Here is a 141,602-nt window from a genome sequence, read left to right as displayed (position 1 = left end):
TGTCCTTGTTCTTCCATCTTCACTTATATTATTTGCATTATTGATTGCGAGATTCCACATGTATCAGCAATTTCACATTCTGCAAAATTCCCAGCAATACAGTACACGGAGGAAAACACCAGCATGGATTCACCGTCAGGGAAAAGGTCCACAGGTAAAGTTTAAGGCTTTCCCAGCAAGATTCTCCCACCCCCCACCTGCCCTAAATACATGGAGATACCACAGCAAAATCCACTGCCCAAGCTGCAGCAGAATCCCTCTGTGTTCATCAACAATAAAAAGAAGTGAAGCAGCAGCAGGGACACGCAGGCTCTTAAAGTGAGCTTTATCAGCCTAACGTGCACTGTTAAACAGTGATATTTAACTTGTACTCCCTTATAAAAGTGTAACTACCATAACCCCTGTATACAGAGAACTAATTTTAAAGACAGCAGCACCAAGGAAGAGCTACAATATGGAGGCTACTGGTTTTATGTTTTTCCTTCACAGCAGTCAACTCCTGAATAACAAGTGCTCGGCTAACCTTTTGCCAAAGGCTCGTGTAATATCTGCTAAGTCCAGAGCACCAACAGATCAGCAGGCTGTCGCTCGCTACAGGTGATGCTTTGACAGGGGATTCCTGGAAGAGTAAGGTCAGAATAAAAGGAAGGGCAGTCGCAGAGTGGCTGGGACAGCGGAACAGCGGCACAGGCCATTCGCCAAAGCCTCCCAGCAGCGTACCAAGAGTGCCGCGGCCAAGGCTGCTAGGTCCGAATGCCGCAAAGCCTGACCTAGCCTGAAACCACCACAGAAGCAAAGGGCACTCTTTCCATTTCTGTTACAGATTTGGGTGTCCCCGGCTCTCAGCATGTAGGTCTGGAGTGCTCAATTCATACCACACACACACACACACACACAAACTCGATCCTAAACCTTCACTGGAAGGCTTCTGCTTCATTTTGGGGCTGAATACGTAGTAGGCATCTACGGCAACTGGGCAGCGAGCAACCGGCAACCCTGTGCGGTTGTAGGCGTTTGGGATTGGCAACACTGACGGCCATCCTGTGTTTGAGGGCACTGGATCTCTTCGGATGGAACATCTGTGCTCTAGATGGCCCAGGCTGTCCAGTAACTGGGCAAAAGCTGTACAGTAACGGCTGATCAGCTACACGTCAATGAAGGAGGTCCCATGTCCACCAACCCATCTCACACATCTCTCCGCAGTGGTGCAGTGTCAGAAGGACAGTATTGAATTCATGTTGCTCTGACCCAGATCAACTCTCCTTTTGTTCAGAAAAATCCTGTTTTTCACAGAAAAGCGCACTCAGAAAAGGTATTTTTCCTTCCAAATGCACTCACTTTTTTTGCAGTTAAAATTTGATGCATTTCACACCACGTATATTGATTTGCTTACATCCCTGTTCTCTGCTGAATCAAAACCCAGTTCTAGCAACCCTTCAGTAACTTATACTCACTCTGTTTAACTGACCTTTAGTCCTGGTGGGGCAGATATTCATATCACAGGAGAACAAAGCCTCATAAACTAAAAACCATATTCACCTGGGGTATGGTTACTCCGTTATCAACCACACTTCCAGGGCTCTGCCAAAATCTAGAAGCCCTCAAGCCAACAGTGCTATTGAGAATTAAAATTTGTTTTAAAAAAAAAAAATCAACACTGGAGATAATGAAGGTTCCATCAGAGATTAGTTCAGACATTTGTCTCCCTTTTGGAATTAGATGAAGCACTCTCCCTGCTGAATCTGAAGTGGGAATGTGGATAATTCATGAAATTACACGCTTGGTTCATCTTAATCACTGTTCAGCGCTGAATCTCCTGAAAGAATATTTACCTGTAGAACCAGATTAGCCCTTGCTGTGTTATCTGAGGGCAACATATGCTTTGAATTAGATTTTCAAATATTATCTCACCACTTGTTCTCTTTATTATATTTTCCAATTGAGAATTTCTCCTGAAGTAGAAGATTTTTGACAGGCTGCAAACTAAAATTAAATGCAACATTAGGGCTTTTTCTTTCCTCATTCAACATAAAGCCCTTCTCCCATCATCACGACAGATAATAAGATTCTATTTACCTCTTTCTTTATCAGAAATAAATTTTCTTACTGAAATTGTTTTGTAGAATGAGGAAATAATCTGTAATGAAAAATAAAGCAACCACCATCATTTTATATCTGTGGTGTACGTATTTAAAATCACTCACAACCAAGGCAAGTAAAATATCAAATACTTCTTTCTGCTGAACTGATCCTTGATCTGCTATAAAAACGTAACCTGGAGACAGCTACTCAGAAAGACTGGATTCTTTTTGATGTTTAATACTGGTGTCTTGCCATTTTGCTGCTCTGAGGTGCTACAACATGCAAAGCACCAGCACTGGAGCGGCACCCACCACGTTCCAAAGCCAAAAGACGAGATTCGCTTTTTTTTAACAATTTCTGCACCAGCAAAACTCCAGCAGCTGCTTCTACTTTGGCCTTAGGGAAGCAAACAGGCGGCGAAGCTTTGGTGACAAATACATCAGGCTAGCGTGTGCACACTTCCTCGCAGAGCAGAGCATTCACTCTGCAGATGTGCAAGATGAAGTGTAATTTCTGAGATCAGGCCACGCACCACAAGGTGTCACTCATCTACCGCTTACTGTCCCAGGAAGCCGCTGCAGAATGAGTCATCTCTTCAGAGCAGTCAAAATTTCGACAGTTTTTTAAGGAAGGGTGGTCCAGAATATGACGCATAGGCTCTTTGTTTTACTCAACAGTGATGACAGATACCCCGATGCTTTCTGAACTAACTCGGGCACAAAACCTTTTACCGCCATCAGAAGTACGCTAAACTTTGTCAAATCCCCACCAAAACCCCCTCAAAACAATACTGGAAATTCTCAGCGTAGCTGCTCGGTGTTACTATCGGTTGGAAAAGAAGAAAAACAACTTAGCGGAAAAAATGGAAACCCGAGCTTTTAGAGAAAGCTTCTACATATGTTTCGTACATCCAACAAGTGTTACGATGCAAATAAACAAGAATAAGCACACACGGAAAGCGCTGCGCTGCATTGCTTCCCTTCAAGCAGCTTTTGCTAAGAAAATGTGATTTGCTCCTCCAAAGTATGCTATAGCAGGGTACATTAAGACTGTACAGTTTGCACTAATGGATGAGAAGTAGCAAAGCTCCCTAGCTGTTCTTTGAGAGGAAAAACCTCTGAGGGCTGATATGTGCCAATGACAAGACAGTTGTACATGCCCAGAAGTTTACCAAGGAGATATTTTAAATCAAGATAGTTTGGGCAATTGCACAGGCAGCAGCTCAGGGAAATGGAGACAATCTCTTACACCTTCAGCATGAGCAGGCTTGAAGGCCTGCTGCCTGTTTTTGTCCGGACCCTCCAACAGCTGGGAGCAGGGGCGGCATTCCTTATCCCCTCTGTTGCTTCTGCACAATCGCCTCCTATCACATCCTCCTCTCTGCCTTAGTGGTCTTGAAGCACTCTTTAGAAACACTAGACACCAACTCCATCAGGTAGTAGAGCACATTAAAGTCTGATTAAAGACTGCCTTCTCCTTCCCCTGGAGACAAAGAATCCTCACGTAAGTGGCCCTCACTCTGTTCAGCTGCCTGGGGTTTTTGAGCGAGCGCTGCCCAGGGGATGTTTAGAGCACGAAGCCTTTGACAAGCCTCTATCAGAGCACACAGCACAATGCCAGCTTTGTCCAACTGAACAGGCTTGCCTTTCTTCCTGCATATAAATAGGACTGCGGGACTCTGCACCTCCCAGGAAAAGCAGAGGCCTCAAACAGGGCTTGAGCGGAGAACCAGAAAGCAGCCCTGTTATGTGCTGGCAGAACAATGGGGAAAGGGTGGAGCAACAGCCATGTGAACATCAAATAAAGAGCAAGCTCTCCTCTACAATACACCCCACCTCCTGCTGCACAGATGCACCAGCTCTGGGGGGAAACTCTGCCTAGCTAGGGGAAGTAACACTCTTGAGCCCTCCTAACTCCCCCTGAACTCTAAAGGAGCGCAGGACTGAGCCTGGAGGCCTGAGAGCTCAGCGGAGTGCTTTAGCACATAATCCATCTTCTGCTGAACAGACACTGGAAATCACACTGGCTGGGGCCTAAGCCAGAGGGCTTGCATGGACAAAGAGTCTCCTGCTCTGTAAAAATGGGAATTAGCTCTCTTCGACGGCCTGATGAAGGGCACCAGGAGCCTAAAGAAAAAAACATGCTGCAAGAAGTCCTCAACACCTGACACGCTACTTGCGGCGGCCATCACCTTCCGCAGAATGCAGGTTTCTAGTACAATACGTATGAGAGACAGAATTGGCTATTAGTATCATCCTACAGCTTCTACTTTAAAGAAAGAGACACCAAAGATCTACACGGAAATAAAAACACTACGTGGTGCAAACTGCTATCGCTAGAATTGGTTTCTTGCACACATGGCAGCTTTTACGCGCTCAGCATCTCAGCCCTCCTATAGTTTTCATGTAATGTGAACATAACGAAGGGTCCTTTCCTTTTAGTTACGGTAAACACCATTAGCACTAGAAGCTTATCAGAACCCTTGCTCCTTAGATGGGCATGAACAAACCATACGTACTCCACCCACCCGCCCTTTGAGGCAAATTGTTCTTAGAGCCCAAGAACTGCAGATCTGGCCGGAATGTGATTTTGCTGCAACAGGACAGGTCCTGTTTCCATACTGGTCATAACCAGCTTTTTGTTTACTTGTATAAGTCGGGGGTTATAAAGAAAGCACTTATCTCTTCAAGCCATCATCGTTAAAGAAAATTCATTCAATAACTGACGCAGTTACAAACTGTTTAAAATGTAAACAAGAACAAGTATCTCCCGGCCATCTCTTCCCTGGGATTTAGCTGTAAAACTTGTTTTCAGACTGATACAGGTCTTTTAACAAGAGGAGCATTCTTAGAAACAAGTCATGAGTGAGAGCCCTTGTGAGCAGGACTAGCATTTGCTTCGAGCGATATCTAGTTAGATATTGTGACAGCAGAGCCGAGTCTTACCTCCAGGAGGGGCAGAAACTGCCCTTTCAGCAAGCATTCGGGTAAGTTTTTTCAATTTGCTCCTGCATAAGGACTCCTGAAACTAAGTTTTGTTTTGGAGAGGCAAAATTCTCATCCACCTCCTTATCTTTAGAAGGTGCATTTTTAGCGAAGCATACATGGAAAGTATGTAAGGCATAAAGGGAATCTTGCAGCTGGCGTTAATTATGATTTTCATAAATCAAACTTAAAACAGTTTGACAACTGCTCCAAGCCAGTTTTGAAGGAAGTGGAAGCCTCCAGGATCAAGATTTTAAATAGAATCTAACTTTTGAGACACACAGATCTAGTGACAGCCACCACCAGATCCCTGATGCTTCACTGTATAGAAAGCTACAGGGGGAAAAAAAGAAAAAATTTAGACAGGGAACTGGTTCCCCACTGCTTAACTGCAATAATCAGCATGAAAAGTCAGTGATTTACTCATGAAATTCCTTAGGGGAGAGTGAGAGCTTTCCAAAGGTCCTGGACTTCATGTCACCCAGCAATAAAGAGCTGTGTGGTGCCCTGTAAAATGGCACATCAGTAGTGTACACCTTGTCTTGAAACAATATTTACCGCAATGCTGGTAAAAGCAAGAATAATCAGACAGGCCTCACAGATAGTGCCTGAGGCAGTGGGAACCGCCTTGGACAAGAAAGGGGTAGGGTGGCAATGCACAGCGGATTAGAGAGATCCCTGTTAGTACCTCTGGTGTGAACGCACCAGCTGGTCATAAACCTAGCACGCAGCGGCAGACTAGAGGTTCTCTGTAATACAGAAAGCTGGGAAGCAGCACAATTTGCCCACATGCAATTCGGTAAGACAAAGCCAACTGACAGGGCTCTGGTGTAGAAGAACAGGGCTTAAGGCTCCCACGTAAAAGGTCCACCCAAGACTGCACATTTTCGGAAGGATCCTGGTATCAGTATTATTGGGGCTGCAAGGCCACCGAAATGATCTTTCCTCACATGCATTTATTTCAGGAAGGGCATGCAAGAGTCCCAGGTTGTAGCTCGGCAATAAACATAATCCAATTTCACCACTTTCCGTGGTGAGACTGGCTATTCCAGATTCATTATGTCCACACGTAGTACCAGCCTCACAGAGCTGCTCAGTCTCTTCAATTTTCTTGCCAAATACTTGGAAGATTAGCAGAGATATCAGGTTATCAACCAGATACCGATAGCTAGAATCTTTGCCCACAAAGACAGATATAAAGGACAAGTCCTCTTCTCTCCTTGAGCTTGTCTGGCCTCAATACAATCAGTACGCTCACAAGGGCATTTCTGCTGTTAAGGACAAATCGGAGTTCAGTTATGTAAATCCAATGGACAGCTCGAGAAATCCTCTCTATACATACTGTATTTTAAACACACCAAACCACACCTGTCCTAAGACTGAGGCTGCACCTGATCCCCCAACCCTTCTGGCTGAAGCTGGGTCCCATCTGAGGAGCTGGAGATGCTGTTCAGCAGTCTGGCTGCTCTATAGTAAGCCTTAAAAACTAATTAGCACTTGTTTGCTGTGATATAAGAGAGAAGATTCTAAGTGGTGCTGATATAATTGTACTTAATTTATAGCGATGGACGTTTTAAACCCCAAGAGCAACAAAACAGCTTTGTTCTAACTTTGAACAGTAAGCCAGGGAAATGCAGGCAAAGCTTCAATTGCAAAGGAATCTACAAAGAGCAATATTATAAAGAAGCTTCAACAATCCTCCTCATTTTGGAAGTCCATAGGGAGTTGAATGCATACAGTAATAAAACTAGCACTTCAAATCCCTTCTGCTAAGTCACCCAGTCCCCTCATCATAGACCTACTCATGTGAGATCTACTGAAAATTTGGGCTGAAGCGTCTCTTAAGTGAGGGGTATGGCTTTTTGTGCTTTAGACAGAAAGCAAAAGCAATCACCCTGAGTATATGGGAGAGTAAAAATCTGCTTTGGATCTCAAAATAGTTACATGTTAGGTCCTGGTTTAAATCTGCAACCCGTGGGTCTTAGGAATCTGATGTGCGATATGCATGTTACCTATCATTCTCCAGATCTCCTGCCGATTTTTCAGATCAGCACGAGAGTCCATTCTCCCAACAGGAATCTCTGTCAGAGGGTAAAGCAGTCCTCCATAGAGTGATAAACAACAACTCCCCAAGAAAAAGCCACTTCCCTCAAATGTTTGCTGTGTGACCTGGCTCCCTCTGGAGCAGTATTTTAACTACCGATTTTCTCTCCCACTCCCCTGACTTCTATTGTTGGCCTAGCACTGGATTTAGCAAGCTCCAGGATGAGTTGCGCTTGTTAACAGATCTTCCTCTTCACACTTTCTTCACCAGTACTTCAGCATTCCTTTGCAGTTAAAGCAGGACTCGGATATGGCCAGGAGGGCAGGGACACGGGCTCACAGACAGAGCTATTGTGAAATGACACTCAGGCATACATGTCTGATGCTGTTCCCATTTACTCCTCACTCCCTGAGTTTTCACGTGGTGCTTAAACTCCATATTTGCATTGCACTTCCTAACACCATATAGCTAGAAATTCTAAATACCATGTCTCATACTTAAGTAGAGCCTGAGCATTTCTCAGCCCTTAATGTGCTCTCCGCTAAGTCTGAAAATAATGCTGTGTTTTTGTTCTCAAATAACTTGTCAAGGTCAATGAGGGAAGCCTAAAGGAAATGCTCTTTCATTGCAGTCACAGTACTATCCCTCTGCTCACCTTCAATCTGCACAGAAAAGCAATATTCATTCTGGAGATTGTTCTGAGCATAACACAGTAACTCCAACGCTGAAGCACAATGGAAGGGATAAGAGAGAAAGGGGGTGAGGCTTGCAGCCTGTATTTCCCAACCCTGACCTGAAGGCACAAATTGCAACACAAACAATAGTTTCAAGACAATATTCGTATCAGCAGGCATGTAAACACTCAGAATTCATCAGCTCATGAAAGCTGCTGCAAACTTGCATCAGTGCTATCTATTATAGGTACAGAAAGCCTGATGTAGTTCTCTATTTCCATGTTTCTTGCCCAGCTGAAACCTTTGCCCCATGCTCTGATGGGCTGTTAAAATTATTAAACTTCACCAATACAAACACACACAAAAGAAGTATTGTTGGGAGCAGATTTAAGGCGGTGTCTCTCAAGAGATAACAATTAAAATGTCTCCCACATTATGAAAGCAGAACTACAATAGTACACTTAGTAGTGGGACATCAGCTTTCATTTGGAATTTCTTGGTTTCTCTGGGGAGGGTTTTGGTTTGGTGTTTTTAAACATTGCTTCTTTTTCATGGTATTGAGGTTGAATTTATTTCTTTTTAAAAATTAATTATTTTTAAATAAAAATGAGGAAAAAAAAAGGTAATGCTCCACTGGTTTTCAGGAGTGAAATACTGCATGGTTCAGACGGCCCCCTAACCTATCATGCAATTAACTTAGGATCTTTGCCATCATCCGTAAAAAATCTGATGAAAAAGTAATTAACAATGGATGCTCACTTACAGCTGCTAAAAGCTGACAGAATGATTGCCAGCCTGTGAAGAATGGAAGTGCTTCTGTGTACGGAGCAGCAACAGTACGAACAGAGCCTACTGCTTTGCTACCACAAACATCGGTGCCCTACAGGTGATAAAATCCATCCCACTTGGTAGCCTACCTCATCTTTGACCGTGGCTGAGACCACCAAGACAGGAGCCAGCAAGTTATTCATAGTTCTCATTTTCAGGGTTTGCGAGTGTGGACCCTGAGATCCTCAGACTCGATACCTACAGAGGTATCAAACGTTAAAGCCACACTGGCTCAGCCAGGCTCGGGCTGGTAATCCGAGGCACCCAGCACCGCCAGTAATTTGCAGCAATGAAAAGACACTCACTGCTCCTTCCTATAATACCATATTCACACCTTGTTGCAGGGCAGGCAGAACCAGTAACATCACCTTCATCACGAACTCCAGGGGAGAAAGGCAAGGTGAAGATTTCGACACTGGCAACTAAGCGCCCAGGTCAAACGAGCATGTAACAGAGCCTTCCAGCTGCGTTAGGACAGCACTGCCTGGCTACAGGCGAGATCCAGGACGCCCAAATCAGGTGTCACTGATTTTTGTTCCCCCCTCTTTTGTAATTAGGATTAAATTAACCACCTTCCCTTCACCCCATTTGAAGAGCTAGAATATTGATATCTAAAGGATTGACTGATACAACCCCTGGCACTAGGGAGTTCAGCTATTTTCTGCCTTACCAAAATGAGATGAGGCAGTAAAAATGAAAAGTAAGCTCTCCTGCAGTCGTATATTTGCAATAGGATGTACTTCTCCATTAAGTTGTCTTATTCTTTTTTCACCACTTTTTCACTGTCTTCAAGATTGAGAACGTTAAAGCTAGACAGAGGATTACGCTATTACTTTCTGAGAGTCAAACTTAGATTTCTAGCAGGAGCATAAAACCATCATCAGCATTGGGGTGACTGAACTTCCTGCGGAGTTTCTTAAGAAAACGTCACCTTCTTTCATTTTGATAAAACCTGCCTTCATAATTATGTAAAACAAAAAGGAAGCCTAACTGCAAAATAGCAACCCTTTCAGATTTGGGATTGCCAAAGTAAATAAATTTGAAAAGAGTTTATAGTCAGCAAGACGTGCTTTCTTGGGATTGGAAAAAAGCCCCAAGCCGTTTTGCCCAGGAGAAGCTGTGCTTCATAAAGCCAGGCCCACACAGAGACACCACCCAGCTGGAGACAGATTCAAAACCAAAAGAAAGTCCAAACGAAGCAGTGCGTTTGGAAGACGAGTGACATCACCCCGCAGTCATTTTCTTGATGCCACCCACCAGCAACACATTAGAGAAGAGTATTCACCAATTATGTTTTCCCTGCTCTCTCGCCACATGCCCTCACTCTACAAAACGCAAATGCAGACTCAGGAGATTGCACGGAAAGCACAGCTAAATGCAAGAAAAATGGGGGTTTCAATTCTGCTGCTGCTTCTTTTAGCTGGGGGGTTGGGGGCAGGGGGAAGAACAGTGCAAGTACTCCAATCCAAAAACCTTTTTGTCTGGATGGATTTAGGACCGGCTTTACAGCTCACTGAAACCAGCGGGCAACCCTGCTTTACTTCGGTGGGACAAGCCATTGAAAACACTCAGACACAGAGCAAACCTACAGAGAAACGAAAGCATGCCACGAACCAGAGCTGCCTACCGCGCCTAGGGCTGTCTAGACTTCACAGCCACGTGGCAACCGCAATCGGTAGCTGCTTGCAGTTCACACAAGAGCCAAGGGAAGGCTCCAGGCAAGCTCAGGCCAAGGGAATGCAGGCGGGCAGGCTGGATCCACAGGGCTAAACCAACCTCACAGATAAAGGGACGGGCACAAAGGTGCTTTCACAGCTCCTGGGCAAGTTACCACAATCTCTGCTCATGTTCTTTGCAGCCTCCCAAGAGATCTCCCACCACTCCTGAGCCTCGCAGGTGACTCAGCCAGCCTCAGAGCAGGGCTGAGGCCAGCCTACAGAACAGCCCAGCGTCACCCTCAGACCCACAACCCGCCCCAGCACCGAGAACAACGTGAAGGCACAAACCAAGTACCCCAAGCAGTTTTACCTGACCCACTCCATGCTCTGCAAACCCACCGGTGCTGCCCGAGGAGCCCTCGCCTGCCTGAGCCCGCACCCAAGGGATCTGCCCCCACCAAAAGCCACTAATGGGCCCAGCTGGGGTCACACCTGCAGCCCCCACAGCACCACCCTCACGAAATCAGGCTGCAGACACCAAAGCGAGCAGCAAGCCCCTTCAGCCCGAGTCCCTCGTGTTCTCAGGGCTGTGGCTTTTGTACGGTTTTCGGAAGACCAGTTCCAGAACAACGATTCCAGTAAATCTCAAGGCCTGCTTTGCTCGGTGACATAGTACAGAGCAGGCACAGCCCTGAGCTGAGCAAGCAGTACAGGGTTTGTAGTCAGGCGATCTTTATTGCCTCGGAGACAAGGAGAAACCTTCACACGCAGCCCCGAACAGCGCTTGGAGCCTGCTAAAGCGCCACTGTGCTGCCTGAAAAAGCCATGCATGTCAAACAGGCAGCGCAACACGGAGTGCTGGGACTGCCGGCGCTAAGGGGAGCGCGGGATGTGCAGCATCGCAGATCCTTCTCTGCTTGGCCTTCTACTGGTGATTGTCCCACAGTTTGGGAAGCTCTGCTTCTGCACCCGTGTTGTGGAAATCTCCACATAGGACACTCCAAACTCTTCAAGACTCAGATTAGTCTGTGCAAACTCAATAGAAAAGCCAGATCCCCAAAGCACCTTGCTTGGGGAACTAAAAAATGATGACCCAGAATGTAAAAAAAAAAACAAAACCCACCCCAAAAATACAAAACACGATGCCCTGTGCTACCCCCCCCCCCCCCCCAAAAAAAAAACCCCTCAGCTACAAAATTCAGTAGAGTGTGATAATGCTAGCATCATGTAAATAGTACTCCAAAACACCTACAGAAAGATCGGCACTTGGCTTGTGACGCCAGCCACTGGACCTGAGGAACACAAACTATACCAAGAAATCAGGGCACGATCAATGTCAAAATACGAGGCTTCATCTCACACCAAGTTGCGCTGTGTAACATCATATTCCTTCTAGATAATTGTCTTTATCACTCCAGCAATAGGAATGTAACTGCCTGGCCTGAGTAAAATCTCATCCTCCCCTGCTTTAACTGGCTCTTTAGTTAAGATACAGCCCAAAACTCTCATCAATTGAGCATCCAATTCGAGTAATACTTGACCTTCCCTGGTGTTCCTTGCATTTTGTCAGGTATTTGACCACTAGAATTGCAGGTTCAACCTATTCCTTTGAGAATGAAGATATGTTTTACCTCATCCAGTTGATGACACATATATACAAATCAATTATCACAATTTGCATCGACTCTTCCATAACCGAAAGCTGTTACCGAGCTTTCGTCTATTTAGTTTGTCAGCACAAGCAATAGGGAAAGCTAAGTCAGCGTGGATGCTAAAAGCTGAGTGAGAGCAGAGTGAGAGCACTCTTTTTCTTGGGTTCAAAGCACAGCATTGAACTCATCATACCTCATGCCTTTTTGACTTCTACTGAAAGTGGAAGAGGTTCCCAACGGTTTAATTTCATGGGTATGTGAAATATTATGATACGGAGACTCAGAACTGCACACACGTAGCTCTCGTTAGGCAGATACGTAACACTGTGCACTAGCTCCCGCCAGCACTCGGAGCCAGCAGGACAGAAGCCAACACTGATTCAGGAGCTGTTTACCCACAGCGCTAATAAAAACCCGTGCCTCTCGGATGGATGTGTTAGCATGGGCACACTTCCACGCTGTCAAGGCCGCAAGGGTTTTGGAGTTGTTCAAATCCTGCTAACGGCAGCAAAGCTACTGAAGGACTGTTTGCGTCCAACCATGTAAACTCGCCCTTATCAGATAAGATCGTGCTAAAAATAATTCTGTGGCGATAGGGGTCCCAAGACCTGAAGAATCTTCTGTCTCATAATTTCTGCACTGCCAAGACTGATTTGTGGTTTGCCTCTAATTCTAAAGGTCATGGTCCAGCCAGCACCACTGAAACATGACTGACTGCCATTTTTACCTTTTCTAGAATTTTTGTTTTCCTTTTTTTGCCAGCTACGTGTGCTCAGTTTTCACACAGAAAGGGGTGGCAGTGATGGGGAAAGCAAATCCCACCCTTATCCTTGAATGCATGATGAAATTCTGCTGGGAAGACAGCAGCAATATCAATCAAATTACCAAGCGTCCCAGTTGTGGAGGCCTGGGGCATGGTCAGTTAGGTGCTGGGAAGCGGGCTGCCAGACTCATTTCACGGCAGTCAGAGTGCAGAACCCTGCAGTCAGTAATGATTTGGGCTTGATGTTGAATTGGCAGCAGATGCTGATGAAAAGCATTCCTCCCTCATTGTAACACATCGAGTCACAAGTGCCCGCAGTCAAGCAGGGTCCTGAACCTTACTACTCACAGCCCATTTCTCAACACAGTATAAACTAGCAGTTCATTCTGTAATATATTAAGTTGCATGCAAACAAGCTGCTTGCCCATAGTTAGCTTATTCCTGAATCATTATCTTTGGCACAATTACTGCTAAAAACACTTCAGTAGCTGTTTTAAGCTCTGCCAAAAATAGTTTGAGCAGCATTTAAAATTAGCTTCGTTTTGTGTGTGTGCGTATGTATTTATATTTACAATGAACTCTTTTTGCAGGTCTCCCTTTTCCTTACCCCCACGGCAAGTTTCAGATTTCATAAGTCAGTCTAGGAATTCTTCATATCACAAGGAGCACATACAAATGTCGGTGCCACCTCCTGTCCTTTGTGGGTCGTATCCTGGGGACCTGTGGTGTGAACACAACAGAGACGACAGAAAGTAGCAGAATGAGGCTTAAGTTTGTAAGAAAAAATCATGCTCTAGGAAAGAAGAGTTACATATTGGTGTTTAAAGGGGAGTAATTGCCATGAGAAAAATCACTGGGGTTTTACAGGCGCTGACATCAGGTTGATGAGCTGATGGAGTACGCTGCAGCACTGTGGAACAGCCGGAGCGTTGCAGGAAGCTGAGCGCCCCGCTCCAAATGACTGCATTCCTGTGGGGACCGGGATTGCGAAGCAGAAGAGAACATTACAGTTTGATGGATGTAAAACTGCAACAAAACAATGACTTATTTATAAACAACGCTAATTACAAGATCAGTATGACATGTCTGAAACCTAACCCCTTCTATATTAGTCCTGTTAGAGAATACAGCAACCTTAATGGTAAAGACCTAATCATTTGGAGCAAATGCCTCAGAGCTGCACCACATCTTATTAGAACTATCATTTTAAAACACTTTTAACGCTTTACTAAGGGACATAAATCACCAGGCTCCGAAACAGGAAGTGCAATTATCTGAACACTGTTGCTTCCAATCAGTTAGCAATAAAAATATGTCAAGGCCATTAAAATGATAAACTCTGTCATTTTTTTCTCACCAGGGAGCATTAAAAATAGATGACAAGAATGCAAAGCAGCCTTTAGACATTTCAACAAACCTCACAGTGTTGGTAGCAAAGGCAAGGCAAGCATACTTCAGAGATCGGCTCCATCATAAGTGCATTCTTTCAAATAACTTAAAATGACGACCAAATTAATTGCGAGTGCAAGCCGGTACAACTTTTGTTTTGTTTTTTTAAATGAAAGTTACTATCACACCACCGTAGGCACTGTCTTGGCACAGCAACGTTTCCCTGCGAAGCTCAGCCATTTGTAGCAGCCAGCATTTCCGTGCAGTCACACAGCTGAAATCTCTCCACCCAGTTATCTGCAAATCTCAAGTAGACGAGAGAGCCTCAAGCTTTTGTATCAGCTTAAGAATCCTTTCCTGCTCTTCCATTCTCTTTGCCCATGCAACTTAGATCACGTCCTGCCTCACTGCAGAGGAACAAGAGCAAAAACCATATTGTTCCTTTTTCCTGATTAGCACCTAAACTGTTCCCCCAGCTTCTTTTCCCACTGCCCTTCACTTTCTTCTACAGTTTAACAGCTTTCAGCCTTCACATCTTACTGTCAGGAAGTTACAGACTTGAGCCCGTAATCCCAGGTGTATTTCCAAGAAGCTTTTGAGGGAGTGGGGAGAAAGAGAAGGAGAAAAAAAAAAAACCACAGAGAAAGGCACAAGAGACAACTTTAGGGCACAGTTTCCGTGCGCTTTGATTTAAACCTAGGGGAAGGTAGGTTGATCTCAAGTCATTATGTTTGCACAAAGCTTTATCACTTAATCTAGCAAACTTCATGCAGTTTCATACAGCAAGATACTTCAGTGTCTGCGTGCAGTATCATTTCTGTTTCATGCTTTCTGTATATGACACCAGCCTTCTGGAGGGCCTATAACCGGGTAACAGATTGTAGCCAAACACGAGGTTTTAGAATTAATTTTAAGAAATAATTGTCACAGTCTTCCGTCTACGACACACTCGCCTTCAGATGGTGCCGTAGGGATAAGGGAGATGGCTCCTCTCAGGTGCGCAAAATACAGTCTCAAACTGTTCCCTGTTGCTGTACATCCACACACCGCTTTCTCCAGTTCACCTAAGCTCCGTCGGGAGACTAACGGCAGGGCCACTTAGTACTTCCTCCTCCCAAAGGCTGTTATAGTTTGGCGTGCACAGTGTCCAGAGTCCATTTAACTGAAAAAACCCACTTTTAAGTCTTCCTCTCCCAGGGGGATAATTTTCCAGGCCAACTTCTCTTTGTCTGCAACACTGTCACCTTGGCTTTGACAGCAAAGTTTATGAGACTTTCCACGGTGCATGCACATTAAGGATTAAAGCATTTGGCGTATCCTTCCTCATCAGCATACTTCACTAAAAGCAGCATTTTTCTCACCCATCAGGCTACTTCAGCTAGTTTTGTGAGGAAAAGAGTATTGCGGAATTTAACTACTAGTATTTCAGACCATATGGCTCGGCACCCAAGTTTCCTTTGGTTCAGCTCTCATTGTTACAGGTTGTTTTGGCAACTGGAGTTAAGAACATGAGACACATTTGTAAGAAAGAAATACAACAAGAGTACCAAGTCCCCAGGAGCAAAGGGAAAGGAAAAAAAAGAGCACACTTTTAAAAACTGATCAGAGATCAGATGGGGGAAGATATACAAACCCCCCTACCCAAGACTCCCCTTCACTCATAAGACATTTTCCCAATTATCTCAACTTCTGGTGTATTTGGCACCGTTTGTCTCCTCAGAGTTTTCTTGCTGCTCTTGCTACCTTCTTTGAATGAGATTCAACTAAACATACACTAATGTAAAAATTCTGTCATTTACTAAAGCTACATTCTCTGCTGCAGAATTACTTTCACGCCACTACAGGTAAGGCCATTATGGGTGGCTTTTGCCATGGTTGTAAGGTGTGAAGATATACTCTGCAGAAGAACAGCCTGGCTACCCTACTGTAGGACTGGGCAGGATCATGCAGCAGACTTAACGTCAGTTCTGGTGGAGGTAACATGCCATATGAGCTGAAACAATGATCTACTTTAGGTGCTAATTTTGCTGTTTTCATTCTGTGCTTGAAACGGAAACACATGAATGACCTCCACAGTCATTAAAAAAGCTCAGATGTTTATTTTGGCACAATTTAAAAATATACAAATACATTCAATATCAGTGATCACTAAAGCCAATTTTTTAAAATAGATATAAGTATGTATTATTATTTTGGAGGGAGATGGAACCCAAAACATCACATTATGTATCTAATTTGACAGTGCAAACAAATGAGAAACTGTTTAGACCAGGAGTCCACTGTGTCAGACAGCAATAAAAAAGCTGATCAGTTCCTGAAACACAAGAAATAGTAAATATATTTCCTGCATTTCAAGGAGTTTGCTGGGGGGGGGGGGGGGGAAGAGTATGGGAAGGGGAAGAGATATGTTATCATTGAGAAAAACTTGACTGCACAGAAGTTAGAACATTAGATGCTTGACATTAAACTAAGTTACAATATGCACTTGAGGATAAGATAGGGTTCAGACAGTACAATGACATGAATGATTCTTCAATAATTTATGAGTAGAAAGAATATATTAGCAACTAAGCAATACAAGAATGCACTATCATTGACAGATTCGCAAGCAGCAACTCCCTGCTTTCAAAGGTGCAATTTCTTGGCATTATTTGCATAGTTACTCCTTTTCCTTAGTGGTTAGGAAAGTATTCAGCAACTAAGTTCAGGAAAAGCCTATGACCTCCAGACATAATTTCTACCTGTGGAAAATCACAGCAGCACAAAGATAAAGAGACATCAAAATGACAGAAACAAAACTGCTGCCTCCTGAACTTGGAACATACGAACTATAAAGCACATTCCATATTGAAAGCTAAAGTGTCTCAAACTGGCATTGTCTGCTGCCTTTAGTTTTGTCCAGAAGAACTAAAATTTTATTTACCATTGTGATAGAAAGACAACCTTAAGTTTCCCCACACAGCAGTTCAGGGTTGGTTTTGTTTTGGCACAGGGGCCTCTTCATGGTTTGTGGTTTAACCCCAATCTTTGCCCCAGCCTGTTTGAATGCTACAAGAGATCTCATTACCTTGTAAGGAGAGAGATAAAAAGTAAACTAAACTGCACTGCAACTTACATGAAGACAGGTCTATTCCATAAGATAAATATATCCCCTCCCATCCCAGTTCTTATCTTTAAGCTTTTAACCACAGAGAAAAGGGAACCTGGATGACAAGGTTTGGGCTCTCCATATGGGTGTCATGTCAGCTCAAGACAGTTACATTCACATTTTCCTGAAAAAGAGAACCAACTGTTCCAGTTTATGTTCGTGCCAGTGGGTGCTGATGAAGAGCTTCCAAGTAATTTATTCTAGGAGCACAGTCCCATAATGGTGTGCCAGCTAAGCCAAGACAGGCAACAGCAACACAGGTAGGAGGGAATGCACAAGCTGCATAGTTATAACTTCACATATGGTGACAGCGACACTTCAACCAATTTAGCAACCTCAGGTTCTTCACTTATTTCCCAGTCACCCACTCTTTCTGCCTGTACTACTGTGCCCATTATGCTGATATACACGTTCATATGGCAACAGAGTCAACCATGCCAGGAAAAGAATTGGTGAAGGATAACTTAAGCAAAAAAAGTTATTTTACAGCTACTTTAAATTTCCTGATCAAGTGACTACCTGGCCACACAGCTGGCATAAGATGGGCACGAACAAGCATCTGAGAGTGGCGGCTATTTAGGCCGGCACTTCCAACATGGAAATACTCGCGGAGCTCCGACAAAGGTACTGGCCTGCAGATGCCAGGCATGTCAGCGAAGGGCTTGGCCAAAGAAACCCCTTATTGCGTTGGCAGAAATTCACCTGACCTCTCCAGTTCATCTCGATACTGACGTGTCTAATGGATACGCAGCTACCCTGCAGGAGTTTTGGTTTTCCCTGAACTGCTGTGTTAGGGGAAGGAAGCTAGCGGAGAGGGTCTTTGCAGGACAGACATAGCAGCCTTTCAGTTACCAAGCCACAGCAAATGGCTCTTTATCCGAGGACTGAGCTGAAGCCAACTGAAAAAGCTTCCCAACAAATTCCCACACTTGGGATTGGACCCATACTGGCCACAGCCTTCAAAGCACCAAGAACAACAGTATCTGGAGAGTGGGTCTATATTCACAGTTAAAAACCAGGGTCAGCTATGTGATAGGCTGGAGAGGATGCTCCAGGAGGCATCATTTTTTGCTTCGAAAGGATACTGCATGTTAAGTATTGTTATATTGTCCTACGACGTTAAAGCAGTGGCACTTAGTGTTAGCATTTACATCTGGGTCCTTCAAACAAGTCCACATCCTTGAGTAATTCCAGTATTTTGTGTTGGCCTGCAGCACCGAGGCATTGAGCTCTGGGGACACAGAACACATCACAACACAGGAAGAAGAACTTGCCAGGACTAAAAGTGTATCAAAGAAAGGCAGATTTCTTTAAATATTTTAAACACAGCCTCTGCAGGAGACAAATGAAACCACAGAGCTGGAATAGTGCATTTCAAGATCACCAAAGCAGTTCACCAAACTGGGTGTAGCCTGTCATCAGTATCTTTGCTTTAGTTCATTTCTCTGTTAACATTTGGCACGAACCCTTTGACACAGTAATTTGGCTTCCATTTAGGTCAGCTGCTTGCGATGTTTTCCTGGCACTTCAGTGGATTCAGAAAGTTTCTTCGACACTGTGTACACTTATAAAGTCCTCAGTCAAGAAGGAAGGCTAAACATTGCTGACCCTGGTTTCGGAAGAAGAGATCATAGCAGCAGATGCAGACGTCACTAGAGACCGTTCTCGTCTGACATATCGTGGCTTCCGAACTGAAATGGTGGGCACAGAAACATCATTAGCACCTGCTGTATAAGCACGCCTTTATCATTAATTCATAACACCACATGCCATCCAACAATTCCTGAGTGACCAAAGTCATTCTGGACCTTTAAAAAAATTAAAAACCACAATCCCCCCTCCCCCCAAATCACAAAAAACCCCTACATACAGCTGATAAAGCAAAAGTCCATACACAAACTTTTTAAACAGCTTCTAACGGCCTCCTAAATAAGGTGCTCATTACAAAGTGCCATTTCCATTATTTGGAAGTGTTTACAGTACATGTAGCTTTCCATTTTCAGCCCTAATAAAACCTCCACAACTGTACTTTCTTTTTAAACGGATATATAAATTAAGGAAACTAAGACTTTTCACTTTTAACTGCCAGACCCAAACCAAGCTTGGAACACATCTTAAAAAAGTATAAAAGTTAAAGACTGTGTTAATAAAAATTAATTATACCATCTTGATTAAAGAAGCCTATGGATACATGAGGAGTGAGACCAGAAATTTCATTGACCTCAGAGAGCCATTATTTCTTAAGTTTTTAGAAGATTTGGTCTGTCTCATTTTTAAGTCACCGCAAGTTCTGTCAATGTCTTGAAAGTACATGGATCCAGCATAGAGACAAGATATATTACTGTATTACCCTGTCCAAATAAATCCACTTTCCTAGCCACTCAAAATTAATTTCATGTATAGATATAAAATTTTCTATCATTTGCAAAATATATCCTTTACTACCTACTTCTTTTCAAACTGCACTACATGGTCAGAGACACTTAATGCCTTGACTTCATTAGGTATAATCCATTGCCCTTTTAAATATCTAAATATGAGTCTCCCAAAAATATATTTCATGCCTTATTAGGCTCTCACTGGCCCATTAATAATATAAGAACAGCATTTAATATTTCCTCAAAGTAGCACATATTTAGATGCCCACGAAAAAGCAAGGTTTTGCTCTTGGATTACCCAGACCTGGTCTAAAACAATGGATTAGAGTACAAACTTCTCAGAAATATTTATAGGTTGAAATTATGAAAAACTGGGGAGGAAAAAGGAGACAAGCTGAGGGATGAAGTGTTCCCCAAGAAAAAAAATTCTGCCCGGGTTTCACATGTATTAAAACCCCCCCTTGCCAAAAAGAGCCAACCTACAAACAGCCCCTCACACACAAAACTGTATATTCCAAACAGTCTGTGTTGTTTCAAAAAGCTGAGAAGCTTCAGATCAGCAAGCCTGCAAATGAGCCAACCTAGCATTGTCAAGAAGATTCCAATCCTGAAAATAGGTCCCAGATTGAATAATTGATTTTTGACCACTTATGAAAAAATACTGCATCTGCTGGTAAGACTTGCCTGTTAGGATAGAGAAGAGAGAAGTCGAAGGTCTATTTTAGGAGCTATCAAAGATCTACTTTAACATGTTAAAATACTCCATCAGTACTGTATGCCTGCATTAATTAAAGCAATAAATCCTATCAAAAAGGTCTGCTAGACATATTTCATTGGATTTCTGTCCCCTCAACAGATTCCACAGTTCTACATCAGGATTTACAGGTAATTGTTTTGACTTGCTGTGTGTTCTTAGCAAAACCACTTTGAGGTTGTTTGCCTACTTTTCAATAGCAAGTTGCTTAAGAGGGAAGCCAACAGGTAAAGTGTTTGTAGCAGCGTGCCCCAGAGAACAGTTCCTCACCTGAAGAAGCTGGGGGAGGTATCATGGATGCCTGCATAACAGAAGAATGATCATGTCAAACAAAGCACCTTTTGTCTTCACAGTCTTTCATTAAAAAAATACAGGAACATTTTAGTGTTCCAATGATATTTAACATTCACATAGTCTTTCCTGGAGGAAGTAACTCAATAGAATTCATACAGTCAGTATTCATCTTTCACCTTTTTTTTTTTCCCAGTTTGGACAGAGAACCCCAAAACATCTGTTATTTTTATTTCGGTCTCTCATACATCAGATTAAGTAGCTCCCTAATGAGCTGTTAGAATTTTAAGTTACTGTTTACTTGATTTCTTAATGCTTGCTCATTCCTATTGGAAGGACAGAATTTACTTACTGTTTCACTAGGCTGGAGAACAGACGCTAAAAGAGAGAAAGAGAGAGACTAACCATCATTAATCTAGAAGGTTAGAACTGCTAGTTTCCTAAAAATACATGTGTGCAACAGAATAGTTCTACTGTTAAAAAATAGTTTTGTCAAAGACTACCAAAACAGATCAAAACATTCAGAAATCCCATTAGCAGAATACATTGTCTGCAAGACTCTTTTCAAGATTAGAGAAAAAGGGTTGCAAAGGTCTCCAAGAATGACTTATTTTGCTTTCAGAGAAGGTAGCCACAACAGTATCTCTTTAATATGAAGAAGCTTCAATAGGAAGAATGGTGCTTTCAGCCAACTACCAGAAAAAGGCAGTACAAACAGAAAACAACTGAGCAGTGAAAGATGCAACCCTTTTATACAAGAGGTTGCCGCCTTTATTGGCCACATGATAATCATCATCCAGGCAGAATGAAAGCTAACAGGATAATAAGCCAGAGAAATGTTTCTAATGCTTCTCCTTCAAAGGAGGACATCAATGCTTCAGCCTGCCGGGCCAGAGGAAACCACCAGTACAAACTGTGGAAGTCAGACCAGTATCACCGAAGCCTCAGAGGTTTGGTGTCCTGCCAACTTCAAAAGGTCACAGCACAATAGCTCTTGAACTGCTTAAAAACTGAAGGAGAACCTTGCACTAACTAGATTTGCTTGACACATGCAAAACCAACCTAGAGGTTTCAATATGGCAGCTGTGATTAGGATACCAGCAGTTCCTGCGGTGCCAATTAATTTCAACCTTAGGTAGCTACTGTCATATACTTTTACATGAAATAACACCAGAGTGTGGAATTGTGATGTTCCATGAAGTTCCTATGACTAGATACAACATTCTTAGCCAAACAATGGAAACATACCGCTCCACCCACCCACCCCCCTTCTTTTTCTCTTTTTAAGCTTATTTCTATTGTGACAGTCTAGCTGGAGTTTGGTCCTGTAAGGCATGAATGAAAATAACAGGTCTATTTGTTTAGCAGACCTAACCAGTAAACAGCTTGCTTTCAACAGAAGGAGCTCTAACACAACAAATGCTGTGCTAGAGGTTGTCACAGATCAAAGTGACTGCATAGAAGGGGTGAGACAGTCATAGATCAGCCTCAATTTTATGCAGAACACTGGGCAAAATGGAGACAGCATCTTCCACACATTTTGCTTATCACCTCCCAGAAGCTGAAGACCAGTAAGACGTGGACATGGAACAACTTCACAGAAACTGAAGCATCTGAAAGAGCCAGATGTCTGCATAAAGTCTTGGTGCCCTGTGGCTAAGCACATCCCAGGTGATCTTTCCCTAGCTTTTCTGGAATTTCTTTGGCATGAAGTTAGGTCCCTAACATTTTAGTTACACGGCTTCACTTCTCAGTAACAGGAATGGCAGAAATAAAGAATAAATTACATTATAAAAGGAAAAGCTAAGGGGTGTTTGCATTAAAAAAAATAATCAGGCTGTTATCTCTTCCAAGCCCCAGTAAATCCTGCTTTTAGAAGGCAAACACAGTTGAACGAGTAGCGCAATAATGAGGAAACTCAAACTCCACTCCTCCTGCTGCTGACACATCCATAGTAAGTACACTGCCCTTTAGTATTACAGTTCCTTCTCTCTAAACCAAGAGTAAACAGCAACTGCTCTTTGTAAGGCTTTATAAACATCTGGCATTTTGTATACTGAAATAAACAAGTATTATTAAGTTCTATAAAAATGCCCTCTGTACCAAAAGCACCGACTGATTTATGGTTTTTCTTCTTTTTCCTTTTTGAAATCAGATGTCTAATATTCAGTGACAAGTAACATCAAGTATTGCACTCTGGCAAGTGTTTGAAAGCTACAAAAAACAATAGCTGGGTTAGCGAGAGATACTGTGTAATATGCACCTAAACACAAGACTGAGAACAGACATCCTCTGCACTGACATGAAAACATGACACTAAACAGATAGCAGGAGAAAATTTTTCATTAGTTTGCGTTGCTTTGGATTGTCAAGAGATAGTGTTCTAACTTAATGTAGCTACTGCTGACATGAAATTTAAAACCTTCTAAATTAAGAAACTGAGCAAAGGCCAAAACTTTCGAGATTAAATAGACAATGAGGTATTTTTACCTTTGTTTCTTCTGTAGAAAACATTAGGAAGTTTATTGGCACGTTTGAGGTAGAAGAAAGAAGCAACAGACAGAATCAGGAATAAACTGATGAAAAATGTCCCTAAGATGAGAGAGGCTGCCACTTCTGGGCCCCCTGTAAAAGAAAAAAAGGGGGGAAAAAAGAAGGGGATGGGGGGGGGGGGAAGCTATTATTCACTGTTCTAAAAGAAGGGTTAAACAAAAGCTAAAGACCAACTTCCTGATATTTGTAGGAGAAAAAAAAGTGGTGTTTTAATACACAGGCAGACCTCACTGAGAGATTTGCAAAGATCTTTCAATACTCATTTCATTATATGAACAGCTTCCCCAACCCCACCTACGAAGTGCCAGGAAAGCCTTAGCCTCTACTTTCCTGAAGACAGCCACAAATTTGTAATCCATCATTCTGTTCCTTTTATGTAGCTTTCAAAACCAGTGCTGTGAGGCACTAAACATTAATATTGTTCTTTTATTCTTTAAATGAAGTCTCCTAAAGACAGAACTTGTCAACATACGATATACCCCAGTACAGTACACCCAGTATTATGTTTTCCACAAGTGAACGACATAGAAGCCATCCCAAGGAGGCAGACATTAGCAAAAGGTGCCCTCCCTCTCCTCTATCCTGCTTTCCCTACCTCAAAAAACGCCCTGCATATTTAATCTTAAATAAACAGAACAGCAGAATATGATCCCAAAGAGCAAGTATTTTAACAAACAGAAGTTATTTATGAACTTTTTGGAGACAAACTAGGACAACAGATTTATCTGACAAGCTCTGCTTCGGAAGACCACATTCTGAACAGCACTAGATACTTCCAGTCAGGTATACACATGTGACAAGACAAATGCTAGCAACGAATCAACAGTACCCAAGTTTGACATGGCTGTTTAGCTTTCCTTTTTAAGAGCACTGATGATGAGCACTCACCCTGTAACACTAAATCACTTCATTTGACTTTCTATCTCTTGCTGAGGTGAACAATGCTGCTATCTAAATATTCTCACCAGTATTGAACAAGTATTTTTAGGAGATTAAACAGAAATGACTGGTCAGCAGTAATAATATCAACCTACCTAAAGGCTAACCAAGATGCAATGGATGTGTAACATGTTGCCTCACCCCTAAAAACCAGAACTCTTGTGGCATAAAGTTCAAAACTCAAGTTACAGGGTTTCATAAGTAACCAGCTCAACCTGTACCAGAAAAATCAGTTCAAGATCACTAGGACAAGATCAAAGAACCATTCCATAAAATACAGTTACCGCAAAATTCAGCTGTAAGATTTATAAAAGATTCTTGTTAAGAGCAAGCCAGAAAAAGTAAAAATGGCTACTACATTTAGAATAAAACCCATGCTGCAGCAAAACACGTTTTACAACTTGTTTCAAATGCCATGTCATGAAGGGGCTGGGACACAGTGAACAGCACAAAACCTGCACTCAGTAGCTATTTCCATTTACTCACCTATGTTCTGGATGAAAGGGGTTACAGTGCTTATATTCATTTGGAAATTCATTCCTCTGATACCAGCTGTAATAAAAAAAGAATATTTTTAAAGTAAAATCTGACAAAAACACTACAGATTTGCTGAAAATCTTAGTAGAAGGCTATTATACTTCTCAATAATTATTTGAAATTGTATAAGAATCCTGATTTCTCCCATTAAAAATTCATTCTTGATATCACTTTTGAGAATTTAAAAGAAAAAAAGGAAGCAAACATGCATCTTCATAGTTTGTCCAAAAAGAAAATTATTCACTAGTGCATTTCCCGGAAACTGAGATCAAGTTTCTTATGTCTTTCATTAAAAATATTTACAGGGAATTGAGTGGTTCTCATCTCTCAAGGAAAGCACATGTACAAGATGAATCTAGCCTTCTTAATATAGATTTTTCAAAGAACTCAAGTACAGTCTGAGCTATTTTGTGCTCTGGAGAAGTCCCTAGCAAACACCCACAGCAAATGCCTTTTTCTTACAGCAAAGATTAAAGCAGTCACAAAATCCAGTATTCAATGTATGTTTGGATACAGGTTCCACTCTGTAAATTTAGTTATTTTGGTGCTTAGAACTTCTCTTTTTATTTTAAGAGCTCACACTGGGCAGAATGTTTTGGGGGTTTTTTTATGCCGCATTCGGCTTTGCAGATTAGGCACTCCATTACACAGCACGATTTGATTTTTTTGCCCCCTCTCCCAGACTCTGGAATGGTTCCACAGCACTCTGCACAGCTTCTGCAAACTAGATTTCAGAGCTTCCATAGGTTTTGTTGCATGTTCAAACACTCAAAGTTAAATGAAGACTTTGGAAAAGGCTGAAGTTTTACAAAGGAAGGGGGGGAAAAAATCTGCAACATTTGATGCCTTCTTGAACAGTCTTTGCTGGGCCACGCATGCAAGAAGCGATCTCAGTACCAAAACACACCCATTAAAGCAAAGGGACGGTAAATGACTCACTATTTCTGCACTCAGTCAGATTGTAAACAGATGAAACAGGAAGGGTTTCATTTTTGCATTTAATGCAGCTGCTGCTACCATCCTCATTCCACCGTCTGTAACAACCTGCATAAGAATAAGATGTACAGAGGTTCGAGAACAATAAAAGCGACACTGGAGATATTTCCTAGTCTTCAGAAAAATGTAGAGGCAACAGAAATTCCCTCTGTTTGGTCTACTGGTTACAAACATCTCCTGCTTCCTATTACATTACACAAGCTAAGAGGTTTCATTTCAAAGTGTTTATTCCAGAAAAGATATAACCTTTCAAGGGCCAAAAAGGAGAAAGAATTATAAGCAAACAACTCCCAGAGGACAACTTCAACATAACTGCATTCACTGCTTCACGTTTTCATTTTGAGAAAAATGGGAAGTGTCTAACAACCTGTAACTACCCTCAGCAATACTGAAAAAGCAGAATTTTACCATTTATTTTCAGATGTCATAAACTGCCAAAACAAAATTTAATGCCATCTTAATATATAGTCCTGAAAATAGGAGGAGGCAGGGGGAGATGCTAAGAACCAGAAAGAATGTACTTGGATGAAAAAAAGATGCTGGCATCCCTATAGTTAGTCATTTGAAAGATGGCAGGCAAAATATATGAATACTGCCATAATACAGTCTTTTTCCCATGCCTCAGTTCTCTCAAGTATTGCACTATTTGTTTCACTTTAAGAAGAATCCAAGCCTGTTTATTCTGTGACAGATGGCGAGTGTTTTGTATCAGTCACCCCACCATGCAGGCTGGAAACTTTCATCCTGGCCTATGTCTTTGACATTCAAACCTCTCCGTTTATGTTTAAATGCACACACTGCTATGTCTTTGCTAAGGTAAAAAATAATTTAGGGCACACCTTCAATAACAACTTCATTTAATACAATAAAGCTGTCGTGGTTTCACTTGAGGCTTAGACTTGAGACATGAAGATTAGAAGGATATTCCTACTACATCATATTACAGTCCACATTTAAAGGAAGAAAACTTACTGTGCTGGCTAAAATCCAGTTCTATAGAGCCTTGAGCCAAACTGGTATCAATTATCCCATAAAGCAAGCCATTAGTAAGGTGCTGATTTGAAAACAGCTGTGCTGCTACATTTTCCTTAGAGAGAAGCAGCACATTTGATGCCCACAGTAATAAATTATATCTGACATTTAATCTAAACACAAACAGACCCAATGTAAGGGCAAAGACTTTCTACAGTAATAGGGAGAAAGCATCAAAGCTCTTATCTGTCACCAAAGATATTGGTAAATTATTGGTTTACAATAAGATTTAAGAGAACACAGTCCCATAACGTGGGGACAATTATTTATACCATATCCAAGATCATTTAGAAGCAGAAATGAATGCATTAAACAAAGCAACAGTTACAGAAGCTAATGAAGCAGTGAAAATAGATAGGCCTAAAACGCTTTAGCAACCATCACAAGGAAATGGGCGAACCCAGAAGGGAACCCCAATTTTTAGTCACTAATTCTCTTGTTATTGTGGGCTCTGAGCCCATTTTCCTCACTTCTACTCTGATTTTAAATAAAATGGCATAAAAAAAGACCACCATTTTGCTACTGCTGAAGAGTGACAAAAGAAGTTTTTACCTCCATTTAGAAGGCGACAACTCTACATATACGGCACAAGGAAGAACAAGATAGTCTGCACTAACAAGACAATACTGAAATTATTCTTAATGCTCCCTTAAATATGCATTACAGCATTTTTGCTTTTTATGCTTATTATAGGGGCTTTTCGGGCTTTTAAGTATTTACAATAGCTCGTACATAATCGCTAAATAAAAAAGAGAAAGAATAACCTGCTTAATAGTTGTCTATTCTTACCATGCAAGAACAACTTCTGAGAGTCATACAAAGCGTTACCTTGTGTATACAGAGGAAGAAAGGCTTTAATGTGCATGCACTAATTATTTTGTTTTCACTCCCCAGTTAATCAGGCACTGCATTTTGGTGTTAACTGTCAAAAACAATCTGTAATTTTATTAAACAATGTCACACTATACCTGGACTGCACTGTTTGGTTACTGGACAGGAACTGTTTGAATCCAACCTATCCACACAGCATTCTGTTTCTGAAACCTAGGAAAATAAATTACATTTCACACAGTTCTTAAGTTTACTAAAATGCTTCAAGAAAAAAAATCTACAGAGAACATAAAGAAATAAGCAGTAACCTCAGTTAAAACTTGCTGTAACTTTTTCTTTTTGCATTAAGCAACCTTAGAGGGAGAGAACAAGCTAGATGCATCATCATGCTGATTTTGACCTGGCAGCTGCTACTCAAACTAACACTTCGAGAACAAACGCACACTCTGGTGTTAACATTGGACAAAGCCTCAGAAAACTGCTTTAGAAATATACTTGCTAAATTCTTCAGCGAAGCACAGTTGAGGGGGAGTTATCCTTCCCACAGCACCATGCAAATGCCCAACAGGTCTGCTCAGAAATACTACTGGCCACATGACTGGCAGAAACCAGTTTTCACTGGGTGCCCATGTTGCAAGTGACGATAACATCTACATTCAACAAATGTAGATTCAACAAAGCAATCCAGCTGAACTACAAAAGCTTCTCCCTTCAACTTTTTATATAAAAGAATAACTTCACGTATCCTGAAGGCACATAATTTGTTTTTATTTTTTATTTATATAACAGTCAGTTTCAAAATCATTTACAAATTACAATACGTGGCAACATAAGCTTAGAGATAAATGATTGATAGAAGCTCTGTGGTTCTTTCGAAAGACAGCAGTAACATCCCATGTAGATTTGGCATAGCCACTCTCTGAATCTGAACAAAAATAAGCCACAAAACTGCCACGCCTTTTAAAGTTTTGCAGGTACATTCCCCTAAAGAATATAGCAAGTCAGGTCAGTCTTAAAAAATGAAGTATTCTTGGTCAAAAGTAACAATACTTGACCTATATTCAGCCATAGGAGTAACTTAAATATACCTAACATGTAACAGGCATTATTATTCTGCTAATCAGCAAACCCACCAAATCTAGGGGTGACAAAGATCAAAGTTTTCAGAAGTGTTTGGGACTGTCAAAACTGAAATTAGTAGGCTGACTTCACACTGTTAGCGCATCAAGGGAAAGCAGACTACAGTAAAGAACCAGAAGATCTATAGGTAACATGCTTAAGACCAGTTTCTTAAAGTTTTATTGGTGGAACTCTCCCGCAAGCAGAATTTTATATTCTGACCTTTTTCTCAGACTTGAAGCAGTGTTTGCTTCAGAACTTCTCACTCATTTGGAAAAGCTCACTTTCGGGTATCCATGTTTTGGATCATTTGTAGTTAAACTGCCAAGCAGCTTGAATACTGGTTTTTTGATCATCAGGGTGCTTTTCCCACATAGTGTGAGGCATTAGCAGTTGCATCCCTGCTAGCCTACAAGCACATGACTAGGAAGAATTCAATGCTTTAATGGGCAATCAGCCATCATAGCAAATTGACCCACTGTAAAAGTTTCAGTTAATGACTGCTAGCAGCATAGGTCATTTCTGTTTAATTAGAAAGCCTTCTATAAACTGCAGCGTGAGGGGAAAATAATCTGATCCTTCTGTTTTCATAGCACATTGCATGACAAAAAAAACATGAAGTACCTACCGAACTTTCAGTAGATTTGCCAGCAACTTCTGCTACAAGTCTAGTTAAGAGAAGGACATATGGCACCTCCATGCCCAGGAAAGACACAGGTCTAAATAAGAACAGGAAAATAAATTAAAATGTCTTATTAATGACAGAGAAGTTATGCTTTCCCTTTGTTAAGGAACTTTTGCCAACACATTACTTTTATTTGAATTCAAAGGCCTTTAAATTAAACATACTGGGGGGAATGACTTACCTTTGTTCAAGATACAAATTTGAGACATTCAGAGTTTTCCCTCCAGCTGCAGAAGGGCGGGTTTCTGGCTATGGCAGACTGTGGTTGCTAAGAAACAAGGAGCCTTATCAGTCTGCTCCAAACTGGGCCATGCAGACACTACTCCACACCCAGGATCTAAAAATCAATGCGATTGCAACAGAACGGTTACCGCCTGGCACCACCACTGATAAGCCTCCCCAGTTACAGACTCCTCTGGCTGCAGCATTGAACTGTGATGGATTTGTATCAGAACAGAGAGCACATGCCACTTTGAAAAGGCAATGCTGCAATTAATTTTTGCCATGACAGCACAGTCATGAAACATTAATGAAGTCTGACTGTTAATACGTAGTATTTCACAATTGCCTGAGAACAAACCTTCCCTGTGTGGAACAGAATATTGTACACACTCTGCTACAAGCCTTGTTTTCCCACCCCCTCCACTTTTGCCACATAACACTATACATAACCTAAAGTCCACATTTCTTACATCAAATTGGATAAACTCAAAGGTGCTATGTCATACTTGATCTGCATTGTTCGGACACCCCCTATGTCAATATTATAACATCTGGCTATTCTCTAGTCAATATAATGTTGGATGCCACACCCAGCTCTCAGAGCTACTGTACCTGCAGCCTGGTCGCTTTACAAAAACATAGCCTTTCATATTATAAATACAGCATGAGGACAGACAGGGCCCTCTAACCAGAGCTTAACATGAGGAAAGTGTCTGAAAGAAAGCCTTCAACTGTAGGGGAAAACTCCTTCAGTGACTCATTTAACAAACTGAAATTTGTTACTATTTTTGTTCACTAAAAATCCAGTGGGTGAGTTTTAAATTACTGCAAAATATGTATCACGACCTTTGGCGAGTTGTTTTTCTGAAGAACAAAATCATCGAGCAGTTTCTATGATTCATTTCCATTCAGATTTTCAAATCACTTACACATAGCCTGTTGCCTCAGTTAGTTCAGCTTGGTGGGAACACTTACTAACCCCTGCTATCACCTGAAAGCTTCAAGATCAAGGACTGAAAATCCTGAAAACCAAACTCCAGCCTTACTGCCACAACTAAGTTCTACAGGTAGTGAGGATTGGGGCAGAGCAGGAAAGCTTGCGCTGTTGTGAGACCTTCCAATTTAAGCATAACAATGGATGTCAAGTCTGTCAGCATCAGTCTGCAGCATCCATGATTTCATCAGTTCACATGTACATACACGTAAATAAAATGACACCTATACTAGAACGAAAAGCAGTCACTCACACTGTGCATGAGATACTAGCTGACAAAAGTTCCAGACAGTGCCTGACTGGCCTTGCTCTTGGCAATGTAGATTATAGGAAGCAAGGAACGTAAGAAGCAAGGAGCCTTTCACATGCAGAGATTCTCCAGAATGACATGTTAAGAGCTAGCAGCTTTGGAAAGGTACCACCACCACATCCTGGAGTGAAAATTAAGATGGATTAAGGCAGTTTACAGCACTGCTGGAAAGTGTTAGTACTGCCACAAACAGGAAGGAAAATTTAGCTTTGGGAATTTTACACAAGGATGGAAAGAGACACTTCTAATCTACAGCTAAGCTCATAAATTGCTGACTAAAAAGCTTTAATGTTATATTTTTGACACAATACCTGAGGTGACAAGATACTTCAAATGCAAACACCTGCTTTAACAAAAAGGTGAAGTCACCTCAGAAGATGGAGAGAGACAACCTTTCTAGAGTGCAATACGTACGCACCAAATCCAAGAACACCTAACTTACAGCTCTGATGGTAACAGTTTCTTCTTGCGCGCATTTGAGCAGAACAGAAGCTACTTACAGCTCTGTAAATGATTGCTGATGTAGGCATTGCGCTTATCTAGTCTGACAGAGAGCTTTCCACTTGTGTATGACAGTATACGAGTACTTCTATAAATGCCATGAATAATTCCATTTCAGGTAACGGTGAGTGTAGCTTCAGTTTGCACATTGAACCTTTCAAAACCAGAGTTTTTTTACTGCAACAGAAAGGCATAAAAAGTCAAGTCGGGTAACACAACTTTAGGGTTTTTCAAGGCAGTCCAGTAGAGTCTAATGTTTAAACAATCCTCAGGATGTGTATAGAGATGGATGTATTTTAAACAAATAAATTAAGATACTAATCAACACTAGTGTTGCATTTATGGGCAGATACTTGCTCACAGCCACGAGTGATTCTAACAAACTAGAATATCTGCCCTGTAGCCATTCCACTAGAAATAGGACACAAGATCTATTCGCTCTCAAATCATCAGCCAATATTTTTTATTTCTGTGACAGAGAGACATTATCTAAGCTTTAAAAATATATATAAAAATATATATATTTGTTATTATTTGGTTTTTTTTGTTTCAACCAGTTTTAAGTGCAGGAAAAGGAAAGCAGATACAAACAAGCTGCTTTAAAGCTTCCAAATATATTAGATGTCTGTTATATTACTCAATTTACATTTTACTCCAGGTCCCAGAACCACTTCTTCACATTCTGCTGGATTCTCTATTGGCCAGTACAATGAGGCAGAAATTCAAGCTATGAAGGTAACACTAGATACCTACTTTATTTTAGGGTAATGCCCATGAAAGGTATCAGACTTAAGCATTCATATACTCTGTATGTAATAATACAAAAAACATATTAGTGTTCCTAAAGTCTGGTTGTGCCACACCTCAGCAAGGTTGGAAAGAGCTCGTGACTTGTAAGTCAAAGAATAAATCAAGCACAGAACTTCCGAACAAGACAGCAGCTTCAGGTAGTCATTTGCATTGTCAGCTGGTCTCCCTCCACAAAACCACAGAAGTAACACAACTCATTTTACTGCTTTCCAGCCACAAGTCAATCATAACTGTTCTATTGCCAACCCGAACAATATTTTACACCATAATTTGAGAAAGGAAAAAGCCCTAGCACCTCCAAGACATCATCCCGTATACATGAATACTAACCATGCCTCTGAATGAAGTAGCTGAAGCTTTAGTTTTTAAATTAAGTACATGAATTTGATTAGGATCAGACACCCACAGCAAAACAATTTACAAGCCTGTGGAATATGTTTCATGTTTGGCAGAGTTTTCTCCTTGGATTACGGGGGGAAAAAAAGAGATAATGCTATGCAAAAACTGGAGCCCAAATTAGAAAGTATTTATGCTTGAGATGCCAACACAGTTTTGAGAACACAGACATTTTAATTAAAACAAGTATTTCACACCAGAGTTCCACATTTGAAACAAATCTCAAATCACTGTCAACTTGGATCTCAAGTACCACAATACACATAAGCTAAGCACATCAAGATTCACTAAGTGAATTCTTCCTCTTGTTGCTTTGAAAAAAAAGAATGCAAACAATTCATGAACACTAAGCATTAGAAGACTTTCTCCTCCCACTCTTGGAAGCAAGTGTTCTTTAATTCATCTTTGTGTCTACATTTCCCATCCACATAGCTGTGTATCTATGATTTCTGTTGTACTATCAGTATCTTTCTTGCTTAAAGTGTTGCTGGAGCACTGTTTGAGTAAGGTAATTTTCTTCAGGTACATGCAAAAAGATGGCAGTAAAAAGAAACATTGCTTAAATTTCAGGTGGTTTTATAATTCACTCAGCAGACAGAGTTTGAAACTACATCACACTCGTTCTGCTGCTAAAGCCTTCTTAATTCCGATGTGTCCTTGAATTAGTCGTGATAAAACAGAAAAGTCAAAATGTGGTCTCACAAACAACAGGCTTGTGAAGGCCTAAACTCTCACTTACCAGCTCCTTCAGAGGTAAGCACTGGAACACTGCATCTTCCTTAGATAACGCTGAAGGCTTGTGGTATGTGGTTTACTGCTAATTTCCCATTGACGCTGCAACTGTTTCACAAAACCTGCACAGCAGAAAAGCAGATATGGGTTGTGCTTAGAACAATCTTTTATAAATAAAAGCTGAAGGAGGACTTGTTTTTCCAGCTTTCTTCACACGCACCGTGAAAAAAAACTACTATCCCTACCCTTACATCAAAATTATTATGTAATAGGCCAGCAACCAACAATTAAAAATACACACCTTCCGCTCAAGACAATGATATCTACTTTAAGCTAGGCTTTGCTTCAAAAGCCTGGAGCGAACACTAGTTAACATTTACTATTGTTCAGTCAACAAGAATTTGGCACTAACACATACTGCTGTTACAACAGTCGTTGCAGCCTTAAAAACCGAGAGCAGAAATGAACACTGGCGCAATTCGGTTGCCAATAGCACAGCTATACGCTACAGGGGAGGATGCTTTGGAGACTGACCATAGGCATGGCCTGGTTAGGTTTTTCTTCCTGCCCTAAACAGTGCAAGAAAACGCTGTGTTACAGAGGTACGGATTTGCTTGAAGTTTGTAAAAAACATAAACAAAAAACGCCACCAAACACCAAGAACTGTAGTAAACTGAGTAGGTGTACTAGGAAAAAAGTATCTAAAGTTTTACTGAGCCACGAGAAAGACATGATTCGTTTCCAAATGCGTCTCGAAAACATTGCACTTCAATATAAAACGCACCAGGAACGAAATAGCCTTGAAAAAAGCTGGGCAAGGAGGAGGAGGAACGAGGGGCGACGCTTCCCCTGCTTTACCCTACATGTCAAACCACGGCCCCCTCACCGCCCCCAGAGAGGGCCGGGGGCTCCTTGCGCGGGAAAGCGGCGCCTCAGTAAGGGCACCTGCCGCCGCTGCCCACCGCCGGGCCGCCCCATTGCTCGGGGGCCGGCCCCAGCCACCCTCCCCACCCGGCGGGGTGGTGCCGGGCCGCGGCCGGTCCCCGCCCGGCGGCGCTGACAGGGCCCGCTGCCGCCTGAGGCCGCCCCGAAGGGCTGCGCCGCCGCCCTCAGCGCCCCGCCTCACCTGCCCGCCGGCGGCGCCTCACATACGCCCCGAACAATGGGGCGGCGCCCGGGGGCTCGGCGCCCGCGGGCCCGCCGCCCTCCTGCGGGCCCGCCGCCCTCCTTCCCGCCCGCCGCTCCACGCCCCGCCGCCGCCGCCTGAGCCAACCGGCCGCCCTCCCCCACCGCCTCCTCACCTGAGAGAACAACCTCCGGCAGCACCGGCGGCAGGTTCCCTTTCGTACCCCCCGCCCTCAGGCAGCGCCCTGCCCGCTGCTTCCCACCGCGCCCTGGGAGTTGTAGTTCCCCCTCTGCCCGCCGCCGCTCAGCTTCCCCGAGCGGGCCCCTCGCTCCGAACTACAAGTCCCAGCAGCCTCGGCGCCGCGCCCTACCTGTGCCCTCCTCCCCGCAGGTAAATCCCCTCCCTCAGCGCGTTCCCGGGGCGATCCCGCCCGCGCTGCCTCCCGGGAAGGGGAGTCCGGCCTCCGGAGCCATCCCGGGCAACGGGCGGGCCCCGGGACTGCGGCTCCCGGTGTGCCTCGCGCCGGAGCCGCCATTTTAGGCGTTGCTTGGCGACGCGGACGCCCCGGGAGGGAGGACGGAGCCGCAGGTAGGAGGGCGGGAGGGCTGTTCCCCTCAGGTCTGCTGCCAGGTGGGGTTCGTCGTGATGAAAGGATTAAATAGTGCGTTAAAGAAGCGTCAGGAGGGGGGAACACAAGAAGGCTACGGCGCATCTGAACCCCTCCCAGGCCTTGACATGTTACACAAGTCCTTAAATATCACCTGACAGCAGCCTCCTGACAAACATCGGGGTTTCTTGCAAAAAAGGTCTTCCTTTCTTCTTCCTTGAAGAAAGGAAACCTTGAGGGATGCGGTGCGATGCTGGTGTCCACCAGGGCGACACCCGCTGCAGAGCTGCTCGCCTAAGCATGCCGCTGCCATCGCGTCTCGGCCCGCGAACGGCCGCTGCTGCAACGTGGCAGGAGCGTTTCAGCCTTGGCAAAACGAAGGCGTGAAACGGGAGGCGAGATCAAAGCTGCACTTCTGGTCCGAAATCTACGCCTTCCTGCAACCGAAGTTACCTAGCTCTTGAAGAGGAGAATTAAAATTTGTTCCAAGTTTGAGGTGGCAGTACATTTTGTTACAAGTTATACAAAGATTACAGGCAATACCAAACATTATTTGGGTAAAGGTATAGACTCTATAGAATACTTTTTTTTTAATAAAAGATTTTGACGTGTTTAAATTTGTTGCAAGTTGCTCTCTCCTGGACCACGTATGGAAGTATTGTTTCCAGTAAGAAAGAAACTACCTAGTTGAGTGTAATAAAGAATATTCACGTTCAGTGTTACTAAATATTTATGTAAGTGTGCAGATGAAAACTGACTGTACAACTCTTTACAACTTCCCTAATCTGAATACCTCAGAAGAACTAAAATTTACTGTGGGTTTTTTTTTCCCCCAAAAGTAGGTGCAAAATTTCAGAGTAGAACCTGGAATCTCAGAGAAAGGCTTACGTGCACTATTCTCAAGACTGAAGAAGTCGGCAGGAAAAAGCTTTCACTGAACATTTAGTACAGCATTCCTGCGTTTCTTCCCACAAAGTGTGGATATATGGTATAACTCGGTGCACTTTGCTAAAGGGAGATGAAGACAGGGAAAGTGGGTGGACAGACCTGATTGCTTTCTGCTCTTTGTGCGAGCATCCAACGATACGCAGGATACAGCTTCCGATAAACACACAGTAGCTAAAGTGCTGAAACCGCAAGTGAATTGTTATCATTGGTTTCATTTGCAGTTACACAGGACTTTCAGAGATGCCTAATTCACACATCAGCAGATCAGTTAAAACAATTCTCAAATACCTTTGGATACCTTTGAGTGACTGGATGCAAACACACAGGTAAAATTATACCATGACAAAGTATTTTGACTTAAAAGCACTACATCTCAATATCAGATTCATCCTTATCTCTTCAAAGATTAAGCCTTCTGCCTTTTATTCTGTTCACTGGCTTTAAAACTTACAATGACTTCATAGCCAGGAGAAATATTTCTCGCCTTCTTTTCTTAGCTGTGCATTGTGGTTTGCATTTCTTTATAAATGTGTCACTTGAAATTTGTTCTGCAGCTCCGTAAGCTTTTTGTGATCCCTTCCCACCCCGGTCTTCTACCGGCGTTTCACAAAATAGGACTCTTGGCTGAATACATTGTGTGACAGTGTGATTGGAATTTTTCTTGCCCAACAGATTCAACGCATGTAAGAGGCTGTGATTGAAATCCTATGAATAGTTTAGTAGTTGACACCCAAACTTATTGCATTTCTCCCTAACCTGTTACACTATAAAACTCAGTACCTTTCTCTACGGCATGCCTGTGCAGGACAAGATAGGCTGCTTGCATGGAGGAAGGAACAGTAGAAATTTTAAGTTTTGAATTTAGGGTCAACAAACATTTTAATTTACGAGGCAGAAAAAAGTTCTGCACATGGGCAGGCGTAGGTAGTTTTTTGGTGTTTGGGTTTTTTCGCCCCGTAGTTCAGAGGGCAGCGCTACCGTGAAATAAAATTGCTGGAAGAGAATTGTAGAGCTGGCAAAAAAAAAAGGATACACTGAATATTTGTCTTTCTGACTGGTCCCGTAATTATTGCCGCTGCAGCACTAAAACTAAAGTGCAGGCCTTCAAAACTAGGTTGCTGCTCACGAGCACGTATTTTACCAGAACAAAAGGGTGAGTAAATGAACAGGACATACAGTTCAAACTGCTTTTTGGAGTGACCTTTCCAGTCTGGGGGTGGGGGGAAAGTGGGAGATTATCGAAAGTTTCACTGTGTGAAAGTGCAAGCCACTATGACAATTAACTGCAACCAGACACATGATTAATAAAAATCCTTTCAAAATACGTCTACTATCCCTCAGTAGTGCTTTTAAAATTATTCTTACCATATTGAATTATTCCATTCAGCTCTGTTTTTTAAGGTTTTCTCACACAACACACCCAGACATCTCTTCAACGCGATGTTGGCAGACAAAAGTTTGCAGCGGTTTTAATTGTTACGTGTTGTTTTGAGTGCTTGGCAGAAAAGGTGTTGAAATCAACATTCCTTTAGTAGCCAGAGAATTACAAATTGCTTCAAAATAAACAAAACAGCTCTTATTGCATGTTAGTTAATGGAAAGATCTAATCTATCAACTCTATTGTCAGGCTGTGAGAAAGGAAGACAAAAATCCTCTTTGAGATCATGTTATCCATTTTCTCTGTAGGGTATTTCCAGTATATCTGTGTAATATATAGGCATCTCCAAAAGTCTGTATAGCTGGGAGGAAACCACACTCTTTCTGCTATGTTTAGGAGGTACTTCAGCATCCTGCAAGTTAAAGCCTAGCCTTGCTTTTGCAGTGGTTACGTTAATAAGATTTCTGTACTCGGCTTCCCCGCTTGTCTCTGCACGCAACTGCCACTGAAGTGTGCTGTCATTTAGACTTCCTGATCTGTGGCTTTTAACAATTGGTTGAGGCAGTTGCCAAGATTTCCCCCAAGAGACAAAGTGAAAACACTCTCACTTTGCATATTACGTGGCAGCTCTGAAACAAAGCAGAAAACAGAGCGCGCAGTTGTTCAGGTGATGATTTTCTTCAGAGACTTCTGTTCCGTGGAACGCCTGCTGTTACAGAAAGATGTTTGGTTGCTGAAGGCGCACTAGCAGCTACCCTGATTCCTTTCATCCCCAGCGGAGACGATGACCAGCTGCTTTCTGATATTGCTGTCTGGAAGGACACACGGATAGATCTGGGGAATGGGGATGAGACTACAGGTTACTGTAGAAAGCTGGGTGCCTCTGAGCATACTTTAGTCCTTATTCCTTGGAGCAGTGACATTTTTCAGCGAATACCATATCCTTAAGGAAAAAGCTTGGAATATTGACTCACGTGGAGCATAACACCATCTGTACCAACGCTGACAAGTTTTCCCAGATCAGACCTACTATACTCTGGTAAATTAAAGCATCAGTCTTTATATATACTCGCTCCTATTCAAACTGCCCCAAATTAGTCACGGTCTTTAATCTTCTACTCTGGAATTCTATCTATTAGGCTGTTTGCCCTGACAGTGTCTCTAAATGTCATCATCTCAGATATCCAGGGTTTCTCTTCGCTCAGCGAGCACTGCTGATTTCCTATTGACAATTTCAAAGGTCTGCTTTTGATCAAAGCAGGAATAGGAAGGCGTACGCCTTTTCTCCTTCAAATCAGCTTTAAATGATAAAAGTCTATCGGTAGGTTTGCATTAATATTAAGGAAAAGCTCCAAAGCTTTCTGTTTTTGAGAAGAATATACGAGTTATTTGTAAAATATGTAATAGGACCCAAACAAAGCATACCAGATGGTAAATGATGCTCCCCTTCACGAGTGCATTTGCTCATCCTGTACTTCTCCGGCAATATTACCTGGGTGGCACACAGCTAGGCAGCCAAGCAGAAAGTTATTGCTCTCGAGCAGATATGACCTACATAACAGACGTAAAAACATTAGTTGCCTTGTCACAAGAATCGCTGCTAGGACTGACGTCATTTTATGGTCTGCTAATCCACTGGCAATATTTCTGTTAACTGGGGAAACATCTTCATATATTCCCGACACGTACGGTGACCTTTTAGAACTATATTCCCAGTGTAATCGGATAGATTGGGGCAGTTTAACCGTTGGCACGCTGAGATTACTTAACTGTTAATTGAGAGATATGAAGAGGATTCCCTGACTTCTCATTGTTTGGTTTATGGGAATTAAAGACCTCCTTGAGAAACACCTTTTGGTCAAGCCAAAGGATATTTCAAATGGTAGCGTTTGAACTAAAGCATACGGGTCTATCTACTGCCGTGTATGATGCTCCTATCAGGCAGAAGCCCTTTGTTTAAGATTTTCTACTCCCAATACACCCTTCACTTCTTTCCTTTGCTAACTATTTTTGGGGAGGGGTAAGCAGGGAAAGGGCAATTCCAGACCAATTTTCATGGACAGTTTGACTCTAATATCGTACCATCAGTTTGCGCTACTATGGTTGTTAAACTGGGATTTTTAATACTACCAGGATGAACATGCACATCACTTGATTTACCAGCTATATTTTATTTACAAGTTTCTTTTAAATATTTTTTTCCCTTAAGGCTCTAGAAAGGAAAATGAAATCACAACTCCTTTTTATGGTTAATCCTGAAAGTTTAAAAGTAGAAGACAAATGAAAAGCAGTCACAGTCTTGATGCACGCAGGAGATGTTCCCAGACTCCAAAAGAAAACAACAGATGGGCATAATAGCTGTCTGGGTTACAGCAGGGTATGAGATAAGCTGTTGACAGGCTATAGGCTAGTCTGATAAGGAGCAAAAGGCATTCAAAAACAGCAAGAAATTATTCTTACGTCCAAGGTTGCTATAATTCATGGCAGAAGAATTCAAGTCCTTTTTTTCCCCAAGCTAGACCCACCTTCCTGCCTGTTAATTTCACAGCACCTTTTCATTTAAAATATTTTACGAGTCTGTGTTTAAGCTCTACCAACTGAAATTCAAGTTTTATCTGAGAAATACAGCCAGAAAGAACTGAAGGTAAAAGCACACGAGAAGAAAAAGCAGTTCAAGAAAGTTTGACCAAGGGTTAATAAGAATATTGCATTGAAACTGAAATTGTTCCTGTTTAAAAAAGAAACAACCTAACAACCCCCGCCCAAAACAGTACGGTCAGAAGCGTACAACACTGTCCTTGAACAGAAAGAAGATCTACCACCAGCAAAATATGGAAACCGATGCTCTGTAACTATGTTTACTGTAAAAAGCGTTGCCACACTCTCACTGGCAACCTACTGCCGTGCTCGGGGTTTTATTGACACCAGTGGAAAGCTAGGAGTTACTGTAAGCTGCTTATCAGATAGCTCAATGGCTTTGCCTGTGTAATTACCCCACTCCTATTGTAATAATCAAGTAAAGAATAGAAGCTTGAAAACGTCTGGTTTGTACAGTGCTTTTCAGCCCTTGCTGGTTTTCTGTTTCTTTTCTCTAATGAAGAATTCCTGCACAGGAGAAAAATACCTTTGTTTTTCTTACCTAAATACTGATATGTAAATCCCTTAGAAGGAATCTACACGTTCTCAGCTATCTGCAAACCACAGATTAGCTACCACAGGCACAGCAAGTTTATTCTGCATTATTATGGCTTGCTCCTTTGTGTGGTTTGGCTTTTTCCCCCTTTAATCTGTTGCTATTTTGCACGTATATGAGGCCTAGCAAGCTCCCCGATTCTAGTGCTATCTTACCACTTTGGGGCACATGTATATTTAAATGTGGCATTTCTAAGACAACTACTTATTTGCATCAGATGTTTTGCCATTAGGCAACAGTTGCAGGTTGACATGCTGTGGTATGCAAATTCAAAACATTTTAGGCTTCATCTGAAATTTAGACGTGCTGGGAATTGCTCATCGCCTTTATCTTGCCTTGCCCCACGCCTGCAGCAGGCCAGCGAGACCCAAGAGCCGCTGCCTCACCCAGGTGCATTTGTGACTGCTGTTCCGTACCTCGGCCCCTGCCCCGAGCACCGCCATCGTGCTGCGAAGTGCCGCCCAGCGCCTGACCTCGCCACCAGGAACCGGGCTGGGAGGCACCTGCGTGGCATCGCGTCGCCACTTGGACCGTTCGCCCCTGAAACAGTATCTTACTTGTTAGCTTTGTCTGGATTTAACATAGAACCTGAGATGGTAGCAGGTATTTCTAGTAATTTTACAAAAAGCTCTCTCCGATATTGTGATACAATGATCCCGTGTATCGCGTATCCATGTACGCTACGTACAATGGTCAGATAAACGCTGATATACAATTTGGAAACTTCGACGCTGTATAAATGACAGCTTTTAAATGCATAAAAAAACCTCTAAAAGTTGAAGGTCAATACATGACAGGTAAGCACTTTTGTATTTTATTTGGTGAGGAACTATAATTTCAGCTCCAAAATTTAAGATCATAAATATTACCTAGTTTAATCAGTCTAAACATCTATGTGTAACCAAAGGACCACAACCTCCAAAGCAGATCGGCCCATCCTAAATATTAAAGATGACATTTGCCTGGAAAAAAAGCATTGAAAAGAATTATTCAGGACAGAAATAGTCTCTGGAACTCCGCAGTTTGTGTAGATGAATGTAATACTGATTGAAAAGTCTGTAGGTTCCACTGTATTCCCCCCCCCCCACAACTATCTGCTGATTTGTAACGCGAGGGGAATCTGACTTTCCTCTCAAACTATTTCTGTGTGGACATGGAAGAGATTCATGGTGACTTATGTCGTCTCTGGTAGCTAAATTTTTCTAATACTAGAAGTTGTGCTCTGCAAATCGTACAAGCAATGCTCAGATTTGGGGTTTTTCTCTCCTTATGTGTTCGTTCTTTGTTATAAAACAAACCAACATCTTCACATGCAAATATTTGTAAAGCACACAAAGGTAGGAGGTGGAAAACCATAAATATTCATCATTCATAATGACACATTTATTTCTGCATGTTTAGCTGTAGGTAAATTTATCAAATATGATCATTATTTGAATTACAGCTAATAAGGTTTAAATCTTGTGCAATTTCCATGGCTTTGCAAACATTACCTATACATTTCACACAGGGAGAAGGGGAGGGAGGGAAAAAAGGGGGATGAGGAATCATGCCTGAGGCTTTTGCTGCGAGGGCAAAGATTAGGTATAATCTATATAAATATACATGAAAGTGTATTAAAGTTTTAATGCTTCTAGTAATACATCACTTTAATTACTATCACACTGAAAAGAGATTTTCAGTGATATATTGACTTCTATTTAAGTTTTATTAAAAAGCAAATTGCATTCTGCTTTGGTAGGATTTTTCGTTTGAGTTGATAACCACAAAAATCGATGTCAGTGAAAGTATATCTCAGCAGCCTGAAGAGATCAGCGTGCTGCGGCGTAACAGGCGCTGGCGTGCATCGCGTGCTCTGAAATTACCTAGAACGTGTCTGTGAGTGAATGAGCAGTGTCTGGGCAAGACGAGCAGCAGCAGCCGTGCTAAGTTGAGGGCAGGAGCAAGAGCATAATACTCTTGAGCAATCAGAAGTAGTGCTATTGCATTTTAAAAATATAAGTGTCTTGATTTCTGCAGCCCCTGGGCTTTTTTTGTGGGTGGGTGGTTTGTTTTTGGGTTTGGGGTTGGTTTTTCTTTTTTTTTTTTCCTTCTGGGTGACTTATTTACTGGAGAACTGCTTTATGGAGTAGTACTTTTTAAAAAGATAAACTGTGATCTTGAGATGGAAGACCTAGGTTTACAATTTCAGTAGCCATTATCAATGAAAGATTGTGGATGAGCCTTTGGAGCAGAGGCTGTAGAAAGCTAGGGAGATTACCCTTGTTTCGTGGTGGTTCCTAAAGGCCTGATGGGATTTAGAAGCCTAGATATGCAAGAAAGTTTCTGCAAGAAAAGTAGCTCTGCAGCTCTAAGGGCCCCTTTTTAACTACTCTGAGTCTATTAGAGGAACACTGCATTTATTTCTCTCTCTCTCCCCCGCCATGCGGTCCAGCCACCTTCCACTCCACATGTAACAGGACAAACTGGGCACCTGCTTTTATTTTACAAACACGACAGTCCGCAACACATTCGCAACACGGCAACACTTGCATCTGAATCTAAAGCACCCAGAAGTACTGTTAAATAGGGCCAGCGCACACAGCGTCCCACCAGAGTCGCTGCTCTGCAGGGAGTTTGGGCTATGAGGCCGTTGGTGCTCCTGGAGAACACAACTCTTAAACAAGGCGGACGTACATTCACCACATGTGTATTTTGATCGCCCCAGCAGCTACTTAGAGCACTGATTCAGTAGATACCAGGTTATTTTTTGCATCTATAAAATATACATCTAGTTTTTTGTATATATCTTTACATATGTGTATGTGTGTATATGCAAAAACAGATCACAGTCCTTTTGATATGTGAACTATATGGTCACATATACAGAAGCAACTCCCCTTCCGTCCTGCGCCAAAGAAGGGCGTCTCAGGCACCCCAGGCACGTCGGAGCAGTTATCAGAGCAGCACGACTTCAAAAGCCGCGAGGGAAATCTGCACTGCTGCCCTGACTAACTTCTGTATCTGGACCGATGCAAACTCCTGCATTTTCTCCCTGCCTTTTGCATTGTCACGAATCAGTGCATTCCTCTCTTATCAGCACCCCTTTCACATCTGTGCTGTGTTCGCAGAAGTCTCAATTGCTGAGTCACAGAAAAATCAGCTCACCCTTCAATACTTCCAGATTTTCCAGAGCAAGCAGAAGGAGCACTACAGCCTCTTGGAGAGAGCAAACTTGGCTTTAGGTTATTCTCAAAAGGGCCTAAGAGAAAAGTCAAGCAAAGAATAAATCGAGAAACAGCAAAAACTCTGTTCCCTCAGTCCTTCGCAGCATTCAGGAGATGGATTGTTTCTGAAAAAAAAATTACAGCACAGGAAGTAACAAGGAAACAGATTTGCGCAACAGGATTTCCTGCCAGGAGCCTTCTGTCGCAGCCACCGAAACCGGGTAATTTGATGGCTCTCCTGCTTACAGGAGTATGAGGTTTCTGCCATTTATTAAGCTGTCCCTGGGGGCTTACATTTGCCATTCCTGAGCGAGCAGTCGATGCTTCGTAAATATCTTTCTCATATCCAGGAAATTCACAACATACTTCAAAAGGGACACACGTAGCTGCAGAAGAAGGAAGGAGTCTGGCATCCTTTTTTATTGCCTTTATGAAAGTAAGTAATTCCCATAGTTTTTGAGAACAGCAGCACATGACACCCAGCCTCAGATCCATGTCTCTGGATCTCTCCACTAAAGCTCAGAGCATTTTTCTTTTGGCTGTTCTCACAGCTGAAAACCTCACAGAACTTGCCTAGGAAAAGCTATTACCTCTTCCTACAAAACCTCACTTTTGTGTTCCCAGACGCTCCCACAAATTCACCTTTGAGCTGTTGCCTTGAAAAACAAGAGAAACCTCTTGCTAGCTGTAAAACTTGCATTTTGATTTAAATTCATTCAGCTTATGGCAAGAAAGGGTTATAAAAAATAACCTGTTCACTAGGTTTCACTACCCAATGCACACACTAGAAAGGGAATTCTCTTTGAAGAATTGGCCAGACAACATCGCGCTCCCTTCCATAAGGCTTTGCTGAGTGAAAAATAGAATTCACCACCAGCTTCCATCCTGCAGTTCACAGCCTGCCAGGTGAGACATCAATGAGCATTAAAATGATAATTACAACTCACTTTCTTCGAGTTAATCTTCCAGTGCTTGATTAACACTATCCTGTCTTCAGTTCATGAAAGAAAAAGAAACCCCAAGAAGAAAAAACCCTTCTCAGCATTGGGCTTCCCTACTTCAGTCCTCCCAAATTAACACCTACTCAGTGGGCACACCTGCAAGAGCTTGCTCATCAGATCTCTGATCTGGAATTTTTCTAACCCTAGGCTTGCCTTATATTAAGCAAAAGATGCGCTGATTTCTCTCTTTCCCTCTCTTCTCTTTTATTTAACAGTCACCCAGTCTCTTGCCCCATACCTCCATTTTCCTGGGTCCAGAAGCAGCGTGTCATCTCCACATGCAGCAATACTTAAATGCCACTTCGTTCACAGTAAATACAAATAAATAAGTGAAATAAACAAAGAAGATGTTCTACGAGATCTGAATGTTTATAAAGAGTCTACAAGGAAAAGTAAATAACTTGACCCAGGGAAAAGCACAAACAAGGGTTTGGCAAATCGGTATAACACAATGAAAATCAAGGAATTCATCTGCCAGTTTATGAAAGCGTGTGTTTAACCCTTCGAGACTGAAACCGAATGCTCACCCTGGTGTAATTTTTAGCATTTTTGTCTCTAGAGCCAAGGACGGGATGAGCGATGGGGAAGACATGTTCCAATCACGGCTCGGACAAGCTCGTCTGTGCCCAGGCCATCGCCGCACAGGGGCTCCGCGGGGGTCTGGCGGGCACCGGCACCGCGTGGACTTTCTGCCAGCTGCTGCTTCCCATCCTCCACGGCGCACCCCGTCATGAGCCCTGGGGATGCACATCCCTGAACCAGTCTGCTCCTCGTTCCCTACCGTGGTATTCCTTCCCCATCACCTGGGGGCACAGGAGAGATGAGGCAGCGCATGTTTATCCGGGGCTGGAAAGCCAGCGTGTAATGTGCATCCTTGCAGACACAGGATGTGAGCAGAGGAACCAGCAATTTTCCAGACGCCCACTCACGGCGGTAAAACCCGCGCTGTACAATACCAGAACGTGGCACTTGTAATCTCCTGCTTGCTGGAGGCTGCCACACTCAGAATGACATCTTCAGGGCAGTATTGTTTGAATGGCCTCAGCACAGAGTCAACAGCGAAGGTTTAAAGGGCTCTTTTACGACCGGCCACATCATATTATAAACAAAAAAGCAAAATAAGCGAGTTGTATTTGTGTTTCCTGGGGGTGGGTGCTTTGGGGAGGCGAGCGCGGGATCCAAATCTCTGACTCGAAGTGCTCCATACAAAGAGGAGTTTCCTAAACAAAAGATGGTTGTGTCGCAGCTCCCAGCTTATGCATTGAACAGCTTTTCTTTTCCTTTCTCTTTCACTGTAAATACTACAGGGAGAAGCCGAGGCTTTCTGTGGGTCTCGTAGCTCGCCTCCTGCGAGCACCGCAGTTACAAAAATAAAAACTACTGCACTCTCCCTCTGTTACTAATAATAAGACTAGTGTGTTCCATAGTTCAAAGAAAAACCATGGAGATGACCTCTGTCGTCTCTAAGTGCTTCATCTATCTTTTCTAAAGCGGTTCGGTTTGTGCGCGGTGCGGCACCATCTATCCCACTCATCAGGCAACAAGGTTTTATTTTTATGACGTCGCGGTCTGTTTCCAGGACTATCATTCTCCCATCAACTCAGCGCTGTGATTGCGCTACATTTGAAACATGAAAGGAGTAGGTGGTGTTGGGTGAGGAAGGCAGCTGTATGTCATTTCAGCTGCTTCAAGAAGATTTAAAATAAACATGAATGAGGCACAAAACAAGTGTACAGCAAAGAAATGCTACAATATATTTTGTTGTAGAATTCTTGATTATAGAAAATACCAAAAAAGCAAGAAATGGAAAGACAAATCTTCCTTACGTTAAGAAATGAAGCCCCAAGATTCCCACCTCCCTTCAGAGATGCCGGACCTGTCAATATTTAACTTTCCTTCTGTAAAGAGAGTGCAATGAAGTGAATAGGAAGTCATTGATGTACCTGTTTGCATTTGGGTATTAATGTGAAATATTAGGTTTAATGGACATTGCAACTCAAAAAGCTGCCATTGACTATTATCCCAGTCATTTTCAGGTCATGGAAGAAAAAGAACAGCAACCGGTTCTAGAGCTTTTTAAAATTTTGTGGCTCCTTACCTATGTGAAGAGGTACACGTGGACTGAACAGTGCTACCACAGCAGGCGTTTAGCCTGCCCAGTATGGCCAGTACCGGACCAGTACTGGAGCCACGCTTTCAAGAACTGTTTTACACAGGGCGTGGAGGACTGAGACACATTTATTACGCCATAGATCTGAAGAAATACACAGCCGATGAATTTGTAGTGCATCTCACAAACCTGCAAAGCAGCAGACGTGCCTTATTTGGCTTCTCCATTTTTTGCCACCATTGTCACAGTTCACTGAGACGTTCCGAGATTTTTTTCCTCATCTCTATCTCCCTGATGTCAGTTTTGATCAAAGGCCCCTTTATAACACAGAGACCTGTCCCCTGCTGACACCTGCATCATAGTCAATAGTTATTTCCCCAGCAGAAACAGTGTTAAGCCTGACTTAGGCTGTTCACAGGTCAGGAAGCACAAGAAGTGGAAAATAAAGGCGCTCAGGAGAACCCAGGGCAGCTTGGTGCCCCTCAAAAAAATCATTTTATATCATAAATGTTGGTCGTTAGCAAGGATGGCAAGAAGGATTAGAGAAATTTAATTATTTATTCTACGTTGATTGTACAAACATTTAAGATTGCACTTAGGAAGAGCAAACCAGCACACAATTAGTTTAGCTGTTAATATCATATCCATTACTAAAATACTCACTGTCTGCATTAGGTACATTAAAAATAGATCAAAGTCCCTCCAGAGGAGCTCTTCCCTCCCTTCATGTTCTGATCAGTGAGAACTATTTACTCGTGGCCTAACTAAATCCAGGTGTTGACCTGCCAAAGGGATGTTGCCTGGGTGATTCTATACTGGGAGAAGCTCCGGACACAGGGGTGGGAAGCCTGCAGCACAAACTAATTGTGGGAGGGCTGGAGGCCAGTCCTCCCCTGCCGTAAGTTCAATCGGCAAATCCGTTCTGATATTTCCCTTTCACAAACAGTCCACAGCTAAGCAAGAGGGCTTAAATGTCTTCACTGATGTATTTCACAGAGGTGGAGCAGTGGTAGGAGGAACCTCTGAGGCATGCGGTTCATGGAGTATCTCGAGTACATCCGTATGACATCCTCGAGAGTTGGATTCAGAGTCAGGTCTCCGGGGGTTTGCTACCTCAGCTCCACAATCTAGAACTTAATCTTTCATCCTGCTGACTAGATGGAGGGTTTCTACGGAGAATATGCAGCAATTATGTTTAATCTTTAAAAGATTTCATCCTTCTGCTGGAGTGTAGCTTTTTACTCAGAATGAGTGGCAGGGCACGATGCTGAATCTGTCCGAGAGCCAAAGGTCTGTTCCTGGAAGCTGCTGAGCATCCTTATTTTCCACTGAACTCATTGTAAGTCGTTGTTGTTTAGGCTCGAAGGATTAGGCCTGAAGGAAGTGAGCGTGAAAAAAAAACCAACACAAACATTTGTATTTTATATGTAAAGTAGCGTTAGTATCTGTATTAACAGATGGAAAACGGTTTGCGCTGTGAATACAAATACTGTGATGTTCCTCTGTGTTTTACCACATGCATAAGGGATTCTGCCTTTTCATTATTTGTAGGGAGCCAAATCCCACAACCCTTTTCCAACTTCCTACTTCCGCTATGCTGGAAGAGGCAGCCCTGCCCGGACAGGGCTCCTGCCCAGCAATTCCACTGGAATATTGTTGTTTTGCTAGCACTGAAAGGCGCCGGCGCTCTGCACTGTGCGAAGCGCTGAGCAAAGGACACAGGGCATATAATTTAGAGCAGGTGGTGTACAAAGATCACAGTAGGATGATGTAACCAGAACGAGAGCCGCATTTATCTGTGCGGCTGTATGCATGCGTGTGGACGCGCACCGAAAGCAAGAGAGCTGCCCCAGGAGGCACCGAGGCTGCTCAATGCCCGTCTCATTAATCCTCTAAACCCTGGATCCTCAGCGGTTGTGAGGCACTGGGGAACTCCGGAGCGGCCCAGTGTAAAACCCACTGTATCTGCTGAGGATCTGGTGAGTTATCTCCTGGTTTTGCTCTCTCTAGTCATACACTTACGAAACACCAGCTTTTCTGACTCTACCGGTCCCTGAAGCGACTTGGAGCCTGAGGCGAGAGCTGCAAAGGGCTCTAGTGTCCTACTTCGCTAAAAATAGCATAATAAATATGTATATGGAGAATAGAAGAAATATATTAAAAGGACATCACTCACTATTGCTCTTTCCCTTTGAATCATTAACTGAAATGGTATCTCTTGCTGGAACGCCGAGCATGAGAGTGTCTCTCCAGCTCAGATCCATATGTCAGAAAGTGTTTGGGGACAGAACCAGACCGAGGGATGAAGTTATAAATTAAACTTTTAGGAAGGCACAGAGAACATCCTTATGTTCTTTTTATATCTCCATATAAGGGTAACGGTGATAAATTATCTGATGAGCTAGGAGGACATTTTACCCTTGTGCCAATACTGACTGCTTTTCACTTTGCCTTATCTTACTGGGACTCAGTTTACATCTCTGCATCTACTAATGTATTTACAAATTCATATGAGGATGTGTTTTGCATACTTGTCCCACCACATTCTTTAGGATTGAAGTATAAATTGCTCTCTTCAGCATGGACAACTCACTAAGACATTTTTCCTGCTGTACTTGTAGCCAGTCTCACATCTGGGATATTGGCCTAGACTCCCTTAAGCAGTTGAATGATTAACTGTATGTGTTAGTAACACAAATGAATACCCAGCTGCAGATATAGTTGCAAGAACTAAACCTATTATGCATCAGCCATAACTGAAGTGTCACACTTGAGAAAGCATTCAACCACCGTCTGAAGATCAACTCTATCAATACTCCAGAAGCTCAAGGAATACAAAGCAAATATAGGCACTGTCTAGAAAATAGGGATATAAAATGATCAGAGTTTAAAAAGGACAGCTACGAGGGTACGTCGTAAGTTTATGCATCACACCCATCAATTCTATGTTGGTGGGTACAGGGCAAAAGAGGAACAATTTCTCTCTGGGGCTTTAGGGGAAGTAAAAAAAAAAATCAAAATAAAAAGAGAAAAAGCACTTCCCTAGTGCAAAGTTTTAGGACTGTGATATGGCTCAGGGATAATTAAGCTTCTGGGAGAGGACAGGGAAGGGGACAGTAGGTGGAGTCCTGTGCTTGCTCAGTGCGGGAGAAATACAGTGCCACTGAGACCAAGGTGTGATGGTGTCCTTCCCCCAGCTGGAAGCTACCGAGGTTTCCATGGCCGGCATTCTGCTTGCTTTGCTCATCTTTATGGAGAGGGTTTCGACTGGTTTCTCAGGTCATGCTTGGGGACTGTGGGATTACATCTGTGGGGATAAGAGGAGGAAGACTGCTGGCTCATCCTTGGGGGTGGGGAGAACATGACAGAGAAATGGAGAGCTTAGGGTCATGTGTGGCTTTGGAAATAGCTGAGAAGGTGTGTCATCTGATCCTTCTCAAGTTGGTGGAGTCCTGCAGGGTGAAGAAAGCAAAAGGGATCAACTCAGAATGTGCTATTGGTAACCTGAAAGGATCAGTATAGACCTCTCGGGTTGTGAGCACTTACCACAGACACCAAAGAGAAGCCTGTCCCTCATCACCACCACCATCAGGTCCTTTTTGTAGTGACCTGATGGGGAGCCACAGGCTGGAATTCAGGTCTGGTGTACCAGAAAGTGTCCCTGGTCAGATGCACCAGCATCCCAACACCCCCTTCCTGCCTGGACGTGCTCTGATGAGCGCAAACAACCCCCACTGCGGGGTGAGGCATCTGTTCTACTGTACAGATGCAAGCGGAGCTGAGCACAGTTCATGGGCAGAAGAGGAGAATTTAGCCAGCAGAGGGCAGGTGGCTTCTTACGTAAGGAAAAGTCCCTGGAGAGGAGAAGCAAGGTGTCCCTGCGAACATTCACCCGCCAGCTCTGACATCACAGGCCAGTTCCCAGGTTCGTCACGTCACCACGCCGGGCCAGGAAGTGAGTAACGCTGCCAGAACACGACCTCTGTGGGACAATCATGAGAGCAATGAACGACATGTTGGCGAGAGCTTGTTAGCGTAGCCCTTCGCCTTGCTTCTGCTGCCATCCCCTCTCGTCCTGCTGATAGTCTCCCTCATCAGCAACACGCTATGACTGCAGCTGCCTCTGGATAACGTATTCTAGGGCAGGCAACAACAGCTACCTTTGGTCCATGGGAAGAGCACCCATTTGTGCTTCAGGAGAGTAATTACTTCGGTTCCCATGCACATTACATGCTCTATATCCCAACTCCAGGTACACTTGAGCCACTTACAGCATCAAAAGGAGCTGATGCTGCAGTTCTTGGGAACATCTAATGACCCTTCGACCAGCCCCGCTCCTTTTACAGGCCACATCGTGGGTATCCTCTTAACTGAAAGAGCTGCCACACTCACTGAATACTTCCAATGACCTTTATTCTCATGTAATTTACTCTTCCTTTGAGCCACTGTTTATGATTGTTGATATCAAACTTTCCTTGCAAGCCACTAGAGAAACACCATAGACATTTGGAAAGCCAACAGTCTCCTAGGCATGGTATCGTGGATCACTAATGATATATAGACCACAGTTGAACCATTGGTCCAAGTCACTTACTCCTTCAGAAATAATGGGCTAGAAGAAAAGACCTGACCTTATGTCCAGGGAACGGATGCTATTCTTGCTATTTGAGAATCTAGCTGTGAGTGGCTGAATCATAGAGCCTCAAGCTGCTGAAGAGTAATAGTCACCTGAGTTATAGTGTATCAGGAAAATTGCTATGTTGCACCTGCACCTTGTAATGATTATCTAATCATGGTGTTTTCTTGGTGACTACAGGAAATGAAGAACAGTGCAAAGTTAGGTGCCAGGTGGATCCAGGGTTTGAATGAGATTCAACTACAGAGGCAGATGGTCCCAGAACTTAGGCTTGGCCTAGTCAGTAAAGACAGGCATCACTTAGAGGACAGGAGCCACCTGAGGGGCACCATCTGTGGCTCTAACAGGAGCAGTTTCTCTCTAAATCGGTATCAAGCTACCTTAGTGGACATTTATCGGTAACGCACAACTCTGGTGGTGTTTCCCACTCCACTGCCTGTTTTAAGTCTTATCCCTCTGGTCTGGCAAGTCACTCTGCCATGCTAAGGGCCACAACTTGTCCAGGCGTTGTGGCTTGCAGAGGTCACAGCAGTATTTCTCAATGTTGTCTGGGGCTTCCCATGCGCCACAAAACTTCTCCCGCTGTAAAATGAGATAATGTCCTCAATAAACACAGTTATTGGAAGGCTCGGTTCACTGTGTCTGTGAGGTATCTTGAGATTGTGTGATAAAAACAGTTAGAGAAGGATAAAATGTAATTACATTAAAAGTATCCCACAGTGAGTGCCTGTCTAGCTTATCTGATGACTCACCAAGGCTGTTTCCTGCCAGTACCTAATACATACTTTGGAATTTAAACAGCCCTGTCTAGCCGTAGGTGCAAACTACTGCAACAATGATAAGACTTCACGGCGAACACCTGGTTAGGCAGTTGGCTGCACGTGAAGCCAGACCAATGTGAGAGCTCCGTGAGTTAGCATGGGAAACATCACTTAATGGTGCTGTTTACCACCCTGGAGCATTAATTGCACAGAGCATTAGGCCTTCTGACTCTGAGGAACCAAAAAGTAGGAGCAAAAAGTGCTACTAGCTCGAGGCCAAAGAATTGTTTGCCAGGAAAAGCGCTGGATCTAGCTGGGGGGGTGCGTGCGTAGGTGTTCACTGGGTCTCGGTAGCTTGGGAGCTAGCACACGAACGCGTGAGCCCATAGAAAACATACTCTAAGTAGTATCTACCTGCTTTAAGCATTTAACCCTGCAGAGACTTCTATTCCATGTTGCACAAGGGTGTTTGATTTAGACAGGCTTGTTCTCACCCAGTTAAAACCAGCACATCCATCCTAAAACATACCCTTATTTTTATCCTTGAAAGTAGGGTGCAGCTCCGCAAACCTAGCGGACATAACTTTTGTTGGCAGGAATAACCCTACATACGTTGGAGTTTTGCCCTGCAGTGGCTAAGTCCAAAGCAGTTGGGCTCATAACACTTTTGTGCTTCTGTGGCAACTGTTCCCTTGGGTTTCTCCCAGCATGAAAGACCTTCTAAAACCTTTGCAGGCTTTATACACAGCCTTAGGATGTAGCCTAACAAATCAGAGCTGCAGACAATACCCAAAACCAGCACCCCCAGGTGTGGTACATAATAATGAGAAACTAGCTAGCCTTGGATGAAGGGAGAGAGAAATCAGAGGAAGCCTATTGCTCACTGCTTGGTGTTTTTTATTTTGATCTTCTTTTCCACCCATCTTTATTTGGTGGCTTTAGTTTGTCTACTGATATGAACTACACAGAGAATGAAAGGAGTTATATACTTAGGCAGTGGTGGAGGCAGAGACAAGACAAGGAAACAGCCTGAAGCTCTAATCAGCAGTCTGGTTTTATTACTCTACAGTATACTTTGCTTCTCTTCACACTAAGTTGCCTGGCTTGCAAGTTTTTAAATAGTCCTGTCCTCAACCAGTTGGCAGTTGCTGTTAGAAATAATATTTTTCATTATAAACCCTTCTAAATCCCCCTGAAAAGAGTACATACCCTTTAGAAGATCTCATCACTTCACCGACAGTCCTGGAGGAGATGGCAGCAGTTACTGATGCTGGTAAAATAAGGAGAGGTGATGGTGGGAAGGGTCCAACAGCTGAAAGCCTCTGTGTTCCAATCACAGTTATTTGCTGCAGGTGGGATCCTGCATTAGATCTCTGGCTGGAGACATTGTGACCAGCCCTATGTACTAGGCAACACTCATCCCTCCTGGGTTCCCATCTAAATACACAATCCAGACAGAGACTATGACCAAAAAGGAAGGCTTATAATTAATTTTCTTAATTTTATTTCATTTATCTAAATATTTATTTAGGTATATAAATATATATTGAATATATAACCACAGAAGTCCATGGAAACTGTTTTGCTCAAGGTACCTCCTACATCTCATCCCAGCGTTCCAGTCACATCATCTTCATTCTTGCCTGGTTTAGCACAAATCAATTTAGAACAATTATTTTCAGACTGCTGTTTGCACACCCCTACACCTGTACACAGCGAATACCTTTGAGAAGCACCTGAGGTGTCCATGTGTAATGCAAGGTCAAGGGAATAACAGTATTAATCGAGTAACTGTTTGCTTAGTACCACTGTTCCTTTAAATGCAAACATGAAAGTATACGCTCCCACGGCCAATTGCTCCCAGTCCTCTGGGATCCACCCGAGACCAGCTGCAGCTCCTGACATGCTCAGTCTAGTCCTCCAAGCAGATGACAAAAATAACAACAAGCCTCCCACTCCCTTTTGGAAGCCGAGCCCTGGCCGTCACCCCGGTATTGGGCTAGGTCTCGGCACGCTCGGTGCCTTGCCTACCCGGCGTATCCCTGCAGAGGGAGGAGTGCGCGGGCATGTGTGGGGTGGCCCAGTTTGCCCCAGGCTCTCAGCTTCTGGGTTGGACTCAACCGGTTCCTCACAGCCACCACGTTGAGGCTGATGGGAAACCAGCCTCAGAAACACTGAAACTCTGAAGGGGCAGTTCTCTGAAACTCCGAAGCTCTGCTCACGCGGCAGTTCAGCAACCCTGGTCTTGTCAGTGGCTGAAGGGCTTAAAGTGTGCCTGTGTCTGTCTTTAGAGCGTGATCAAGCAGTGGATCAGTGTTGCTCCACCGACTACGGGGGGAGAGGGTCTCAGCTGGACCCAGAGCAAGGACTGCTGTTCCTCAGCGTGTTACCAAATGTAACGTACCCCGGTATGTTACTAGAACGTTGTTAATTTTGAGCCCAGTTTACCAACGCGCTTATGCGAGTGACTAAGTGAGCAAGACTTTAAAAAATCTGATTTACATCCATTCATCAAACATCCTGCTTTGTCAGCTGTGGACAGTGCTCGCTCCCAGCCTCACTCATCCCTGAACAGCAACATAAATAGATGAGGGGGGGGTTGTGGGGGGTGCACCATGCTGGTATTGTGTGCTCAGCCTAGTGTACGGATTGTTATTCCTAAGGTATATGAGCACTCCGCTGAGGGAGTGGAGTGTATATACCATTGAGATGCAGATCCGGGAAAGTTTAGTCTTAACTTGCATTCTCCATTGAGGTATTTGTCTTCCAGTCCCTCATGGAGCTCATCGTGAATCCACGCTGCTCCAGACCAGATCCTCCCAGCTGTGGAAGGATCAGGTAACCCTAGCTTTAATCCTAAAACTGATTTAAAACATTGATTTCAACGTGCTTCTCTTATTCTTAAAAGCCTCCTTTTGGATTTCAGCTCACTAGGACTGAACAGTGTGACCTGAAGTAGAGGACCGTGGAAGCCCAAGCGAGTTGTATCTGCCTGTCACTGAAGTCTCTAAGATTCAGACACTTCTCTGTCCCAAGAGATGAACACAGTTCCATACATTTTTAGAGTGAAATTTCTCAACCTGTTTTTGAGAAGGGACTTCATGATACCATCCCAAAAAAAAAACAACTCCACAGACCATCTTGTGGTGGGTTTGGGTTCTGGTTTTTTTTTTTGAGAAGCTGAAGAAAGAAAAGTTGTGCTTGCAACAAATAAGAGCTAGATTAAATTTTGAATGTCCATCTGTTACTTCCCCCTCCACCCCCCTCGCTTGTTTCCTTATCTGCATGTGAGTGCAAGTTTGTTGGCTCTGTTTTCTGGGTCACGGGCTGATGTCCTCTGAACCACGAAAGGTTGGCAGGTCGAATAATATTTCTCTACGTCAATTACTACCAAAAGCCACAAAGAATGAAATTCCTTCTCTGTGACAATCCATACAGTATTATTTTGAATAATTGTATAGAGCCTGAAGCAGACGTGTGATTATATAGAGTGGTTCACTTAATTTATAAACAGCTTTCAGGCTCTCAAACTTATACTGGATTTTTCTATTGCAATGATTTTTTCCTTAACTAATCACAAGAAATTTGACTGTCAGAATCTTGTTTCTGCTGTTAACCTAAGGCACTTTCAAATTATTTGTCCTTCCTGAAGAAACAAGAGAACAATCACTGTCATTTTTAGGTGTCCTGAAATTTGCTTTCAGAAGATTCGCTGCCCTGCGAAAATGTGGCCGGTGCATCGGCACAACCCGGACCAGATTTTGAAGCGTGAATTAAAAAAATCCCTCAAAGCCAGTTGGAGAAGCGTGAGAATTTACCAGAAAGCAGGCGGCCTTCCCCAGCCCAGAGAGGATGAAGAAATAAACGCTTCTCCCGTCGCCTCCCAGGGCAGCCACAGGCGGGTGTCCTCGGCAGCGCTGCCCCTTATCAGGAGCATTCCAGCCTGCCCTGTTTGTCATAGAAACCGGCCGGAGCGGGAGCGCGCTCGCAGCCAACGGAGTGATTCAGTGGTGATGGGGAAGGGCAGGTGGAGCAGGTAAGTCACCTCCAGACAGGAAGGTATAAAAGATACTTGAATTACAGTGGCAGGGCCACTTGTGTGCGGGGAGCTGTTAGAGGTTACTTGTCTTGCCGGACCCACCGTGCTTGGAGGCAACTCAGGAAGCTACCGGGGAGCTCAAATACCAGAAGGCGGCTTATAAATACAAAAGACCCTGAGCCTAAGACTATCCTCTGGAGAGAAGACCTTTCAGGGGTAGAAATCAAGAGCCCAGAACATGCTTTTCTCCCTCTAACCAGCACTCCGAACAGGTATTTATAGACTTTAATCTGCTGTACACCTCTTAACTTGCTGTGTATTCCGTTGCTCTGAGTTAAAGGTACCTTAGGGAATCATATTACAGCACAGTGTTGGCCACTACCTTAACTGCATGTTCTCTTTTGTCTGGTTTTATGGCGCGGAAAAAAACATTTCTAGAACTTGTTGAGAAGTAAAAAGTACCGAACTACTTTTACTTAGTTTTTAAAAACTTAACTGCTTCGTTTTAAATCTGAGTTTACGTGTCTCTCCTGAATGGTTTAGTTATTTGTGATGTTCCCAAAGTTTCCAGAAAGCCCAGGTAAATAGCTGGGAAAGCGAGGTAAACGGCTGCAGCAGGGTCTGAGGCAATGCGGTGTGGCCACGGAGGTCTGAACAATTGAAGATATTGTCTTGTGTTTAAAAAAAAGTCATATGATTGTGTAATGGAAAAATAAAAGCCAACAGAAAAACAAACAAAACCCCCAAACCCTAACTAATTCTGTCGAGATTTTCCACTGCATGTCTTCACTGGGACTCTGCAGCTGTAGTGACTGGCTCTCATTTAGTAGTACAGCAGCAGTGCCCGGGAGAAATCCTGGACCCTGCTTTAGCTGCTGCCCAAACCCAGTTTAACTTTATGAGCATCAGCACTATGGCAACACGCCGAAAGACGCAAGAAGCAGGCAGGGGCTGGCCTGTCCCGTGTGGCAGCGTATGAATTAAAACTGTCCTTCCCATGCCTCAGCTCCGTGCCCTGCTCTTCACATCTTCCCAGTTTAAGTCAACTACGTGCACCATGTCTGATCGAGGTGCTGCATAACACCAAGATGTTGATTCAAAATAAGTAGCCTCTAAATTTATTAATACTAACAAGCGACTAGAGCGTCACATCTTTAGCAAAGGGAAAATGTGGGCAAAAGCTCATATCGTCATTTAAAAGCAACTGTTGTCAATAAAATTCCTCGAGTTTACTATCAAGATACTGCTGTTGCTACAGCTGTCACGTTACAAACTAGTGAAAACCCCAATAGAATAGCTTTTCACATAGGTTATGAAATTACAGTTTGTGTAAGCAAAGGCTCTCTCTTTTAGAGGTTACCTTCTGCTACTGGTTTTGCTGCTCGTAGTGTCTGACAAACACCCCGAGCTGAGGGATGGCAAAGAACTGGGCGGAGGGGATGGAGTTCTGCAAAACAGAAGATTTAGTTAAAAAAAAACCCAAACCAAACCAAAGCAGGGGTTTCCCTCATCTCTGTGCCAGCTTGGGCTTGGATTTGTAGTTCATCAGCATCTGCCAGATTGTGAGAAAACATGCATGGTGATCTGTAGCCAGAAAAAAAAAAAAACAAAACACACATTAAAAAAACATTACAACTTGCTGAAAAGTGCAGGTAGTCTGGGGCTGAAAATTCAGCTTGAGGAGAGGCTTCACAAAAATGTCTTCATTTAGAATAAGAGAAGAAAAGGAAGGAAGGTTCTTAAAGTTGGTTTCAGCTCTGGCAATGCTGGCTGTGATGGGAGAGGGGAGAATACTTCATTCTTAAACAATGGAGACTTTTTCTGTGCAATGTAAGGAATACATAGTCTTTCTGATACCTTAAACTAGCCTTTTATGCTGAGACGTGGAGGCTCTAGCCCATGCTGGTGAGCCATTGCTGGATTGACTGGAGACCTATAATTACAGCAGCAATCTGAACATTTCTGGCTTGTCATCAGTAAATCTCCCAACACAAAGAATCAAGCCTAGCTAGTTCAGTGACACAGCCTAAAAAAATGTTCCCCAGGCATACAGCATCAGGGCTGTCGCTGGGAACTTCCTCCAGCTAAACGCTTGCTTTCAGGTAAAAGTGCTTGATAGCTGAAAAGTCGGCTGAAAAGCCTGAATATCAGCATGTATGCAAGGCCTGGGATAACTGGAAGGCAGGGTAATGCTTAGGGCGCTGAAAAGGCTGGAGTAAGTTGTAAACCAATTTGCTAGAACTGGCATACTAGCCATTGAACTCCAGGCTCCTGCTTGCACACCACAACAAAGCAGCGAGCACATGGCAGCACACGGCAAGGCTTGGACCGTGCTGGCGCTCCTCCAGGGCAGGGCACAGGGGAGAACCGTGTCTCTCTAGGCAAACCAAGACAACAAGGAAACAGTGGTGAATTCCCTTTGCTCTGCCACCAAGGCCATTTCCTCCAACGTTGCTTTTCTTGCTGTGTCATGGTGACAAGACAGAGCTGCTTCTTGTGCTGCTTGGGGCTGAGGATGGAAAAAACTTTGCAAGATAACAGAGTTTCCTCACCTCACTTGGGTTCTCCTGGGACATGGGGGAGTTCAGAGCCCACTGTGGATAGACAAAACCAGGCAGCAGCGCTGGGTGGTGCCTCGCTTGCCTGCTAGGCAGCATGCAGAACCATGCTTCGAGGCACACAGCTCTGAGCACACCGAAGAGAAGAGATTCACCCCTCTGCTACCTCCACAACTGAATAGTGTTATCTGTCTCTTAGGCCTTGCTCATGCTGCCACCATAATATCTGAGTGCCTCCCAGACTAATAGACTGCCATAGCAAGGTCCCTACTTGACCTCATGGAGTCTTCTGCTCTCCTCCCTGCTCAGGTGTCGGGGAGCACCAGCTGGGGTAGGTTTTTGGTGTGTTTTTTTTCTGCCCAGAGGGAGGCATGTATGGGGAAAAGGCTGCACCCATCTGTAACGCCATGGTGGTTCTGGTGAAAAGGCTTTGGCTGGATGGCGAATCTCTGCTGGTTGCTTGCTTCTTGGCAGGATGTTTAACTTCACCTTTGGTACGCAGCTTCGAACAGGCTACCTGGGTCATTCTCACCTCTAGCAGGGATCTATTCCAGGCGCAGGATGCAGTGGAAGTCATGAACTTGCTCTTTGTTCCTTTTAAGGGGTTAAACATAGGTCTGGTGATGGGTGTCTTCACATTGTTTAAAATGAGGGCTGTGGTTTTCTTCTCTTCTAGAGTCTCCCAGGGCTCTATTTATTTCCCCGGGCTCCATCATGTCGTGCTTCACGCAGCTGTGGCACTCAAACACGCCAGACTCTCCCACCAGCCCAGTCCCTGCATCTCCAAGTGAAATCCCCATCCCCATCAGCCCCATCGTTGTCACCTCCCCAGGAGATGGCAAGAGGAAGGCGAGGTCCCCGACCGACAAGCCAGGCTCTCCGAACCCAACATCTCCGAAGCCAGCCTCCCCTGTTGAGTGTTCCATTTGCTTCAACACCTATGACAACACCTTCAAGACACCCAAGCTGCTCCAGTGCTCCCACGTTTTCTGCCTGGAGTGTGTGGCCCGCCTGAGCACAGGGCTGCCCCCAAACCAACCAGAGGACCAGCTCCCCTGCCCCTTCTGCAGGCAGCTGACCAGTATCCCTCTGGAAGGTGCCCCAGCACTCGAGACCAGCAAGGAGCTCCTTGCCACGCTGCCTCCTGAACTCCAGCAGGAAAAGGTGCTCTGGATGGAAGGGACCAAGCTTTGCTGCCGTCAGCCATCTGATGACCCTGAGAATCCCGACTCGTGCATCTCCATCGACGTCGCCATGAGCAAGCCAGAAAGCCCGGAGGCGCCCCCGGCGGGGTTAGCTGGGCGGCTGTCCCGCTGTGACATGTGCGATGACTGGAAACGCATAGTCCTCCTCTCTGCGTTGATCATCATCCTGTTCTGCATCATTCTGTGGCCAGTCCAGTGTGCCCTGAAGACGGGGAACCTCCGCTGCTTCACAAGGACCGTTGCGATGAGCAGGCCCGAGTATCTTCCCCCGAAACACACCACAGCGGCAACACCTGTGACACAACTCCCTTTCCAGTAGCAGCGAGGCAGCCCCTCGCCCCCCCGCGCGAGGCCGTCGGCCCCCTCCCCACGGCACGTCGGGGGGGAGGAATAGGGCCTCCTGCGCTGACGGCACTCCCTGGTTTGCTGGCAGAGCCCCTGGCCCGCTCCCCACACTCCTCCGGTGCCTGCGCTTGAACACACGCACCCGCCTCCAGGAGCTCCGCTACACACTCGCCTGCCAAGCTGTCTCCAGCCCAGAAATGCTCCAAGGAGCCGGCTCGGCATCCTGCTGCCAAACTCCCCATGGAAACCAGAGCTTTGAAAGCAGCAGACAGGTTCCCAGGACTGGTTGCCTCGAGTGGCACACGGACGTGTGCCGCCTTGGCACCAGATGACCGTGGGCGCAGTTCCTCGAACTCCCTTAGGGAATAAAGGGCTATTTTTGCAAACTGAAGGATCTACATGATTATTCCTCAGAGGAGCTGGGATTGGGAGGGTAAAGACATGTCAAAGCCATATAGGCAGACGAAAATTATCCGTATTCCACACGCTTGAAACATTTCTGTTGTTATTCGATGTTGGAGGTGTAAATGCTGCCTCCTGCTGACAAACGGTGAATCTACCACTGCTACTCACCTGAGCTGTGTTACCAGCCTGATGAGCTTTTGAACAGACCAGAGTAGCCCTTCTACTCGTTTTTCCTAAGATCATGCTTAGAAATCACTCATCCCTACCTGGAAAGCGATTGTTACGCGGGGTGAGTTCTGTTAGGCACCCTGACACAGCGGCGTCAAGTTATTTCGTCAGCGAACTTCCTTCCTACTTCTCACAGGCAAACGGTTGCCAAAATGATGTAAATTCCACCCTTTGACAGCTTTACCCTCCTAATCTTAAAATGTGTCAGTATTAAGACACAGGCCAGTTGCTTACACTATATTTTTATTTAATGCAGTGATCTTCTGACAGTGATTCACAAAAGTCTTCATGATGAAGATGGCTTACAATTAAATGTTTTCTATTCAAACACATGGATGTAAGACAGTATTGTATGCAAGTATGATATGTGTATGTATTAAATTATGTTTTATACAATGCAAGGTGTCAATTTGTAACCATTACTCCACATTTCCCTTCTTACTTGCAGCTGGAGGTGTTCACTTAGCGGTCCCGAGTCCAGCTGCATTCCCAGATCGTGGTAGTTACGCAGCACGTGGCACGTCTGTACTCTGGCCCATGCATCAGCTGCCCCAGTGTTGTACAGTCCTGCACGTGTGGACAGCTTTGTCCTGTAAATTCGTCCTTACAACCATCTAAGCGGTGTTGTCCCAGGTGTGACTTCCCTCTCCGAATACCTGATTTGACCTGAAAAACGAGAAGCTGCAAAGCTCATCTTTTGCTTCTTCCCAGCAGGACGAAAGATGCTCCCAGTCTCCCTTTCCAGAAAGTGTAATTTGAAAGAGAGAAGGCTGAAGCAACAGCAGAAGTAACTCAAGTCTGTTGCTATGCAAAACTTTCTGTGGAAAGCTGCTGCGTGTGCTGTACCTGCGCCACCTTTGTTGTTCAGCTGCAGGCTGGTATTATCTGCGCCAGCCACACGTCTGCAGAAATTACTCCAGGCACTGTAGCAACTTCTGCCAAAGTCATTGGGCTTGACAGGGATTCTCACTTGTATCATCCTGTCCGTTCCCCCGTGCTTGCCACTGAAAGGATATCTTCACAGCACCGATTTAAGTGTGTTCTTGGAAAAAGTGGCTCACCTGGACTTAAGGCAGAGAAGGCACCTCCGTTTTACCCGAGGTGCAATTTGAGACTAAGCCCAGAAAACAGACACTAGTAGAGATGAAGTGCTTTGTCATTATGTCTTTGTTACCATTCAACTCCCACTGATGACACCTAAGGGCAGGGGAGAGGGAAATAACATTTTCAGCCTCATAAAATCTATCGTTACGGTGGCAAACAGGCCACAGAGATATCCGCACAGTTCCAACTGTTCCTAGCGGTCTGTCACAGCATCCTTGTGGGGGCTGTCCCTTTGCACTTCCCCTTCTCACCATGTACTTGGAAACAAAGGTTGAAGGTTTAGCTAACACGCAGCTGAACCTCTCGCTCATGCATAATTGAAAGGAAGATTCAAAGCAAGTGAAAACAGGGCCCTGAACAGTAGCATTTGGCGATGGGAGACATTCAGGATGCCCCATTGTCACACCAACTGTCAGCTACTTTCCCAAAAAGCAAACTTCTTAAAAAGAAAGGGGGGCAAAAAAAAAAAAAAAGAAAGGCTTGAGAATTCAACATTTATTAAAAGTGCAATAAAAATAAACAGTTCTCCTGTCCCTGTGACAAGGGACCAGAAAGACCAGCCAGGAAATACAGCCAAGGTATGTCATTGTGCTTTTGTCCAACCCCTTCTGCTCAATACTTGGAGCCGGCACTCCAGGCACTAATACCCCAACCGTGCAGCAAGTCCATCCAGCTCCAGAGCCCTAGGAGGTCTTCAGCATCAGCCCCACGCATGCTCCGGAGGTTCAGGCACCGGCCCTCAGACCCAGGGCTCCCCACAGAGCACACTTCCAGACACTGATGAATCCTGCAGGAAGGGGTTCTTTGGCAGGACTATTTGCAGGCCTTAGGGCTGGAACAGCAGGAAGCACTGGTAGTCACAAGTCAAGACTTATCAACAGAGCTGGGATACTCCACTCAGCGACACGCTCACCTTCATGGCACTGGTCAAGTCACAAACACGCCTACAACACCCCTACTCAGCAGGTATAACGCTTACCTTGTCATGTAGTTGCGAGGGGTGGGGGGGAAAAGAGGTCATGCAGCAAGGTAATGGCAGAGCTGCATCAAGCTTAGAGGGGCCCGGCTCAAAAGGTTCAGCTCAGATTAGTATCCGAGGCCGTTATTCGCTAGGTGTGGCTAAAAGCACAGCGCACAGTCAAAGCTGCTTTCCTACTCTTCAGCACCCATCGGCTAGGCGGGATTTCACTTAGCTCAGCATTCAGACCCACGCAGTCAAAGATGGAGATGCTCACCTCTGCCTCTCAATTCTGCTATGAAACCCACGTGCAGAGCAGCTAGCAGATTCTCAGGCACACGCATACACGCATCTGCTGTACTACAGCAGCAGGGATTGCTCGGTGTGCTTTGGCAGGGTTGCATAGAAATCTAGAACTGGTACAGCCAAAAGGAAGTGTGAGAAGAATCAACAGAGGTGCAAATACCTGGGGCCAGGCAGTGCTCTCTATTTCTCACCCTCACAGGCAGCAGAGTTACTCCAGGATTTAGTCTAAAAACACTTCTAGCTTAGAAATGATTGACCTAATGAAAACATTAAAGTGTACTAACATTTTACAAACGCCCTAAGTGGGCAACCCTGGGAAAGCTCCTAAGCAAATAGTCATTTCCATTCCTTTTAACAATTCGTGTGTAAAAAATAAGAATCTTAAATTAAAAAAAAAAAAACCAAACAAACTGAGCCTTGATGCCCTAATGAATGTCCAGAGGCACTTCTACATAAATATCAACCTACTGATACAGGGGAGAATGGGAGAAGATCCTTCTTGTGAATAAGTTAGGTCAAGGCATGTTCTTAGGTGCAGACTCTGCTTGCTTCTTACAGTCAGCTTCTTACTTCCTCGCTGAACCCAAGGTGCTTGGGGAAGGCAAGACGGGCAAAAAAAATTGTCCGCAATTGCAGAACTTGGAAAGGGTGGACGTAAACACTGTAAATCCTGCATTCCAACACAAGAAGGAAGAAGGGTGGCGTGGTTTATAACTGGGAGAAAAGCGCATTGATAAGGTTACAGAGCTGAGAGGCTCCCAGCGTGTGAAGCCTCTCCTACTTGTTTGCACACATAGCACAGTCTTGCTCTCCGAGTCTGACAGATACCTGACATAACAGTCCAAAAAGCAGCTCTCCCCCCTCACTGGCAATGTAATAAATGTGCTTCCCTGCTGAGATCTCATTACCCCCATTTCGCCCTGTTCTCCCATCAGCTGCTGGCCACGACCACATCTTTAGGCTCCGTCAACTTTCATCAAAGCATAGCTGCCTTCCCTGACGTGGGCAGAGCCACAGAGAGCTGCACAAGCTGAACTGAAGAGCAGCTGGATCAAATGCAATGTAAACAGACTGTGGTGACACTCTCAGTTAATCCAGGGAAGCATTCCTACCTGTACAGCCTCCAAACAGCTCACCTCCGGCTCTTTTATCGCCCTGTGTTGCTCATCCCTGAAACCTTTGGGCTTTTGATGTTAAGGTTCTCGTAGACGGAAGCTGACTCATCATCAACCCTGTCAAGAAACAAAGCCAAGCTTGTTATTAACAGCCTCACTGCTCTGCATCTTTTCCCAGAGGCAGGCGCCTAGTGGGGGGTGGGTAACGGCCCTACCAAGCTCCCTTTTTCCCTCCCCAGCCTTGTAGATAGGATGACATCGGGTTACTCGCTGTTCTCAGCCCCTGTTTTCTCTCCCTGTGGCTGGGCCACCCCTCCTAGGTTCAAATACAGCTTGGGCGTGGAGCCTTGAACCTTCCTCCACACAATAGCCTTTCGTGGATGCAAAGTTTCTGCAGGATCAGTGGATACAGTTCCTGGTATTTCCTACTTTTACTTTCTCTACAGACCCAATTTCCCTGGATTTTCCAAAAACTAACGGAAGGAGAGGGCTGCTCCAAAGGCCAGATCCAAGAACCTCTAAAGCAGGTTTGACACCCAAAGCTGAACTCACGGGACCTCTCTGGAGGCAACAGTACCAGCCACGTAGAGCTCGCCTTGCTCGGCTCAGTCCCGTGCAGACCTCCCCGCCCTCATTTATTCAGAGCTGCAGTTTCAAGGTTGGGCATTTTAAACAGGACACAAACATTTCTAGAGTCCCAGAGGGGAAGAACCCAACTGGCCAGATCCAGCAGGAGTTGGAAGGTTCACGATGCCAGCAAAGGATCCAGATTTCACGTTAGCGAGGTCTTCGCAGTGACTAACGCGCCGCCGGACCAGAGCGGCTCTGCCTGCGCGGCGCCCCGGGAGCCAAGCAGCCCCTTCCCTGCCTCCTCCTGCCCTCTCCCGGCTCCCAGGGCGGCAGCCGCCCGAGCCCCGGCCCGGAGCGCCCCGGCTGCTGGGCCCGGCTCTGGCTCTTCCTGCAGAGGCAGCTCTGGGCACGGTGTGCTGCCAGGCACAGCAGGAGCCGCCAGCACGCCGGCGGCTGCCAAACACCCAGAGAAGGTGTGACATCTCCTTTTGCTCTCTCCTCTTCAGTTGGGTTTTTCATTCTGCATGAGCCCAGCAACAGCATTCCTGCCTCCACTTTAACACCCACGCCTCTGCTCCTGCCTAGCCGTCTTTTCTTTCAAAACCAGTACTGCAATTCAAGGTGCCCAAAATCTCTGATATTATATAACTGACATATGTCCCTACCCACTCACCTTCAACTTAGAGCCCCTCTCCATCACTCACTGGTATCCCATTACTTGGGACAAGAGGGAAAAACATCATTTGGGGTGTTTTATCTCTGCTTATGTAAGGAACTCGTGCTACTTAGCACATGCTCCCTTTCCACATGGGTGCGAGTCTACCTCCCTCTGCTCTCTTCTCATCTTCTTTCAGATTTTGCTGTAACAGTCCCTTGGTGGCAGTAGCACGGTTCAGCTGACTCTCCAGAGACATTCTCCAGAGGCAAGGATATGGGGCACTACTTGCTGAAGGCTAGGATCTACCTCCTCCTCTCCTTTCCAAAAGCGTAGCACACAGGCAAGGTGGGCTGCTACCACCACTGCTGGCAGCCTGGTGGGATCGCCTGTTCATTTTTAGCCGTTCCCGTACGATAGCCAGCAACTGGTCATGTTTCAGGTACGGGAGAGGCAGGCTGGCAATGGATAAATACCAGGGCCTTTGCTCAAGCTGTCCTCGCTACTGCCACAGAAGTTCTTAGCCCTGGCGGAGACATTCAACTTACACAGGCTGGGCCCGTGGTGAAGGGGGCTGCCCTTTGGCTCTGCCTTTTTCCATAGGAGAGTGGCCGATATTCAAGTAGTCTCGCTCTTTCCTTTTATTCCTCTGAAAGAGAAAGCAAAGACAATAAAGCCCCACTCAAAGCAGATACAGAAGAAAGCCTTACAAGATCCCATATGCCAGCAGAGCAGCAGTGGCTGTGGCTTTATTTCCATGTGTCCAGGGCAGTATTTGAGCTCCAGGGAGAAGGTGGGAGTGGAAGCGGTGTTTGGTGTGGGCCAAGTTCTACCCTTGCTTTTCCAACCAAGCTGAATGGAACTCACCTGTTCTTCTTCCAACCTCTTCTGCTCAGCCTCAATGTACTGCTGAACAGCCATGTAAACAAACTTGTACTGTGCCTCTGTCTGCACCATGCCCGAACGCTGCCTGCGGACCATCTGGATAGTTTTGGGGATGTCAATGTCGCAGTCCAAACCTGATCAAGAGCAAGAAGATGAGGTCTAGGGAGTGGGAGTTAGGTTGAAAAAATTATTTCCCTTTTTACACGGAGTCCCATGGAGAGGACAAGGGGGATGGACACAAGTTGCCCTTGGGGAGATTCCGGTTGGACACCAGAGAGACATTTTTCACAGTGAGGACAGTCACCACTGGAATAATCTCCCCAGGGAAGGGGTTGACTCGGCCACGTTGGACACCTTCAAGAGCCGTCTGGACAGGGTGCTGGGCCATCTTGTCTAGGCTGGGCTCTTCCCAGAAAGGTTGGGCTAGATGATCCCTGAGGTCCCTTCCCACCTGGGATTCTGGGATTTCCTTAGGAAAACTTTGAAAGCTTTCAGTATCTTGCTGAACACAGGGTCAGCAAAGCCCTGGAAAACTGTGAGAGGATTTGGTGCATCCCTGTGCCTGCAAGCTTTTTAATTTTCTTTTTTTTTCCCCTGCCAGAGCACCTTGGACTGAGAACGGCTGAGGCAGGGCTGAGTTGCATGGAGCAAGGGGAGGGGGAATTAGGGCTGTTCTGCAGCAGCTTCCTACAGATCCAGACTTGCCACCCGTGCATGGTTTATGAAATAGATACAACCATTGCTGCAGAGGGTCCACCTGCCTCAAGGCTCCCAGACCAGACCCAGAGACAACATGGAGAGTTCCAAAACAGCTCTAGAATTGCAGGTAAGGGTGACAGCCCTTCTACGCAGAAGAGTTTGGGGGACTTATTTCTGAAAGGGCTACTGGAGTTACACCCTTACTGAATATGTTTACCCCAACCCACCCTCAGTAAAAGAGGGTTTTCCAGGAGACCTTGAAATCCTGGATCTATTGATGCCAACGAGAAGGCTCTCCTGTGCTGTGTTGCTAAAGTATCTCCCTTATTAGAGGGCCGTCCACGTGCACACTCACGTGGAGAGGGTTCACACTTCATTACGACAGAGCTCCATTTCTTGGCCCGCAGAGAAACGGGGAACTGGGCACAGTACACAAGTCCTCCTCACCCTAGGCTAAGCCTATGCCCACTGTTTCCTGGACAAGTCAAACCCACTGCTTGGAGGTCATATACCCACTGCTTGGAGGTCATGCACCACACTGCATCAGAGCAGGGTTATCCCATAACTGGTCAGAGCAAGGCAAACGGTGAAACCCATGAGACAGGGAGACGTACCTTGCCTGTGAATAATATCCACCAGAATATCTATCACTATGATGGTGCCTGTACGTCCTATTCCAGCACTGGAAAGAGAAAAGATAAAAATAATAATTGCAGGAAGAAACACTCCTCAGAGTTAGTTAGCTCAGCTCCCACACTCATCTGCATGCCTGCTCCATCTTGGGCAGATTTGGCATGGCTGCTATAAGATAAGCCCAACCAAATACTAATCTTTAGGAGATCAGAGTCTAGCAGGCTGCACCAGAGCTACCAGCTCCAGATCAGGCCCGCTCTGCCCTGGCCTATCACCAGTGAGGATCTGGAGGAGGGCTGTATTTTCCCATGTGTACCCTTCTATCCTGATCGCCCACCATCAGCTCATATGACGACCCAGCTGCAGTAACGACCCAGTAACAAAAAAGAGGAGACATTTTTATTACCCATCCCCACTAGAGCACCCTGCTGGCAGCCCACTGGTTTGTACCTGCAGTGCACTATGATCGGCCCCGTGTCTGGAATGCTTCGCTGTGCCCGGTTCACTTGGTCCAGAAAGCTGAGAACCCCTCCTGGTTCATTGGGCACCCCGTGGTCTGGCCAGCTAAAATACTGGTAGTGCTTCACCAGTCTCGGGCGCTTATCCTGCAGGAAGCAGAGACCCAGCACCTAGTCAGGAAAACCCTCCTACAAGGGGGCTTCTCCTTCCTTTCTTTTTATCAAAGTTGGGGCAAAGTGGCCCAGAACTTAAGCAGTGGGGCCATTAAGTAAAAAAAGAACAAAACAAAACACAACAAAAACCAAAGAGAAAAGCCACAGCTCCTCCCTGGGGGTTCCAGCACAGCGGGTGGGCAGCACCAGAGGACTCACCCTGTCGGTCCGCAAGATCTCCAGCTCCCGAAGGTAGTAGCCCTGGGCCTCACGCTCGCTCACGTTTCGCACACAGATGCGCCCGTATTCCTTGGTGCAGCTCTTGTCCGGCCAGTAACGGAAGCATTTGTTCTGCAGCAACATCAGAGAGCTGCTCATCAGTCGAGACTTGGGAGCTGGAAGATGAACCCCTGAACACCTTGCTCAGGGGTGCTGCTGCCTTCTCAAAGGGTGTGTAGCCCCAGCGTAGAGGTTTAAAGGAGAGCCATACACACAGAGCATTTCCTTTGAACTGGGGCTGTACTGGAAAGGGCTGTTGCTATACGAAGGACGTGGTCCCTAGGGGAATCTCCCTCCTCAGCTAACCCCAGCCTCACGTAGGCATTGCTTTGCCAAAGGCATAGTCTTGACACAGAGCACCTGAGCTGTTGGTCTGGTCATTGCCTAACTCCTGAGCCAAATCTCCATCCCAAGGGACGACACAGCCTGTCTGTACCCTCCTGTCCTCCCCCCTTTGCTATAGCGACTTTGCCAATACAAAAGAAAGCTTGTGAGTAGAACTCTCTTTGTCTCTGCACTAGGCTGCTGCAAGCACAGCCTCCCCCACGTCCCTAAGCAAAACTGCTAGTGCCAATCATCAGCTCCTCTCTTCACTAGGGAAGGCTCTTCTAGTAAATTATTCTGCATGGAATTTCACTGTATTCCCTGGTCCCTGCCAACCCACTCTTAGTGAAATGCATACAGGTGGTACACAGGTTGTGTAATTACTTTTGTCCCTCACACAGCTTGCAACACCCCCTCCCCTCTTTCCAGCTTGCTGTAACAAGCACAATGCTTTCCCTCTGTCTCTTTCTGCCACCTGCAACTCCCCAGAGCCTTGAAGCAAGTCATATGACGGACACCCTGTTAATATTTAGGGGTCTGGGGAGATGGGCTGTGCAGAGCAAGGCGGTGTGTTTCTTTCATGAAGAAGAGCTAAAGCAACGTTACAAGACAGAGAAGAAACTATATGAAAGCTAGCCAGGCACAACTCCACTAGGCGCTATCAGTACTAGCAGCAGGTAACGCTCAGGCCTGGGGGCAGCACCCTGCAAGTGCTCACCCTGCCCCGCTCCACCTCCTTGGTTGTCATGACAATGACGTGACTGTTCTCTTGATACACCATGGCCCAGAAGTCGTTCACTGTCGTCTGCAGGCAGCCCTGGGTGGCTATGTAGATCTTGCAGTGCTCCGAGTTCCTCCCATCGTCAGGGATGCTCTGAGGAGCAAAGAAGGGGGGGGGGAAAAAGCCAACAATGCTGGAGTGAGGAATTGAGAATTGCTTTCCTGCACCTTCAGCAGCGAAGTCAGCACACCTTGCCACGCAGGATTTCTGAGCTAGCTGATTTTCCTGTATTCATCAGAACTCTGGACACGAACCACTCTCATTGCCAGCTTCGACAGAGTCACCACCAGAATGGTCTGCCTGCCTCCGGGGACCTTTACACTGCTGTAACGCACGTATCCGCGCAGCAGACGCGTGCCAGCGGGCAGCTGCGCAACTGCAGGTGGACGTGGCTGGAATGAAGCCACCTTGAAGGTTTCCCAAGGGCTGGTGCTTAAGTGCCAGAGCAGCACTGCTGGAAATACAGCTTCAAGCAGCTCTTAGCTTACAGGTGACAATTATAATTTGACCTCAGAGATAATGGTCAATGACAGAGAGTCTGAGTCAACCCCCAGGACCTCCTGAACTGGTAAGGAAAGGAGGGGATTGAGAGAAACTCTGAGACAGAGGCAAATAGGACATGGTAGAATGGTGGGATCAGTAAAAGATCCAGTGTTTGGCCTGGACCCAGTGAAAGATGCTGGTCCTGACAGGCCATGCCCTCAAGACCATTACTGCACTTACCCACCAGAAACCTAGCACTGGGCTGAAGGCAGCCCCCACACGTCTTCCCTTTTCCAAGTACCTTGATATAGTTGGCGTTGATGTAGTCAGATCCAGGCACGCTCTCATCTGCGTCTCGGAGTGCCACCCGTGTGGTATCAACTGAAGGAGGAGAGAGTCCAGAATGAACACGGGAGTGACTCATGCGCACGGGCTTTGCTGCAAGGTAGTCACAGTGGCTCCCAGCAAGGGCTCCCCCAAGGCTCTTACTATGAAGTCTAGTATATTATACTATTATTTAGTATATTATATATATAATTATATTTAAGTTTTAATTTTTAAAATTTGAATTTTAATTTGTATGAGATTCAAAAGAAATTTATTTTAAATTAAAATTATATTTAAAATTTAAAATTATTTAATTTTTTATAAATAAATACGATTTGCATTATATATAAGTCTACAGTATTACCCATGAAGGGTAACTACTGCAAAAGAGGGTGTAAAACGCTCCCCTAATGACGGCAGTAGCCCACACTACCCATCCCACAGCTATGTTGCTAATCTAGTAACTTGGATGGACCTTAGTGATACGGAGTGTTGCAGGCTGGCCTGAGCTCAAGTTTTCCAGTATTTCCTTCGGAGGTTCTACCTCTGGCTCCGTGTGGCTTTTGAACCACACCCGAGAGCTGAAGCATATTGGGACTCACAGCACAAAGAGAGGAGCGTGATTTACCAGTGGTTTCCCACGCAAAAGGGAAGGACCAGGTTAGAAAGGGGATGGAGAAGGCCACTCCACTAGGACAGTGCACCCTTCTCTCCAACACAGCTCTGAACAGAAAGCCCTGCAGGGTTAACTAGTCCCAGAGAAGGCTGCAGAAATGGTGGTGAAAAAACCCAAACCAGTATTCAGTGTCTCCTTACAGGGAAGGATGTTCTTGTAGCGATTCTTTGCCTTATTCTCTGGTCGCTGTCCCTCCTTCCTGGGGTAGAGGAGCTTGCACTCTTGCTGCTGCAGCATCTGCGGAGCAGAGTACACAAGAACAAACTGTTCTGGCCTGATAAGGAGAGTCAGAGGCAAAGGGAGGGCTCTTTTCACAAGCCATTTGGCTTCCTAATGCTGAGGAGAGCAGAGGGAGTGCCTGCGGGAAGGGAAAGGGAGCAAAGAAGCAGCTTAATGAGAGGATTAATGGGGGAGAAGGCACAAATCCCTGCAGGGAACAAAAGGTTCTAGGATGAGGAAGGAGAAACTACCTTGGACATGAGAAAAAGCAATGAAAACAAAGGACCAGGAAACAACTCAGTTGAACACAGAAAACAGGGAAAGGAGCAACAGTGCTGAGAAGAGCTCCCCAGTGCCGGGAAACCACAACACTCCCATGCAAATATGATAATTTTCACCCACGGGCACAAGTGGGACAGAGCACAGGAGCATCCCGTACCTCAAACTCTTCCCAGAACCCTTGCTTGGCCTTCTCACTGTGATCTGCCATTTTGTTCAGCTCCTTCACTCTGTTTTCAATGTTAGCGGCATTGATGCGCGTGGCATTGAATGGCTGAAAGACAAATGAAGACAGAATAGAAATCACTTTCAAGAACAGAGAGATAACTTTCCCCTTGAAAAAAAACCAAAAGAGTTCATGAATCCCTGGGGGTATTGGCAGGTTTTGGCTCCATTCCCAAGGTCTTGAGTGCAGGGCCAGGGACCTCTCTGGAAAGTGTGAGCCTGGACAAGCATGACAAGGATCCAGCAGGATGTTCTAGGGGCAGGGAGTTTCCAAAGAGCAGGAGCAGATCCGTGCACTCCCCCAGGAATTTGAGCAAGCCCAGTACCAACAAATACATGCTAGAGCAGCTATTACCTGCTTCAGATGAACCACAGCTCCAGATTTCTCCACCATGGGGTTTTTCTTGTAGTGCTCCACCAGGTCTGTGAGCGTGTCAAACCTCTCTCCACCCCCCACGTCATACTTCCCATCCGGCTGCGGGAGAGAATGACAAAACCAGAGAGACTCGCATGCCCCAGCTCCCAGCTGGGTCACCGACCCCGCACCTCCCGCAGGGTGAGCGGGAACGGCCCGTTTCGCACCTGGTAGTGGATCATCACGTGGGTCACGTGGGGTTTCCTGTCTCCAGTCTCCATCTTATCCTCATTCGTCAGCACCGACAACACAAAGTCTCCCGGTTTGCTCTGGCTCTCCCGCACCAGAAAGCTACCTGGTTTCCCCTTCTCCGTCAGAAGCTTCTCTGCCTCCTTGCCAGTGAGGTGCCCATGGTACCACCTTGGGGAGCAGCAATGGAGACCAAGGTCAGCTCAGAAACGCACAGAGCACTGCCTTTAGGCACGAGCTACACTCGCTGCTGGGGACGGTGTGCAGGGGAGACCCGTTTCTAGGCTCCCAACCTGGCTGCTCTCCCCACTGGCACGAGACCAGCTTGAGTTATTTTAGAAACAGTCCCCAGTGACTTCCCTCCAACTCTTTGCAATGTCACATCAGCCCCTTAGTCTGAGACTGGAAGTGTCAGGACTTTGCCCAATCCTCCAGCCAAACGTGAAACGGCATCAGTATATTAAACTGCCACATGATGTATGACAGCACTGTCATCTAGGGATAGCTTCCGACAAAGCTACAAGAAACATGATTCTGGCAGCTCTTACTCGAAGGTGGCTGCATTTTCCTATATTTTTTCAACGTGGAAGAACAAGCAGAACACTTGGAGTCAGCCGGCTGTAGCCAGGCGGTATCAGACACAGAGCACGGACAGACTGACCAGGAACAGGATGATTTGACGCAGTTTGGGAAGGATTTTCAGAAGGGTCCTCCTCACTGTAGTTACTGCTGCTCCCCTTACAGATCGCTAACCTCAGCTCAGGTCTGGCTGAAGGCCCCGCCTGGAGTGGCAAAACCAGGCTCCCCACCATGCCCAGGAGGCTTCTCCCCCTCCAACCCTCCCCACAGCCACGTCTCCGGCCAGGGGCAATTACAACGTGCAGAGGGTTGTGCTGAGCTCTTCCCAAGCCTCACTGCGCAGGCATGAGCCGCTCCACCTCTCCGTACACCTTGTGTGCACGTGCCCCTGTTTCTCCACCTAATCTCTCATAACCCTTTCTCCTGCTCTGCTGACACACTTACACTGCAGTCCCAGTGAAACGTAGGCTATCTTTCGACCTGCTCCTTCAGAAGCCTGGAGCACTCTCGCCACAAAGCCTTGGGGTTAAGCACACGATAACCCGCCCCATTCCTGGGCATGCCCTCCGCCGCTCAGACGGCAGCACTATGGTGCTAGCTGGGTGCTCTGCCTAGGCAGCTCACCTGGCCTGTGCTGCACAGCAGCTCGGCAAGGCAGCACGTCTCACCTGCCCGCGCAGCGGCTATCGAGGGCAGCGTGCTTCACGGGCTAGCACTCTGCTACAGCCTTCCACAGACACAAACAACAGTTTGGAATGAAGCAGAGTTTTTTTCTGCCTCGGAGCCTTCGATCCCCACACTCCAACACTCAGCAATGGCTCTGGGCAGGTGCCACAGGTCCCACTTTGAAGACGCTGGCTCCTGGCCGTCCAGCCAAGCTGCCAGGAATTCAGAGAGGCTCAAAATAACCTTCCAGGGGGGATGCAACGGCATCATGTCACGTCTCAGCAACTTTGTCCCAGAGGACGAAGTTTATAGGACAGCAGTCAGTGATGCCGGGCCCTTCGAGTCCCGACTCAGCGTGTTGCAAAGGCAGCCATTTCAAGCCTGACTGGGAAGAGCTGTAAAGAGCAAGACTCCTTCCTGCAGGCTGGCGAAGGCGTTAGGATCACGGGGCTGCACGAGTCGCACGGCTGCAGAGGGCAGAACGGCCCACGTCTGGTGAAGCACCTTGGTGCCTGCTTACAGCGCTGCTGCTATTCAGGCTCAGGTCTTGGAAACACTGCTACCCTGACGCATCCCGCTATATTCTGACACTGGTGTCATTTTGTGTATTTAGAGGACTTAGACCCTTCTTCCCTCTCTTCTTCCAGATGCCACCAGATGTGTGGTCTGGAGAGAAGTCTTTATGGAGCTTCCTTGCCAAGCCAGACTCTCCTTGGCAGGAGAGGAGGGGAAAACCCAGCTGAAGGGGGTTTCCATTTTTCCAGAGCTTCTACTAATACGAGCGGCTGCCCGGCCACTTTTCACATTGCGATCTGGAAGGAGCAAAGAAACCTCCCTGGCAACAAGGGAGCACATGAGTTGGAGGGACTTCCCAGCACCTCGGCCCGGCCGGCTCACATGACAGCGGAGGGAGCACCTCTGCTCCATTTCAGGAACCGAGACTAGCGACAGCTTCGCCTTACCCCGGCTGCTAAAGTTAGAGTAATTAGGGGCCTGCTTTGGCATCGCCAGCCGCCTGACTAGGCATTCCCCTTTCCAACCCACCATGTCAGCCGCTGCGTATGACGCTGGGGAAACTGAGGGGGAGGAAAAGGAAAAAAGGGGTCACTGGAGTGTCACAGATGAAGGGCAAGAAAGCAAGCCGCTCATCGCCTGGTGGAAACACCCTGAGGTAGCCTGAGGCAAGCCGCTTCTCGCAGCGAGTCAGCCGTCCCCATCCCTGCAAGACCACAACGTGCTGCTGCTGGGATGAACAGCAGTTACAGATTGAGGTGGGGTGGGGTAAGACTTTTTTCAGGGCATTTCCACCCAGCATCCTGCAGGCAGACGTAAGTCTGTGGTTTGTTTCTTTTAAAAGCTAAGCTACGCACCTCCTAGGATACACCTGCAGGACCCTTTGCGGATGAGCTCCTTCTGCTCATGTCCCCAGCCACCTAAAAGCTAGAGAAAGCTTATCAGCACATGCTGATGCTGAGCAAGTATCAGCTTCTGGGCCTTGCTAATGTTATCTAGCCAGCTTCTGCATGCAGAGCAGCTAGGGAACCGTATCCCAGAGGCGTGCAACTTTTGGGTCACGAAAGTTAAATCACACCCAAACGCACTCTGTTTCGGGCTCCTTTCCAAACGCAGGCCAGGTGCAGCTGGAGGGTCTGCGCCAGTTGGGATGACTGTCACCCCCACGGGGAGAGGCTGTCAGAGAGCGTGGCTTACCTCTCCGAGGTGGGGTCCTGGCAGTTCAGAGGGTACTTCAGCTCGATGACATTGCTGTTCTTCTCCCGCAGCAGCCCCTGCTGCTCGGTGTAGTACTGCACCAGCTCTGCAAGGGTGGCAAACTTCTCACCTCCATAGAGGTCATAGTAATCCCCTGTGTTCTGGATCTTAATGTGTGTCACCTCATCGTTTCTTCTGAGGAAGGAAGGCAAACAAGACTGTAAGCACGAGAGAATGGAAACCCAGCACTGACCTTCAGAGTCCCGATGCCTCCTGGACACCACCTGCCCCTGTAAGCTGCACCACGCGCTCTCCGCTCACGCTGGCCCCGCTTCTACAGGAGGGGAAGGTTTGGATGCTCCTTGGCCAAGGTTACGCAGCCAAGAGCTGGCTCTGTACCTCACAAGCTCCCAGCCCGCTCTGCTTCCCAGGCAGCCTCACACAAAGGAGGTGAATAATTCCTCCTCTGCCATCACTTCCACTTCCTACACTACTTATACTCTCAGCTAGATGAGGCTCTGACCTCGACTCTGCTTTATAGCAAACAGTTTTCTATGCACAGGTATACTAGCTATCATCTAAATAGTATATAAAAAAACCCAAACCCAAAACAAACAGGAAAGAAATCACCCCAACCAATATATTGCCTGTGAACTGTGTGTGTGAACTGTACCAAAAGGGTTAATGCTTCCCCCTCTCCAGTGGTGCCCTCCAGGCTCAAGGGAATATGGCTGCGTGCCTTTATCAGCCTGTTCCAAAAGCCCACTCACCCTGGCAAAGCCCAGCCTCCTTCCTCAGAAGGCCACACTAACCTCCAAGAGGCAGGTTAATTGCATTTTAAATGCACTTAGCAGCAGCCCCTCTGAGCCGGGGAGACATGGCTGGAAGCCCATTGCCTGATGGACGAGCTGGGTCAGAGACATTCGTAAATCTGAGCAAATTTCTTGTTCTTTACAGTGCCGAGCTGCTCCCAGCCTCTCTCAATTTGTTGCCAAAGCAACCGTGACAGCGAGATGTGGGAGACTCCAGGTGGTATAAGCAGTGTACCAGGTCAGACAGAAAAGCCATTTCATGGCGTGGGGAATTAGAAAAGCTAAAGTGCAGTGCACAAGGTTAAATGGAAGGAAGAGCTGGATCCATGGCAGGGGCTCTGGGGCTCTCAGTAGCGGTTCTGCCCCCATTTCTGCCACCTTTCTGCGGCCGGGTACAGCCCCCGTAGCAATGCAGTGAAAGACCAGATATCCAGGTGCTATTGGATATCCTGCCCCAGGTCCACAAAATCATCTCCTGCTTGGTTTCCTTGGGCTGTAGGTACTGCCTACCTCAGAGCCTGGACCCTACTCTTGATGTCAGAGAGAGGTCAAGACCTGGCCCTCCAACGCAAGCAGTGGCAGAAGGCTCTGCCTGCCTTAGGGGACTGTGGCGCAGCTGCAGGGGCACAGCCCCGCTGTGCCAGCTCGACGTGCTCGCGAAGGCTCCCGGTATCATGCTGCGTCTACACAGGGTTTACAGCGGTGTCGTCTTATTTGGATACCTTGGTGCAAATTCCTCTAGTCTAGGCAAGCGCTGGGAGAGCACCAAGGCAGCTGAGTTCTCCTCTGGCAGAGGGGATCCATCCTGCCTCGCACATGCAAGACGGGACACCTGGCTCCTCAGGTAACATGAGAAACAACCTCCTCTTGAATACTGCATTGAACTATATACACTGCAAGGTCCAGTGAAAGTCCACCTGAGAGGACTCTGCTGACTTTGCAATAACTCTCCCAAAAAGAGCTGACATCAAATTCCGTGAGCCTGGGGCTGTGTACCTGCAGGACTGTGGGACGACTGGCGAAGGGCACACCGAGCACTGTGGGAAGCGCAGCAGTCTCTCGCAGCGATGGGACGGTCACCGCCATCCCTGGGAGGCACGCCTGTTGCCCAGAGGCACGGCTACCTTTATGCAACTACTGCCGCGGATTTTGCTATTTCCACATACCTTGAGGATTTTAACAGCCACGACTTCTGGCATGTGAGGGGCTTGTCACGTGCACGAGCAGATTAAATGCTGACTGTCTGACAAGCTGTGCTAGAGTACACAGCAGCAGCTCTGCCACAAGATGAGGCCAAGCTGGAACCTGGCAATGACATCTCAGTGCGATAAGCCCACAGAAACATGAACAGCAGTGTCCTAGCACGGCTACTCTGTGTCTCGCCTCCAGACCTGCCTTTATTAGAGGCATGGCTTACGATTAGCTGGCACCACTCTTAGCCACACTGAAGCTACAGTCCACCACATGCCATGTGGTTCTCCCTAAAACACTGCCCTGACAGATGGCCATATTCACATTTACTCCATCCCAGTTGCTAAGGAGGACTTTGTCAATGTAGATTCAGCAATTCCAGTTTGTGCTAACGCAGCCCCCCTTGGATTCTTTGTCTGGCATCGAGGCGATTTCCAGTTAGTGCCGATTCAGTGGCAACAACCAACCGAGCGTGAACAGAGACAGCATCCACAGTGTTATCATCCCACATTAACAGCAGAACAAAACCAGCAGAAGACTGACAAACAGGCCTGAGGTGCGAAAATCTGCATCTGGGTCCTGAACAGTCTCACCACACCGTGACAAGAAGGTCTTGGAGACAGAACCCAACCTCCTGTAACATATAGGGAACTGCTGAGCGGCACAGGGAAATGCTGGGCATTTGGAGAGGCACAGTTAGTGCTTCCTGGTACGTCTGGTAAGCACAGTTCTGACCTGGCCTGCCATGCCAACTCCAGCTGTCCCATGGGCAGAGACTTCAAAGTCTGGCCATCTAGGATATGAGCAGAACTCACTAGATGGAAACGAAAACTGGCTGCGAAAGTCACATCCCAGGCAGCTCTCCAATGACAATGCCTCTTCTCCGAGAGGAGCTGGCACATGAAGTGCTTCAGCCGTGCACACCAGCAGCTGGACACGAAGAGCTTTTGTACAGCACAGAAGGCAGCAGACGAAACTGGTTTTGCCACTTGGCCTGAGGCTCAAAAGCTCCCTTCTTTCCACAGCTTAGTCTCCACATCACAACCCATTACAGACCTACAAAGGCTCAGTTCACAGACCCACTCCCCCACCCCCAAGCCCTTTGAGCACTTCAGGGATGAGAAGCAGAGAGATAATCAGGGTCCTTTATCCCATGAGCCCTCAAGGTCGTGCTAAACACAAAGGGCATTGATCGATCCCCACTTCCTTCCCATTTTTTTCTCTTCAAGCTTGCGTCACCTCTGCAGCTCCGCTGGGCAGCAGAACTGGACTGCACAGTAGCAGCATCCATTAAACTGTGCCCTCGACGTGCTGGCTGGCGAAATAAAGCACAAAGGAGATGCCCAAAGGACTCAGCTGCCCTGCGCCAGAGGGCACAGCTACTTCTAACAGACACACAGCTCTCATACAGGGATGCAGCACTGTTTAATACAGATGCCAGCTTTTCTGGCAGCTTCAGAGTCAGCAGTCAGACAAGCGAGAGTTGCCTCCATTCCAAGCTAAGCTTCTTCACACCATCAGCACAACTCCTTAGCTAGACATCCAGGAGGGCTGCTTGATGGAAAACATTCCAACTGGTGAATCTGTGTCCATACTGCAGTGACCACCAGTGTGGATGCAGTCTGTTCTTCGCAATAGAGCACAGTCAATACAAAGAGGGCTTGCAAAAAAACCCAAACAGACCCTTTTTTGTCACTGAAGGCAGAAGAACCGCTTTAAATGTCAGAAATACATTCGCCTGTTGCATCCCCAAAAGTCTCTTTTGGTCATGTGCTTGTCCTGCCTGCGTCAGACAGAGAAAGCCTAGAACTTCACAGCATGCATGTAGGACCCCCCAGATAACCTACAGAAAGAAACCCCAAAAATCCCAAAGTTGCTCTGTGAAAAACAAGACAAATCTCCCACAAGGTTTAGAAACTTCACTGAAGGTTTGCTTTCAATTACACAATAGTTTGGGCTCTCAGAGAAAACTCACGATCCACCAATACAACACAACAGAACCAACTGACATTTGCATGCTATTTCAAGTATATAACAAAGTGAATTCTAGAAATTAGGTATGGGTTTCAAATCCTCATACCCAATTCCTAGGAAGAAGCAATTCAGCCGACTGCCTGAGCCCTACTGCTCACTTAAGGTGTTAGGAGCTCCAGGAGGTGCATAGATGAGACCAAGGACATCCAAGTACTCACACATTGGCACCGTTTCCCTATAGAGCATTTATGCTTTTTGCATTCCTGAAGGTGGTTTCTGCTCCAAAGAGCCCCAGCCTTTTGCCCTGGGAAAGGATGCAAAGCACAGACCACGTGCCAACGGGCTGCCATCAAAAAGAGTCTTCCAACACCCTCCTCTGGCTTGCCAAACCTGTAAATAGCAGCAAACACGAGCACAAGCAAGCTAGAGGTGTCCATCTGTCAGTATTACGCCTCTAACTGAATGACGGGCTTCAAAATAAATTCAAGCCACTCCAGGACAGAAGTAAGCCATTGTCAGAGGAGCACATGCTTGCTTAAGGGAAGGAGGGCCTTGTGATAAAAGCCCTTAGCCAAGATTTGATGTTCAGTACCTTCTCAGAGGCTTTTGGTGCGACTCTGCGTCCATCATTTGTTTCCTAGCTGTAACGTGAAGACAGCGCTTCCCTTGGCTGGCCGGTCTGCCTTGGAAGAGGCAGAATCAGGCGTACCTCTCACTGAATATTTGTGTAGGCCTGGATTACAGGGCCTTAATATGTAGGTGCTATTATGATGAGGCACAAGGACAACTGTTTTAGAAAAGAGCCTGTTTCAAGCCTCCATCCATTCTGCTCCCGACCCATCTTTCTTCCTGTGCTGCATCCGTATCGTCTGCAGGCAGCAACTCCACCAGCATAACACACATGCAGTATTGATTTACTCCTTTCCACAGAGTCCGTACTCTATAGGACATAAAATCCTCCTTTTTGTTTGCATGTCTTAACAAGTACCCAGAGTGTGCCTGTACATGCCTTTTTTTTGGGGGGGGGGAAAAAAAAAGTCCAGTTAAATATAGGAATGCTCAAGGAAGTGTTATCAGGGAAACCACTCAGGGAGACTAGCTCTAACAAAACTTTGTTACCCAGAAGCATCTTGTACTATATCCCTTGAATGACGATAAGATCCATTCCCATAAATGTGATGCAGTTACCAAGTTAACAGGGTCTCTAACGGATGGTTCTTAACCAAGTGTCCTGGCATTTGCATCCCTGTCGTGGCCACAGGCCAAAGGCCATTTAGGCAAACATTCAACATGCCTTTTCCTTTTGTTCAAACTATTTACCCAGACCTGGCCAAATCTGTAAGAAGCTGTTCACTTTCTTCAGAAGCAATTCTGAATACTTGGTCTTCTGCAAACATGCTCTGGCAGATCCAGGCAAGCACCGCAGGCTGAAAACAGGGGGCATTTCCTCCATGGCCTCCCATATTTCTCCCCCAACAGCCCTCACTTTCAAAAGGCTGTATTTTCTTAAGAATCACAATTAAAATTTGGAAGACTCAATATCAAAAGCAAACCCAGTACCAGGTCCTTCTAGGAAATGAGATGTGACATAGCGTATGAGAAAGGGGAGGAAGCTTTTGCACCAGCTGCTCATCAGAACTGCAACAGGCAAATAAAGTCTACTTGCATCCTCCAAAACCCCACTCTGCTCCACTCCCACCATGCAGAACAGCTTCCGCAGCTCTCCTGCAAGCCCAGCTCCAGCTTACAGCCCCTTCCAGGCTCAGAAGCCGAGGCATTCCTCCAAAGTGTCCCATTCAGTCCAGGTTTTGTGAGCCACTCTAAGGAAAGCATGAAGTGTTGGAGTGCTGTCGTTACTTTTGTGTGGGGGGCTCACCCTGGCTGGATGCCGGGTGCCCACCAGAGCCCTCCATCACTCCCCTCCTCAGCTGGGCAGGGGAGAGAAAATACACAAAAGGCTCGTGGGTCGAGATAAGGACAGGGAGAGATCAGTCACCAATTACCATCACGGGCAAAACAGACTCGACTTTGGGAAATCAGTTTAATTTGTTACCTATCAGATCTGAGTAGGATAATGAGAAATAAACCCAAATCTTAAAAAAGCACCTTCCCCCCACAGCTCCCTTCTTCCCAGGCTTAACTTTACTCACTATTTTCTCTAGCTCCACCCCACCAGCACCGCAGGGGGATGGGGAACGGGGTTTGGGGTCAGTTCTTCACACATTGTTTTTGCCACTCCTTCCTCGGGGGGGGACTCCTCACACTCCTCCCCTGCTCCAGCGTGGGGTCCCTCCCACGGGAGACAGCCCTCCACAAACATCTCCAACATGGGTCCTTCCCATGGGCTGCAGTTCTTCATGAACTGCCCCAGCGTGGGTCCCTTCCCTGGGGTGCAGCCCTTCAGGAACAGGCTGCTGCAGCGCGGGTCCCCCACGGGGTCACAGGTCCTGCCAGCAAACCTGCCCCACCGTGGGCTCCTCTCCCCATGGATTCACGGGTCCTGCCAGGAGCCTGCTCCAGCGTGGGCTGCCCACGGGGTCACAGCCTCCTCTGGGCATCCTCCTGCTCTGGTGTGGGGTCCCCACGGGCTGCAGGGGGATATCTGCTCCACCGCTAGCCCCCCTGGGCTGCAGGGGCACAGCCTGCATCACCGCGGTCTTCACAGGAATCTCTGCTCGGGCACCTGGAGCACCTCCTCCCCCTCCTTCTTCACTGACCTCGGTGTCTGCAGGGCTGTTCCTCTCACATATTCTCACTCTCCTCTTCAGCTGCAGGTTTTTTCCCCTCTTCTTAAATCTATTATCCCAGAGGCGCTACCAGCGTCGCTGATGGGCTCGGCCTTGGCCAGCGGCGGGTCCGTCTCAGAGCCGGCCGGTGTTGGCTCTACTGGACACAGGGGGATCTTCTAGCAGCTTCTCACAGAAGCCACCCCCATGGCCCCCCTGCGACCAAAACCTTGCCATGCAAACCCAATAAACTTTGGCAAAGACAAGCGCTCATAACCTGCAGGAGCCAATGCCTGCAATAAGGAGCATCACCCGCATTAAGTGACCCGCTGATACAGAGCTGACTTATCGTGTGGGTTGAGGTAACACTGAAATACCTGCAGAGAGCAGTGCTGCAGCGACGACATGGAACAAGACAGCACATGCCTAGGTGCAGAGGATATTACTACAGCCTTACTCAAAATTACTCTCTGTCATCGTGACACTTCAGCTGAAGTTGCCAGACCGCTTTCCTCCCTGTTGATGCGCTCCGCAGATTTGCTGAAGTGCCCAAAGAATAAGATGAGCCAATAAATCCAGATTCGGTATCTGGTACTGACATACCACCAGCACAGCAAACAAAGGCTTCTCAGAAACACGGCCCTCTTGGCACTGGACTCTGGCAGGTGTGTCCGATCCTCTGGGTGGAACAAGCTCTTGAACTTATCCGCAGAGACATCCCAAGAAGGAATATGTTTCAGAAGAGGAAGGGCTGATGAAAGGAGCCAAGTCTGGCCAACTGCAGGCTGCCAGCAGTTTGGACTCAGAGCTAAGGATTTTTTGAGGATTTTTTTTCTATTATTTTAAGACCAGGACAAACATCATCCGTTCATTAACTGTATCACGTCCTCTCCACGTGGCTTGCCTTTTTCTCTTGAAAGCTGAAAAAACAAAGCCCTGTGAAGACTTGTAATGGTAAAGGCTGAAAGAGTGCACAGAAGTAAAGAAAGAAAGGGAAAGCAGCCGCAGAGTTTCACGGAAACCTCGTAACTTCTGCAATATTATTTCCTAGCCTCTCTTCAGGGACACGCATCTGGATACACACCAGCACACGGTCACTTGGTGTGTGGTCTGGTCAGCCAAAACTCCATCGCCTGCTTTCTTTTCAGCCCACATCCTCTCTCTAATTAAAAGGAGCTGCCTTTCCCCTCACTGGCTTTCAAGAGCCCTTGAAAAAGCTGAAGGGGGTTGAAAGAAGGAGGAAGAGGTTTTGATGGTTTTCCTAAAGGTACTTTCTCCCAGTGCCACCTCTATTTTAGGTGCATTTTCAAAGATATCTGTATTGTTTCCTTTGAGAACATTTTATTTCTCAGAAAGGAAAAAAAATAGAGAGAGACCTGTCCATTTCAGAGATTAAAAAATAGCTCTTGTCAGGACACAATTCTAGGTGAGAATAACACATTGTTCCATCTGTGTGTGCGTGTGATGTAACAGGGAAAGGGGAAAAACGGGGGAGATGGACACCCAAGTTTTCAGCTTTCACAACATATAAAGCTACCCTTTCTATACTCTATTTGGTGTTACAACTCTAATTCCCGAGAACACTTATGCATGTGTTTTGGGGCCATTATTGGTGGGAAAAGAACAGATCGCTAAGATGAATTTTAAGCAAAACCAGTCTACCTAACCAGTGACCGTGTCCAAGCAAATTTTCCGTACCTGAGACTATAGGACGACCCTCACCTCAGGTCATGCAGTAAGAGATGGGATGAGGCAGGAAGGAGCAAGGACTTGCAGGTAAAAGTAGCCAATTAAAGAATTATTTCTTTCTTTCTTTCCTTGTCTTCAATTCATGATGCCTCAAAGCTCTACACATTGCCTCTAAGCTTGTGTGTCATGTTTAATATGCTTTCCTGGAAACATGGTATATGTCACAGCTTTGGTTTACTCAGAACTGTAAAAGTTGGTCAGATTTTCCACTGAATTACAATCTGCCAGTGGGTTGTGGTGGTATTCTTCAATATTATGATGTTAAGGCATGCTGTATTGCCCTGCTCTTGCATCTCATTACTGCAGGGCACTGTTCATCCATTAAGGGCATTAATTGGCTCGATCTTATGGCCAAAACAATACTGTTATTAACCATTTGCTGCAATATAAAGGTCTCCCTGCAGTAGAAAGTGGTCCAAACCCCCTCCAATAATCTGACAGTCCCTTCCTCCCCGCTCTCTGCTTTCTGCCACAGAGAAAATAGAGAAGAGTAAAGAAATAATAGCAATAATAAAACTGCTCTGGGACTCCATAGCCAGCTGCAGCTGTTCCACGGGAGGCCAAGCTTTTATCCACTCAGTCTCAACACGTGCCACAGCTGGAAGAAGGGAGGCCGTGGCCCAGCACAGGTGGAAGGCAACAAACCACAACAGCAGAAACGCACGTGGCCTTTGGCTGAGGCACAGGGACAGAGTTAAGGGAAGAAAAATATGCAAACTTGTGGACTGACTCCACAGCACAAGGCACAAGTGCAGTAGTGCAGGTGTGGGAACTCTGTCTCCTGGCAAAGCCACTTACCCTGCGATTTCAGGGTAATTATGCTGCTAGCTGGGTACCTTTCCACATCAGGACACTGTTGCACAGCCATAACCTGCATCTGCTTGCACGCTGCCTGGCTAAGCAGGTGCTGTCAGTGCTTCACGATCAGACAACACCCTGACTCACAAGATTACACGAAAAGAGTCACTAAGCTCACATGACGATAACCCCCCATTTTACACGTATTCCCTTGCTGTCACAGCTTGCTCAAGGCAGCTCTCCGTGACTGAGTTTATTTTCCATTCTAATTAGAAGCACTTCCTGCCTCTCTCATTAACTCACAGCCACTTCTGATTGCAAGATTACTGGAGAGCTACTGAAGTCAGATCCAAACACTCCCCACCCAGCCAATGCCCAGGAAAAGCTGGCCTTTTCCCCTTCTGCTGTGTTGCTCCATAGCGTGAGGAGCTGCGGTCAGAGCCGGCTGAGAGGCAAAGGGTCAAACTGCTGGGGTTTATTCCCCAACACGAAAGGAAGCATTTAAAAGAAGAAAAAAAAAAAAAAAAAAAAAATCAAGGCAGCTGCAAACCCTCCCTCTTGCCAAGCTAAGAAATGACGGCGCTTGGCAGAGGAGCGCAGGTTCACGTCCAGCGACAATTGCAAGGGGGGAAGAAATAAGGCCAAGCAGGGTTTCATCCAAGCGGTTAAGGCAACAAGGAGAGGGCGAAGCCTCGCCGGAGCCAGTCGGCATTGCCACGCTGCTCTGGCCCGCCAGCAGCTCCGGCAGCACCTGGCTGCGGGGGCAGAGGTGCGCGGGGAGGGACCGGGGCGCAAACCGCGCCGGCGTTGCTCACATCCCGCTCGATGCCGGCGCTCTGCCAGGTGGAAACTCTCTGTCCAGAGAGTCCTTTGCACAAAGTTTCTCTTTGTGCACAGTGTTGGTCAAAGGATTTATAAACTCACTGGAGTTTCCTAAACAAAATGAGGGTTGTTTAAATTTAAACAGAAGCCACCACCCAAAAAAAAAAAAAATAAAAAATGAAGAGGTCTGTGTTACAAGTGCCTGGAGAAACCCTTGCTGAGCGATTTCCCTGCAAGGCACCAGACGGATGGTGCTCGTGGAAGGTTCATGCCCTGAACCCACAACCTGTTCCTTTTATCTCAGGGGTTCATTGGGCCCATGTTACTCTCTGCCTCCTCCCTTTAGCTCGCCCTCAGAGAGCTCTACCCAGCGCATCTGCTCCACCACATCGCCGGCGGCCACATTCACAAAGACCATCGGCAAAACTGCAGCTTTCCTTTCTGCAATTGCCTTGGTCCCGAGGAATTCAAGAGCGCTTTAAAGGTGACGCACATGATACCGTCTGGGAACACAGCCACTGCGAGGCTGGCCAGCAAGCTTCCTCTCCTATGGAGGTGCTCCTGGGATCCCTTACAAACACAGAAAACAAGTCTCTCCCAAAGGCAACTACCGTAAGTTCCTTTGAAACTGGAGCAAGATGATTTATCCCTCCTGAGATCGAACATGGTCTCCCCAGAAACACACGTGGGCTCATCATCTTCCCTCCTCTGGCAACAACAGCTCCAGAAACACAAGCCACAAGCACAGAGCCAACCCTGGCAGGACAGGGGCATGTGCAGCCCACCGGGAGGAACAAACTGGGAGAAGGTAGCGTGTGGCTTTTAGCACAGCCCCTGCGGCGATGGGGAGAGTTCGGTGACCCTTTAACTTCAAGGGGTACCACAGAGAGGTCATCTCTGTGCAGCACCTCTTCCCTTGCACATTAATCAGAGCAGGGTGTGCCGGAGAGTTTGAGATAGCCCCTTCCTCCTGTCCTCATGTGCTGCTGTCTGCTTACCTGACAGAGAGAGTGAAATCTCCTGGGTTGCTCTTACTGGGTCGAGCCAGAAAGCTTCCATGGACACCCCTGGTCAGGAGCAGCTTCTCTGCCTCGATTCCACTGATGTTGGGATGAAACCACCTACAAAGTGCAAATGAGACATGTGAAATGGTGGTTAGCCTAAGCCTACCCCGACTGCCTCCCTGCTGCCCGAGGGGCGGACGCGGTTCCCTACCTGCGAGGCAGGCACAGAGCCCCAGCCTGCGGCAGCACACCCACCCTCCACCCCACCGCATCGCAGGAACAGCTTCCGCGCAGAAAAGCCCTCCGTCCAGACGTTACCATGGAGAACGTCTTCTCAGACATCCACCCGAAGAGGTCTCTTTCCCAAAGGGCTTTGTCCTCCTCTCCCTCAGCTCAGGCAAAAGCAAGAGCCCTGCGCGCCGCCTGTGGCACAGGCGGGAGGTTCCCTCTCCGGAGGAAAGCACCGGCTGAGAAAAATAGTTTTGAGTTTTCTGGCTCCAGGTCTGATCCTGGCTGGCTGCTTCCCACCCAGCACTTACCAAGCTCATACTCTCTGAGCTGTCACGTTGCTGGCAAACGAACTGGGACCAAGAAAAGACCTGCACCCCTGAAGGCACTTAAGGCATTTCTTTAGGGGCTTCCTGGCATGCTTCATGACAAAAAAAAGCTCCAATATCAAGAGCACTAAACCTCATGTTCTCCCCAGCAAGAACACAAGCCTCAGGCCTTCATCTCTCCCATTTAAAATCTGTTTCGAAGAGGGGATGCTCAGAGCTGGAGAGAAGAAAGGCTTTCCTTCGAGTCTGTCTGGGAATGAAAGGCACACTCTGGTCTGCAGTATGCTGTAGGAGCAAAGCGTCCTTATGCTACAAGAGCATTTCTTAAGTGTCGGTGCAAATGCAACGGCAAGTGCATATTCCAGGATCTCCCTCTTTGCCCAGCCCACAGAAAATAGCAACTCTGCTCCAGCCCTAGCTAAGGCAGCTTTGACTCTTCAACTTAAGGTGAAGCGGTGACTTTTTAACTCCAATTAGTCATAGCTCAAGCTGTGGTACCGCAGCCACCTTTCCCAAGAGCAAGAGAAAAATGACCCAAACCACAAAATTGCTGCGTCAAAAGCAAAGTTCTCCGCACAGGACCAGCGCGTAGCCCGGGAAGCAGCAAAGGAAACACTGCTTTGCGTGCTGCTGGAAAGTAACAGTGCGATTGGTGTACATACCTAACAGGACATACTGGAAAAGGAAAAGAGAGACAGCTCACCCTAAGGGGAAAAATGTTTCATCATATCATGTGCTACTTTAATGTAATCTTTGTATTTTAAGTGTCATCAAACCATCTACTGACCTCATTTCTGATGCTATCAGTCTTGATCAAGTTTTCTCGATGGAATCGCAAGAACTGGTGTTTCCCCAGGCTTTAATGTGTACTAAATATGCATGCTAGACCAATGATTTCCCATGTGGCACCAGTTTTACGGTTCAATTTTTCAGAAGCCACTGAAAATCCACTTTCTAAATGCCAGGCTCTTTTGAGTAATCTCACAAGTCACCCAAAGAGCGAGTCACCCCAAACTGCGAGTCACTCAATTCTGAAAGTATTGCTCAGTTTTAGATCACACTCCGGCAGACGTTTCTGCATGGGGCTGCTGTAATATTTTTCATAAGCGAAGAGGGGAAGATGAGCCACAACGAACACTGTACGATAACAAAGCTCACTTATTGAGCGTTTCTGGGCAGCACCAACTGCAAGAGAACCAGCTGCGCACACAAAGCTCCCTGCAGAGTAAAGGACGATGCTGTAAGAGCTCCTGCACGGGCGGACAGGTCTGCGGCACCACTCTGAACCAAAGGACTCAAAACTGCAACACTTAGTTTTCCAAGCAAAGTGAAATGAGGGTTCTCAAGAGGAGCGTATCTGGAAACATTTAGTAAGCTAGTTTCTTGAACAGAGCTGTCTGTGGATCAGAATAGCTAACACGCTGTCGTCCCCCCAAAAGGGCTTGCAAGTTTGTCTCGAGTGCTGCAGAGAAACGCGTAACCTAGCATCTCACCGAGTGCCTGCATTAGGAAATACACCCAAAGACTAAACCTACAAACGTAACCCACACGCACGCTCATTACAGCGTGTTTGTCTCCGCGATACACATAGAAAAGGTCAAGAAATGTCACCATCTCCTCCACAATTTGAGATTTCCTCCCTCCCACCACAAGCCAAACAGTTTTGAGTAAAGATCCTTGAATTCTGGAGGAGGAGAGGTCTATTAGGGAAGGGCCATGGAAACAAATGGTAAACACGAATCCCAGCATTTCCAAGCCTCGTATCCCTGACATCACAAGAGCGACACCCTTTCATAAATCCACCGTCTGCGGGGCCAGCATTTAACTGTGCCGTAAAAACTGCTACTGGCATAGGAATGAATGCCTCTAATGGAGCTTAATGGAGCTCAGGGACAGCGCAAAGCTGCCAAAGGCCACACACAACGTTTCCACTGAATGCCTAATGGCAATAAGGCCAGCACGATACTGCTAGCCAGAAAATAGTAGGAAAAACCTAAGGAAACATCTCTGCTAAAACAGTGGGATGAGAGCTCTTGTCGTACGTACCGATAGCCGTGAGTACACACCGGCTCTCAGAATATCCCGGTCAGCGTGACAGCAGTGTCCTCCCAGGGGTGTACACTCCTCAGAGGCTGCCCTGACAAGAGGACCCATGTGTCCCCATGGCTCCCCTCATCCCCCGGGGCTCCCACATAAATACTTGTTGCCCTGGGATTCCGTGCCTCAGCTGGAGCCAGGCCTGCGTGATGCTGAGAACGGCCACCCTTGTGTAGGCTGTTGGTGTCAGGAAGGTGCTGGGGCTGTAAATCTTCCATCAGCCACAGCACTGGCTCCCACAAGGAAGAAGGCAACAGGAACAAAAAAGGACCTTATGTCCAACATCCCTTCCCGTGGAAGGATGGGTGCTTGGGAAGGGAGGACCATAACCTTTTTCCACCACAGCAGCTGTTGACCACAGCTACAAACGCGATTCACAACAGTCCCTTTTCACCATCTTTTTCTCAGTGAAAAACCAGGAGGGAATAGCAGGGGCCACTTAGAAACTGCACAAACACTCAAGAGTGGGACAACACTGTGTAACGCGAGAGAGGGAAGGAGTATATTGGGGGCAAATCTGGGGTTCTGTCAACTTTGACATTGTCTTTGTGTCACTAAACAGAAACCTAAGTGCCGTTTCCCCTAACGACTCCCACTGCTTGGGCAGGAACCAATTCATACACACATACACAGACCGGTTGTTATTTAGCTTGCAGGAAGCATAAACAATGAGCTGAGGAGAAACCTTTGCAGCCCCCACAAGCAGAAGAGGGAGGAAAGGCAATTTCCAAATTCAGCAGCAAAAAAAAGGAGAAGAAAAAAGGAAAAAAGCCCTCAGCAAGCGTAGACGCCTCTCCCATGGATTTCCAGAACAAACAAAACCTTGCGCATCTCATCTTCAGAGGGCTGCGGTTGGACAGGAACGTATTGCTTGGCACTACTTTGGACAGGCTGAGCCGGCGAAGACTACGGGGCTGTGGCATGAAAGGGGTATTTTCAAATTCAAGGCCATCTCCATTTGGGAATTCCAGTCCGGAAATTGAGCACTACGCAGGAATCCACAAAAACCCCACGAGGTTTGTGGCAGCACACGTCCTCAACCCCTCGTGCAGATCAGAGAGCTACCAACGACTCACCCCCCGCCTCTCCCCTTCATAGGATATTCTGGCACACCTATTTCCAGGTCCCAGCTCACTCCCTGTTCCTGTAAGCAGCGGAATGAAAAACACAACAGCCAAACCAGCCAACACTGAATTTAAGGCTCTTCGGCTCGTCAAGGCTGCCCCATCCTACTCAGTGTACCCAAGAGCCTGAGTGCTCTAAAGCTCTCTGCCGCTTCATCCTGTGGGTGAAGGCACACTGCCATGGCCACTACACAGCCGGAGGTGCTCTTATCAATACGGCTTGTTTTCCTCCCGGCCTGGAGTAAGCTCTGCTTACAGAAAGCATCTTTAGAGCTGTTTTTCATTACGGCTTTTACTGAAGTACATTTGTTGGTAAGCAAAACCAACCCACAACAGAGCAGGCAAGAAGAAAGCACCAACCCACACATCTCTCACTAAATGGCAATACTAAAACCTGCAAACAGCCTTAGACAGTCCCACAGACTGCAAGGTCTAGCCGTGCATCGGGGGAGCAGGCACCGCTCACTTGCGGGTAAACCTGGGCTTCGAGTCAGACCTTTTGGAGTCACAGGTTGTGTATAGGAAGACCTGCAATATTCTGAGAAGGAAAACAAATTAAGAGGATCCAGACTAGGTACCCAGCCCAGGGAACAACAACAAGAAAAAGGCATTATTAATATCACGCCGTTGTTTCGACATCAGCAAATGACAAGCATTGTTGTGCAGTCGGTCATTCAGGCAACCGCTCAGTTGTGAGTGCTTTTGGCAGAACTGAGTCACCCCTGAAGAATTGCTTTAAATATGAGTAGGGATCTAACAACTTTTCATCTCTACTGCAACAAGTAAATATACACTGTCTACTTCAGGCAACACTGGTTTCCTGCAGAGAAATGCATTTCCCCTCCATCGTTCAATTCATCTAAAATCAAACTTAAATTAAAAAGCCACCCGCAAGTGCCTTTCAGGAACCAAAAGCAAGAACCAAAGCTACACAAAGAAATTTGTTAAAATAACTAGAGAGAAAACAGAGACACTCGCACGCAGGGCTCGGTCCCCAACACAGACTGACAGAAGGATGTTGCTTGGGCTGCAGGAGGGACAGGGAGTACGGTTCGGTCAGAAGGGGAACAAACCCTGCATGGTGGGAGAGGGCTCTGCGCAGGGTTCGGGCCAGGCTGGCCAGTGCACCACAGCACGGCACATTCAGAGCAGAACAGTCCGAGAGCCACGAGAACACCAGAAAGCCCATCGTGAGAAACCCAGCATGACTGAGGGTGCCGTGGGGACGGTAGTCACCGACGTGGCATGCCCTCCACACCACTTTCCTTGGGGGGAGCCCCTTGGAACACCAGCTCTGCTCTTAACATCTCATGCTGCGTCAGCTCCTCGCCGGCTCTCGCACCCCTACAGCTGGCCCTTGTCGAACACCCCCCACCAGGAAAGCCTTGTGCCCCGTTCGAGCGCTCAGTGGCCACCACGAGCAAATCTGGCCACGGGTCAGACAAAGGCGGGTCGGTTTCTCCAGCTGGGATTTACGTGCTTACACAAAAGGGAAAGCCTTCGGTAGATGCCAGCCATCCCCCGTCCATGTACCGCAATAAACGCCGACTGATGCAACGCTACAGACCCTTCCTGACCCTGTGGGCATCACGGTAAGCAGTGGTGGTGCCACAGCTCCCCAGGCCCCGGCAAATCAGACACAGGGACCTCTGGCTTCAAAACAGGCCCCTGGGTAGGAGCAATGTTCCAGCAGAAGCTCTGGAAAAGGAAACCTTTCTCTGTGTTAAAAAATATCAAATAATTTCTCTTTAATTACTAAAGAGTTGGCTTTTCCATACACTGTTACTCATTTACTCCCTCACATGAACAGGAATGCTTTTTTTTCTGCTGGAATGCATCCTTGTGCCCCCATCTTGGGATAAAACAGAACAAATAGTTGAGCAACACTGTTACACCCTCAGAAATCTATAAACCAAGGCATTTTAAAAAGCCTAGCTGGGAGTCCTGGTATTCTAAACAGCTCCAGCAAACATCCCACAGATAAAAAGCACCACACCTGCAATGATACTTCTGAAACGATTCAGAGGCCACTGAATGCGGCCCCGGGGAAGCAGGGTGCCAGCATCCCGACCCTCCAGCAGATGCACTCTTGAAAACTACTGTCTGAGGTATCACAGGCGGATACAGCTCCCCACTAACACTGACCTGCTGGGGCCTGAGATCCTTTAACCTATAGGTAAACCACAAAGTTTCTAAGCGAAGCCCCAAAGGAGATGGAAGCAAGTTACTCTAGATCACCACCTTTTCATTTTCCCTTCTCTCACACAGGTCAGAGAAGGTACCACGGCAGCTTTCTCTTCTATGCAAGATGCACAGGCGAACACACTGGCTGCTGAGACTCGCAGACCCGCACCCCTCCGAGCATGAACAGGACGTCTGTCCCAGAACACTGCACACACGAAAGCCAGAGTCACCACTGAAGACTTGAAAGCAATTGCCACAGGGCTCGGGAACCACACGTGCCCAGGGTTTCACAGCACCTATTTTGGGGCACCCCCAGAGAAGCCAGCGCAAGGTGCACATCTATTGCAGCCCCGCTAGCGCCTGGGTTTGAAGGCCAACTTAGCCCAACGTCAGCAAGAGAATTTGGAGCATTTGTAATGGTAAAACTTCTTTTTGTTAGGCCTGGAGAGGATCAAAGCAAAATGTGGCTCAAGAGACAACGCCTACGCACTTCGTGTGTGGTTAGCACTGTTTGGTTCAACACAAACTCCAGCCCAGCAAGCTGAGGTGGGTCAAGAAACTGGAAAAGGGGGAGGAGGGGACCAACCGCCACCAGACTTCCCTTCTGCTATGCTACAGCCTCTTGACCCTAGCCAGGAGCAAGGGTCAGCGTTCACAGCAGATGCTGTTGATACAGGGCAGGCGGATCCCCTGGTTCCACAGGCAGAGACACCCTGCCTCCCACCGCAGCGAAGGAAGGGCAGGGTGCGGACCCTGCCCTTGGAGGCAGCCGAGCAAATAAACAACTGAAGCTTCTTCCAGCAGAGAAACGAGAAGGCTGACCTGTGGGAGCAGGCGTAATCTGGGGCAGTGCAGTGCTTTGCAAGACTAAGTTTCCTATTCAGCAAATAGGAAGAAACCTTCAGAGCTGCTCAAAAGATCCAGATACGTATTATTTAAAGGGAATATAAACTTTATGTTTGCACACAACAGAGACGCTCCTTTCAGTGCTGAACAGCGAAGGGTAAATACCTCTTGAGCTCTCACAATGTAGTTGAAGCAGAAACAAAGCTGGGACAGTCACAGAAGAAATTCACGCTCTGTAAAATTATTAATCCTTAGAATGGGACTAGTAGGTGCAAACTTCTGGGCTGAGTGAATGCTGCTGTCCCATTCCTGCGAGGCACCTCTGGGATGAAGGAGGAGGAACACCCATGAATCAGGATCCTGGCTTGGAGGAGAGGGAAGCCGCTCTTTTTTTCAGGGAGATTTAGTTAGACTTGGGCTCAGGCCCTGCCGCCTCTGGGAACAGCAAGGCTCCACACAGCATGGTTCGCTCTCTGCAGCTTGCCTGTGGTTGGGGAGTATCATACCCACACCCTCCGCAAGGCTGCTTTGGCTTCTCAGCCAAACTGGGCCAAGGTACCAGGTTACAGTAGGAGACCCAGAGCTAACAGTAGTATTTAGACCCATTTGTCAGAGGATTGCTCCCGATATCTGGCACACTCACTGGTTTCCAAGAGGAATGAAAAACGCATTCCTCCCTTGTGTATTTAGGGGTTTTTGCCGATATGGTTCAGAGTAGGAAGCAGCTACAGCATTGCACCTCTCCGAAGAGCAGTAGAAACTTGCTTGTGTGAGCAGGCTTTTTCTCACAGCCCACCCTGGGGTCAGGCTGCACAAGGAAGCCTGTCCTGTGAGAAACCATCAGCGGACCAACATGCTGCCAGCAGCTCTTCAGCTTATAAATCCCCCCCAAGCCGCAAAAGGAAGAGCAGACCTCCAGAAACTGCTCAGGACTCCATGCAAAACTGAAAGCATCCCGAGTGTCAGCAGTGGTAGCTTCAAGCACTGAAAAAAGCTGTTAGGTTTGGAGTCAAGGAATAAAACAGCCAGTAAAAGCAAGGCTGCATTCTCGTCGTTCGAAGACGCTCAGGGTCACCTTGTCTGAGCTTTTCTCTGAACCCACCAGGGCTGAAAGTTTCCTCTTCCCAAAACACAGATGTTCTGATACTTGCTTATAGGAGTAGAGGCTCCGAGAAAGGTGCTCCATTCTGCAGCAGGTCCAGCAACAGTGCACCACGCGGTGACACTGGCACGGACCCGCCCGCGGGACGGCACCACGCGAGGTGCCAGAACATTGGCCATCAGCAAAAATCCACAGCAAAGTGCTTGCATACATGGCAGGGCATTTCCCAGAGCTTCTGGGGGAAGGAAAAAAAAATTAAAAAAAAAAAAAAAAAGAAAAGGCAGGCTTTCCTAAAAGGATGGAAATAGGCAATTCCATGTTAGTTGCGGAGAGGTCGTACTTGTCCTGCGACATTAAGCCTTCATTTAGCAAACTGTGTGTTCACTACACAGCAGGCTGCTGCTGGTTTCAAGATGTTTCCATACTGAATTATTAGCATTCACATCTTCATTGAAAGCTGTTCTACACAGACATGGCTGCATACAAAGCGTTTCTCAAACCTGACAGAGCTGCAACAGCCGCCTTTGTTGGTTCTAGTCTGGTTCAATTCAAACCCCGTCAGAAGACTCATTATACCAAGCATAGCCTCAAGGGAGTGTATTAAATAAATATACCCTACAAATCTATTCAGTTCTACATACAGGTAAATATTTTCATTTTCCTAAAGCAATTAGCATCATGACAGCTAGCCGTGCCAGTGTGCAGCATCTAATATCCCCCAAGACTTCTGTAAACACCTTCAAAACAAACAAACAAAAATATTCTAACTACATTTCTAACTCAGCATACCCATTTCCATGGCAGGTACAGAAATCTGCGTCGCATTCTCTGGGGTGCAACAGTCACTTCTGTAGAAACCGGCTTGCTTCCTTCCCTATGTATTTTACAGAACATTTTCCTAATGGATCTCACGCTCCAGTTAACTACTTTCTCTGAGAAGGTACACACCTTATTTTCACCAAATTCCAGCAGAATCTAGGTGTCTAACATCCTTCGGCTCATTTAAAGAGTCCGGCTTTCGCACAAACCAAGTTCTCGACACTAGCACAAACAGCCAACTCCAAGCGAGCGTGTTTATGCAGAGTCTGGCCTGTTTCCACAAGCAGTGCTGTTTTCTCCAACACTTAAAGACAAGGAAGAGCACAAGCAACAGCAAAGAGCAGATGGACTGTTTACTCAGGCCCTGACCCTGCGCAGAGGTTGGTGGGATTGCTCCCAACAAGCAGATTCACAGTTTTCACCCGCTTCTCAAATTGTCTCCGAGAGAAGGATGGTGCCTCCAGCCTCCCCCGATCACTCAGGGGCCGGGCAGAGTGCCTTCCAGCCGCGCCATGCCCCTTTGCAAGCAGGTTCTGACACCCAAAGAAAGACTCCAGTGATAAACCTGGGTCAGAGAGGCACAGAGAGGCACCTGGGTCATGCAGCACAACCCGTACTTCACGTAATATCATTGAGGTCTCCTGGTTCTCGATGAACCCTTCAATAAAAATAACACAGGATCTCCGAGTAATGGTACAAGAGCAGGTAAGTAGGATAAAACCCTGCCACGCTTTTGACATGAGTAATCAGCTTCGCCCACCCCTACCCATAGCTGGACAATGGTTGAACGGTTGAAAAAGAGAGCAATATTAAAGAGCAAGGATGAAAAGGCATGCTGGGTTGGAAGAGGGCAGAGACCCTTTTCTGCTGCAAAGCAGAAGCCAAGCTCTCATTTCAGGAGGGGCAGATTGGGAGTTGTTGCAGGCAAACTCTGCAGCTATTCACAGGGTTTTGTAGACTTCTCTTTTAACCAGCTGGTGAGCCCCACTGGATTTAGCTGCCACAAGAAAGACCTGATGCTAGCGACCCCCTTTGTGTGCACCAGCCAGCCTAGGCTGAGGGTGCATGCACATTTCCAACCACCAGCCCCACCTCCTTGAGAAAGGCCAGGTTTCCACTGACACTCTGTGAAAAGAACCGGGGTTCTGGTCAGTGATTTTTTTCCCCCCCGTTCAATCTCAAGGCGTATGGTTAGTGAGTGTGTGCGCACAGAGGGACTTCCCCAGAGAAAACACGACGAGAACAATGCAGAGCACTATTCGGAGAGAAGAGATGAGGCGAAGTAGCCCGACAGCGGCTCAGCGACGTGCCAGCAGCAGGGCACAGACGGCGTTGGGGTGCCAATGAACCCAGCTGTGCAGGATGCACGGCGGGTTCCTGCAGAACTCTTCTGCCAGGCTCAGGTCAGACACGGTCTCACCCAGCAAAGGCTCAGCAGAGCAGCAGGAGAGCCAGAGATACAAAACCCAGAGTCCTGGTCCTGCGTACCAGAGACCGGGCTGCCAGCCCACCGGCGAGGCTGACCAGCACCGCTCAGCCTTCATGCCTTGCTGCACCGCTGAAATTGTTCTGTAGGAACTGCTCACACGCCCTCGGCAGTTTAGATATCGAGCCCTAACCCCCAGAGGAAGCCATCCCTCCACGTCTCTGGAAAGCCACATTCTCTTCCTAACACGCGCTGCCTTCCCGGCAGCTTTTCAAGCCAGCTAACACGTCAGAGCTCAGTATCAAGGCACGGGCAACTTTTCCATTTCATTCAGCAGTCTCTGTACCAGTCATGAGCACAGGCATGGTCCTATGGTTCACGAGACCATCCCCAGCCCACTGCTCGTCTGCAGGATACGCCACTGATGCTTGCACAGAGTGGGTGTGAAACAGCTTTGGCTGCAGCAATGGAAACCTCAGCCTACAGCTCTGCCCATGAAGGACGACGACCTTCATGAAAGGCAAAGCAGAGCTGCTCTGAGCTGCGGAGCAGCAGCGTACCTAACGCTCCTCTATGTCACGTTCAAAGTGGGGTTTTAATTCACCACCCACGTTTTGGTCTGAAACTCAAGTACTACAGTCAGAAATGGTTTCATATACAGCTCTTTAGAGAGGCTTTTCCATAGATGTCACTTGCAAGACAGCGCACTGGGCAGAGCAGTTTCAGTCAGAGCAATTGATTTTAGCGGGGGATTAGCAGAGGCCTCTGACTACACGGGTAAGATCAGTTTTATGTCTTTGTAATTTAATTCCGATTTCAGTCCTGCCCCTGGAGACCTGGAGGAAAGTGGCTGGACAAACCCACAGCTGCCATCCTGGGGGAGGGGGTGGCTTTTGCTGAAACAGGAAGAGGAGAGCACACGTAGAAAACCCAGAGACAGCAGTAAAAGGACTCCAAGAGCTTTTTTCCTGCAGGCCTTACAAAAATAGGAGGTGGCAACACCCTCCTGGCAAGGAGCTGGTGCAGACAGTTTCCATTTACTGGCTCTGGAGCCTCAGCTGGCATTAATTGTTAATTAATATAAATTTACATCTGTCCTTTCTCCCTGACAGGCGCAAGATTCTGTGCTCATCTACTCCCTATGATTCAGTCCCTTTATATAAATTATTCTAGTCCATGCTTGCCGTTGGCACATCTTCCTCTTTTCATGCGCTGTCCCGTTCATTCACCTTCTGAGCCACCCACCCCATCTCCCCCACCTACTGAAAGCAGCAACACATTCATGATCTGTCACAGCCCCTTAGCAGAGAGTTTCAAGTTGGTTAGGTGACTAAAGCAATGATTTTGCCTAAGAAACTAGATAGCTTGTTAAATCTGGCTGACATCAGAACAGAGAGAAATCACTCCAAGGACAAATACCACGAAAAACTCCCGTCACATAAATAGCAGCCAGTTAAGGCTGTGCACCAGCTCCTCTGCCTGGGATGGATGCACAGGCAAACACATCACCCAGAGGACCTGGCATGTCTCTGTGGTCCCAGACTCTCTGCTTTGCAAAGTCTGCTAGGGTTCACTCTGCTTCTCTGCTTTAATGTGAAACTGCTAAAATTAGCATTTTGACTGATGTTCTTTCCACTTCAGAAACAGACCCTGCTCTTTTCTCGTATCTCACTAATACAAACCAAAGCACACAGCTACAGCATGCCCTCTTTCACCCCTGGAGCCAGTGACTGGCCACTTAACCGTGGAGATGTAGCAGCTACACTATCCAAGACAGAGTTGCTCCAGCTGTGTGCAGGAAGGACATTCCCCTTCACTAGTTGGCCACCGTGTAGCCAAGACACAGTCTGGACTGGTAAAAGTATGGCCAAGTCCCCTCTGAGCTGCCTTCAGGTTCAAAGCCTGCAGTGGCAAGTGCAGGCACAGAAGCCCTTCATCCAAGCACGTTAAGGTACTTCTCTCCATCTTAACCCCCTTTATAACACAGTTACAATCAGGAGATACTCAAAGCTCTCAAAGGGTGGTCCCTGCAGCAGGATCTCACCACACGAAGCCAGGGAAGAAGTGCATGGGAGATGCCAGAAGTAGCATGGCTTGAAGTTTACCAATGAGACTAGGACTAGGACTGGCACTTCACACTGCTATTAAATGCAGCCTCAAAGCTGGGCCTAATTTCCATTAGAGCTGACCAGCCTGGAAGGACAATACACGGTTCAAAGGACCTGAAAAGCTTGCAGGCTGACCTGCAAGTAACTGCCAATGGCATCTAGCAGTGACCTCTGTGCTCTGCCACGGCTCCCCCAGCCTGGTCTGCATCGCAGACTGCCCACTCTGTGAAAGCGGCTCAGGCCAGAGCACGAGCACTGGGTGAAAAAGAAAAGTCTGGGAGTGCAGGTTCACTTCTCTAAAAAGGCGATGACCTAAGATGCGAAGAGTCAAAATGCAATCACATGGTCACCTGTCATCTCTCTGGGGAAACCCAAGACTATTAATCAGGTCATCAGCTCAAAAATAGCAATTTCCAGAAGAAAAGCCAGAAGCGTATAAAGAAACTGCAAATGCAGACCTTCCCTTTGTGGAGAATACTTCTATTCACAGTGTACCGCACATGATTTTCACCCCCTGTGTTAAGGAGGCCAGGGTGAACTTTACAGACAAAAGATCATGTTCTTACCCTTCTCACTAGATACCCAGTACGACAGCCTTGCTATGGGGGGAAAAAAAAAAAAGATAAAAGATGGGCATATTCATATTCTTCCTTTTGACCCAAACAAGCACTTGCCTGTGACACAAAGCACCTCAGCTGAGCACCCTCCTACGGACTCCTGCGGCTCCGTGGAGGCTCTTTGTCCCAGGCAGCACCAACAGCCGCGGACACGGACGCCGGCAGCTCGGCCGCCGCGGGCAGAACAGCCTGTCAGCACGGCTCTCCTGCATCCACGCTCAGCCGTGGATGATTTTCTGCTGACAGTTCAGCAAGGGCCTTTGGCACACGAGCTGCCCACTTTCTGACACTCATTTAGTCACACGCCTGTTTCAATGGCATTTCTATCTGGATCCTTCAGCTCTAGTTTTAGAGGTACAGCTCTCCCTGGCTTCAGAAGAGATGGAGGAAGAGCAGCAGGTCTAAAGCAGTCCTGCAGGGACGACAGCTCACGGGACATGCCCGTTTCATAGCTACTTGTCTCCATGATCCTTCCAGCAGTCAACATTAGTCTAGGACATATCCAAGCTGAAGTGGCTGCAGAGAGCCTGATCACTCCCCAGCCTGCGCACACGTTAAGCCAGGCTTTGCCTATCGTAGGGACTTCCTCACAGCCCATCCCACACTGCTGATATGGAAAAACCTCTTTCACCATCACGTCTTGCGCTCCCCAGATAAAGGCCTTGCAGTGACAAGGAAAGGAAGCCAGGGACAAAATGAAGATCCAGGACACAAAAATACATCATCTGCAGACAAAAGGGACAGCACGCTCTGCAGGGCTAGAGCAAACAGTAGGGCACCAGAGCATGAGCGTGTGACCTGGCCTTCAACCGCTGCGCGAGGCTGAGTTGCGTTACACGCTCGCATGGGTGCATATAAAGGATGTGAAAGAGACTGGCACCTGCCTGCTGCGTGGCCGTCTCCTCCTCACCTCGTGGCGGTGAGCAGCTGCCGTCACTTCAGCCGCACCGAGGCCAGCTCCTGCAGCCCTGGGAGGCTGCGGCAGACGAGGGGCTGAGCACCCTTGTGCACGTGTAGAAGAAATGAGAGAGATTATGCCTTTGTCATTTTGAAGGTCTACCATCACTCCTGGTCCAAGATTTTGCACACATTTGGTCTAGCAGCTCTAGTCCTGAGAACGACAGCTTGCAAAAACTCGAGCACGTGTATTGTTCAACCTCTCCCCTTGCTAAAATGACTTCCTGCAACAACATCCTAATACCCAGCATGCTGCACTTGCATTCGGGCTGGCTGCAGAAGCAGCACCTCGGAGTTTCTGTCTGGCCAACTTGTGCAGCCAGGAGAGTCTATCCAAAGGGAGCACAGTGAGCATGAGGACACAGGGATGGTACAGGGGACATTTACCACACATCAGAGAAAAGTCTAACTGGTCATTCCACTCTTGCGGAGGCAGATAGTGGATCAATGCAAAACAAAGTGCGCCTGTTTGCCTTTATGCTCGGGTATTCTTGCGCCAGCGTTACCTTGGGGCTACTGCATGCAGCATGCCTAACTATAGCCACGGAAGGACACTGTCAAATATCGGGCTCCAGCTGGTCCTCTCTAGCCACAGGAAGAGATGCTTCAAACTAAGAACTGAAGGCAGGAAGGAAGGAGGAGTTGTTAGAGAGCTTGGCCTCCCACCACAAGTGCAAACTTACATTTTCACTTCCAAAATAAGATATTACACGCTCTTGCTTGGATGCAAGGGTTCCTTCTTTAAAGCACCACACTTATCTACCCCACAAGGGTCTATCGCCACCAATTTACATGTGCTATCAGACCTGTGTCAGAACACACTGAGGACCGAGCCACATCAGAAAGACAACTGTGGAAATGTGGGCATACGAGCCATAACAGAGGAAGAAAATCAGCCATTGACAGACCAACTCCTGTCAAATCTCACAGACACTACTGTAGACTCAGCACTGTTGTAGGCAATAGCCAAGAGAAGAGCACACCTTGTGAAAAGGTTTCCCCAACGCTCAGTTTCTCCGGGCATAGCAGAGCCCTCCTAGCATGGGCCACCAACACCACGAGGTCACTCTCTGCAAAAAAAAGCTAAGCCTGAGCGTGCTCTGCGAGATGTGGGTTTTCGGCCCTCGCTTCTGCTTCTCAATAGTTTCTGTTTAGAGATGTAGGATGTAGCATCTTGTCAGCTTTTCCTCTTGACCTGAGCGGCACGGTCTCTCCAGTTGCACCCGGAGCCTGATATTGGAAAGCAGAAGTGTCCCATGGAGGTTTGAGTCAGAAGAGAGAGCAGGAGAAAACAAGCCCCTATTCTACCTCAGGGCGTTAGGTCAGAGCGGACTGCCCTACCGCCACATTGCAGTATGGCATTAAGCAATATCCCTGTGCTACCCCAAAAGGGCTATGCAAAATTCACAGCCAAGCTAGAGCAAAGTATTTCAGCATCTAGGGATACAGCAGACCTGGCACATTAACACTTACCTCTACGTGTAAATCTGTCAATGAAGTTTCCCGTTCTTTAGCACTGAAATTAGACATCACATTTCATCTCGTTGTACATTTGATTTAAACACAGGACCACCTCAAGAGTTGGTTTGGCTGCTCAGGAAAGGAACTACGCCCACAAATACCCCTCTTTACTGCCAAGAATGCATGTCAGTCATGGGATACCCACACGATTTGGGCAGAGGGGTGTTATGTGAACTTTAACTCAAATTCTGTGACTAGTGTAGTAAAGGCTTGGGGCAGAGACTGCAGAGTAAGCCATCTGTCCACCTTTCCTCGGAGGACAGTCTTTGATAAAGGACAAATCCTAAACCTGCCACCCCTCCCTTCAAATCATTCAGACCAGCAAAGGATTTGGCTCTCAGCCTGTCGCTAAAATTTATAGCTGGTAAATCCAGGTGTGAAGTAGCTGGGGAGAGAAGACCACAGATTAGCACCCCTCTTTGTCATCTGCAGAGAACCAACGGGACTTGAATTAAAAACCACAAGAGGCTGGAAGAGGCATCAGCTGCTACCCTGGGAAGTGGTGCTTATTCCCACGGGTAGCAGAGGACTTCAGACACCGGGTGCCTTTACAGACATCTCTAGCCAGGAGCTAAGGCCACTCGGTAGGTCAGCAGAAGGCTGCTCCAGGAGGACAGCAGGCGAGGAATTGTTAGGCTTGGTAACGCTACCTGAGTGATTTACCCACAGCTACCCCAACCTCCACGCTGCCTGCGCGGATCTCGGAGCAATCGCAAGTCCAATGGATGCTTTCAGGAGCAAAACTGATTCCTGCCCAGTACCCAGATGCTCTAAGTCCATCCCCACCGATCTTGCTGAGAGTTTAGGGCCTAATACCCGAAGGGCAGAGGCTCTTGCTGAGACAGTTTGGGTTTGTTCTCTAAGCAAGCATAAGAATCCCTTACAGGACGTGCACCCTGTTAATTTCCCCAATCAGATTCCAAGTATTTGCTCACTCCAGAAATAGTACTAACATTCAGCGTGCCGGTTCCTCAGCAGTGCGCTCCACTTCCAGGCACATCCCTGCCTGCAGTCCTTAGGTCCTCACCCTGCCTGGTGGTCTGTAAGCCAGCCGCCAGCAGTCTGCAGGGCAGGCAGCCTCGCGGGGGGACTGGCTTTGGGACCCCCCCCGGCGTGCGCAGCGGGACCTCGGCCAGCACGGTGGCGGGCAAGAGGTCAGCTGCTAGTTTAGTACCTGGGTTTAGCACATGCTACACTGAGGCAGGGGACAGGAAGCGCAGCACGAGACAAACTGCTGGGAAAAAGACACAAGTTTTGCCTGAGAATTCTCAGTTTCCACAGAACGGGAGAGGCAGAACTAGTGGTATCAGGCCAACATGCATTTCAACACCCGGTTGTACTCACTTGCACCAGCAGGAAACTGGTAGCTGGGGCACTTCCAAGTTGCCCAGAGGATTTACACCCATGTTCTCTTAATTAAAAAAGGCGTAGCTGAGTCCCTCAAGCTCTTTTGAATGCATCAGCCCCAAAGGTGTGTGAGGTTATTATTTTCAGCTGCAGTTTTCAACTTTTCTAAATTAATTCTCTAAATTGCACTTATATTTGAATCAGTCCTTTTTATTCAGAGGGCATTCCACTGTTAGGACCACCATAAACACTGAGCTACACTTTAACCTCAGCCAGAGAAGGCCTTACCTACTGGTCTTAAAAGTTCTAATAGTTGGAGAAATCTCTTTTGAAGTCCCTCCATTCATGGAAGTTTACTGGCCTGTATATTATGGATGGTTTTGTTCTCATAAAGCAAGTTAAAATTAAATTGCAGGCCCACCTGCTAGACAGTTGGGACATTAAAAATACATATCACCAGCCAGCACCGAAACTAGCCCAGCTGTTGTCTGACTGACAGGCTTCCTCCTGGAACAGGAAAGTATTTGTTTAGCTGCTTTGCTATGATCCAGCGAAGCAGAACACACTCAAAGAAGAGACCAGAAACTGAGAAACCAGTCACTTCTGCAACACGTGAGAGCAGCAGCATTGAAATGAGGATAGGGCAAAAGCCTTGGGATGCTCTTGAGATACAAGGGAACGTAAACTACCAACGGGCTGTAGCAACTTTCATCATCTGAATCCCTGCAGAGTGCCGCGGACCAGCCCACGCCCTCTGCACGCCCATGGAAGGAAGGATGGAAGGAAGGAAGGAAAACCCGAGGCATGCTCCACATTACACTCCGTGGCAAAGAGCCATAGTCACTTGCACAACGATCCCATTGCATTTAACAGCCTCAAACATGACCTCAGACACATCCCAGTTCCTGCCCTGGATCCAATCCCTGTGTTTCCAGCAGGCAGGATTGCTTTCTCCACACACGCACTTACCTGCTGTGCCTCCCAGCCTGGCAAAGGCACCGTCCCACAGCCCCTTCCCTGCTCCAGCAGACCCTTTCACATACAGCTACTTTTATTGTTCATGCCCCCTGTAAACTTCACTACTTTACAAACTACCCTTCTGACTCAATGTTGTCATTTTACGCAGTTTCTAAGTACCTACAAAATTCAGCTAGAGGTGTCCAGCACCTAGAAATTACAAAGCTCCAACACAAACAAGCCAGTTATCAGCGCACGAAAGCGTGCTCAGCTAGAGACGCAGCAAGGCAAATGAAGAGATAAGCAAGTAACTACTAACATAGCATTGCTAACAAGGTAATACAAGATAGAAATCTAATAACAACACAAAATAACATACTGCTCACAGTAGGGATAACCTCTCCCAGGCTGCAGTCAGCACCAGAAGCCTCTTCGGTAATCATATTAACAGTAATCATAGTAATCATATAAACGAAACTGCTAACACACTGTTTCCCAGTGCTGAAGCCAGCACAAGGAGAAAGTTACCATCACCCATGTGCTGCAGAAGCATCTGAAAGGTAGTTTCCACTGGAGCATCTTGCACTTCTGCAGCAAATTTGCTAGTCTGTGGCTAACAAGCACTGTTAATCACTATTCCCACCCTAATAGCACCCACACCTTCGTAGGTGCTCTTGGACTGGTATTAGCTCACGTCCTCCTACAGCACAAGTGGAACCTTTCTGTACAACCTAAACTACACAGATGATCTCCATGCCTTCTCCCCTTCGCTTTGTTCCCACGCAGAAATACCAGGTTTGTTAAAAGTAGAAGCTAGACATACACAGAACAGATATCCTACCTCACCATAACTGGTCAAGGCTCCTGACCCGGCAGAGTACGCAGAGAGATTTGTTAGTCCACAGAAACCACAGGACACCTCAAAGGCACTAAGATTCGTAGGATATGGGAGGTGGGGAGAGCTTGCTCTAGGATGCAGAAGGCAGTTTGCTGCCCGATAGGAACGTTCCAGCCTCCAGCATCCTTCAGGAGGGTTGGCCAAGGTGGCGGAGCCTGGAAAGTTTCAAGCGAAGAAGTGACAGCTAGTTATTTACCAAAAAACAGCCCAGCTTATTCTGGAAGGGAGTGGGGGTGGAGAGAAGAAAAGGAAGTCATCTCTTTCTCTTATCAGTACAGAGCCGGCAGCTGTGAATTGAGTGTTTAGAAGGGGACAGGGGAGGGTAACCACCACACACACATGGTACATGACGACATCTGGCTGTCAAGTTTATGGGCAGCCAGAGCTAAAGAAAGAGAAAGAAAAAAGAATGGCTAATGGGCAAAGTTATGTTCCATGACGCTGCTGTATCTGAACAGCGTTTCCTATGAAATATTCCCCCTCCACGCAAAGTGGCAAGAGAGATTTCGGCTCCCAGCCCTCCACGCTAAGCGACTCTGCCGAACAGCAGTCCTTGCCCTCAGCGCAGCTGCGAGGGGAGAGCACCAGCTCAGGGATCCCAACTCTGCTCCCGTCGGGGACGAGACGGCCACGCTCCTTCAGGAGGAACCTTCAAGATACTCGGAAACATCTTTGCACCCCTGCTTGCTTTTTGGGTTTCCTAATTTCGGCTTAAAAAGCACTCCCTTCACTCGGCTCTGACTCGGTTCTTCTGCCCTCCAAAGCGGGGTTCATGCGCCTTCACTTGTGCACCTTACCTCTCCGCCCTGCGAGCTCTTCGGGGAAACATACTGCCCCGCTCCCCATGGTAAACAGCACGTACTGCTGGGCCCCAAAGACAGCTGTACCTCGCGCAGAAGCGTTTCTACACAGCCCCTCTGAGCTAGCTTTTTCTGGACACTCGACAGGAGCACGTAGACCACAGAGCTATAAGGTACCCAAGTTAGAGTCCAGTCCCCTTATTCAGGCATGGAGAGAACTAGTCACTTCTGGAGGGTGATGCAGAACAGAACCCAGTCCTCTCCCCTGACTAGGCAGGGACACTCATCTCAGCCACTTAACACAGGTGCCTAAAGTTAGACAGCCCAAGCATGTCAGTATGTCCAGGTCCGGGGTTTAACGTGGAGAGATAGCAAGGTTTACAGGGAGAGATAACATCTTTTATTAGATCAGATCATATAATTGGAAAATGCAGACAAGCTTTCAGGCACTCTGACCTTCCTCAGGCCACCCCTGGGCAGAAAGAACTTGCGTTCTCAGTCCTGCAAGAAGCCAAAGGCTGTAGCAACAGAGGACAACTCAGCTCTTCCAAACAGAGCCTAAAACCGCTTCCGATCTCCCTCTCTTGGCTCAGCAAGCTAGGGAGGAAGAACACAACACCCAATCCTAGCAAACTTGGGATCATCACAGCCCTGCAACCGCATGACTGGCCAAATAGCTTGCTCCCGCCTAGCTCTTTAATATCCTTGCATCACCAGCTTCATACAGCAGGAGAAACAAGAGCTCAGAAGGCCGGCCTCCTGTGGGCTGGCAAACAACTAAATATACATCAATTAAGGTATTAAATAGCTGGGAATGTGGCTGCCGCTGCAATCCTGACTATTTAGTCCATTATCCCACAGACACTTAGCACAGTTATGGTTGCTTTGCGGCTAGCCTTTAATGTGCCAACAGAGCAGCTGAGGCACAGAGGAGATTAGAGATCAGGAACAGCCTCAACCGCAGAGCAGAGCCGAGCACTCTGGAAGCCCTGTCTCGCCACAGTGAGCTCGGAAATGCTGGGCAGGACTGGGGACCGACCCCGCAGGGCCCGGCTGGGCCTGAAGAGGGGAAGCAGGAGGCGAACAGCACAGAGCTTGGTCTGTTTTTAGGGTTCATCCCCACCCAAGTGGCTCTAGAGCAAGAGCTGGGCTTCTCATCCTGCTAAAGCAGGAAGAGTAGCTCTTTTGCTGAAGAAGGATGCTCGCTTCCAAGTCAGTAGGAAAAGCTGACAGCCCCAGAGGAAGAACCAGAGCAACTCAGGGGCATAATTCCCACTAATGGAGAAGATCCCGGCAACCCTCCAGTAGTGCCAAGCATCCCCATTTGCTCCCCGGGTGCCTGGTGCAGCTAGTGGGAACAGCCCTCAGAATAACGCTTCCTGCGGGGGCTCAGAACACTGCAGCTGGGGCTGAGAGATGCCAAGGACAGAATGTTTTGCCCCAGGACATGCAAGGGGTCAGTGGCAGAGCAACAGCAGCACTCCCACCTTCCCTTTGCTCAGCTCAGTGCAGTACTGCCTCTGCACAATCTGTTCCTGCTGCGCCTGTTTGGATGGTCAAAATGGAGGTGTCCAGACTAGAGGCGGAGCTCCGGTGTTTTCTAGGTTAACTGCCATAAGACATCTCTTCAGCCAGAACCTGTCATCCTTACTTTCCCACGCCAGCACGGTAGCGTCCGTGACAATGCCACCATCCCGAACGTGTGCCATCACGGCCAGCAGCCACCAAACGGCACCCCAAATGAGCAACGCTCCTGCCAAAGCGTTCGGTGGATTTGGTGAGATTCCAGCATTCAGAAACAACCAACTTTTCCTCCATCTTGGAGTGAACACAGGCATCACACACTGCAGAGATGTCAGAGAGTAAGAAATATCAAAAGCCATCACCAGCAGGAACGCCGATATCCCAGCTTCACACAGGAAAAGCGCTGCAGAAGTGCCACTATACACAGGGAAAGTGCTACAGAGGAGCAGTGGAGATACTCACGCAGCCATGAGCCATGCATGCATCAGAACTGCCTGCTGACAACCTCCCAGCTTCCTCCCTTTCCTGCACACAAACCCAGACAGGTTTCAACATGAGGGACAGCCCACGGGGCTGATTTTGCACCGGGACGATTCCTTGCTTTTCCCTGGACAGACACTCCATCGTCTGCACTGAGCGCCTGTGCGTGTGTGTGCGGTCCTGCTCAGCCAAAGCAGGACCAGCTGAACTGCACGAGGGACCTCTGCACAGTCCGAGCCACCACCCCGCGTGCGCTACGGACTGCTCTTGAAATCCACACGCCGTCCTACCGCATATCGCCGCTCCTGGCGGCAAGTGCTCAGCCAGGGGAACAGCTGCTTCCACGCAAACAGCCTGCCCTTGCTTCACACACTAGTGAAGGCTTTTAAGCTCCAATGGACCCTAGAGGGCCTTGAAGTACCAGAGGGGCTTAGCGTGGCCATCCTGCACAAGGCTGCGTGGGCTCTGAGCCCCTGGCACTGCTTTTTCATCCTTTCACCATTTCTCCAGGTCATTCCCTAGGCCCAGCAATGTTGCTTTTCGTAATATGCAAGTCCCGGAAAAGCAGTCCTAAACCATGGCTCGTGGCCAGCCCTGCACGGTACTTATAGATCCAGGAGGGCTCAGTGGCCTCTTTTTTCAAGGAATATTTCTGCGTCTCTGCTCATAGAAACCAGTGCTGCGCTAGCAGGAAAAGAAGAACTCTACACAGCAATGAAGCCTCAAAAAACTTCTTTTCTCTCCCTAGGAAGGGCATTGCTTGGAACCGGCACTTGAGTTCTCTTCTTATCCCTAGAGTACAAACAGAAGACAGATTTTCTACTGAGATTATCCTAACAACCAACAGGCAAACTATTAAAAAGACACTCAACAAAATATCCAAGGATTAAAAACTCATCCTATCTCTCCCTCTGTCATCATTCCAGGGCTCAAAGCAACACTGAAAAACAAGCCACGTTCTGCCGTGGAAGAGCTGAACTGGTGTCTAACAATCAAGGGCATCAGCATTTTCACAATTAGCACAGGACTTTCCTTTGTTTACTGCCAGCACTTCCGTGCAAACCTGTGCGTTAAAATATACAGTTTCCTACTTAACACTCATACACTTTTCCACTGCTGGTGTAGGCAGACGGCACTACCCGCCAATGGTCAGACATCAGAGATGCCAGAGATAACAGCTGCAACAGTACAGCAAAAAGGAGGGGAAGAAAAAAGGCTACACTGTGCTGGCCCTCTGTGGAGCCGTGTCTTCCTCTTCCACCCTATGTACATCCTAACGTATCTAGATATACCGCCCACGGGGCTCTTCTGCCGTTATGGCCTCAGAGCTCCGCACTAGAAGCAAACTAACGCGGGACTAAAACCTTTGTCTCATGAAATTCCAGCAACGTCCAAACCACACCAGCCCCGTATACAGAGACCAGACTTGTGTTCCCTTCCTCTGTGAGCAGGGCGCACAACAGCAAAGCCTACGTGCTGAAGACGTGCACCTTCCATGCCTACTGGGAGCTACTTCTGCAAAGTGCTACCCAGCTCCTGCGCCCTGCAGCTTCCACACGGCGCTCTGTTGCTCCTGGGCTGAACCCGCCACACGCACACGGGCCGTGACCACGCAAGGTGTCCATCGCAGGGCTTGCAGGAGAACGCTGAGCAAGGAGTCACCTCTGCTTTCTTCAGGATCACCCAGACTCACTGACGTCAAAAGTCTCCTGTCTACTCAGCACAGGAGAAAAATCTCTCATAGGGCCTTCAAGACGCTGTGTTTAAATATAACCCCCAGGACATTTATCATCTGAAAGCAGATTGCTAGGGCTAGGGCCAGCTGTCTGCATGAGATCCCACGCTGTTTTCCTCAAGCTCTTTATGCTTTGCTATCGTGCTTCATTGCTGCAGTAAGGATTATTTGCAGAATTCAAACTACACCTTGCCTGTCTCATGTAGTCGCTACCTGACTGTCGTACTTTCCACTGCTTTTTAGCCATCCCTTCATGCAGAAACCTGTTGAGTGTTCCCTTCTCCCCCAGCACGCCTGCGAGAGCCCTCTGCCATGAGCCAAGGAAACCTGCAGCAACTGAGGCAAGACACTTCTTCTGGGATAAATACTGGTATAAGCCGAAGAGAAGAGAAGAAACGGCCATCTGCCTTTGTGTTAGACGGAGTCCCTGCCCAAACACCTGTGCATGAAGTACGGGTGCAAGAGGTGGGAAGACTGCCCTGGCCGGTGTCACAGTGCCTGCTGCAGGAGCTCATCGTTTCTACGATGGCTAATCGCACAAGAGGGACCCTATGCAAACAGCCTGCTCTTCTGTTTGTCCCGAGATCACCAGCTGGCTGCTTTGAGGCACTCATCTGAAAACCAGCCATGGGAAATTCCAGCCCATTTTCACTTGCACTAGTCTGAAGACTCTTAATTCTGTGGCTCGTGCCCAGTGCTGCTGAACACCATACTAGAGGTTTAAGGTTTGAAGAAGCCTGTTCAAATCCCAGAGGCGCCTTACATCGCTCGTCTTCCAGAGATCAGGAGGGACACAAAAACCTGCCAATTTCAGTCCAGTCAAACGCTTCAGTACTATGCCTTCCTCACTAAACTGCGCTTCTTGAAGTACGCCAGTTCCTCTTAGCTTTGACCATCGAGATGACAACACCGAAAGTTTCCACAGCTTTAAAGCTGCGGCAGCAACAAATAGTGACACTCCCACTCCGCAGCCGTCCCCAGAGCAGGACTGAAACTGGTCTGAGGCACAGCTGACAGCAGGCGGTGGGTTGGTTCAACTCGAGGAGCAAACGGGCATTGCTGCTGCAGCACATTCTAAAGACTAAAGACGTGCCAGGGAGTGGGAACCGCAATCTGTGCGGCAGGTTATCACCGAAGGGCAAGGAGCAGGCTTGCAATGCACCAGCAGCTGCACTTACCTGCCATCTTGCCAAGACAGCCCCAGGACAACCCTGAGGCCTGCTTTCTTCCCGCTCCAGGGAAAGGCTGGAGAGAAGGAAGTCAATGCAAAGCCTGGCAAGGTGCAGGTCCAGCAGCTGCCCACAGGGCAGTGGTTACACCTCAGTGCCCAATGGCAGTCCCTGGCCAAAGTGTCGGCCGTGGTTTTAAGTTTCTTTGCTCCATCTGGTGGTTAGAAAGTTTTTAAAGCTGCGTAGAGCAAACATGCGCTGCTCCCTTGCACGGCCTGCTCATTTTCTGGGCTGTCTGTCCAGAGAGGTTGAAGAGAAGCTTGGGGTGGACCACTTTGGTAAGGGCAGGGAAGCACTCAAAGAGCAGAAGGCTGCCGGACGCTCGTGTGAGGGGATCTCCCCACCCTGGGTGACCAGGGTCATTGTGAGTACGAGAACCTGAAGAGTCAGTCAGGCTCCCACGTGTGAACCACAAGGGTGGCCACTTTCTACAGCAGCAGTGCTCACGACGGCTGGCGCTCCAGGGCAAGTAAAGCAGCAGCGGCGCTGAACAGTCCAGCACCTTACAGCACCAGGCAGAGGGAATCATTTGGCTCTCACCCTTCATGTTGGACGATGGGAGCAGGATAATGCTTAAGCATTCAGACCTGGGCTATGGGAAAACATATGTGCACCCGGAGTAAAACAACTTACTGTTAGGATAATGCCAAGGGCAGAAAACCCCTGACCCATTCTCCCAGGAGCAGAGGAAAACCAAAACCAGCCCCCAAGCAACACAGACAGCCAAGGAGCCCATGGCTAACCAGGCCCTCCCTCATTCAGCAGGTTTCTCTCTGAGTAATGCAACAAAATAAATAAATAAGGCAATAAGGAAGCAAGGCAAGAGCGGAGCCCAGGACGAGAGGGACCAGGCGGGTGGCCTTATGCTGCAGCATCTTGGCTTCCCCAGGCAGCTCCCTCCCACTTGGCATCGGGGCCAGCAGGAGGAGAGGAGATTCCTGCTGTGTCGCCCCTACCCCGACACGCCACCTTTGCCTGCCGTGATCTGCCCGAGCCCACGGCGTCACGTGCCTTCTTGCCGAGCCCAGAAATCCTCAGCTTTCAGGATTATATAACCTGACGAGCTAATTAAAAATGAGGAGGTTTATTTTGGACCCGGGCAGGGTGACAAGACAAAAATATAGCCCATAACAGGCCCATATCCCCTTTGAAGAGTCGCCAACGCTATTTTTTACTTAGATACATCATGAAGAATTGGAGAGAAAAAAAATACCACAGCTATATTTAGAATTTAATCAGTGGCAGGGCTTGTTACACTTCTTAGAGAGGAGACTGATGGAAATATTTCAGGAGGGTGGGAGGAAGGGGAGGGTGGGAACAAACAAACAAACAAACAAACTACCCCAAAAAGCAAACCAAGGACAAATATAGCCCTGGCAACTACCTTACATGGTAGGGATGCTGCTCAAGGGTGTGAAGAGGGATTTTTTTGTGGTTTTGAAATTAAATCTTTGTCACTTTCCCACCCTCTTGAAATCCCCAAGGCCAAACAACGTGTCCCGAGGGATGGGCTCTTCTCTGCCTACGTCAAGTATTCATAGTTACCCCAACTCCCAAGACTGTCCAAGCTGGCTGTTTCCCTCTGTCACATGTGCCCAGCGTGACGGGCTGCAGAGGGGAACGACAAGCCGCAGCAAACCATGGCTGGAGCAACTAACAAAGTCCTAGGCTGTGCGTAACCTCATGGTTACCCTGGAGGTAGCATCTAACAGAGAGCCCAACGGCTGGTGATGCCGCTAATTCCTTACTCCCCTGTCACTGCAGGCAGGTCTTCCCTCAGTTTCTCCGACCGGAATCGCTCAATTTTTAAAAATATTTTAAAAACTCTTTGGAGCAGCGGGGAACTTGCGTGTTCCAATCTCTTGCCCTGTGTCCTATTCATATTTTTAAGGCAGGTCTTTTACCATTGTTTTGTCGATCCAACCACTGCCATTTTACACCCTCCAGGCACCCACAGCGCCCATCTCCTCAAACCCGTCTCAGCATCAAGTCAGAGCGCCCGAGCTGCTCAGCCCTGCTGCCTTTATTAGCTCACACTCTGACAGAGGCGAGCTGCACCCCAGAAGGAAACAAAAAAGAAATGGGGTTTTCACAGCAGGGTGGAAAAGGGGGGGGCCCAAAGGCCCTGGCTGGCACAGCTGTGCCACCCTGGAGGGAGCACAGGGCAATGGGGGGGAAAGCGAACCATCTCCTGGGTGTGCTGCGCAGGCTGCCCTCCATCAGCTCCTCCCTCCCTTGGGTTAAAATAGCTGGGGACGGCGCAAAACAGTTCCCTTGAAAGCTAACTGGTACGTTCAGTCTGGCCAAAAAGGGAACTTTCAAAACATATCAAGTGTTGGGGGGGCGGAAAGCCGCATTCACTTAGGCACTGCAGATGTGAACTGCAGTTTGCAGCCTTAGGCTCAGCTTTGACACTGCAGGGCCAGAGCGAGGGAGCAGCCCAGCCTAGAAGCAAGCTGCAGCCCAGTGGGACAGGCGACCGTGTCCCGGTACAGAGAAGGGCCCTCTGGCCCAGCTGACTCCCCCCAGCAGATGGAGGACACGCCTCTCTCCTCCTGCCAGCTCTGGACAGCCGGTTCTCCACTCGCACACAGCCCTCCTCCATCCCAGTACAGAGCGGCAGATCTCTTGTTTAGCATCTGCTCACCAAGAGAAGCTTCTTCCTATCTACCTGTTCTGGTGTGGGCTATTGCAAGCCAGAAATATATTTAAGTGAAAAAAAATCTTTGTTGTAGCACCCACAGGAGATTGGCAGACAGCTAAACAAATGTGAGTATCATGGCACTATCCAGATAAATCTAATGACTGTACATTGGGAATGGGGGGGAATTTCCAGACCTTATTATCCTAAGGGCACAGGCTATCTTGCTCAGCTGGATGAGAAAAGGGAAAGGATGGCGTTGCACGAAAGGCCCTTGTGAATCAACAGCACACGTTCTTCCCCAGATAATACAAAAGGTGACACCGAGGCATAAAGATTGCCTGGACTGCAGGAAGAAACTGAGAACCCGGCCTGCTTCAGCATGGCAGCAGGGGGTACTGCCAAAGGTGCTGGAAACCTGCACAGCAACCCCACCTCTGTGCATGAGAGGGGCCGCGTGGAGGTGCGCACTGAGACCGCCTGCATTTGGCACGTCCCTCTCCCTGCTGTTGGTGCCTCTTCTCCCAGGTCAGCCAGCAGTCCCACATCTGTGCTTGCACTGTCCTTGGGGAGATCGAGAAACACCAGCCACAGCAAGTACAGGCTGGGAACCACCCCCAGCAGCTTTGTGCCCGGGAAACCTTGAGTAGATACTTGCTACGAGACAGCCTCTTCACCTGATAAAGTAATCAGAACAGCTGCAGCCAACACCAGCCCAACTAGAAAATTCAGCTCACCCTCTCCTCCCCCAGTGCTTCTTTCAACACCAAGAAGCTGCAACAAGCAAGATAAAATTAATCACTCCTTGCTGTGAGAGGCTTCCCCAGCCCTGAGCCCTCGCAAGGGGGGCTCTGCAGAACGGTGCTGTGATTCGCCCTGGGCATGCACACGGGTGCCAGCAGCCCCCGCTGGACCAGGTGACCTCCTCCTCGAGGCACTTATTAGGGTGCCTGCTCACTGCCCCCGGCGATGGGGGCAGAACAGAGCTCATCTGTCTCCCAACACAGGGGTCCACGGAGGCCCTGCAGCCCGTTCTGCAGGACAGATTGAGGGGGCAGACAGACAGAGCAGAGCAGAGCAGAGCAGAAGGGCTGGGGCTGCAATATGAAGACACTGAGAACATCCCATCGTTAACAACCACAAGGGCATTTCAAAGAAGATGCAGCAGAGGATGAGGCTCATCTGTTTCTCTTGTCCACGTGGAAACAACTGGGACTTGACGCAGAAAACCTCCTCCAACAAGGAGCCAAGGGGGGCTGCAAGGTAGAGCCCCCTGGTTCCCCCAAGGCCCGAAAGCCTGATACTCACAGTCACACGCTCCCAGACTACCTGACAGATGCTTTTACTGCAGCTGGATCTCAGCAACATCTTTTCCACATGGGACCTGCCTGGGACACCTGTGACAGCCACAGCATCTGCTACAGGAGAGCAGCAGCTCAGAAAGCCCAGGAGGAGATGCTGAAGCGTACCTCTCTTCTAAGTGCATCCCTCAGCCACTGCAGGCAGGCAGTACTCGCTCTCTGGAGAGCACCATTGATACAAGCAGCAGCATGAGCTATTTGCAGAAAAAAAACGCATATGCAGGAAGCACACAGTTCCTGATTTCCAGCTTGGTTTCATGCAAAGAATTTCCTTCTTCCCTTCAGACTCATGCAGGAAGCCTGCAAACAGACCAGCTCCATAATCTGATTAGGCCCCATCCTATGCACATTTCCTGGAACATGCAATTGCGCTGCAGGAGCCACTTTCCATCCCTCCCCACCACTCACAAGGTAGCAAGTGCTTAAGCCACTGCTTTTGGTCAAGGCAGTGAAAAAGCAACAAAATAAATCAATTCCTACTGCAGAAAAAGTATTAATCAATGCTTAAAGAACTGCAGCCTTAGGAGTACTTCTCCCCCCCACCTCCCTCAGAGGGCAGGGGCTTGTTCTTAGCTTGGAAATAGGTGTTAGCTCTGTTCATCCCTCAGGGCAGAGATGGAAACCCAAATGAATGTCAGCATTTGGGAAATAAGTTTTTAGTAAGCCATTTGGGAATTAAAGGGCATCTGCACTGCGAGGGTGGGAAGGTGAACACCACAAAGACACTATGGACATAGGCACTAAACCAGTGACCCAGCTGGGAACAGAGAAGCTCTCAGCTCCAATTCCCCACTCATAGGACCCTCCTTAAGAGGGACCAGGCTGCTGGTTTGCTCATGGAGTGACTGGCACCAGGGAGGAAGGAGCCCTCTGGCTAGGCCAGTCCTTTTCAGATTGAGGAATAGGTCACAGCCCCCATTAAAGAAAACAAACTTTCCCTCCAACTGCTTTAAATGGAGTCACCAAGAGATCCAGCATGTAACAGTCAACATGAAAAGCCAGACTCTGGGAAAAGCTCCAGGAGTGCAGGGTTTGCCTTGCTGAGCAGAAGGAAGGGCCAACACCCACCTTTTTGCACACCAAGAAGCATCTCCAGCTGGGCTTTGGGGCTGACGCATGAGCCAGGCGTTCTGTGGCAGTGCTAGAGGCACCGAGCTCGGTTCCCCTTTCCAAGGAGCAGCAGCTCCCAGCCGCAAAGCCACAGGCACGCTTCTGCTGGGCTCCCAACGCGTGCCTTGGCCAGCTGAGCTGTCCTTGGGGGAGAAGGCTCTCGCTGGGGGGGGCAGGTCAGGTGCTGGGGGCACTGGGATCAGCCTTCCCCACGCCTGCTGGCTCGCTCGCAGCAGTTACGCAGCTCCACGCCGAGCGAGACCCGCACCCGGACACCCGGGAGAGTCCAGCTGGCTGCTGCTGCTCCGCTGGCAGAGCTCCGCCGCTTCGCTGGAGCACAAAGCTCCGATTCATTCATTCAGGTGCCTCCGAGGCTCCTGAGAAGAAGCATCTCCTAGAAATCCAATTAATTTAAACCCTGCTGGAAGGAGCAGCGACCAGCTCCGGTACCACCCAGCCACAAAGGAAACTCACCCTCAATATAGCTTTGGCAGTACGAGCTGGAAGACTGGCTTCCTCTTCGGTGCTCTTTGCCTTACCCTGCCACTGCAGACGGCGAGGAATTCTCCTTGGCAGCCCGCAGCAGAGGTACAGCTGCATCCAAGACATGTGTTCCAGGGCCGAGAGCGCTACGTTTGTCTCGGGACCATAACGAGAGCAGCTCACTCTGCCTTCGGGGAAACCATAGGATACTGGAAAATCACCGGAGGCCTGATCCAAAAACCTCTCCTAGGCAAGGCTAGTGTTCCGTCTTTGAGTGAGGCCTTTAACAATTCTTATTCCCTCTCTGGAAAACAGGAGACAACAGTGTATTTATGCATTTTATGACCTGCAGTAAGGAACTCGCTCTATCTGGAAATAAAGAGTAGGCTGGGGGCTTGGAATCAAAGCGTAATTTAAGTTGCTGCCAATGTTGTCGTCCTCATTTACCAGAGTAAAGCCTGGTGTAAAAGCACGTCTCCTCCTTTCCCTGCATTTCCCATCTCTCACCTCCCCACTTGACCCGGCAGAGAGTGTCTAGGCAGTCTCAGCACACAGTAGCACGAAAGCCTTGGAGCTTTGATCCTCCTGTACTGCTGCTAACAGAGCCTGGGTCCAAAGTCATCTTCATACAGCCTGGCCAGAGAGAGAAGATCGGGGAAAATCTGAGCCGAGGTTCGGGTGCAGCAACAGCAAAGGAGGGAAGCAAAAGGCACCAGCTGCCTTGCTGGGAAGGTCTCGTGAAGCCTGCTCATGTGAGCAAGCCACTGCAAAGGAAGGCAGGGTGTGAATCCAAGCTGCTGCTGTGACCTGTCTCCGGCTGCCCGGGCTGACTGACCCTTTTCGTGCTGGAGCTGAGCACAAGGCAGCTCCAGAGCCAAGCGCTGAAGTACTGCCTGAAGAGATGGAAATTAACAGCTCGCAGAAAATTGCCGGAGGACATTTCTCAGCTTACCACTCAGGGCCTGCACTTCAGAGACACAGCAGCCGTGGGCTTGAGCACGCTCCCGCCAGCGAGATCCGCAATCGTCTTGGTTCCAGCCACCGTTGCCCTAAGCTCTGCCCATGATGTGTTGTTGATGAATATCCAAGATGCCAAAACACTGACCTGGTTTTGCTTCCTGGACCAGAAATTACCACATCCCCACCACCACCCAAGTTGCCAAAGTAAGCAGCTATTGCAAATACTTAAGGTTAATATTTATATTTGGATTCAGCACAGGAAGCATGTGTTTTCTCACTGGTAAAGAGAATGAGAAAGCTGGGACCACAGGCTGCTCAGCTGGTCAGGGGACTGGCATTGTATTTCCCGTCACTGCAGCAGTTACTCAAGGCTGGACAGCAAGCAAGGTTTCAGGATCCAGCTGGATGCACTTGATGCCTCATATGCGCAGCAACATGGCCTGCACAAGCGTGGTAAACCATCTTGGAGAAAGCATATGCTGGATTTTGGCCAATCCTGACTTATCAGCCACGCTGGAGCAGCCACTGCTTCCCACACTGGTGGTTGCAGCAGCCCTGCTTATGCTAGTAATTACAAGCAATCCAAGACTTCAAAGGGAACCACCCACAATGTGCCATAAAATCATTGTGGATAAAGTAATTCAGCTAAGCAGTAGACTGAATTTTAAAAAGGTTCATCTGAATGCAGGGAAAAAGTTGTCAAACAAATGTACTCAGCTCTGGATGTGGGATACCACTCAGCAGCTCTTTGTCAAGCCTGCGACAGAAATGGAAGCACGTCACCAGAGTACCGATCCCCCCGCCACCATCAGCCTGCTCATTCATTGGCCCAAAAACTGGAAACTTGGTCCTTTCAGTCTCAGTGTTCCCTTCCAGGGGCAGTTTCCCGCTCACAGTGCTGCAAGGCAGCATCTCTCCAGCCCACTCTGCGTACGGGGAGATCAGTAGCCAAAGGGGGTTCTGCACAATCACGGCTGCTGGCTAACACACGCGGGGCCGTGATGGCCCTAGAGCTGACAGCACGGTTTCACCACCACCCAAGCCCTTGGAGCCAAGAGGGAAGGCTTCTCTCATACATGCACAGGCAGGAAAGAGGAGGAACTGTCTGCTCCACACTGGGACCAGCTTCACCAGTGGTAGCAATGCTCAGAGTGCCAGAACCACAGTACAGAGAGCAACAAGGGAAAGGGCCTCCGTGATCTATCACACACAGGCTCCAATTCTGTGGCAGCACCACTCAGCACTGAGTCCTGCAGAACTGAATCCCCCAGGCTTTGGAGACAACCAGGCTCCAGAAGCTGGCATGTACTCTTTTCCTCCAGACTTTCCCTTCCTCCCAGCCACAGCGTCCCAGGAAACCTGGCTGTAAAGAAAAAAGCCTGCCCCACAGACAAGGGCAACACACAAGCCAGCTGCCACCTCCCAAGTGCTCTAGATACTGAGCAACTCCTTTCTAGGAAAAGAAAGAGGGCATCTGGGATCTGCAAGCCACTCGTCAGTAATGGGGATGCGAGGTTTATCCACCAAGATCTCTACGCCACAGCAAAAGGCCTCTAATCGCAGCCAAGCAGATGTAAGCACCAGAGCAGAAGAAGGGCAGCAGTTACTCTTAGATTCCCAGGCTCTCACTGTTCTAGAAGAACCGTGATTTCTGTGTCCTTGCCTGGGCGGTGATACATCCCTGACCTCCAAGCCTTTCCTGCAGTTGATGGGTCACATGCCAGTAAAGCTGGGAGAGGGAAAGAAACGGTCATTCTTTCAACAAGCTGTTTTTAAGAAATAATGCAATAAGGCCCTGGCAGCAGCCTGGAGCTCAGTACTTGCAACAGCTTTGTGGTTTAGGCTGACGGCAAAAAAATTTGTTTTATTTCTACAACAGGGCTTGATCCTCCCTCACATCACACGTGTGCGCACACCCCCACACTGCCACACGGCCGCTGCTTTCCAGGCTGGGCCCCTGAGCTCACCAGCATGGCCTTTCAGAAGGTCATAAGCACAGTGACCAGCATCTACCAGTCCTCGATGCCTCTCCCCACAACACCGAATGGCCGCTAGAAGAGCTTACCAAACAAGTCAAACACCCACAAAGAGGCTTATTTCCCCTTCCACGTGCCTCCTTGGAAAAGAATTAGCACACACGAGTATCCTAGGTGCCCTAGGGTAAAGCTGTTCCTCTCAGCTGGGGAGTCACCCCATCTCCTCCCAGTCCCTCCACAGATACACTCCCATGCAGGCAGGAGGAGAGGCATTAAGCAGTGTCCAACACTCAGCATCAGTGTTACTGGTCCCAGCACTCATATAAGCCTGTGCTTCCCCCGAGTCTCTCTTAGAGAGCACCAGTTGTTAAGAGGCACGTGCTTATCCAAACAGCGCTCACACTGGTAGAGTCACACAGCCCAGGAACAGGAGTGAGGGCAAAAAATAACCCTTGGGTGATTAGATATGTCACTCTTCCCCCAGAGGCTTGTGGCCCACCACGCCCACTCCTGAAGCCATTCGCCTGATTCAGTCATCCGTATTATCTTGCCCCTACGCCAGGGCAGAAAGGAATGCAGCATCCTTCAGTCCCAGCAGATCCTCTTGAAAGCTCGACTGCATCACCCAGAGCATCCCACCTTGCAGCCACGGGACAGTGCTGTGGCAGGGGGACAGTCACGGCAGGCCATGCACACTCCAAACCTGAGTGCCAGTCCACCATCACACTTGTACCCACGCCAGCTCCCAGCATTTCCAGCTGGTGACAGCCTCACCGCCGCCCACTGACGCAAAGCGAATACGCAGCCACAGAGGTGGTCCCTGAAGAGAGGAATCAGCACCTCCGTTGAAAGGGAGCTACCGAGAAATGACGTCCTTGCAGATCCCCCTGCTTCTTTCAACACAACAGGCCAGCTCTACATCAGCTTTCAGCAGCTCCACACTGCCAGCCTTTGTAGTCGGCCCGTAAGCCCATTAATGCCAAAGTGCCCTTAATTCCAAGGGTTCCCAGGCAAGCCTGAACGACCTGCAAGAAAGGATGCAGGTAGGATGGTGACAGTACGCAAAGGATCCACTGTTTCGTACTTCAGTTGGGCCTTGCAGGGACCATCCCTCCTGAGGGACTGCTCGAGTCTCTCAACACTCCACCAGCATAGGTCGTGATCTCAGTGGATCCACCTGGGCAGAGCCAGGCCATGCTTTGAGCCAGAGGGAGAACAGCATCGGCCAGGGGTTCAGGCAGAAGAGAAAGATGCCATACAAATCTGGTGGGCACCCTACATGTTGCTAGGCAAGAGAAGAAAGGCTGGGGCCAAGCCAGTCTTGCCACAACGTGGGGGGGAAAAAAGGACCTGAGCAGTGTTACAGAACCAGGGAGCAGCAAATCCAGCGCTCCAGCGCACAGGTGGAAAGGGTGGGGGCAACAGAGGCTGGGAGCAATCAATCCCCAATACAAATGCCAATCCACACAGCCCTGACCTCTTCCCAGCAGCAGTACTACCAGCTCGCCAGGTTCCTCAGGACTCCTGCAAGGGCTGAGCTGGCAGCAGCATTACAACCATTTTGCTGTCTCTAGCAGTCTGCTGCCCTAGGTAACTGCCCGACAGGGTGGAGCTAGCAAGGTATAGGTACCGTAGACAAATATTGACTTGCCTGTGGGCACTGAGAGCACTACCAGAGCCAAGAATAAAATCCAGGGGCCCCAAGTCCCAGCCCTCTGCTTTACACTCCATCACCCATCAGCAAGCATGTTTCGTAACTTAATGTGACGCCGCCCAGGTGAGCACTGCCTCTTCCTAAACTTCTGCACGCTTTGAATCAGGCACTCACAAAACACAGCTCAGCACTTGTACAAGAGAGACAGCCAGCGCTGGATGGCAAGAAGAGACCCAAAGAACCATAAACCAAACAACTCCCAGGATCCTGGCGTTGCAGGAATGCGTGTGAGGAGAATCTGGAGTTCCTGCACGTCCAAGAGATGGTTGCAAAAACCCCACTCGTGACCTGCCAGTGTTCGGTCCTGCACCGACACCAAACAAGCACTCCCTGTCCTGTAACCGATCCCATTTCTCGGCTTGAAGTGACCGTCAGCTGTACGGCGGCTCCCCGGCCACCACCCTTCTCAGGGTTTTTCAAAACACACTTGACTTCTAATAGCAACAAACGCTTTTTCAGGTCACCTTAAGGCTCTCTCTGTGAAAGGACAGACAAGAACCCCCAAACCAGCGATGGGGAAACCCCTCTGCACTGCTGCCGGCGGGAGCTACGTGTGCGACCTGGTGCTTGGAGCTGGTTCCCGAAGAGCCACGGGAAGAGATCATCCACCGGACGACTATTTACCCCTTTGGAAACCATAGCCGAGGAGAAACCGAGACGGGATGGTGTCCCCAAGTCACACAGGCTCCTGCCACCACTGAGAAAAAGAGACTGAAGCTTTGAAACAGCTTCTTTGGGAGAAGCTGGGGGAGGCACCAACACCACACCAGATGCACCGAAGCATCCTTTTTTTTTTTTTTTTTTTTCCCAGCTCGCAGCCCACAAAGATATTTCAAGCAAGTTTTAAAGCTCGGTCCCGTTTTGCCATCCCCTCTTCAGCATCCCTAGCGCCGGTTACAGAGCCTGCTGAGACGAGGGGCTTCAAGGCAGCGCCTTTCTCCCGCCGGCACCGAGCGCCCTGCGGCGGAGGGTCCCGGGGCGGCCGCGGGCCGGGGGCCGGAGGCAGGGCCGGGGCTCGGGGCAGGTGTCTGGGCTGCAACTCCGGCACGGGCTCCTCGCCCCGAGCGCCGCTCGCCCGCCGCGCTGCCGGCGGCAGCACCTACCCACGGACACGGGTGGGCACGGGCGGCCGCTCCGGCCCCGCCGCGGGGCGGGGAGGTTCGAACCGGAGCCGGTGCCCGAGGAGGAGGCGCCCGGTAGCCGCGGGTGCTCCGACGGCGGCCACCGAGCGCGGGTCGGGGTTGGGGTCGGGTCGGTCCTTACCTGCGGGAGGTCATGGCTCCGCGGAGCTCCGCGCAGCGGCCCCGCTCCCCGCTCCGACTGCCCGCACCGGCGGGGCGCCCGGGCCCGGGGCCGGCGGGGAAACCCCTCCCTGTGACGCGGGGGAATCCCCGCCCTCCGCCCCGCCCGCCGCCGCCGCCGCCGCCGCCGGCCCGCAGCGCCCCGCCGGCCCCGCTCCGTCCCCCGCCCCGGCAGCGCCCCGGGACCCCGGCAGCGCCCCCGGCCACGGGCTGCATGGCACACCCCGACCGGGCTCCGAGCAAGCATCGCGGAGTCACGGAGGCCGGAGAAGTCACACCGAATCCCAGAGTGGTGGGGGCTGGAAGGGACCTCTGAGCTCACCCCGTCCCACCCCCTGCTGGAGCAGGCACCCCAGAGCAGGGGCACAGGGCCGTGTCCAGGCGGGGGGTGAATGTCCCCAGGGAAGGGACCCCACACCCTCCCTGGGCAGCCTGTGCCCCTGCTCTGGCACCCGCACAGGGAAGGGGTTTGTCCTCCTGTTCAGGGGGAACTTCCCGCATTCCAGCTTGTGCCCGTTGCCCCTTGGCCTGTTGCTGGGCACCACTGAAAAGAGTCCAGTCCCATCAAGTCCTCTAGGGTCACCAAGTCCAACCCCCAACCCAACACCCCCAGGCCTCCTAAACCATGTCCCCAAGTGCCATGTCTACAGGTTTTTGAACACCCCTAGGGATGGTGACTCCCCCACCTCTGAGCAGCCTGTTCCAATGTCTGACCACTCTTTCAGTAAAGACATTTTTCCTAATATCCAATCTAAACCTCCCCTGGCTCAACCACTGCCTCTCACCCAATCACTAGTAACTTGGGAGAAGAGACCAACACCCACCTCACTACAACCTCCTTTAAGTTAGTTGTAGGGAGTGATAAGGTCTCCCCTCAGCCTCTGCTTCTCCACCAGAGAGGTGATGGAGTCACCATCCCTGGGGGTGTTCAAAAAACTTGTAGATGTGGCACTTGGGGCCATGGTTTAGGAGGCCTGGGGGGTTGGGGGTCGGACTTGATGATCCTGGAGGTCTTTTCCAACCTTCATGAGTCTATGATTCCATATTAAACAACCCCAGCTCCCTCAGCCACTCCTCATAAGACTTAAGCAACACACAGCCTCTCCTCTTCCCTCCTCCCTGGAGCCGTCCCCCTTCTGGTGCCAGCGCTCCTTCACCCTCCAGGCTGGTAACCACGCTCTCCACACATCCGTGCTCCTCGCTAGGCAGCTCCACAGTCTTGACAGCATGTGAGATTTCACACCAGCAGCAATTTGAGACAGCGCTCCATACCCAAACACTACTGAAGGTCTAGATTTTGGTGTTGAGGTCACAAAGACTGGAGAGTCATGCTACCAAGAGAAGGAAGCAAGCCACCAGACACTGAGAATCTGAGTCTGGCAAGGCTCAGCCACGTTTGCTGGTATCCCTAAACAACCCCAGCTCAGGGGCTGCTTTGGAGTCTGGAAGGCACAATGTCCCTGGAGGGGGTTCCCCACTCTCATCCCAATATCTATGGTGAGATGGGGATGGTGACACCCCAATCTTCCACTGGGGTCAGCTGGGGTCAGGTGTGCTATAGGCTTTATACAAATAGACCACATTTTGCCATCTGAAGTGTAAATTTGGAGGCCTTTAACAAACTCGTCAAATACATGTTGCTTCCCATTAAAGATAGAAATTAACCCAAAGAAATGCCCTGAATCTGGCACCTTTCATGAATGCTGGGTGAGAAAACAAAGCCAGCTGTCCAAGAGAGAGAAAAAGCCAGGATACAGCCAGCAAGCCCCCCCTCCCCCGCCCCCAGTCTATCCATAGTGGCAAAAATAGCAGTTTTATAACTATAATAAGACTCAGCAAATTCCGTGTCTATTCGGGGAATACCCAGAGAGCTGGCAGCAAGAGCCAGCTCATTTCTCAGTGAGGAGGACTGGCGGGTTGCATAGCTTTCCTGCATGCCACTGGATTGCTCACAGGGCAACGAGGACCACAGAGGCCAAATAGCAACCCTGATAACAATGACCCCTGTCCTCTCCTTCCTCGTTTCCCCTGCTAGCGAGGCTCCGAGTTACTGGGACCTTCTTTCACAGCACTGAGACTTCATTGTGAGAGACCGAACTGTGACTTCTGTGTGTGCCTGTCTCGTACGGTGGGGGGGGCAACAAGACCCCTTCTCAGCGCAATGCACATGGTCGGGGGGGACGGCTGATCAGCTTCTTGGTGAAAAACAGATCAAAACAATTGCCCCCCTTCTTGTAAGATCCTGGTTTCCAGACTATGCTACTGGGACACAGTAAACTGGTGAAAATGGGCGGGCCCCTCCTGCGAGACCTTAGCCCTCCTGTCTCCTGGCCATTAGAATGCTTTGATCCCGTGGAAAGACCCAGCAGAGAACTCTAGACTCTGGCCTGGGAGCTCTCTGCAGCCAGAACATCCCATTTTGTCAGTGTTGGGATGGTGCCTGTCCCTCAGGGGACCTGCTGCAACAGAAATGCACCGTGACAGTAGCAGGCGTGCTAGATGTCTGTGTGACCCCATCTGCTCTCTAACCTGCCCAGTCTCAGCTGGTGGCTGGCTGGGAGAGGCTTTAATGGTGGCTGGGCTCTACCCTGCTACACTTCCCCCAGCAAGGACAGGTGTTTTGGGTGCCCGGTGATGGCTGGAGGCACCTGCTCTGCTTTGTGCCCCAGGAATGGGGGAGCAGCCAGGATCCTGCATAGCTGGCCCAGAGAGCAGGAGAAAGTGGGTTTCGGCATCTTACTCAGGAGCTCTGGAGTCTGGTGGTGCTGCCCTAGCCCTATTTCCTGCTGCAGGCAGAGGAGAGCACATTTTTTAGCTCTAATCTGTATGTCCTTCTGGGAATATCTACAGGGGTGGGAGAGTGGCTGGAAATGCCACATGCTAATTACCAGGACGATACTGACAGCACGTCTAGGAGCAAAGAAAAGTGAGAACGCCCCTGGGGAGGCATAATGTTTGTCTCTCAACTGCAGAGTGTGTGCCTGGGCTGGAGAATTCCCAGGGGACAGGGCGGAAGGTCCCCAGTGAGAACGTTTTGGTGACATCCCACCAAAATGCTGGCCGCCGCTGGAGGGGAGAAGCAGTCACATGGGACAGGAGACTCCGGAGAAGGCTTTGTGTCCGTGTCCAGGCTGATCACTGGGTTAAGACACCAGACTCTCCATGGGGAGTGTCTCTGAAGATGTTAAGTTCTGGGAATAATGCTTCCAGGTGCCTGTAATGTTTGCAGTGAGGATCGCTATAAAGATGCCATTTCAGCTGTGTCACTCATCCAGAGGAGCACCCACCCAGAGCTACTCAAAGTCACTTACAATTTCCTCCTGAGCGGTTCATTGATATTAGCAGATTCACACGCTTGCTTTGCCATTTGCAGGCTGGGACGGGATAGCTGGGTACCAGGACACAGCCACATCGCATAGCTCTCCAACAGCTGGTGCTGGGAATGCAGAGGAAGCGACTGGGATTCCAGTCTGACAGAAGGGAATTCCCTCAGGTGCACCTTGGCCAGACACTGGGAACTAGTCCCATTCCTTCAGGTCCACATGGGGCCAGGACCCTCACGTTACATCCAGCTGAGAGATGGCAGTTCAGGCAGCCCAGAACCACTGCATGTGCTCAGCTTTGGGAAGACGTTTGCACTCCCAGCCACAGCTGCAAGAGCTCCATAAACCCTGAAATTCAGGGCATCTACGTAGCCCTGAACTGTAGACCCTGTGACAGGCTGCTTTGATGAAGAGCCTGAAAGATCGTGTTCATGGGCCAGGTTGTCTACTTACAAACACTGCAGCCTGTTTTTTCTCTGAATAATCACGTTTTCCCAGCCAGAGACACAGAGGTACGTTACAGAGCAGAGTAATGGATCATTACGCTGCTTTGGCAGGTAGGAGAGCGCAGTGCAGGCAGTGAAAGCGACCAGCCCGAGGCACAGGCTGCGACAGCAGCCGAGCAGGGGAAGAAATCCACAGCTCCTGCCCCCCACCACACACACTGCAAAATGAGGCCAAGCAGCCATGGAGCCAAGGAGTCCAGATCTGTTAACAGCCATTACCCCAGGCTACAGGAGAAAGGGATGGCGGCCACAAATAACACTCATTAGAGGTTTAGGTCTGATCTGCCGTATTCACAGAATCACAGAGTCACAGAATCCCAGGTGAGAAGGGACCTCAGGGATCATCTAGCCCAACCTTTCTGGGAAGAGCCCAGCCTAGACAAGACGGCCCAGCACCCTGTCCAGCGACTCTTGAAAGTGTCCAACGTGGCCGAGCCAACCCCTTCCCTGGGGAGATTATTCCAATGGTGACTGTCCTCACTGTGAAAAATGTCCCTCTCGTGTCCAATCAGAATCTCCCCAAGGGCAACTTGTGTCCATCCCCCTTGTCCTCTCCATGGGACTCCGTGTAAAAAGGGAGTCTCCATCTCTTTTGTAGCTGCCCCTTAAGTACTGGTACATGGGGATGAGATCCCCTCTGAGCCTCCTTTTCTCACGGCTGAACAAACCCAGCTCTCCCAGCCTACCCTCATATGGCAGCTTCCCGGTCCTCTGATCATCCTTGTGGCCCTTCTCTGGACCCCTTCCAGCCTGTCCACATCCTTTTTGTACAGCGGGGACCAGAACTGCACACAGTGCTCCAGGCATGGCCTGACAAGTGCTGAGTAAGGCTACTTCCAGGAGGACTAGCCCCCACCAGCCTGGCAGCAACAACCTCAGGAACCAGCACGCTGACCGGTCTCTCACTTCACGCTAACCAGCTCAGGAAGCGTGCAGCTCTAAAAGGTGACACACCAGAGCAACAGCCCATGGGAGAGCTCTGTGAGACCATTCACACGATCGCCAAAGCAACACACGCGCTGCCCTTCGCTTCCCCCAGGTCCCTCCATCAGCTTTCCCACCGTCCTGCTGACGCCTCAGCTCAGTGGCTTAAGAATGGAGCAAGCTGCTTTTAGTCCCAGACTGAAGCTCCTGGGCATGGGAGAGGCTCGCAGCTGGCTGTCAGAGTTAGCTGTTCCCAGAGGCTAGGGGTGCCAGTGCAAGCTGAGGACGGGTAAGACCATCCAACCTCAACTGCCCTCTCCTTCTGGATGACACAGCCTCATTGCCTTTGCTCCCCGTGAGAGCAGACTGGGCGGTCAGGCTCGATGCGCACACGGTGTGTTCCTGGGAGCTGAGCGCGCTGCCCTCAGAGCACGGGCTGCCAGAAAGCATGGCCAGGCCACTCCCCAGAGCCATGCTTGCTGCCTGCCCAAGGATGCCCCCAGTGTGGCTCCTGTCCTTCTTTCCTTCCTCTTTCCCCTCACAATGGGTTTTTTCCAGCCTGTAGTAAAAAAAAAAACCACCATCCAGCTGCCAGAGCTCAGCTTTTCCTTCGGGCCAAGACAACCATGGCTTTTTCTCCTACTGCTCTGCAGCAAGCTGGCAAAACGCCTCTGAAAGAGGTACTGACTTTGCAAGTCCGTGCTTGTTGTGGCATAATAAGGTCATTGTCAAGAAGATGCTGCACCAGGAGGCTGATCTCGAGCAAAGCACGGCCCCGGTTGTGAATTGTGCAACCCCTGTGGCTGCTCAAACACTGGCCTCATTGTTCCCCATTGTGACTCTTCGGCGTCGCATTGTCCATTGAAAAGCCGGTTCCTACTGAGCTGGTGCAGACACCGATCAAATGTGCATCACCGCTGGATATCAAAATGACTCGTTTTGCTAAATTAGCTGCCTCCCAAATGGCAGGAAACCCACGTTCTTTTCTCACTTCACACCACTTGGATGAACATGAGCTCTCGATCGAACAAAATTCTCCACCTCCCACCTTTTCTTGCAGAAAGATGAAGCTGTAGAGATTACAGAGCTAGGGCTCTGGCCAGGTGGAAAGGCCCCATTAGGAAGGCCTGTTGAGAGCAGGAACTTAAGACGCTGGTACGTCTCAAACCACATCCTGCTTGCATGCTTGCGACTGACTTTCCACGGCTCCTCAGCTTACAGAGGGTGAAACCCAGGGGAAACTGCTGCCATCAGTGAGCAGCAGGCCACAGAAGCACCGCTTCTGTCTTGTTGACAAGGCTCGATGTCAGTGGGATACAGAGCCTCCTTTGAAAACGCTACCTAAGAGGTGATAAAAGCATGCATGGCAGGGAAGGAAAGGCTAGCGGATACTTGAATCGGTGAAACCACTCAGAGGGCAGATGGCCACAGAGGGGGGGAAGCAGAGCCACACAGGAGTCTTCCTCCTGCAGACACGGGGTAGATAGGATTGAGGTTGGCATTTGGAAAGAGGCTGCGTTTAGAAGACAGAGCAGGTTCCTGCACAAGCCGCTCTGGTTCTAAGGGAGGTAACGGAGATACTGGTTTGACTTCACACGGTATTTGTGCAGGAGACAGACACACACCAGTCAGCAAGCGGGAGGCACAGAGTTCAAAAGTAATAAAAAAAAGCAATAGGCCCCTTAAAAACATATTTAATAGTTTTCAAACTTTATTTCATGGTGATTGACGAAAGACACAAGTTAGTAATGGTTATATCATGCTGCTCCTCTACTGTGCATTGCCCTTCAGAATTCATACAGCAGTTCACAATGGTCATTAATTTACCCTATAAATGAAGCCACATGGACAACTTTTTTTTTTAAAAAAAAAAAAAAAAACAAAAAAAAAACCCCAGAAAAAAACCCAAACCTCAATGTCTTGTTTTTTTGTACATACATGTTATAAATGCTATTAAAAATAAAGCCGAAGTTAAGTGCACAGCCCCTAGGGAGCACTGCTGAATCTGACCTTGGTTCAAGATGCTTGACAACGAGGACGCAAAGTCCTGTTTTAAGGCATTTCCAAGCCCCAGCAAAAGCAGACAGAGTTTTTGTTTTTGTTTAGTTGTTTTTTTTTTTTTTTCAGTGACCCTGGCTTCATTCCAGTGGCATTCTAGAAAATTAGCAGCTTCCTCTGCGCATGCCCCTCTCCCTCCGGAGCTGGCACGGTCAGCCCTCAGTCTCGGCCGACGCAGTTGCATTGCCCAGCTAGAACTCACGTTCTCAAAACACAGACCGAGGGTCTCGAGCTTCCCTCCCAGCCCACCCCACGCTGCAGTCCTAGTTAGCCCCCATCTATCTACACCTCGTGATCAAAATGCAGCAGCCCATCCCTTTCACAACACAGTCACAGTACTCCCCACCAGGAACCACAATTTATATACATTACATTAGCCACTTAAAATGTGGTATTTCCACCCACACAGCCACACACACCCACCCCGGAGGCTCCATCCCACAGAGGGTGCAGCCCCCCCCGTGAAATATTTAACCACTGGATTTTTAGAGGAGTGTCAATAGATTAGGTAGAGATTGGGCAGGGGGGAGCACAGATTTCCTTTAATTAAAAAAAAAAAAGAAAAAAAAGAAAGAAAAAAGGAAAGCCAAGTGGTTTTATACAATATTCTTCCCCTTCGTTACATCTGTGTTCAGAGCTCACCCTGAGAAAAGTGATTTGACTTTTCATGGCTCAAAACGTAGTGCCGAGAAACAACATTTTTAAAGGATGCACTACTTTGTAAAGGGACACTACAAGGTGCGCTAGAAATTTATGGTAAAACTGCAAAACGATGGCACTCTGGATATTAAATAACAATTGATACCTGGTGGAATCCTTCAGATTAATTCTGTACGTTCCATAAAGCTGGTTTTACGCAGAGCCAGCTGCCATCTCAGGGTGGGAAAGGGACACAGTGTGTCCCGGCGGTGGAAAAGGACACAGATGCTACACAGCACCAGTAAATTCTTCCCATGGAGAAGGAACCAGAATGGAGCGGGTCATTTCTTTCATAGCTGCAATCCATTTGTTCTTCTCCTGCTTACGGGAGATTCAGGGTTTGCATGCAAACGTGTGCTGGTTGACGGACGCTCGCAAACATACATTCATTCATTCAGAAACACACATACTGGCTTTGTAACTGGCACCACAGTATTTGCTTCCAAGAGTTGCACGGAGGAAGAAAACCCTTAAAAAAAAAAAAATCCCCTCCTCCCAAACACTACTGCCTCGACAGCTAACTCACGCCCCGTTCCCATTCCAGCTATCGCTGCTGGGCTGGCGGCATCCGGAGGAGCTTTGATCATGGCGTGGAAGACCCCGCATTGCACTGGGCATTGCAAAAACTTATAGTCAAAGGTAAAACTCCAATTACTCTTCATGGGAGAGGCTCTAATACCAGCTCTACAGCGATTCCCATGCTGGCCAGCTGCAAGCATCCTCATGGTAGACAGAGGGCAAGTCACGCCCGGAGGCTGGAAAATGGACATGGGTCATGGAAGGACACGTCCAACAGATTATTTTTTTAAAAGTGAAAAGGGACCCAGTCCCTGTGCCCTGGCAGCCCCTTTCACAGCGCTGGAAGAGGGAGAACACTTCCAGCTCTTGAAGACGTGCTGCAAGTTCACTGGTGCACAGGGGAGGGCAACGCTTGGTACACAGAAGCTCTTGGGAAGAGCAGCCAGGGCAAGCAGGTGGTTAGGACATGTCTGGATAAAAACAAAGCGTGGAAATGAGGTTTCACAGCTGCTTCTGCACATGTCCAAGAGGAGGAGGAGAGCCAACAGAGAAATCAACATTTCCCCTACAGCACCTCTCAGTCCAGCAAACAGTCATAAGACAACCAAAGAGCAATGCTTTCCTGCCTGCTCAGAGCAGACCTTGGTCTCTCTTCCAGTGCATGGCATCCCTGATTTTAACAGAGCATAAAGGAGAAAAGCACTTGAGATTCTTACACACATAAATTATAGTGAGAGGAAGGGGGGGAGGAGGGAGATAGGGTGGACACAGGGCCAGGAGAAGGCTTGGCAGAGCCAGGCCCCAAAGCAGGGTGGCAACTGCCGCTTCTCTGGTGGCCACTTCCCTGCTCAGCCAGCCCTGCAGAGCGGGGCTTTGGGGCCAGGCCTGAGGTGGGAAGGCAGTGAATCCACGGAGGCCACACACCTCGCCAGCACCAGCATCCTTTCCCCCACGGGCATGAACAACAACCCAAGAACACAAGTAAGGAGGGGGAAAAATAACCCAAAAAGAAGCTTCAAGTATGAAAAAGTTTTACAATGCAGGTGTAATGGGGAAGTTCTTCTGTCACTTCTTGGAGACTTGGTTCAAGGTTTGTTCTTTGTTGCTGCTGTTTGATTAGAGTCTGACTGACCTGGATAGACTGCAACCGAACAGATAAACCGAAAGAAAAGGTGTTTCCTCCCCTCCCATTCCCCCCTCCCCCCAAAATATAAAAAGCAATAAGTTTACAAAAATAGAAAATAATTACAGCAATAGGCAGGAGGGAGGGAAGGAGAAGGAAGGGTCCCTGGGGCTCTATTTGGCTGAGCAGTGTAATATTGTGGGGTTGTTTAAAGCGTCCTCCACCAGATGCAGTTCTTGGCGGTCGACAATCACGTCCCTTATGCAGCCAATAAAGCCAGTGCTGTAGGCCTTGGGCAGCTTGTGAGCCACGCTCAGCTTCTCCATTCCCCCTGCAAGAGACAGCGCGGAAGGTCGGCTGGGAGGACAAGGAGAGGCTGCTGTGCCGGCCAGCGGCCTGCCCCAGGCAGCGTCGCACACTCATGCGCACACACACGCAGTGCAGGCGCTGCTGGGAGCGCCCTCCTCAACAGCGGGGAAAAACCCTCTTTCCTAGCCAGTATTTATTTTCACTTAAATCAGAGAAATGCCAGTTCCAACCAATACACGCAGGTTTCCTGAAGACACCTAAACCAGTAACTTGCATTCTAAAATACCAATTCAACTTAAAATACTTCATTTCCTTGGAGATCGGTCCTAAATTCAAACTGAATTTTATTTCAGTTACTGAGACGTGAACTATGGCTCATTCGAGGTGCTGAAATTCTGAAAGGCTGATCGCAAACAAAGCCTTTGGAAGAGCTAGTGGGGAAGCCAAGCAAAAATTTCTCATGGAAAAAATTTTGCTTTCTTCTAGATTTCAGAACAAGAAATGGCATCTGGGATACTGTCTTTTCAGACGTAAGGCCACATTTTTGAACATGACTTCTATAAGTCGGGTTAGACCTGGAACTACAGGCTTAGACTAGGAAGATAAGATCAGATGCTTCTGAAAAGCGTGAACAGAATCTAATTCACTGTTTCTCCATTACAGCTGATTGAAATCCCCAGATGAACATTTCTGTCCATTGATTTCTGAGGTCTTTGTGCCCCCTTGCAATCCTGGACGCTAGGACAGCTACAGCACCCGCTGGAGGAGAAGCCCAGTCCTTCACTTACAGATGGAGAGCTGAGTCATGCAGGTTCCTTGAGACGAATGAAGCCGGGACCTGCAGCATCCCCTATCACTGGGCATCCTTCTTTCATCTTTTATGCTCCAAAAAGGACTTCGCTCTCCTCTTAGCTCAGATTAGTACTGGTTGTAGTTAAGCACAATTATCCTACACTTGTGGGTGGATTTCTGGCCTATTTGAGCTGGTACAGGACAAATCTAGCCTCTGTCTGTGCTGACAGATCTGCCACAGGCAGTGTGAGGTAGTTGCAATGGGCCAAACTCCGCTTGCAGGATCGAAATACTGCAAACACACAAACGGGCCTGACTCTGCTGCACTCATGCTGCACATGCCACGTTCTGGCATGCCTGCTTATTCCGTTATGCAAATAAAGCAACATTTAAAATCTGGGTATTTATGTATTTCCAGACAGAAGTACCTTTCTCTCAATTCAGCTGTTTGACTTTTGGGAACCAGAGTTACCCAAGCAAGTAATGTTTGGGAGGCTTGTGAACTAAGGGAGGCTCCCACACGTGAGGGAATTCGTCAGGTGGGAGCACTCCCAGTTAGTAGAGAGTGCTCCACGCCACTGGCGGCAGGGGATCCTCAGGGGACACGGTGACTTGGAAAGGACTGGCATTTGGTAAAGCCAACCCTTCGTCCCTCAGCTGTCACCAGCATCCCGCCCTAGTAGGCAGAGAACGAGCCGGGGACTTCTTAGGCCAAACCTGTCAAAGCCACCTGGGAGGCAGAGATGTCCCATTGAAACAAGTGAGGGAGCATCAGCGTCCCGGCTCCAGCTCCGAGCCCCGCACAGCAAGGGGCACAGAGGAGGTTCACCCTTTCCACGCCGACTTACCCAGCCACAGGGCCCCATCTGTATCTAGCTGTGTTGCACCAAGCGGTGAAGAGCCAGCAATGGGGGCTTCGTTGCCAACTTGAAGGGAACCTTCTCTCTGTACCCTGCTCCCGGAGAGAGGGGAGAAGGAAGAGAAGATGATTAGCAACCTTAGAGGAATAACCCAGAGCTGCCCTCTGCTTTACGCTAAATCCAGGTGCCGGGCACCATCAGCCCTTCTCCACCTGGAGAGGAGCGGGGCTCTCCCTCAGGCCACGTAGCGCACAGCGGTCCTCGGTGCGACGCCTCCCCGGGGAGCGCCGCAGAGCCGGCAGCCAGTGCTCCCCTCCGGCATCCCCACGGCATCCCGCAGGCCCGCTGCCGGCCCTGCCAGAAGCCGCAGCTTCCTCCCGTGCCGTCCAGACCCATCAGCAGAAATCCCTGGCATGCCAGCCCCATGATCCGCTCACCACTCCCACCACCAATAAAAATAAAAAGGGACGGCTTGGGCTCAACACGAACAGAATGTCAAACCCTCAGCCAGCTAAAATAAAAGCCGTGAACCTTTCGTACCTCCTTGAGCCTGCCCCTTTGACATTTCCAGGCGTGTCACAACACGCACCCCTCCAACGCGGCACTGCCCACATGCCTCTCCTCTATTATTATCCAAGAAGAGGAGTGACCCTTGGGGATCACAGGGCATGGAGCCACGGCCATGACTCAGGCTCCCTAGTTCACAGCTTGCCCATCTCAGAGCAATTGCCACAGTCCTGCTCTCCCCTCCCGCGAGCCTTCACACCTGTATGCTTTGATATGAATCCACTGGTTGGTGTTGATGGGGACCGTGGATCGTAGGACGACTGGCTTGGAGCCGAGGTCGTAGGTCATTTGAACGAAGCCATCCACTATGGCGAGGGCGATGTAGTCTGATCGCTCCAGCCCCTTCCCACTCCACAGGATCAGCCCCTGAGTGGCTTCTGTTTTGATGCTTAGTTCAAAGTGGTTTGACTGCAAGGCCTTCTCGCTGCACGGGGAGACGACAGAGAAGAGTTAAAAACATGGCTACAAAAGCAACAGGCAGCCAGTCAGCTCCTCGGAGCAGCCTTCTCTGATCCCAGCCAGCTAGCTCACCTGCTGAAGATAACCTTCAACCAACCTTTGGCATCAGGCTACGCATGGGGTCTCAGTCCCTACCTGCTGCACTTGAGGGGTCGCAGCCTTTGCAATATCCCAGGCCTGCTGCATGATGGGGGGTGGGGGGGGGGAGCAGATGGAAAGCTCTGAACCAGGCCACAGGATCAAAGAAATAGCCCCCTGGTGTTCTCCAACCCAGCTCCTACTCAGAGCATGACCAGCGCCAGCGCTACATGACAGCAGCGTTGGCTCTGCCCAGCGGAGCTTGGGAACACCAAGAATGGAGCTTCTCCATCTTCCTGCTGACCTGAGCGGGGGCTGCACAGTCCTCTCGGGGATGAAGCGTTTTCCCCAAAATCCAGCTTGAACCTCCAAAGACATAGCCTGGGGCTACTGCCCCTTGCTTTTGCCCTCCATGGAGCAAAAGGTTCGGACACATCAACCCCTGTGAACTGCGACACACGAGTCTTGGTTTTGCCTCCTCATATGCAGGCGGTGAAGGAAGAGGTTTGTTACATGCACTGGTGAACAGCACTGGGCTGGCCCCCACATCGCCAGAAGGATTTTCCCCACAGAGCTGCCTTTGATTTGGGAGAAGTCAGAACAAAGCGGGCTCTGTTGGCCAGATCAGGCACCAGCTAAGCTGGGGTCAACACCATTTCATCCTGCTGGCAGGCACCCGAGGTGCCAGCAGAGCTGGGGTGCCTGGGGTCCGCCGCTCCCCATGCCATCACCACGCAGCCATCAGCCTTGGAGGCGTTTGCTCTACACCGCTGCCTCTGCTTGACCAAAGCCCAACGGGAACCTGAGGCTGGGGTCCGTGAGGCGATGAGCACCCTGCAGTTGAAGGGGATGGAGGCTGTCCACAGAAGCAGAAAGCCTTCTTTCTCCTAGACGTGGTGTCTTTTCTCAAGGGAGGAATGAAAGGAGGACAGAATTTCCCCCACACTGGCACCCCCATCTTTCCTCAGTCCCTTCTGGAACAGGCAAAAGGCTCTTGGCAACTGGTGACGTTGCCGTATGGAGTTGCCATCCGCTCTCCGGGGATGCTCTGAGACACGCTGCTGACACATGTGCACACACAGACCAGACAACATGGGCAACACAGACAGCTTTTTATTCCCAAGGGACACTGTCCAAGGGGCTGGACAAGGGCTGTACTGTCAAGGTAACTCAGCCTCTCCCCTCACCAGCAGCTACTTGCTGTCTAGGTCCCCCAGGAGCAAGGGCCAGCGCTCAAGCTACACAGGAGCTGCTGTTCCTATGCTGGAAGGACACGGCTTCTTTCATGTTTACTCTCACCATCTGCAGAGCTGTATCCCTTATAAATAAAAAGCCGGGGGTATGGACACACAGAACACGCACAGAGACAGAGACATGCTGAGGCAGCAACAGCAGAGCACGAGACACAAGAGCTGAAAGCCTGGCACAGACTTACCTGGGCTCTGCAGGATAGTCCAGCGCTTCGGGACTTAGATGCAGGAAGAAAGGGGAGCATGCGATAAGCGCAGAACAGCGGAGGAGACCCTTCCCTCCCACCCCAACTCACAGACAGGGAACAGCCCTGCTCAACAGCAACAGCTCTTCACCCTCCACAACGCCCAAGCTGAGAAAACCACCCAGCATGAGCGGGAAGCCTCAGCCGCTGTCCTTGGGGCTGAGTTTCCTCAAGCCAGCAAGGCTTTTGCAAGCTGTTGCTTAGCCAGAGTGGGCCTAATAACGCCAACGAGCGAATACAGCCCTGTCCCAGTGGTGCAGGGACTCTGCAATGCTCTCCTGGGTTCGGGACATGCTTTAGGAGGCATGGTGGTGTCGGGCTGCTGGTTGGACTTGATGCTCTTAGAGGTCTTTTCCATCCTTAACGATTCTATGATTCTACGACTATCAGTGTTCCTGCTAATCACCCATGCCGCCCTGCTGGGATGAGCATCCCAGGACAGGACAGAGGGTAGAACTGCTGGCAGAAGGGAGCTTTTGGCCATGGCCCTGCAGTAGGACTCTCTCCAGGGTGGACCTGCATGCAGGTCTTAGGCTGGTTCCTCGGGATGCCGCAGAATGGGCTCCCACCTAGCCAGAGAGCTGACTTGTCACTTAAGGCCTCTGAGTCAGCCTTGGGGCACTTGGGCAGCAGGGCGTGCATGGAGAAGGGGAAACCCAGCACTACAGCTGTCCTGCTGGCACTGGCTGCAAGCGTTAGGGGCTACAGTCCCGGCATTACAATCAGCTCTAACTAGATGTATATATAAAAATGTATGTTCAAAAAAAAAAAAAAGTAGTACGGGCATGTCATGGCCAGCAGAGCCCAGAGAAACAATTGGAGTGTTAGTCCTGCCCAAGGCACACCCCAGTGTCTGCCTGGAGACAGAAGAAACTACTTTTTATGGGCAGCCCAATGGGTCCTTCAGCCCTGGCGGGGCTACCGAGTGCCACTGCCAAATCCCGGCAGAGGGATCTGGGGAGAAGTGCTAAGCTCCCTTGCAGGATGGGGCATGCACAGCCAAAATAGGCTGGCTCAGGCAGGGAGAAGGCTGGGAATGGTGACCTTCCCTTTGCAGTGCACTGGGAGAGGCAGAACACACGGGGAGCAGCTTTCTGCTCATCTGCAGGGATGTGGCTCACGTCTGTGCAGAGGGACAGCTGGGCACTTTGCCACGGGGCAGAGTTGTTGTGCAGGCCACTACATGCCTCTCGTTGCCATAGGGCACACTGTGTAGCTTAGGAGGATGGTTGGCTCCCAAAAAGCCCTTTCCAAGACACCAGACCACCTCCCAAGCTGTTGTGACCATGCAGGTCAGGGGCTCTGTGGCTCCCCAGGTGTTGACATGCACACATGCACGCAACTCAGCCTCCCGAGCCTCTGTCTGACCCCAGCTTGTAGAAAATGAGGTGAAATGGAGATGTGACAGGCAGGTATCACTCAAACTCTGTCCCCACACATTGGAGCTGCATGAACCAGTGCTTCTCTTCCACTCCTGCCACCCAGCAAGACAGACAGACAGCAAATCAACAGCTGTCAAGCCTGCTCTAGGGAAGAAGCCCTTATCCCCATCCACCTGCCCCTCTGGCCGCAGCACATGTTGTGAGGGGGTGCCCAGGCCACGCACCCCTGACCGGGGAACATCCTCCTAGCACCCAGCCTGGCCCCTTCGCTATGGCAGCAACACCACATTCGTGCCAGAAAAACCACAGCAGGGTTAGCACCCCTTAATTCCATCACCAATGCCTTTGCCACTGATGGAAAAGGTAAGTCACAAGAACTTTTCTTCCCCTATGCTCATCCACTTAAACTAAGGCTATGTTGCAGCATGCTGCTGGGACAACAACTTGACTGCAGCAGAGCCAGGCAGCATAGCTCCTGCTGCATCGTGGCTCTGTTTGGGCCCCTGTACGGCTGCCAGAGCTGCGGTCAGTACCTGTGTCGTCCTCACCCTGAAACGGGAACCCCCTGTCCCTGGCAGACCCCTGGGAGAGTGCCCGTATTCCTCCTCCCACACCTGCCCTGCGCTCCCCCGCGGGTGGGCTGGCGGTCAGGGTGGCAATGGGAGACGTGGTGGAGGGCAGATGGCTGCAGGGAGGAGCTGGGCAGTGGGGACGACTGTACTTACGCGGGGATCTCATTGGTCAGGTGGCTTGAAAACAAAGAAACAAGGACCTTGAGAAGAGACAAGACAGACAGAGACTGACAGACAACAGCTCAACACAGACGCCCGCCCCAGGCAGGGTGTTAGGGCAGCAGGGAATCTGAGGGTGTAAGAGGCAGATGGACAGAGCCTTATGCAATCCCCTCTCCCGGTGCCATGGAGCTGGGATTAACCACAGGGGCTGTAGGAGCATGGTGCTGAGGAAGGGTGCTGAGTCAGGCTGCAGTGCAGCGGGAGTCTACTGCAGGAGAAATATCCAGCCCAGAGGCTGAAGGGGTCCTCAGTCAGCAGCTGCGTACCAGGCTCTGCTTATCTTGAGAGAGAAACCCCCAGGACCAGTACAGCCACAGAGGCCACAGGGTCCGAACACGTACCCCTAGCCCATGGGGTCAGGGTCGAGCAGATGCTGGAGAAGGCTAGCCAGGTCCTGCAGCAGCGACGGCCCGTCCCTGTTGGCAGAACCGCCCCCTTGCTGCACAAACAGCCAGGGAGACAAAGGAGCTGGCAAACAGGTGTGAAATAAAACAGAGGCAGAGCTATCTCTCCCCTCAGCACAGCTCACCCAGCCCATAAGCTCTCTCCTGAGCATGTGGGCAAAGAAAGGCACCGACCAGGAGCAGGGGACATTAACCATCTTCATGGGTGGACTCAGCCAGCTTTATCCCACTCCCAAACCAGACGATGGTAACCCAGAAGGTGGCCCACACACTACAGAATGAGATTATCCAGACCTGAGGTTGGCCAGGCACTGCCATTGTGGGGAAAAGCCCTCTGCCAACAAGGCAGCTTTAGAGGTAGCGGCTGGAAGCGAGTGCTCACAGCCCCAGTCTGGCTTGCCCCTTTCTGAGCTCTGTACTTGGACTTCTCCCACCCTAGCTCTTCCTCCCGCTAGCAGCCCTAACTCCTTGTTTTGATCTTGGTTCAGCTCGGCAGCCAAGTTACCTCTTTGTCACGGCATTGTGGTACTCCATATATGTCCTACCATCAAAAGCAATGGCCTCTGCATCTCCAGCAGCCTTCTCAATGATCACTGGAGGTGGGAAAAAAGAGCTGTCAGGTAACATGGCATGGCCCGTCTGTCCTTGGAGATAGGAAAATCCCCCTTTACACTGAGAATTCATAACAGGACGAAGGCGTGCACAAACCTGCCACCCCTTGGGGCATGTCAGCACTCTAAGCAAGCCCCTGGAAAGTTTTGCTGTGGCTTTAAAGCCTGTGAGTTTGGACCACCTCCTTGTTTTGCAGCCAACTGTCATGAAATCTGCAGCCTTGCTGGCTTCCTGGCTGAAGCTGGGGAGGAACCGGGACTCGGTGATGGCCCAAGTGCTAATTTCAGGGAGGCAGCAGGAAAGAAACCCTGATCTGCTACAGCACCAAACCATGGTGGGGGTTGGACTAGATGGCCTCTAAAGGTCCCTTCCAACCTAAACCATTCTATGATTCTATGTTTCCCTGCCCCAGCCTGCTTCAAGTGAGCACAGCAACACCAGACAGGTGAGAGTGCACTGGCAGATGGAGGTGAAAGGGCTGGGTGATCTACCCGTGGGCAGCAGCATTCGCCCTGCTGCGTGCAGTGCAATGCCTGCCTTTCTGAGAAATGGCATTGCCTCGACTTCACAGCTGCACAACAGCGCCAGCCTGCAAACGCCGCAGCTTCTTTCCCCTGGATCCCTCCCACCTGCCACAAGGGCAAGACCTCAGGCTTGGCCTAAGCGTTGTGCTGTCCTGCTGCCACCCGCTAACCATAGAAGCAGTTTCATTGCTCTGTCTGGCTAGTGGGTGAGGGTCCATGTCCAGCCCTATCTTGGCAGTCTCACCTTTCTCACACTGAGCCCCGGAGAAGCCCCTCTGGCAGGTGCACTCGTAGCTCTCTAGCCGGGGGCTGCAAGTGCCTCCGTTCTGGCAGGGGTTTGGTTTCTGGGTACAGGGGTGGCCTCGGAAGGGGGAGATCTCAATGGCGCTGCGGATGTTCTGCTCCTTCAGCACAGGCACCCCCTTGACAGAGATCTGACAGGTGCAAGCAAGAGGAAGCACGAAAGTCAGCCTTCACCACCCCACCTCTCTGCGGGGCTGGCGGGGGGACAGAGGCCAGCACCCTCAAGAGGAAAAGGGAGATGGGAACCCATCCCCAAGCCACACGTATTCCTGCGATGCACCCCTGCCTCCTCTTCTGCCACCCACCGCTGCCACTTTTCAGCTGGCTGTTTTCCCCCCATGCACATGGACCCAGGTGCCAGGGAAGCCCACTCCCAGGCTCCTCCTCGCTCTCCTCCGGCGATGCCAGCGCAGATGGAACATCTCCCAGCCAGACGCCTGTCCCAGGCTGCCCGGTAGGGTCTTACCCTCTGCACAGCTCCGTCGAAGCTGGTGGAGATGGCAGCTGCTCGAGCTAGTTTGCTGAAATCAGGGGCTCCCCCCACATAAAATGGCTCCTTCAGGTTCAGGAAGGTGTGAGGCACCTGGGGTGGAAAGGGGAGAAGGTGAGATGGAGAAGATGTCAGGCTATCCCTAAGCTGCAAGCTGGGCACTTGGCCCAGCTCCGCGAGGACTAAAGGAGGCTGCGAGCAGGGCGGCACTGCCGGCAGAGCAGGCACCCGTGCACAACCAGAAGCTGGGCTGGTGGGAAAGAAGATGCCTGTCCCCGGCGCTCCCCCACTCCCTGCCTTCCTCCCTCAAGGCATGGGCTGTGCCCTGGGCCAGGGCTGGCGTGGGGCACCGCTAGCCGTCTCTGCGGAGGCTGGAGCAGGAGAGCCCCTCAGAAAGCATGCCAGGGGCCCTGCACAGGCTCTGCCGCAGCGGAGCAGGCAGGACAGCCCTGCCCTGGGGTGGGCAGGCAGGAGGTGGGCCGGGCAGGGAGAGGCAGGCTGGGTTTCACATCCCGCCTGGGACCAGGTCCCCACCTTCTCCTCCGTTCCCTGTGCTGCTCCTGCCCCTGCTCCCCATGCCCTGCAGCCCTCGCTCTCCCTGCTCTGCCACCGGGACCCGCAGCCGCCCACCAGCCGCGGCACTGCCGGGGTGAGCCGCCGCCGAGCACAGGGGGAGGATGAGCTCCACGTATCTG

General features: G+C 48.4%; 4 protein-coding genes and 1 long non-coding RNA gene across 19 annotated transcripts in view; 2 read left to right on the top strand and 3 right to left on the bottom strand.

The window, feature by feature from the left end:
* Positions 1-16,149: 16,149 nt before the first annotated feature.
* On the bottom strand, positions 16,150-35,644 carry C19H1orf159 (chromosome 19 C1orf159 homolog). 6 transcript variants are annotated; one of them, XM_075113742.1, is made up of 11 exons: positions 34,604-35,644; positions 33,310-33,424; positions 29,519-29,674; positions 29,281-29,371; positions 27,671-27,746; positions 25,614-25,718; positions 24,624-24,689; positions 23,136-23,270; positions 20,998-21,023; positions 20,625-20,655; positions 16,150-18,913 (listed from the first exon to the last, which is right to left on the bottom strand). In XM_075113742.1, exons 4-11 carry the CDS (start codon positions 29,350-29,352, stop codon positions 18,816-18,818), a joined length of 609 nt encoding a protein of 202 aa, XP_074969843.1. In that variant the 5' UTR covers positions 29,353-29,371; positions 29,519-29,674; positions 33,310-33,424; positions 34,604-35,644; the 3' UTR covers positions 16,150-18,815. The 6 variants fall into 6 exon arrangements, with proteins under 6 accessions (XP_074969843.1, XP_074969842.1, XP_074969844.1 ...); XM_075113741.1 differs by lacking the exon at positions 29,519-29,674; XM_075113743.1 differs by lacking the exons at positions 29,519-29,674; positions 34,604-35,644 and adding an exon at positions 34,429-34,530.
* A 13,118-nt stretch (positions 35,645-48,762) lies between these two features.
* Positions 48,763-55,502, top strand: LOC142066638 (uncharacterized). The gene is made up of 3 exons (XR_012663753.1): positions 48,763-48,850; positions 55,039-55,106; positions 55,195-55,502. It is a non-coding gene; the product is annotated as an uncharacterized LOC142066638 (long non-coding RNA).
* Positions 55,503-56,158: 656 nt separating this feature from the next.
* Positions 56,159-61,444, top strand: RNF223 (ring finger protein 223). Of its 3 annotated transcripts, XM_075114377.1 has the most exons (3): positions 56,361-56,579; positions 59,065-59,196; positions 59,542-61,444. In XM_075114377.1, the coding sequence occupies exons 2-3, from the start codon at positions 59,145-59,147 to the stop codon at positions 60,387-60,389; spliced, it is 900 nt and encodes a 299-aa protein (XP_074970478.1). In that variant the 5' UTR covers positions 56,361-56,579; positions 59,065-59,144; the 3' UTR covers positions 60,390-61,444. The 3 variants fall into 3 exon arrangements, with proteins under 3 accessions (XP_074970479.1, XP_074970480.1, XP_074970478.1); XM_075114378.1 differs by lacking the exons at positions 56,361-56,579; positions 59,065-59,196 and adding an exon at positions 56,159-56,304; XM_075114379.1 differs by lacking the exon at positions 59,065-59,196 and having other exon boundaries at positions 56,358-56,579.
* Positions 61,445-62,632: 1,188 nt separating this feature from the next.
* On the bottom strand, positions 62,633-122,760 carry LOC142066635 (tyrosine-protein phosphatase non-receptor type 11-like). Of its 6 annotated transcripts, none has more exons than XM_075114374.1 (17): positions 122,649-122,734; positions 105,316-105,527; positions 86,807-86,929; positions 75,737-75,931; positions 72,760-72,952; positions 72,533-72,652; positions 72,113-72,226; positions 71,595-71,691; positions 70,753-70,832; positions 69,906-70,061; positions 68,804-68,935; positions 68,424-68,578; positions 67,955-68,022; positions 66,624-66,775; positions 66,305-66,405; positions 64,529-64,648; positions 62,633-64,086 (listed from the first exon to the last, which is right to left on the bottom strand). In XM_075114374.1, exons 2-16 carry the CDS (start codon positions 105,321-105,323, stop codon positions 64,564-64,566), a joined length of 1,779 nt encoding a protein of 592 aa, XP_074970475.1. In that variant the 5' UTR covers positions 105,324-105,527; positions 122,649-122,734; the 3' UTR covers positions 62,633-64,086; positions 64,529-64,563. The 6 variants fall into 6 exon arrangements, with proteins under 6 accessions (XP_074970475.1, XP_074970477.1, XP_074970472.1 ...); XM_075114376.1 differs by having other exon boundaries at positions 64,553-64,648; XM_075114371.1 differs by lacking the exon at positions 105,316-105,527 and having other exon boundaries at positions 122,649-122,760.
* A 6,357-nt stretch (positions 122,761-129,117) lies between these two features.
* The window catches only part of AGRN (agrin), a 132,639-nt gene continuing 120,154 nt past the window's right edge, over positions 129,118-141,602 (bottom strand). For all 3 annotated transcript variants that reach the window (XM_075114257.1, XM_075114258.1, XM_075114259.1), the window contains 6 exons: positions 140,884-141,000; positions 140,359-140,548; positions 139,484-139,571; positions 134,566-134,790; positions 133,788-133,891; positions 129,118-132,169 (listed from right to left, as the gene is read on the bottom strand). In XM_075114257.1, the coding sequence (XP_074970358.1) occupies positions 132,012-132,169; positions 133,788-133,891; positions 134,566-134,790; positions 139,484-139,571; positions 140,359-140,548; positions 140,884-141,000 (882 nt within the window). In that variant the 3' untranslated portion in view covers positions 129,118-132,011. The remainder of the gene's footprint in view (positions 132,170-133,787; positions 133,892-134,565; positions 134,791-139,483; positions 139,572-140,358; positions 140,549-140,883; positions 141,001-141,602) is intronic.

This window comes from Phalacrocorax aristotelis, chromosome 19 (assembly GCF_949628215.1).
Source record: "Phalacrocorax aristotelis chromosome 19, bGulAri2.1, whole genome shotgun sequence".
Classification (NCBI taxonomy): domain Eukaryota; kingdom Metazoa; phylum Chordata; class Aves; order Suliformes; family Phalacrocoracidae; genus Phalacrocorax; species Phalacrocorax aristotelis.
This window is presented reverse-complemented; position numbering and strand designations above follow the sequence as displayed.

Excerpts from the sequence above, each read along its gene's own strand:
- C19H1orf159 (XM_075113742.1), bottom strand. The coding sequence starts at position 29,352 with ATGGAGGTGCCATATGTCCTTCTCTTAACTAGACTTGTAGCAGAAGTT. Across the intron at positions 21,024-23,135 it reads TTTCTACAGAAGAAACAAAG|CGTCTGTTCTCCAGCCTAGT; the intron begins GTAAAAATACCT and ends TCTCTCTTTTAG. Across the intron at positions 20,656-20,997 it reads TTCTCCAGCCTAGTGAAACA|GCATCCATGATACCTCCCCC; the intron begins GTAAGTAAATTC and ends TCTGTTATGCAG.
- RNF223 (XM_075114377.1), top strand. The coding sequence starts at position 59,145 with ATGGAGTCTTCTGCTCTCCTCCCTGCTCAGGTGTCGGGGAGCACCAGC. Across the intron at positions 59,197-59,541 it reads GTCGGGGAGCACCAGCTGGG|AGTCTCCCAGGGCTCTATTT; the intron begins GTAGGTTTTTGG and ends CTTCTCTTCTAG.
- LOC142066635 (XM_075114371.1), bottom strand. Across the intron at positions 72,227-72,532 it reads CTGTGGTTCATCTGAAGCAG|CCATTCAATGCCACGCGCAT; the intron begins GTAATAGCTGCT and ends TTTGTCTTTCAG. Across the intron at positions 70,062-70,752 it reads TCAACGCCAACTATATCAAG|AGCATCCCTGACGATGGGAG; the intron begins GTACTTGGAAAA and ends TTTGCTCCTCAG.